This window comes from Arachis hypogaea, chromosome 10 (genome assembly GCF_003086295.3).
Source record: "Arachis hypogaea cultivar Tifrunner chromosome 10, arahy.Tifrunner.gnm2.J5K5, whole genome shotgun sequence".
In the NCBI taxonomy this organism is placed as follows: Eukaryota; Viridiplantae; Streptophyta; class Magnoliopsida; order Fabales; family Fabaceae; genus Arachis; species Arachis hypogaea.
This window is the reverse complement of record NC_092045.1, coordinates 91,533,392-91,667,986: the sequence shown is the minus strand read 5'-3', so window position 1 is coordinate 91,667,986 and position 134,595 is coordinate 91,533,392. Positions and strand designations below refer to the sequence as shown.

Genomic DNA, 134,595 nt, shown 5'->3' with positions numbered 1-134,595 from the left:
AGTGCAAAGCCATTGACTTAGTCAACATGGCCGAAAGCACAAAGGAGGAGGAGGACGAAAATCCTAGTGAGAAAGAACTCTTGGGACGTCCTCCAAGCAAGAAGGAGCTTCCTAATAAGGATCCTGAGGAATCTGAGGCTCACACAGAGACCATAGAGATTCCACTAAATCTCCTTCTGCCATTCATGAGCTCTGACTATTATTCATCCTCTGAGGAGGATGAAGATGTGACTAGTGAGCAAGTTGCTCAATATCTAGGAGCTATCATGAAACTGAATGCGAAGCTGTTTGGTAATGAGACTTGGGAAAGTGAACCTCCCTTGCTCATTAGTGATTTGGATACTTGGATTCAGGAAACTCTACCTCAAAAGAGACAAGATCCTGGCAAGTTCTTAATACCTTGCACCATTGGCACCATGAGCTTTGAGAAAGCTCTATGTGATCTTGGGTCAGGAATAAACCTTTTGCCACTCTCTGTAATGGAGAAGCTGGGAATCATTGAGGTACAACCTGCCTTGTTCTCATTACAATTGGCAGATAAATCCATGAGAGAAGCTCATGGGATAGTAGAGGACGTGCTAGTAAAAGTTGAAGACTTTTACATCCCTGCTGATTTCCTAATCCTAGATACTAGGAAGGAAGATGATGAATGCATCATCCTAGGAAGACCTTTCCTAGCCACAGCAGAAGCTGTGATAGATGTCAACAGAGGAGAGTTAGTCCTTCAAGTGAATGGAGAATACCTTGTGTTTCAAGCACATGGCAATCCTTCTGTGACAAAAGAGAGTAAGCATGAAGAGCTTCTCTCAGTTCAAAGTCAAGAAGAGCCCACACAGTCAAACTCTAAGTTTGGTATTGTGAGGCCACAACCAAACTCTAAGTTTGGTGTCCAAACCCCATATCCAAACTCTAAGTTTGGTGTTGGGACTAGACAACATTGACTTGATTGCTCTGTGGCTCCATGAGAGCCACTGTCAAGCTATTGACATTAAAGAAGCGCTTGTTGGGAGGCAACCCAATTTTATTTATCTAATTTTATTTTATTTTGTTTCTTTGTTATTTTTGTGTGTTAATTAGGTACATGATCATGAGGAGTCACGAAAAAATAAAAAAAAATTAAAAACAGAGTCAAAAACAGAAGAAAAAAATTTTTCACCCTGGAGGACGCACGGGCCGGCGTTCAGCGCCCAGAAGATGCATCTGGCGGGCGTTCAACGCCAGAACAGAGCATCTTCCTGGCGCTGAACGCCCAAAACAAGCAACATCCTGGCGTTTAACGCCAGGATGCGCACGCAGAGGACAATCTGGCGCTGAACGCTAGAAACAAGCTTGAAACTGGCGTTCAACGCCAGAATCAAACATCACATGGGCGTTTAACGCCCAGAACATGCACCAATGGGCGTTTGAACGCCAGAATGGTGCATGAAGGCAATTTACACGCCTATAGGGTGAAGGAATGGTATTTCTTTTCACCTCAGGACCTGTGGACCCCACAAGATCCCCACCTCAGGACCTGTGGACCCCACAGGATCCCCACCTACCTTTTCTTTTAATCCTATTCACACTCTCCTAATCCAAATCTCATTTTCAATATCACCCTTCCCAAAAACCTTCACCAATCACATCAATTCCTCTTCCCAATTACCCCATGCACCATTCACATCAACCTCCTCTTCCTCATAAACCCCACCTACCCCCATTACATTCAAATTCAATTTCCCACCCATTCCCACCCAAAATGGCCGAAACCTAACCCTCCCCCCTCCCTATAAATACCTCTCTTTTCTTCTTCATTTTCACACAACATAACCCCTTCTTCTCTACATAGCCGAACCCCCCTTCTCCCTCTCTACTCACATTTTCTTCTTCTTCTTCTTCTACTCTTCTTTTCTTTTTGCTCGAGGACGAGCAAATTTTAAGTTTGGTGTGGTAAAAAGCCTAGCTTTTTATTTTTTTCACCATCAATGGCACCCAAGACCGGAGTTTCCTCAAGAAAAGGAAAAGGGAAGGTAAAAGCTTCCACTTCCGAATCATGGGAAAAGGAGAGATTCATCTCCAAGAGCCACCAAGACCACTTCTATGATGTTGTGGCAAAGAAGAGGGTGATCCCTGAGGTCCCCTTCAAGCTCAAAAAGAATGAGTATCCGGAAATCCGACATGAGATCCAAAGAAGAGGGTGGGAAGTCATAACCAACCCCATGCAACAAGTCGGATTATTGATGGTTCAAGAGTTCTATGCTAATGCATGGATCACTAGGAACCATGATCAAAGTATGAACCCGAATCCAAAGAACTATCTCACAATGGTTCGGGGGAAATACTTAGATTTCAGTCCGGAAAATGTGAGGTTGGCGTTTCATCTACCCATGATGCAAGGTGATGAACGCCCCTACACAAGGAGGGTCAACTTCAATCAAAGGTTGGACCAAGTCCTAATGGACATTTGTGTGGAAGGCGCCCAATGGAGAGTAGACTCCAAAGGCAAACCAGTCCAACTAAGAAGACTGGACCTCAAGCCTGTAGCTAGAGGATGGCTGGAGTTCATCCAAAGATCCATCATCCCTACAAGCAACCGATCTGAAGTTACTGTGGATCGGGCAATCATGATTCATAGCATCATGATTGGAGAGGAAGTAGAGGTTCATGAAGTCATAGCCAATGAACTCTACAAAATAGATGACAAGCCTTCATACATGGCACGGCTAGCCTTCCCCCACCTCATATGCCATTTATGCTACTCAGCTGGAGTTATCATAGATGGAGATGTCTCCATTGAAGAAGACAAGCCCATCACCAAGAAAAGGATGGAGCAAACAAGGGAAGTCCCTCACGGCCCCCAAGGAGAACATGAGGAAGTTCATCAACAAATGCCTCATGGAATACACTTTCCTCCCAACAACTATTGGGAGCAACTCAGTACCTCCTTAAAAGACTTGAGCCAAAACGTGGAACAACTAAGGGTGGAACACCATGAACACACCCTCACTCTCCAAGAAATAAGAGAAGATCAAAGAGCTATGAGAGAGGAGCAACAAAGGCAAGGAAGGGACATAGAAGAGTTGAAGAACATCATTGGTCCTTCAAGAAGAAGACGCCACTAGAGGTGGATTCATTCCTTGTTCTTTATTTTCTTTCTGTTTTCGGTTTTTAAGTGTTATGTTTATCTATGTTTTTGTGTTTCTACTTCATGATCATTAGTGTGTAACCATGCCTTAAAGCTATGAATAAAATCCATTAGTCTTTCACCTCTCTTAAAAGAAAAATGTTTTAATTCAAAAGAACAAGAAGTACATAATTTTCGAAATTATTAGTGAATTTAATTTAATTATATTGATGTGGTGGCAATAATTTTTGTTTTCTGAATGAATGCTTGAACAGTGCATATTTTTGATCTTGTTGTTTATGAGTGTTAAAATTGTTGGCTCTTGAAAGAATGATGAACAAAGAGAAATGTTATTGATGAACTGAAAAATTCATGAATTGATTCTTGAAGCAAGAAAAAGCAGTGAAAAAAAAAAGTGGCGAAAAAAAAATAGAAAGAAAAAGCAAGCAGAAAAAGCCAATAGCCCTTAAAACCAAAAGGCAAGGGTAGCAAGGATCCAAGGCTTTGAGCATCAATGGATAGGAGGGCCCAAGGAAATAAAATCCAGGCCTAAGCGGCTAAATCAAGCTGTCCCTAACCATGTGCTTGTGTCATGAAGGTCCAAGTGAAAAGCTTGAGACTGAGTGGTTAAAGTCGTGATCCAAAGCAAAAGAGTGTGCTTAAGAGCTCTGGACACCACTAACTGGGGATTTTAGCAAAGTTGAGTCACAATCTGAAAAGGTTCACCCAGTTATGTGTCTGTGGCATTTGTGTATCCGGTGGTAATACTGGAAGACAAAGTGCTTAGGGCCACAGCCAAGACTCATAAAGTAGCTGTGTTCAAGAATCAACATGCCTAACTAGGAAAGTCAATAACACTATCTGAAATTCTAAGTTCCTAGAGAAGCCAATCACTCTAAACTTCAAAGGAAAAAGTGAGATGCCAAAACTGTTCAGAAGCAAAAAGCTACAAGTCCCGCTCATCTAATTAAATTAATATTCATTGATATTTTGGACTTTATAGTATATTCTCTTCTTTTATCCTATTTGATTTTCAGTTGCTTGGGGACAAGCAACAATTTAAGTTTGGTGTTGTGATGAGCGGATAATTTATACGCTTTTTGGCATTGTTTTCATATAGTTTTTAGTAAGTTTAAGTTACTTTTAGGGATGTTTTCACTAGTTTTGATGTTAAATTCACATTTCTCGACTTTACTATGAGTTTGTGTGTTTTTCTATGATTTCAGGTAAATTCTGACTGAAATTGAGGGATTTGAGCAAAACTCTGAAAAAGGCTAACAAAAGGACTGCTGATGCTGTTGGATTCTGACCTCCCTGCACTCGAAATGGATTTTCTGGAGCTACAGAACTCCAATTGGCGCGCTCTCAACGGCGTTGGAAAGTAGACATCCAGAGCTTTCCAGCAATATATAATAGTCCATACTTTATTCGACGAATGATGACGTAACTTGGCGTTGAACGCCAAGTACACGCTGCTGTCTGGAGTTAAACGCCAGAAAAACGTCATGATCCGGAGTTGAACGCCCAAAACACGTCATAACTCAGAGTTCAACGCCAAGATATGCCTTAGCTCGTGAATTAATCAAGCTCAGCCCAAGCATACACCAAGTGGGCCCCGGAAGTGGATTTATGCATCAATTACTTACTCATGTAAACCCTAGTAGCTAGTCTAGTATATATAGGACATTTATCTATTGTATTAGACATCTTTGATCTCAGTTTTGTTTTATTCTTCATCTTAAGGGATCATTGATCACGTTAGAGAGGGCTGGCCATTCGGCCATGCCTGAACTCTTTGCTTATGTATTTTCAACGGTGGAGTTTCTGCACACCATAGATTAAGGGTGTGGAGCTCTGCTGTACCTCAAGTATTAATGAAATTCTATCTTCTTTTATTCAAATCTCTTTTATTCTTATTCCAAGATATTCATTCGTACCCAAGAACATGATGAATGTGATGAGTTAGATTACCCTCATTATCATTCTCAATTATGAATGCGCGTGATTGACAACCATGTCCGTTCTACATGCAACAGAGCTTGAATGCGTATCTCTTAGATTCCCCAACAGAATCTTCGTGGTATAAGTTAGATAGTTGGCGGCATTCATCTGGATCCGGAAAGTCCAACCTTGTCTGTGGTGTTCCGAGTAGGATCCTGGGAGTCTGAAAAGTCCAACCTTGTCTGTGGTGTTCTGAGTAGGATTCCGATCATGAATGACCGTGACGTGCTTCAAACTTTAACCTGCTGGGCGTTGGTGACAGACGCAAAAGAGGGATTCTATTCCAGTAGGAGCGGGAACCAACCGGTGATTAGCCGTACTGTGACAGAGTGCGTTAGCATAGTTTTCACTGCGAGGATGGGATGTAGCCATCAGCCATGGGTGATGCCTCCAGACTGGTTAGCTGTGCGAGTGACAGCCGCACAGGTTATTTCCCCGTGAGGAATGAAAGTAGCCACAGTTGATGGTGAACCCCTATACAAAGCTTGCCATGGAAAGGAGTAAGAAGGATTGAGTAGAAGCAGTAGGAGTGCAGGCGTGCTTGAGCTATGCAGCAGCTGTATATACTTAAAAGATACCTCTACCAATGAATCTGCATAAGTGCTCTATCCCTTTTATTATTTCTTCTTTTTATTATTAATTATTCGAAAACCCATAAACCATTTTTAATCTGCCTAACTGAGATTTGCAAGGTGACCATAGCTTGCTTCATACCAACAATCTCTGTGGATTCGACCCTTACTCACGTAAGGTTATTACTTGGACGACCCAGTACACTTGCTGGTAGTTGAACGAGATTGTGAAGGAAATAAACAATGCCCTCAGAATATACATCCTTTATAAACAAAAGAACAAGTGATCACAATTTCGTCCACCAATGATATTAAAAACGAAAACAATCCTTAGATAGAATCAAAACATTAATTAAAATAGAAGAATAATAGTTATAATCTATAGAAATAAACAGAGCTCATAACCTTAACCAGGAGGTTTAGTTGCTCATAACTTACAGAGAAAGCAGGGTTCTGAAAAGTGCAGAAGGAAGAAAATCCTAAACCTAAGTGATCTTTTCCTTTAAATACTAACCTAATAATAAATGCTAGACCTAAAAGATATTATTTGTAAATAGAAATTATAAAAGAAAAATAAAATAAAATTAATAAGTGCTAAATCCACTTGGAGGTCCAAAGAGGTGTAAAACGGGCTGCTGCTGGCGTTTAACTTTAGGAATGGGTGTGAGATGCCAGGGAAGGAGTATAACATTGCTGGCCTGTGCCCCCTGTTGGCGCCAAACGCCAGGTGGGCTTTCAGCACCCAAGAAGGGTGCTGCCAACATTTTTCTTTCTTGCTTCAGGCTCCTCCAAACTACTCTGAATTTCACCTAAAACCATAAAAAAACTCAAATTATCATCCGAAGGTGATTTTTGGACTAAAAAATCAAGTAAAAGTAAATAAAATCTAATTTAAAACAATATAAAATTAACTAGAAAAAGGGTATAAGATGCTCACGCATCACAACACCAAACTTAAATTGTTGCTTGTCCTCAAGCAACCAAAACCAATATAGGACCAAGAAAGAGAAAACACACAAGAGTAGAGTTGTCATTTAAGCTCAGGTCTAATTACTGAATAGAGCCAATGACACTCTATTTCTGAATAGCTTTGGCATCTCACTATCCCTTGAAGCTCGAAAACATTGATGTCCTTCAAAACTAGAACTCGGATGGTATTATTGATTCTCTTCTTTAGACTTTAGTTGATTCTTGAACACAACTTTTCTTTTATTTAGTGCTTTGCTCCTTTGAGTCTAGCCATGACTCTAAGTATTTTATTTTCAAGCTTAACTTGATATATAAACACCACAAGCACTTAACTGGGGAACCTCTTGGGTTCGAATTTTTCCTTTCTTTTTCTCCCAGACAGTGGTGCTTAGAGCCTTAAGCATACTCTGTAACAGTATTGGGTCACGACTTTAAGTGTTCAGTCTCAAAGGTTACTTGGCACTTTCATACCACAAGCATATGGTTAGGAAAAACCACTCTTTTGAGCTTGAGATCAGTTTTGACCCTCCTAACCATTGATGCTCAAAGTCTTGGACCTTTTCTTTTGATTTTTCTTTCTTTTTAACTCTTTGCTATTTCTTTTGCTTCAAGAATCAATCTTTTTTCTTGTTTCAGAGAATCAATAATATTTCTCTGAATTCCTGTTCCTCAAGAACTAATATACTCAACTCAAATATCAAACATGCACAGTTAATTCATACATTCAAAAATAGAGATAAGGCCGCCACATCAATGCAACTAGAATAACTCATAATATAACTCAAGATCTCATGCATTTCACTACCTTTTTTCTTTTAAGATTGATGCGTAATACATAAGACACCTTGAAAAATTTTCAAAAAAAAACTACTAAATGAGAAAGCAAAAAAATCCTAAGGGTGATCATGCAAACTAGAATAGAAAGCAGGTAATACACTGAAACACTAGAAAAACAAAGGTAAATAAAAATAGGGAGAGTGAAACTAAACTACCTCAGTGATGGTGGCTGCTGGTCCCTTCGAAGAATCTTCTGGAGCGTTTAAGCTCCTCAATATCATGCCCTTGCCTTCTCTGCTCCTCCATCATTCTCCTTTGATCTTCCATCATCTGATGGAGGAGAGCAAATTGGTCCTGATGCTCCAGTCTCAGCTGATCAACTGATGATGTCAGCTCCCCAAAAGATGTGGTTAATTGATCCTAGTAGTCACGGGGAGGGAAGTACATACCCTAAGGCATCTCCAAAAGATCCTGTGGAGGCGGTGGAACTGGTTCCTGCTGCGGTCCTTGCACGGGCTCCCTAGCATGATCCATACCCTTTTTAGTGATCGGCCTCTCCTCGTTGATCAGGATATCTCTCTCTATGTGAGCTCCAACTGCTGCATATAAGTGGTAAATGAGATGAGGGAATGCCAGCCTTGCAGTGGTGAAGGGCTAGTCAGCTACTCTATAAAACTCTTGAGGGATCACCTCATGTACCTCCACCTCATTGCTGAGCATAATGTAGTGAATCATCACTGCTTGCTCGACTGTAACCCTAGAGCAGTTACTCGTAGGGATGATAGAACGTTGAATGAACTCCAACCATTGTCTAGCTACTAGCCTAAGGTCAAGCCTACCCAGTTGGTAAGGCGGACCTTGAGCATCCCTTCTCCACTGAGCTTCAGGTACGCGGATGTCAGCAAGAACTTGATCCAACCACTAGTCAGTGTTGTCCCTGTGAATGTATAAGTGAGGGTCTTCTCGTGGCTCTGGCAATTGTAGCGCCACCCTCATGCTCTCAGGGCTAAAATCCATGATGTTTCCTCTGACCATGGTACGCCAATTCTTCGTCTCTGGATTCATGCATCTATCATGCTTGCTCGTTACCCAGGCATTGGCATAGAATTCCCACACTATCAACACTTCAACCTCGGTCACGGGGTTGGTCAGAACTTTCCAACCCCATCTCAGAATCTGGTATAGGATTTTCGGGTATTCATCATCCTTCAGCTTGAAGGGGACCTCGGGAGTCACCTTCTTCCTCCTCACCACATCATAAAAATGGTCTTAATGGGACTTAGAAAAGAATTATATGAAATCTCATGGCTCAGAAGTGGGGGATTTCTCCTTTCTTTTCCTTGAGGACTCTCCGATTTTTTGTGCCATGGAGGTAAGAATGAAGAAGCAAAAAGCGAAGCACCCAACACCAAACTTAAAAGCGTTGCTCATCCCCGAGCAAAATAGGAATATAAAATAAGAAAAGAAAAAGAAAATAGAGAAGGAGATAGAGGATATGGGGTATAGGCTTCGACCTTTGGGGTGAAGAAAGGGGTAAAATGAAGAAAGAGAATGTATATGGTGAAGAGTAAGAGGGGAAGAGTAGTGGAGGTGTAGTGGAAGTGGAAGAAGTGAGGGTTATTTATGGGGGTGGGAGGGGTTTTCGGTTATGGTAGGGGAAGTGACGTGGCAGAAATTCACCGATTAAGAGTTTATAGAGAAAGCAGCGTTGCAAGTATAGCTCTTAACGAATGAAGATTCCGCGTATCAATTTAAAAGAGTTGTCAGAAAAGTTAGAAATAAAATACTGGGAGTATGAATCCCAGGTCGTCTCCCAACGAGTTGCAGAGAGAATGCTATTTTATTGATCAAAAGTTTTCCGAGAGATTTTGAAAGTTGAATGGCAGAAATGAAATAATTGTAAATTAGTGCAAAGAAAATAAAAAGGAATTTATATTATTCAAAATAAAAAGCCTTGACTGGGAGAATGATTAATTGGAACTTCTATCCTTGTTGGGATCTCTTAAGTATAGTATCAAAAAGGTTGTTGTTTTCATTTAGTTAACCCTTACTAAATAAAGGAAAGTCAAGTGATTGAGCTAACTCTTATTCGCAAATCCTAGTCCTCTCTCTTGGGAAGGTATAGCGTTAGTAAATACAGAACTAGCCAACAACTTCCAGTTTAACCATCACTTAAGCCTTCCAACTCAAGTGTCTCCTTTTAATTAACCCCCATGTCAAGTTGGGGATTTACTCCATTGACATGAATAAAACGCTCACAGAAATCATAGAAGAAGACATGATAAATTAAATAGAATAAGGATTGAAAATTGATTAAAGGGAAAAGAAATAAAATGTATTAATAAATCCAAAATGCAACATAATTATCTAAACAGGATTAATAAACAACTAAAGGATTAAGGGAATAAGGAAACAAATTAGAATAGTAACTTCAACGGAGGTAATGACTCTTCAATATCCAAAATCCAAAGCAAAAGCATAAAACTAATAAACTATGAATGTAAAGAAAACCTAGAGGAAGAGTGATTTTCTCTTGATTCAGATCTAAAATCCTAAAACTATGCTAATGAGATTGTGTGTTGCGTCTCTGCATGTTCCCTGGCTCTATTCTGTGTTTCTGGGCCGAAAACTGGGTCAAAACTCGGCCCAAAATCGCCCCCAGCGTTTTCTGTTATTTCTGCAGATCGCGCATGTCATGCGTACGCGTCAGTCACGCGTGCGCGTCACTGGTCGTCTTGGTGTATCACGCGTACACGTGAGGCATGCGCATGCGTCCTTGTGTGAATTCTAATCCACGCGTACGCGTCAGGCACGCGCACACGTCACTGCAAATTTCTTTATATCGCATGCACGCGTGCTCCACGCGTCCGCGTCGGTGCTCGCTGGTTATCTCCTTGGTTTCTTGTGTTCCTTCCATTTTTGCAAGCTTTCTCTCCATTCTCTAAGTCATTCCTGCCCTATAAAGCCTGAAACACTTAACATCACGGATCACGGCATCGAATGGTATAAGGGAGAATTAAAATACACAAATTAAATATCTTTAGGAAGCAAGTTTCCAACCATAGAACAAAACTGGGAAGGGATTGTAAAGTCATGCAAAATATATGAATAAGTAGATAAAGACTTGATGAAACCACTCAACTAAACATAAGATAGACCATAAAATAGTGGTTTATCAGGAAGGGTGGAAAAATTTGAATTTGAATGTGGGTGGTTGGAAAGAGAGATGGATGGGATTGATGAGAGGGGATTGGGTGGAGTGGGAGGTGGGTTGAGAGAATCAAGGGAAGTGATGGATGATGGGATGGATGAATGTGGATGGAAAAGAGGGTGAGAGAGGAGAGAGAATGGATAAGAGTGAGTAAGTGGTAAAGTAGTTGGTGGTTGGTGTTTATCCATTGGCCAAAGAAGTTTGAAATTCAAATTCTGCATGCTGCCTCCCCCCCTGGGCGCTAAATGTAACACCCTAATTTGCCTAAGCCTTACCTCGTGTCGTAAAGCAAAGGTTAATCAAAGGTTACGACAGTTCTAAGCTTTTACATATATTATATAGAAGGAATTAGTAATATCTAGAAGCCTGACGAAGAATATAGCTCAAAATAAGGATTTCAAAAGTGCAAAACGTACTAAGGAAACTACTGACTTAAAGCATGAGGAACAGGTATAGAATAACACAACACCATAGTATAATAGTATAATATCACAAGACGCTAGCCATGACTCGCGGAGTTTAATCCGACTAGCCAGATACAGACCATATATGAAACCAGACAGTAAAAAAATAGCTTATACAAGTTTTGTTCTCTCAAATACAAGCCTCTAGGCTAAACAAAATACAAAAGTGAGAGACTTATATATATATTCAAAAGGACTCCAAAAGATATCCAGATCCTCCGCTCCTGTCACCAAACAGACAACTCACCGAGGTGGGTTGCGACCTGCATCTGAAAAACACAACAGAAATATGGTATGAGAACCGGAGGTTCTCAATATGGTAATAGTTCCCAGTGATGTAGGATATAAGACCCCGGGACGCCAAAGGCAATCCTAGACTCCATATCTATCACAAGATTCAAGCTTAAAGCATTATAAGATAAATAAGCATAATATGTACTTCCTTAACAAAACTTAAACCATTGCACCATAAAGGGTAATCTATCATAAGGAATTTCTAATCTAGCTAAACACTCCTGTCCCACAGCCTTCACCAACCTAACCTCCATGCGATCCCATCGCCACTGCCTTCCGAACCTCCTCAATCCCAGTAGAAAACACAAGTATATATAATACAAGTAAATCACATGTAAAGGCATATATAGAAATTAATTCAAATAACAAATAGACATGTTATACAGATAGGAAATCAATATCAAGTCGACAAAGCATACAAATAGATAAAAAATGCACATGATGAATGCATGCCCTACTGGCTGTGATATCACATTGTCGGTTCAACTGCCAACCCGACACATCTTCATGGAGATGTTGCCCTTCGAAATCATGGTGTGGGTGCCCCCGAGATATAGTGCTTGGATCACTATCCAGGGTTTTGCGCCTGTACGCTTTGATGATCCAAAGGGATGCGAGAGGGATCTATTGCCTCCGACCTCACATCTAAGCTCAAGCTGGATGAACCACCGCCCTTACAACGCCGCCGCTACCTCGACAGGCGGGATCCAACCTCGGCCCCTGCACATAGCGTATCTTAATCTTAATGAAAAGTAGTACAATGGTTTTCAAAAATATTTTTAGTGCAAGATGGATCCATCACTTCATTCATCACACATCATCAAGCCTTCCTCAATACACTAGAAACTTACTATTCTGTTTGCTAACATTTCCAAATAATAGCGTCTAAAACCCTTAAACCATTTCCCATGTTGAGTATCTAAAAATATGCCCAAAGGTCTTAAAAAGGTGTTATAGGAGCTTACAACCTCGCCGGGAAGGTGAAATAGTTGAAAACAAAGCAAAATTTGAAAAAATAGGGTGTGTGCGTCTGCACAGAGGTGTGCGTGCGCATGCCCAGGATATTTTTAAAAGTGTGCAACGCACAGGTGTCAAAACTTAAAAAGGTCTGTTCACTCGCACAACCTGTGCCAGCGCCCCTAACAGACTGGCCTTCCCAACGTGTGCGTGCACACAGACCGCAATTTTCCCTTGGTGTATGCGCGCTCAAGCTATGCCAGCACTGCAAGCAGACTGCTTGCCTCTGCGTGTGCGGACGCACAGGTCTGTGCGTGCGCACCTACCAGAAAACTCAGAATTCTGTAACTTTGCAGAATTTCAAATTTTCAACACCAACTTTGAATGATCATAACTTCCTCTACAAGATTCCAAATTTTACAAACTTTAGATCGATTTAAAGGGTTTTCTAAGATCTCCAATTTTAGACAGGTTTCAATCAATTTTGAAAACCGAGGCAAGAGTTATGATCGGACAAAGTTCACCAAAATTCAACTTTTACCCAAAATCATAATTTCCTCAATTCCTTCATAAAACCCAACTAAACCAACCCAAACCATTCCAAACTCCAACACTCATTAAAATCAACACTCTATGACATTTAACACCAACTTACCATATTTTTCCTTTATTGTCCATCATTCACAACATCAACATTACTATATCTCATATATCAAACTTCAATAATTTTCCAACCATAATACCAATCAATCAACACCAACATCACATTTATCAACATAATCCACTACTCAACTTCACAAATCATTCATCCTCATCATATCACTATTAATCATCATTATCAACTCAAAATTCATCATTTCATCAAACATCATCATACAATAACATCCAACAATTCATCAACCATTCAAATCCAATCCTATCCTATGGGTCACTAGCCTAAGTGTCCACGAATATTATATACTACATAGAGAAAACCAAAATCATACATTGGCCGATTCCCAATATGAACCAAATGAACTTTCCACCAAAATCCAAACACCAATCTTGCTCCAACAAACACCAACAAGCTCTAAACTCACAATAATCAAGCTATATATGCATAAACCATCACAAATCAACCTAGGGTTCCACTTAAACATAAAATTACAAGGGTTTAGTGGCTCTTACCTTTTCCAACAGATTTGGTAGCAAAAATTCAATGCTAAGCAAGGATTAGAATAAACCTAAACATCCAAAATCACAAAACTCATTTAACCCAAAGCCCTAATAAACCCAAAATTTTGAAGAGAGAACCTGAGAAGAATTTGAGCTTTCCTTAACAGTTTCTTATATGGATTTTGTAGAGCTCTTCACAAGGAACGCGTAGCCGCAGACGACACGCAAATCAGAGCACCGTAGCTCAAGTTATAAGAGAAAGAAGGAGAAGATGAATAGTGAATGAAACCCTCACCTCTCCTCTCTTCTATTCACGCTGCTACTTGATGCGTGAGCATCTTATATATCTTTTCCTAGTGAATTTGCATCTAAATTGTTGAGTTTAATTTAGAATTAATTATATTTTAGCCACTATGGATGCTATTTTGAGTTTTGTGCAATTTTATTTATTTTAGGTAGCATTCGGAGGGATTTGATAAAGTTTCTGCAGAGAAAAAGAAGAAACCAAAGAGATGACCAGTGAAGACTGACGCGGACGCATGGCTCACGCGACCGCACGAAATGGAGAAATTGCAATGACGCGATTGTGTGCTTGACGCGAACGCGTGGACTGGAATTTGCACAAATGACGCGTCCGCGTGACTCGCATAAAAGATCATCGACGCGATCGCGTGCCTGACCGCGTCAACCTAATTGAAGTGCAATCACGCGAACGCGTGCCCCACGCGAACGCGTGCCCCACGCGTCCACGTCGCTTGCGCCGCCCAGATTTCTTTCTCTCTCTCCCAATCCTAATTCTTTCTTATTCTTTTATCCTTTTATTTTTCTCTCATCATAATATTTATCTCTTCTATTTTCAGCTCTTATTTGCTTGAGGACAAGCAAACCTTTAAGTTTGGTGTTGTTGGACGCTGCGCTTATTGGTTTTCTGGCACAAAAGGGAGGCAAATCATCTTCACGGAAGAGCACAACCTAAAGAATAAAGCGACCGCCAGGATAACTAAGGTGGTTGAGTTCCTTTCATTTTTATTCCTCCCCTCTCTTTTTTTTCTATGTTATGTTCTGGCTTTCTGCTATTTTTCTTTGTTTGTTGCATGATCTTTTATTAGTTAGAATCATAGGATTAGTTTTCTTTTAATTGCTTTAATGCTGAAAAGATGTTCCATGTACCACTCACTGAACTTGATCTAAAAAGAAAAGAAAACGAAGTGATGTATTGCATGAGAAATTGAGTTTAATTCTAAGAATAATCTTATTTAGTTAAATGCGGTGGTATTTTCTATGATTTTTGAATGCATGATATGAACAGTTTATTTTTGAATTTGAATCAAGGGATGTTGATGTATAAGGAACAGGAATTTAGAGAATTATTATGACTTCTCTGAAATAAACAAAAATTTAATCCTTGAAGCAAAAGAAACAGCAAAAGAAAAAAATCATTATATAAATAAATAAATAATAATAAAAGCAAGGTCCAAAGCTCTTAGCATCAATGACTAGGGAGGTCGGACATGATTAAAAGTTCAAAGAGTTGTTTCTCTAGTCATATGCTTGTGGTGTGACTGTGTCAAGTAATCCTTGAGACAGAATACTTAGAGTCGAGATTAATTGCATTTAACAGAGTATGCCAAAGGCTTTGAGCACCATTGTCTGGGAGTAATTAAAAGAAAAATTAGAACTCAAAGGGAGTTCCCCAGTTAAGTGCTTGTGGTGTTTTTGTGTCAAGTAACTCTTGAGACAAAACATTTAAAGTCACGGCTAGGCTCAAGGTGCAAAGCATCAAAGAAAATAAATTAAAATAAATTTTGTTGTGTTCAAGGATTAAACTGAAATGAAAAGATCAGAGAATACATAATATTATCCGGATTCTAATTCCGAATGACAACAACATTCTTGATTCAAAGGAGAGTGAGATGCCAAAACTATTCAAGATTACAGTTATAAACCCCACTATAAAAAGAGACATGAGCTTAATCGAACTCTCATTCTCATGCAAATTCACATCCTAAGCCTATATTAATTTTGGTTGCTTGAGGACAAGCAACAGTTTAAGTTTGGTGTTGTGATGCGTGAGCATCTTATCTATCTTTTCCTAGTGAATTTGCATCTAAATTGTTGAGTTCAATTTAGAATTAATTATATTTTAGCCACTATGGATGCTATTTTGAGTTTTGTGCAATTTTATTTATTTTAGGTAGCATTCGGAGGGATTTGATGAAGTTTCTGCAGAGAAAAAGAAGAAACCAAAGAGATGACCAGTGAAGACCGACGTGGACGCATGGCTCACGCGACCGCGCAGAATGGAGAAATTCCAATGACGCGATCGCGTGCTTGACGCGAATGCGTGGACTGGAATTTGCACAAATGACGCGTCCGCGTGACTTGCAGAAAAGATCATCGACGCGATCGCGTGCCTGACGCGTCCGCGTGACATGCGCCACGTGCAGAAAATACAGAAAAACGCTGGAGGCAAATTCTGGGCTGTTTTGACCCACTTTCTAGCCCAGAAAATACATATTAGAAGATGCAGAATGGACAAAGCAAGTGGTCCCCACCCATCAACTGAAGATCTGTTAATTAATTCAAATTTAAATTCAAATCTTATCTTTTAGGAAAAGATATTATTTTTATTTTTAGATAATTAGATTTTAAAATTAATGAGGATTAGTTATAAAAAGGGTAGACTTCTCTTCTATTAGGAGACTCCATTGGGGGATTGGATCCCATCATTGGGAATACATTTTGTTACCTGAACCCTTATTTATTTTCTACTCTGAACCATGAGCCACTAATCCTCCATTGTTAAGGTTAGGAGCTCTGTCTATTTGTATGGATTGATTTTATTACTTTTTCTATTTTAATTTATGTTTTGGATTTATATTTAAGAATTGTTTTCGTTTTTTATATTATGAATTTGGGTGGAACGGAAGTATGACCCTCTTTCTATTTGAGTTCTTGTATATCTTGGAAAAGCTCTATACTTGAACAATAGCTTGAAAACATATTCTCCTAAATTTTAATTATTTGGCTTTAAGGGGATACGTGACATATAATCCCCTTATTTTTGGGTAATTAGAGTTTTTGTGGCATGAAAACTGAAAATTGATTTTTACCCTCTAATTGGAATTAATTGACCAAGGAATTGGCAGTTAATGAATTTTAGAGGAGACTAGGAAGGTCTAAGGAATTAGGGTCTAGTCACATATAGTTTGCCATAAATTAAATCCTACATAATTAAAATAGTTAGTAAGAAAAGTTAATCCGGAAAAATAGATAACTCTGAAACCTTAACTATTTTCTCTATATTTTATTCCCAATTTATTTATTTGTCTATCCTTTTTATACTCTGAGTTCGAATTTAAATCTTTTGAATATCTCAAAACCCTTTTCTGCTTGCCTAACTAAGCCAATCAATCAATCATTGTTGTTTGATCCATCAATCCTCGTGGGGTCGACCCTTACTCACGTAAGGTATTACTTGATACGACCCGGTACACTTGCCGGTTAGTAAGTGTGGGTTATAAACTCCGCACCACTACTACTGGTGTGGTGTTTAAGTGGCTGAAATGGCCACTTAATGGATTTATATAGTGTTAGGTTTGGGCCCAACTTGGACCCGGTCCAACCCGTTAGCATTTTTTGCCCGCCAACCTTTAACACTGACGCCCGATTTTCCATTTCTAATTTTTTCTAAGGTTTTTTACTGTTTTCACTTTTTCTCGTGCTGTACCGGGCAGACTTGAACTGGTTCAACCGGTTCGACTATCGATTCGTGGTTTTTTACAATTTTTTCGCAGAAAATACATTTCCTGACTCAGAAAAATCCACTGAGTCCAAAAATTGTATTTAAATTCCTAAATTCTCATCCTAACCTTCCAGAATTAAATTTGGGCATTTAAATGATTTTATTCATGAAAAGTCCGGTTCTTACACTGAACATTGGGCTGGCATTTGGTGCTACCAGAGGGATCTCCATTTTTTTTACTAGCATTTAACGCCAAGAATGGGCGTTAAACGCCCTAGGGGACCAAAAATTGGCTTGAAATGCTCCCTCATGGACGTTAAACGTCCAACCTTTTGCCCCCCTGGGCGCTGAATGCCAGCCTGGAGTTTGGCGCCACCATGGGGTCTTCTCTAGGGTGTGCTATTTTGCCTTCTACACTTTCCTGTTCCTATTTTAAGTTCTATACATGATTACAAACATTAGAAAAATGAGAAAAACTATAAAAATTAATATAAAATAAATTAATATAAAATTAACTCAAATAAACTAAAATAGAATAAAATAAAGTAAAAGTAAACTATAGGATAAGTATGGTTGGGTTACCTCCCAACAAGCGCTTCTTTACTGTCATTAGCTTGACAGACAGCTCCTTTACGGAGGGTTATAGGGGCTCAGATCTTCACCCCTCATTGTAAACTTCCTCCCTGTGCTCTCATGAATTAGTTCAACATGCTCTAGAGACAGAATTCTGTTCACCGTGTATGGGATGATCGGACTTCTTGTGAAGACTACTCTCATGCAAGGTGAGAAGTCTTTAGTATGAATATTCTTGTTCCTCCAACCTTTGGGTACTTTCTTCTTGGGGCCTCCTCCTTCAATGGTGGGTGGTGAATGTCCAACACCAAATTTAGGTTTGATGTCATGGGGCTTTGTATGGCTTTCCACTGAATTAGAAGACTTGAGCACTGAGCTCTATATGCCAGTACCATCTTTGTCAGAGAGAGGTTGAGGCTTAGGAATTTTGAATAGCAAATGGTCCTCATGCATCCTCAAGACTAACTCTCCTCTCTCTACATCAATCAAGGCTCTTCCAGTAGCTAGGAATGGCCTTCATAGGATGATGGAGTCATCATTTTCCTCCCCAGTATCAAGTATCACGAAGTCTACAGGGAGGTAAAGGTTTTCAACCTTTACTAGAACATTCTCCACCAATTCATATGCCTGCTTCAGGGACTTGTCCGCCATCTCCAGTGAGATCCTTGTGGGTTGCGCCTCTTGGATCTCCAGCTTCTTCATCACAAAGAGACACATCAAATTTATGCTTGATCCAAGGTTGCATAGTGTCTTCTCAAATGTGATGATTCCTATAGTGCAGGAAATTAGGAAGCTTCCGGGATCTGGTGATTTCTGAGGTAGCTTCTTTTGCACTAGTCACTGCACTCTTTAATTAGCACCACAGTTTTATCTCCCCTTAAGGCCTTCTTTTCAGAGAATACATTTTTCAGACAGGCCATATAGAAAGGCTTCTTCTCCAACACTTCAGCAAAAGGAATATTGATCTGTAACTTCTTAAAGACTGCCAAGAATTGAACAAGCTGCTCATCATTGGTCTCCTTTTGCACTTCAGAAAGTGTCATACTTCATGCTCTTTTATCACTACTGGGGCATGTACTAGTGCACTGCCCGTCTCCTGTTGAGCCTTTTTCTCCTTCAAATCCTCAGCAACATCTTCCTCTTTAGGCACGACCTCTTTGCCCATGGTGAGGGCTTTACACTCTTCTCTTGGATTTACCTTTGTTTTGCTTGGAAGAGTGTTGGGAGGTCTCTCAGATATCCTGCTAATCAACTGACCCACTTGTATTTTCAAGTTTCGAATTGAAGACCTAGTCTCTTGCATAAAGCTGTGAGTGATCTTAGAAAGGTCGAAAACTATTGTGGCTAAGTCAGAGAGGCTGTGTTTGGACATCTCCATCTACTACTGAGAGGGTTGGAACTGCCTATTGTTGTACCTATTTTGATTGGTTCTATTCTGGTTATTGTTGAAGCCCTGTTGAGGCTTTTGCTGCTCCCTCCACCCAAAGTTAGGGTGATTCCTCCATCCCTGATTGAAAGTATTTGCATAGGGATCATTATTAAGAATTTTCCATGTAATTTACTTCCTCCATGGTGGGTTGAGCAATGTCATAAACGTCCCCTTGAGTGTGGTTCCCTGTCATGCCATAGGATGCATCTTGAGTGTTGACGGCTGAAACCTGTATCCTGGTTAAGTGCTAAGAGATCATTTTTATCTGCTGGGACATGAGCTTGTTTTAAGCCAAAATAGCATCCAGTGTGTCCACCTCCATAACTCCTTTCTTTTGAGTGGTCCCAATGTTCACAGGGTTCCTCTGGGAAGTGTATATGTACCGGTTGTTTGCAACCATCTCAATAAACTCATCTGCCTCCTCAAGCGTCTTCTTCATGTGTAGAGAACCACTTGTAGAGTGATCCAATGATATCTTGGCCATTTTAGAGGGGCCATCATAAGATATCTACAACTTTGTCCAATCTAAACCATGTCTGCGGGGCATCTTCTGATCATCTGCTTGTATCTCTCTTGTGCCTCATAGAGGGACTCTCACTCTTTTTGTCTGAAGATCTGGATGTCCACTCTAAGCTTACTCAACTTCTGGGGTGAAAAGAACTTGGTCAGAAATCCAATGACCACCTTGTCTTATGAGTCCAAGTTCTCTTTGGGTTGAGAATCAAGCCACTGCTTTGCTCTATCCCTTACAACAAAAGGAAAGAGCATGAGCTTGTAAACTTCAGAGTTCATCCCATTCGTCTTGACCGTGTCACAGATCCTCCTGCTGAAGTCCATGAAACTGACAATTCTGCTACACCAGAGTAACTAGTTGAAGTTTACGCTCAAAATTGTTGGCACCAATGGTAGGTACAGATATGCTGCGCCCATAGAAGTCAGCTGTGGGTGCAGTGTATGAGGCAAGAACCTTCCTTGCTTGCTCTTCAGTGTTCGGATTCCCTCTATTAGCTGCCATAGTGGTCTCTTCAGCTTCCTTCTCAAAAGTTTTCTTGAGATTTTCTTTGGCTTTGTAACCTTTAGCATGTTGTAAACGCCGCCTCAAGGTTCTTTTAGGTTCAGAATCAAACTCGAGAAGGGGTTCTTTGTCTCTATTCCTGCTCATAAACAACAAAAAACAAAGAAAAAGTGGGAGTCTCTATGTCAGAGTATAGAGAACTCCCTGTCAGATATCCTATGTAAAAAGAGAAAATTAAAACAAATGAGGAAATTAACAAGAAAATTCGAAAATAAGAATGCAAGATTTAACCTAAAAAATTTTTAAAACAAGAAGAAAAAGGATTTTTTTTTAATTTTCAAAATTCAAAAAGATAGAAAAAACCCTAAAGAGACACCAAACTTAAAATCTGAAATTAAATGAAAATAAAATAACTAAAACAAAATTCGAAAATAAAGGAAAAGATAAAAATAAAAAATTTAAAAGAAGAATAAAAGCAAAAATAAAAAATTAAAAGAAAAAGCAAATGAACAGAACAAAAAATACCTAATCTAAGTGACGTTAGGATTTTTGCTAGTAAAGAATTTTATAAAGTCGCGTTGTAAGTATAGATTCTAAACCAACAGAAATCTCTTTGTACAAACGTTTGGTTGTCACAAGTAACAAACTCCTAAATAAATTGATAACCGAAGTATTTAAACATTGGGTTGTCTTCTCAAGGAATTGCAGGGAGGTATGTTCTTATTATTGGCTATGAAAAAGGTAAAATTGGAGGGTTTTGAGAGTGATGAACGAGTATGATAAATGACAAGTAAAATAAATAAATAACTGTAAATCAAACTCTTGGCAAGGTATGAGAATTTGGAAGTCCTATCCCAGTTATCCTTATCAATTGTGATGAGAATTGAATTTTTCTCCCACTATGTTAACCTCTAACTATGAAGGTAAGTTAAGTGGATGAATTAATTCGAATCCTCAAGTCCCAGTCTTTCCTTAGGAAAAGTTAGAGTTATTGGATCTCGAATTAATTCTTGAAGAACTCCAATTTTCAGTCAACAATGAGTTTGATAACTCAAGAGTTACCAATTAATCAACCAAAGCCAAAAGGGAATAAAATCTACTTGAATGAAAATAATTTGGATAGAGCACCAGCATCAATAACATAAATTAGAGAAAACAACCATAAGTCTGAAATACCTCAAATTATATTAAATAGAAAATCAATCTAAACATAGAAATCCATAAGCCAAATTGGCAACATCAGATAATCAACCAAAATGATAAATAAAAGTGGAAAATAAATAAAAGAAACATTGAACCTGTAAATGAAGAAGATGAAAATATTCCTAAGTCTTTTAAGATGAATTCTAATCCTAATCCTAAGAGAGAGGAGAGAGCCTCTCTCACTAAAAACTACATCTAAAACTATGAAAAGTGAATTATCAAAGCATGATCATGAATGGATGCATTCTCCCACTTTATAGCCTCTAATCTGTATTCTCTGGGCCAAAAACTGGGTCAGAAACAGCTCGAAAGTCACTTCCAGTGCTTTCTGGTCTGTACAGGTCGCGGCCAAGTGACGCGGAGGCGTCATCCACGCGTCCGCACGGATTACAGTTCGCAGATGCGACTCGGGCGTGTCATTCACGCGTTCGCGTCACCTAACTTCGAGGCAGCTATGACAAATTATATATAAAATCGAAGCCCCAGACGTTAGCTTTCCAACGCAACTAGAACCGCAACATTTGGACCTTTGTAGCTAAAGTTATAGCCGTTTGAGTGCGAAGAGGTCAGGCTGGACAGATTAACAACTTCTTCAACTTCTTGTATTCCTTCCACTTTTTCATGTTTCCTTTCCATCCTCCAAGTCATTCATGCCCTATAATATCTGAAAACACTTAACACACATATCAAGGCATCTAATGGTAATAAGAGAGGATTAATAATAAGCAAATATAAGATCAAAAAAGCATGTTTTCAATCATAGCACAAAATCAAGAAGAAAAATATAAAACATGCGAATTGTATGAATAAGTGAGTAAGGAGTTGATAAAAACCACTCAATTGAGCATAAGATAAACCATAAAATAGTGGTTTATCGACCTCCCCACACTTAAACAATAGCATGTCCTCATGCTAAGTTCAAGAGAAACTATAAAGAGATGAAGAGGAATGATAGAATGTATGATATGCAACCTATGAATGCAACTAAATGCAAAATGTTTCTACCTACTTGGTTAAAAATAAATAAGTTCTCCAAGACAAACATAAATCAGATTTCACTAATTTAAATCATACAGTGAAAACAAGTAAACTTGTAAGAAGATAGCTCATGAAAGCAGGGAACATAGAATTAAGCACTGAACCCTCACTGGTAGTGTATATCACTCTAATCTCTCTAGTGTATAGGGTAATCACTCTACTCTTCCCTAGTCATGCTTTCTAAAACTTTGTTCTTCATCTAATCAATCAACAGATATTTAGTATACTAATGCAAACATCATGAGGTCTTTTTAGGGTTGTAATGGGGCTGAGGTAAAGGTAGGGATATATATATAAGGCTAAGTGAGCTAAGTAAGTAAATTCTTGATTAGTTTAAGATCTCACCTAACATACATACTTTGTAAAGCAAAGCTTATTTACCTATTCTCCCATATTTTTCCCACTTTTGATGTTACATGCTCATGCATTAGTTTTAATTTTGTCCTATGTGCATTGCTTTATTTTGCATTTGGGGAATTCTTTTGTATCCCCTTTATTCAAATACTTATTTATTGATTTTTTTTTCTAAAACATAACTTATCAATGCACATGAATTTTTCATTATATATATATATATATATATATATATATATATATATATATATATTCTATTTTGGTTTTTCATGAGTAAGTTCCCAAATTCCCAATATTCAAATAAATTAGAAACATGATACATTCCCGTATTAACCCATGTTCCCACAGTTTCCCCACACTTAGTTGATACATAATCTCTATCTTAAGCTAACCAAAGATTCAATTTGGGATTTTTACTTTTGTTTTTCTGCTTAAGGCTAGTGATGTGGTTATAGAACAGAAATGGGTTAAAAGGCTCAAGGTGGCTAACAAGGGTGATGTAAAGGGTAGGATTATTTGGGATAAGTGAGCTAAAATCAAATAATGGCCTCAATCATATGCAAACATGTAAATGCACTAAATATTGGACATATAGAATGGAACAAAGCAGAGATTGCAATTATAGAGAAGGAAACACACAAGAATAAAAATTTATGGTTAAATAATGTAACCATATAAATAAGCTCAAAATCTCACAGGTTGTGTGTTCTTTGACTCAAAAACCATGTTCCAAATACAACTTCAAACAAGTGTAACAAAAAATTTTATTCAAATTAGTGAAATGCTATAAAATGTTTCTTGCAAAAGAAATTATTACTTTAACCAAGTGGTAAAATATGCAGAAATAAAACAAATATACAAATGCAACAATGAACTATCAAATAAAATAAAACATTAGTGTTGAAATAGGAAATAACTAACCCATGGAGATCGGTATCGACCTCCCCATACTTAAAGATTGCACCGTCCTCGGTGCATGCTAAGATGTGCAGGTGGACGGGTTGTTCCAACTGATGCTTTTCTCCAAAGATTGTGCAGATGGACTTGTATTCTCTCCCCAGCAATGGCGTCAAAAATTTGGTGCGCAAAATTAGAACTCGCACAACTTAACCGGCAAGTGCACCAGGTCATCCAAGTAATACCTCAGGTAAGTGAGGGTCGATTCCACGAGTATTGTCGGACTGAGCAAGCAATGGTCGTCTTGTTGGACTTAGTCAGGCAAATAGTAAAAAGAGTTGTGTTGTTGTAAACGCATAAACAAGTGAACAAGAAAATAAAGAAAGCAATTAAAGGGTTTGCTGTAAAATGATGATGAGAAATTAATTAAGGTTTTGGAGATGTTTACTTTTTCTGGATTAAAATGTCTTACTAACTATTTTAACAATGAATGTTTCATTCTATGGAAAACCAAAAGTGATTAAACCCTAATCTCTTAGCGATTTAATCTCCTCTAATCCTCATCAAGCACCACCCTCGTGGCCACTCAATTCTGATTAGAGGGTTAAGTTCAGAAAACTAGTTTAACGCCATAAAAATCATAATTACCTAAAGCTAATAGGATTTTATGTCACATGTCCCATTTAGTTCATGTAATTAATAATTTAAGAGGAATTTGTTTTCAAGCTGTAGTTCAAGCGAGATAACTCTCTCGAGAATCACAAGAACTCAAGTAGAAAAAGGTCATACTCTCTTTCCACCCAATTCATGAGATTAAGAATGAAAACAATTCTTAGTATAGAATCAAAACATTAATTAAAGTAGAAGAATAATAGTTCTAATCCATAGAAATAAACAGAGCTCCTAACCTTAACCAGGAGGTTTAGTTGCTCATAACTTATAGAAAAAACAGGGTTCTGAAAAGTGCGAAAGGAAGAAGATCCTAAACCTAAGTGGTCTTTTCCTTTAAATACTAATCTAATAATAAATTCTAGACCTAAAAGATATTATTTGTAAATAGAAATTATAAAAAGAAAATAAAATAAAATTAATAAGTGCTAAATCCACTTGGAGGCCCAAAGAGGTGTAAAACGGGTTGCAGCTGGCATTTAACTTCAGGAATGGGCGTGAGACGCCAGGGGAGGAGTATAACGTTGCTGGCCTGTACCCCCTACTGGTGCCAAATGCCAGGTGGGCGTTCAGTGCCCAGGGAGGCTGCTGCCAGCATTTTCTTTTCTTGCCCCAGGCTCCTCCAAACTGCTCCGAATTTCACCTAAAACCATAAAAAAATTTTCAAACTAGCATCTAAAGGTAATTTTTGCACTGAAATCAAGTAAAAGTAAATAAAATCTAACTCAAAACAATATAAAAATTACTAGAAAAAGGGTATAAGATCCTCACGCATCATGCAACTGTGGGCTTTCTCAGGTGGAGTGACTTCTATGTCGCCATGTTATTGCGTGTTGTGCTAACCAGCGACTGGACTGGCAACTGTATGTCAGCAATGTATACAAGATGTCAGAGATTCAGAAGGTCTACATAGTTGAGTTTATCCTGTTGGCCGACACGGAGACATGGCCTGATTACCTAAGACTGACGATGGTCGAGAATCCTATCTTGAGACGAAAGTCAAAAGGTTGTCCCAAATCGACTCACTATCTGAATGAAATAGATTCACGGGAAATGCGCGGTCCCCGGGTATGCCATCTTTGCGGGAGACAGGGTCATAGTCAGAGTAGATGTTCTCAAAGTGCTGGACCAAGTAGGGTTGGTGGCAGTGATGGCTCGTATGGTTTTGTTTCAATGCTGCATTTCAATGTAGTTATTTTTGGTTAATGTAGTTCAATTAGGAATTTCAATATCTATGTAATTTTAAGTTAATGTATTTAAGTTAATGCATTAAATCATGAGTTTGACTCAAACTGAAAGTTAATACAACAAATAGAACAATGAAAATAAACAAATTTTAACTAATGGGAAGTTAAACAAAGTTCAACTAACTAAAAATTAAAACAAGAAATACAACGATGAAATAAACAAACTTTGAGGAAAACCTAAAGGCCTAAACTAAAACAAGAAATACAACGATGAAGTAAATATAGTTTGACTAAACTAAAAACTAATAAAACAAATACAACAACAAAATAAATAACTAACAGCTTACGGCTTCTTCTTGAAAAATCCCATTGCCTTGTTCACTATCCCTTTAACACTTGACGGTGTAAACCTGGTTGGTGGACGGACATCTGTCTGTAGGTTGTACTGATAATCCCGATCAACTGCCTGTCTTTCTGTCGTCGAACTGAACCCACCTCCATCTGTATGTTCCTCCACTGGACTGGACCACCTGCCTCTGCCTATCTCTCTACTGGACCTGAACCACATGTCGGGGCGGAAAGATTGGGGATATACTCGCCAACATGCTCCTGTGTCGGCTTGTTCAAGTCCAGATCGATCGGAGCCTGCTGTGATGTATTCATACAACACCGATCAATCCGTATATGTGACTCAATGCATACACTGGCTCAACTATCAGTTGTGGCCGATGGATGGTATCGATGAGACGAACCGTCAACCGATGCCCGGTGAGATTACGAGGACTACTGTGATGGGATGGTTGGGATGTAAGCATCATCAAGAACAGGACCACCGTTGTCAAGAAATCGACGGATGATATCGTAGTCCCCAAATGTCTGTGGTGAGAATGGGGAAATGTCTGCCAACTCGAATCCATGATTTTTGTGCTGGCTGTGATGAGACTGATGTTTATGATGTGTACTGCGATGGCTAGACTGCCCATGATTCAATCTGTTGTGCTGAGATAGTTATGGGAGATGATAGTAAAATGGCTGAAATACTGCATAAGGTTGTGCTGGCCTATTGGGGTGGATGCTGGAATGGCTGCTGCAGTGGATATTGGGGTGGCTGCTGGGGTAGATGCTGAGGATTGACATCTGACAGTCTCAGGTACATCCCGTATGATCCAATATACCCACTTCGGTAATCGGCAGACAGGGTGAAGCCAACATTTGGTTGCAGGCCCTAATCTCTCAGACGACTGTTGCGGCGTTTACCCTATTGTTGTATCCATTCATCATGAATCATGCGCCAGTCATGGTGCTATACTCCCCAAAGAGTATAACAATGCGTGTTAACTGGTATGGCTTGTATTACCAGAGGGGGATTGTGTATATCCGTATTGCGAACCACTCGGTCCGCAGGAAGCCAATACACACTCGAATGACACCAATGGCCCTACCGTGTCACAGACCTCAAGGTGTGCGTGTAGTTCGGCAGGAATGATGATGCCGACATACGACCTCCAAAAAAATGGCAAAATATTCCAAGGGGCATTAGATTATTAATAATGCCATAAATTATAACAGAAAACCTCAAAATCCATACTCATCTCTTCCATAAAGTCGATCATGTGCCTAATGTTCGCCTGAGTCATAGACATCCATTTTCGGGTCCGTGAATGATAACTTCATCTACAACAGAGAACATTATTCTCATAGTTTGAATTACATCTTGCCAGTAGACCATAAATAACATACAAGTCAAATTCCAATAAAATAATGACAGTTACCTGTGTGCCACCGGTATTTCAGCCGACGTAAGCTGGTGTCGGGGAATGGGCTTCAGTCAAGGCATACACTCCCACACTTAAGCAAATAACAAACCAAGTGGCCGATCAATCTCCTTACAATCGTATCGTGACGCACGACACAATGACCTATAAAGGTGTGCGAGAATTGAGTGAATCAACCCTACACACTTGAGCGGCTAGAGCGGATACACGTCCGGTGAGGGTTCGATTTCTCAATTACATGTTTCTACCGATGATCATCTTTTCTTACAAGTTTGTAAAATCTTTCAATAACTTAATTCAATTGTGGGTTTGATTTGAGTGATATGGCTTTAGCTCTCATTCTTATATATGTATTCTTGGAAGTTGATTTATCTTGACCAAGTAGTTGCATTCATGTAGATAGATTGCATATAGTTAGTTTGCATTGAATAAATGTTGATACCTTTTGTTTCTTTGTTAATTCTAGCATGAGGACATGCTTGGTTTAAGTGTGTGGAGGTTGATAAACCCCATTTTTAGGGTTTATCTTGTGCTTATTTTGGGGAATTTTATCATCTTTCTCACATTTATTCAATGAAATGGCATGGTTTCATGATTTTATCCTAATTTGTGCTTAAGTGTGAAAATATGCTTTTTAGGCTTTAATTTGCTAATTTTGATTCACCTTTGATTCCACTAGATGCCTTGATGTGTTTGTTAGTGAATTCAGGATAAAAAGGATAGGAATGGATCAAAGGAGTGAAGAGAAAAGCATGCAAGATGGAGAACTCATGGAAAATCAAGGATTTGGAGTGTACCTGCCAACGCGCACGCGTGATAGACGCGCACGCGTGGATAGAAAAATGGCCAGCGACGCATACGCGTGACCCACGCGTACGCGTCGATGCTTGCACGTGATCTCATTAAAGTGAAAATGCTGGGGCAATTTCTGAGCTGCCGAGGCCCAAATCCAACTCATTTCTAAGAGTATTTCATGCGAAATTCAAGCTTGGACAAAGGGGGGTGTGCACATAGTAGAGTTTTGGATCATGCTTTAGTTAGAATTCTAGAGAGAGAAGCTCTCTCTTCTCTCTAAAATTAGGTTAGATGTAGATTAGAATTTCTTAGATCTAGGTTTAATTCATGCTTTGATTTACATTTTCTTTCTAATTTCTTGTTTCTTTACCTTTGCTTTCCTAGTTTAATATCTTATTCTTTTTATTTGTTTACTTTGTTGTTGATGCACTCTTTCTTCTTCTATTTTCCTTTAAGGCAATTTATGTTTGATTTCTTTTATTGTTGATTTGCTTTGTTATTGTTATTTCCTTGCAATTGGTAGTTGTAGATTTATATTTCTTGCAATTTTATCTTACTTACCTTTTATGCCTTCCAAGTGTTTGATAAAATGCTTGGAAGGATGTTAGAGTAGATTTTCCTTCTCTTGGCTTGTGTTGAGTAATTGGTGACTCTTGAGTTATCAAACTCTTTTGTTGATTGATAATTGAAAATTGCTAGTTGACTTGAATGCCACTAAAGCTAGTCTTTCATTATGATTTGACTAGGACTTGTGGTCTCAAGTTGATATCCACTTGACTTTCCTTCATAGTTAGAGGTTAACTAAGTGGAGCAATGGACAATTCTTGTCCCAATTGATGATGATAATAAGGATAGGACTTTCAATTCTCATTCCTTGCCAAGAGCTTTCTTAGTTGATTAGTTTATTTCTTTTGCTATTTATATTTCTTGTCTCTTATTACAAAAACCCTAAAACATTCCTTCATAGCCAATAATAAGAACACTTCCCTGCAATTCCTTGAGAGACAACCCGAAGTTTAAATACTTCGGTTTATTTTTATTGGGGTTTGTACTTGTGACAAACAAATTTTTTGATTGAGGAATTGTTTGTTGGTTTAGAACTATACTTGCAACGAGATTTCATTTGTGAAATTGTTTACCAACCGACAATTTCCGTTCATCACCCAACTGTCGATCCTCGTTGAGGGCAACTCCTACGAGTGTGGGCTAGCTACCTACAAAGGCCACATCGTTTTGGCCTGTTGGGGTCACCTTCTTCCATGTTGTTGTGGATCTGTGTGGACCGTGGTTGACTCTCTCTAGCACGTCTCATGTTAGGGTCAGGGATGACAGTCGGTCCGTCATATGGCGGCCAAAGCCCCTTTGGAATACAAGGTGCAAAGGCCATCTGATACACCTTAAAAACCTCAGCCATGCTGTAAACTTCATCAACGAATGTGACCCAATCCAGTCGTGACTGATCACAGCATGTGATTGCATGGCAATAGGGGTAGTGCAGGGCCTGAAAATTGCCACAGTCGCACGTACGATCTCTAAGCGAAACTCGGTAAGTTCCCAATGAAAACTTACCCGTAGGTGTAGTCTCCGCGATAGTATACGCGGACTGATGCTTATCAAATAGTGTCACTGTGAAACACCTTGAATCCTTCAAGTTCTGCTCAATGGCTTTAACAAGTGCCTGGGAAAATCGGTGTCTGCCCCCCAGTTGTGCCTCTGCTGACTGACCCCGAACAACAAACAGCTCTGCAAGCCTTAAGTACGTCGACTTGACCAACGACATCACTGGTAGATTCTTGGTTCCCTTCAAAACAGAATTGACACACTTAGATATGTTGGTCGTCATGTGACCGTATCGCCTGCCTCCATCCTTGTGTTGTGTCCACCTCTCATACTCCATCCTATTTGCCCAATCACACATAGCTGAATTCTTTGTTCTCATGATGTCAAACCAATACTCAAACTCGGCCTCTGTCTTAGCATAAGCAGCATTCACCAGCCACCTCCTAGCATCCTGCCCCTTGAAGCTGAGATAAAAATTGGCTACAACATGCCAAATACAAAATGCCCGTTACGCATGAAGAGGTTGCCATCCACTATCAGGTGTCTCTAGTGCCGCCTTGATGTCGTCGTGCTTGTAAAAAATCACCAGAATGCCCATTTGTGGCGTCACATGTCTTCTAAGGTTGGTGAGAAAGTATGACCAAGACTCTGTATTTTCTTCCTCCACAAGTGCAAAAGCAATAAGCAGGATGTTCGAGTTTCCGTCTTGAGCAATTACTAATAACAAGGTGCCTCCGTACTTACCATACAAGTGAGTACCATCGATGCTGACTAGAGGTTTACAGTGTCGAAATGCCTCAATACAGGGAGGAAATGTCCAGAAAAGACGGTGAAAGTAGACAGTCGATTCATCAACCTGATCACCCACTCTAACCGGAGAGGTCTTCAGAAGAGCTATCGTACCATCCATGGTGGACCTCACCCCAAGGATCCAACGGGGAAGCTCGCCATAAGACACCTCCCAGTCCCCGTAGATCTGTGCTACTGCCTTCTGCTTCGCCATCCAAACCTTCCTATAACTAAGCCTGAAACCATAGGTGGACTCAGTTGCTTCCTGCAACACTTTAATCGTAATCGACGCATCCGCTCTGACCAACGGAAAGATCCTCACACAGACGACATGATAATCAAGTTGTCTGTGGTTGCTCGATATGGATGTGGCCAAACATGTGTGCGGTCCATTCTACCTCTTAACTTCCCACGTGCTCTTCCGTTGCCGCAGTGCGATACGAATCATCCACGTGCACCCTTTTCCAAACTCCTTGCACTTCCCTTGGTATTTGAGATGGTCCGATTCCATCACCCTTTACTCAACTCCACGTCGGATGCTGTAATCTTTCACACTCAGCACAGCTTCCTCCTTACTCTGGAAAGATTGGCCAAGACGAAATTCCGTCAGACCAGCTACATCATGCAGACCCTGACCCACAAACGTCTCCTCCATCTCTCGCTATTCGCCAATGGCTTCCAAGTTCAACGCTGACAAGTGTGGAGGATATTGCAGTGTGCCAGAACCCGATGCTCCTTGGGGTGTATGTGTGTTGCTCGGAATATCATCCTCACTATCCCCAACAATGTCGACCGGCTCATCCGCTGAATCATCGTCTCGCATGGCATTTTCAACACGATCTGGTCCAACCTTATAGTCAAAATCGGGGACACCATCAGGCACACTAGCAGTACCAATCGCAACACATGGAGGATTGTATATCGGACCGGAAGGTGCGACCACCGGCATTGACGTGGAGACACCACCCATCGTCTTCGACTGAGGATTTGGCACAAATGCCCCAGGGCTGTCGACGCCATCTTCCAACTTCACAAACAACTCGGGTATTCTAACCTCCGGAAAACTCCGCCGACAGTGAAACAAGACCTGCAAGCCTTCATTGGACCCTATCACAAACGTCTCATACTTCACACCAGCAGACACATCGGCAATGGGAATCTTGTAGAACAATTTTTTAATCCACTTTGTCCCGCACACACCAAGCTTCTATAATATGCTTTGTTTTATCTCTGCCAACGTACTCAACAGCCGAATAAAAACACTAAGGGGTTCCCTATCTATAAATTTAACCCCGTGCCTTTTACTTTTTTTTTTAATTTTCCCAGAGCAATGCACCAAAGCCACAAAACACTCCTCCCCATCCATTTGTGAGAAATGATACTCTTCTCACCTCAATACTACCTTGGAGGGGTATTTATAGGCAACCAGCCTCGAGGCACCCTCCACATAAACCGCTACTGCCTATAGCGGTTTATGGTCAAATCGTGCTCCACAGAAATCGCTGTTTCCTATAGCGATTTCTGTTTAAACTATTGTGCACGTAAAACACAGCTGGCAGTAGTAGTTTACATTATACGCTAATCTGCTGCTGGCAGTAGCGATTTTTATAGATTTGTGAAAAAATGCAATTGCGTCTTCCTTTACCAAAATGTATAATCAGGTAATTTTGCTGCCCATTTTATTTATTTAAGAAAATTGCCCTTTATTCAAGATAGGTTAGATTAGACTAAACTGTAGGATAAATCACTCTAACTTATTTTCACCTATAATTTTGTTTTCTTATATATATATTACGATAATAATTCAAACTCTGAAGTTTTGTTTATTCACTATTTTGTTGGTGGAAAAAATTAACTGTCTAACAAAATTGTGTTTGATTTTTTAGTCCTCTCTTTGCTGAAATGATATGTAGCTAACACTACAAGAAAAATGTTTATTATCGTCGAATTTAGCATTGTAGAGTAGCGGCGTCTTTGACGACAGTTTAGGCATCAAATTCGTCATGTTAAAATATTATCGGCGGATTTTCGTTTTCGACGGTAAATTCACTGGTAATAATTGGATAGAAAACGGAAAAAATATGCACGACATTTAGGGTCAGGTTTATCGGCAGGAAAGTCCGATGGTAAACCCACTTAGTGGAACGCTGTGTTTTGGTAACCCGCAACATGTTACCGTCAGATTTATCTGCATGTAAATCCAACGATAATTGTACCCTAAATTCGAACCGCGAACCATCTACCTCCTCATTTGAATCTCTCTCTCTCTCTCTCTCTCTAACCCTCTTGCCTCCCACTCTCTCTCTACCCCTCTCATCGCTTCAGCAGCCCACTCCTCTCCGGAAGTCCCCTCCAACGTTGGCAACCCCCTCCTTCTTCGGCGTTGTTCATCATTTTTTCGCATCATCATTGCTGCTGCTAGATTCTCCCGTCCTCTTTTTCTTAGGCGCTGGTTGTAACACCTCGTTTCTCCACAAAATTTATTCTCAGAAATTCTGTGATGAGAATTCGATAAATATCCAAGAATCACCTTATCATATATTATAAGGCGGATTTATATTAGATAAGTGAAAAGAATAAATATGCTGTGAGAGATAAAAACATGTCCTAAGGCAACAACCGTACTGATAACGATGAATTTGACCGTCGAGTTAAATACATCTATAGAAACTTTACTACTAGTTTTTCTTGATTGATTTAGCCTTGGTAAAGTATTCTAGATATGATTTGGAGCCAAGATACTCTCTGCTACTAATTCCTTAATTGCCGGTTGTTTAAATTGATACGGTTTAAAGACCGATAATTTTACAGTTTAATCATTAAACTGTATTTTTTTTTTTGGCAATTAGGCCATAACATCAAGGAATTATCTTCAATCAAAATTCATGAAGTCTCTTGTAATATTACCTAGAGAAAAATAAAAAACTGAAAAATTTAGCCAATCTTAAACCAAACCAAATCAACTCTATTCTTTCATAATCAAACTGATTTTTCTTTAGTATAAAGCCACAATTTTCTGTCTTCCACATTTTATCATCACACCTCATCAATCTTATTCTCTCAACAGGATGAAACCGCTTTCTTCTCATCAATATTATTCTCATCAATCTTGAACCAACACACATTAAACCGCTTTCTTCGGTTCAATCAAACCAGGATCAAAAGTATACACATATCAAGAACCCCTTTAACCATGATAAAAGCCCTAATCATCTTCCTTCTTCGTCTGATGAACGAACTAAAGAGGAATACTCAACCCCAGTTACACCTCTTGCTTACCTCCTACAATGATGGCCTCTGATTAGGTGTTCCCTGAAGAAGAAACCAACGCAGCACTCATACCACCTTTTCCTATTTATATGCACACTGCTTCTTCTGGGTCATCACATGAGAGAGGGAGCTGGCCGAGAGGAAGTGAGGAGGAGTTCTTTGTCTTCTTCTTGATTCTTCGTTGCACCATCAATAGAGGAAGGAGAGTGATAGCAAAGAATGGTGACTGACCAAAACAGAGAAGGAGCCACACCAACGTTACCTTCTTCTCCTTCCAATTCGAAAACTCTGATCATTCCTCTTGCTCCATTAGAACTCTGTTAGAACAGCTGAATCACAAGCCAAGAAGGGACTGGCCAGAGCTTGGAGGAAAACTAACCGAGAAAGGAAGAGAGAGTTTGAACCAAGTGTAACCAAGAGTGAACTCCAACGAGGTAGGGGTTGGGCTAGTTTAATTGCATGTTTGTGATTATGTGATTGATGATATTTGATGATGAAATAAATGGTTGCTTGATGTATTTGCTGCTGATTAAATATAATGATTAGGACTATAGTGCTATTATGATGAATTATTGCACTATATTGCTCTTGAATGATTATCTAATGAATGAATGATGAAATGAACAAGAGCTGAGCTCTTCGGTATGTAAGGTTAAGATGAACAAGTCTATGAAAGTTTAAGAAGTATAGAATCATGATTAGAAGAGGATTAGAAGCTTAGCTAACGGAATTGCTTAGTTAAAACCTAAGCCAATAGTTGTAGAATCTGTTACCAAATTAGGCAGCAACTTGCTTGAATTTATGGGCAAAATCTAGCCATCCAAAATAAAGGAAATAATTATCTTAGAAATCCTTGATGAGTTCAGAACCTTCCCTAAAAATTTCAGAATTTGTTAATGAGAAGGTTGGAAGATAAAAATTATTGAAAGTAAATGGTTTCTGCTGAAAAACCTGTTTTAAAGCTATTGCAGCAGCAACTTCTAACCTATGTAACTTTTAAATTCTCATGAATTTTAAGATACGACTAAATACATTTGAGAGATTGACATGTCAAGAACAATGTGACCAAATTTTAGGATAAAACCATTTTTATATACTTAATTATGTAATTTACAAAATGACAAGTTCACTGTTTGATTGACATGCAATCCTGTAACTCGTTTAGTTATACCAGCCACTTGTGTGAGCTACCGGTATTGATCCAGAACTTGATTTGGTGTGCAACTACTTGGGGGTAAAACTTTAGGGTGTCTAATTTTATTTCCTCAAAAGCTAATAATTTTTTTAGTCATACACTTATACATTGGGAGTTATAGATTTTACAAAATTACTGCACACTGTTGGCTAAACAGAATTTCCATATTTAGAGCAGTGACTTCCTAGATGTATAACTTCTAATCCAAAAGGGCTGTTGAGGTGAGACCAAAATCAAATAGAAGCCTATGATGTCTAGTTCATTCAGTTCAAATTTCAGAGCCATAGCAATTATAAAAAATTAATTATGCACTTTAGAAATTAACCGGTTCACTGGTTAACTAAACAAAACCCTCTCAAAAATAGAATATGCATAACTTTCGTTTTCGAAATGAGAATGCTTTGAAACTTGAACCAAATAAAAATTAGGAGAGTCTAGTATAACCATACCAAAGTTGAGAGTTTTTATTTCTAATTTTTCAAAGTCTACTACTATTTGCTATTTTTTTGAAGAAGTTACCAAACAGGGCAGTCGAATTTTGAATATTTATAAAAAAATTCAATTCTTAATACAAACACCCAAAACCAAAACTAAACTGACCCTTAGAGTCCCTGGAACACGTCCATTAGTAAATTGAGTTGTTACGCTAGTATTTCACAACATATATCCACCTTGCGAAGATACAAGGTGATGTTGTGATGTTCGGAAAAATCGGTACATGGGTCTCGATTTCTCTTCAATAAGTAGAGCTAGACCATCCAGAAAAATGTGATTCTTAATTCTTTAGAAACTTTAGTTTGATACGTACGCGTGAATATAAAGTTTGCTGGATTTGGAGGTCGTTTGATAGTTTAGTATAAAAAAGAAATTTGATAGTTTTTAGTATAAAAAAGAAATTGGAACGTCGGGGACATTTTATAGTGAAAGATGAGAAAAAAGTATAAGAAAGTTTAAATGTTTGAGAAAATATTAAAAGTAGTGATCCCTTACAGAAAAAAAGATACAGAGTTAAAAGAGCTATTCCCAAGATGCCTTATGCCTCAGTCAAAGAAACATATTGACTGGGCAGAGAAACCCCGTCCGCAAAAATGTTCGGACTGGGCAGAGACCCAGCTAAAAAAAATGTACTAGTTAGGCAGAGTTGCTAGGTGGGGACGCCCACTTTAAAGCAGAGTGGTATTTGATTGATATGGGTTCGGCCATATGGTATCCCGTTTCTCACTGAATGCACATTTGCTATAGCAATATTATGATTATAATTTTAGCCTGACTGACACAGGTAAATCTGTGTAGCTTTGGTATTTGACTAACATGGGGACACTCATGTGGTACCTGTGCTGACTGATTCAGTGGAGAAACTATATCCGGGATTCGTCCCGGGTAACATTGGGTGTGGGTAGCTAACCGATGTATGAGCTCATGCCCTGCACTAGGAACATGCATGCATCATATTGTTTGCACATTTGCTTGTATTTGTTTATTGTTCATTCTTTGTGTTTGCTATTTGCTATGTTCTTTGTGTGCTTGTTTGTATTTATGATTTTTCGTGTTTATATGTAATCTATAACTTTTGATTAGGATAAGAGGAAAGATTAATAAAAAAACTCCGAAAAGTTATGAATACAGGAAGGAAAGAAGAATTAGTAAAAGAATTAAGGTTAAGAAATTAAGTAACAGAATAAATCACGATGTTAGAGCCAAGAACTCTAGGAACAACAAGAAATATCACTCATAAAATTAACTATTTTTAGTTTGAAGATAGCTCATATAAGCGTTCTATCTTAATTTATGCTTTGATTCTGCAAAAAATGTTTTGGTAAGACAAATAAGTTATTTGATATAAGGAATCAAATTGGAGAAAGGCAAATATTATGTCTAAAGTAATAATAAAATCTTGTGAAGGATTAGAAGTTTCTTAAGAACAACATTAAGAAGAACAAGAGTATTCAAGAAACTACTAAGAAAAACAAAACATAGAAATTTGATTTACGTATGTCACTTTGTTTTCTCAGTCCCGTGTATCTAGTGGAAGGTTTATCTATACAATGCTTACCATATATTATATTGTGCATTTCAGTCTGAAGAACCCTAATAATTCTCTCTTTTGATTTCATATATTTAGCTGAGAAAGGAATTAAGATCCCTAGCTAGCTACTTGGGTGTCGTTTTACTAAGTGATAAGATACTAATGAAAAGACAGCGCAAGTGTTGTTTTATATGTTTTTTATATGAAAATTTTGTTGATTCAAATTTTAAATTGTGGGGGAAATGGAAGGTATGTGAGGATGAGGACAAAAGAAATGAAAAGCCGAGACAAGAAAAGATATGGAATGAAATAGTGGGCAGCGAATGGATCAAAATTCTTAAAAAGATAGTAACATGCATAGTTGTAAGAACCGAATCGATAGTTGTAAGAACCGAATCGGTGATCAAACTGGTTAGGTTACTGGTTTACTAGTTCACTGATTTAACCGATAAATCACTAGTTAAAATGGTAAAACCGGTGCGACGTAAATAAAAAATAAAAAATAGTAAAAAATTTAAAAAATTTAAAATACATATCTTCGCTATTTTAAGAATAACCAAGTCTCAAATTCTAAAGATAACTAATATAAAGATAGATATGAAATTAGTTAGTACTATTAGAATAGTATCTTAATTTAACACAATAATATCTAACTTTGTGCTCTGCCTTCTATACTTGATTGTTTTTTAAAGATGGCAGCATTAAAGTTTAGCTTCCTTCTTATGCCATTGTTTTCTAATGTTGTGATTATTTGCACTATCTGTCTAAGCTCATTTCAATGTCCATTCTTTGGTGATGTTATTGAATAATTCAATGAGGCATACATATGGCACATTTAATAACTCTCTCTCAGGATAGAAATACGAAAGACACTGGAAAACACAAAAATCAATTTGGAGTAGGAGATAGATACAAAATCATACAAAATGTTTTTATTCTGGAATAAAATTTGACTAATTTTCTGTCCACCGAAAAACTTTCTATCTTGTCTTTGGTTTTTGACTCGCTATTATTTTTGTCGAGACACATATTAAAGACAAAAAAGAAATATGACTTATTTGCTGACACTTTTTTCTTGCACTTATGAACAAATAGCTTTACTGTAGTTAGTTATGTGTTTCCAGTGTTATTTGGAATAACCTCTTGAAGTTATACAATAATATTTTTAGTGCTCATCACCCTTCTGAAATTGGCGGGACTTTGCATTTATCAACAAATTCAACAAGTTATAATTAGCAATATAATATAAATAGATTCATAATTAACAATTTAACATCATTAATTAGTTACTCATTCCTTTAATCAAATTAAAATCCAACTGAATAACTAAAAAAAAGAAACAGAGATAATGGGTTTCATTTTCACTTCACGAACGCACAAAAGCAAACTTAGGCGAAGGGGAGGCAGCAGCGATGGAGAGGACGTGACGACGACAACGACGAAAGATGCAGAACAATGAGACACAACGAGACAGGTTGCTTGCGAGCCAAAGATGGGACGACGCCGGGAACCACAGACGCGACATCGACGCACCAAAACCGGCGACGAAGCAGAGGAGACGGCCGGCAATCGTCAGTTCTAGAGTGAGATTGTGAGAGACTGAGAGACTATGATGTGATGAGGTGAGGAAGAGAGACGGTCTTCGAGCTCCTGGGGATGGGTAGCCATTTTTTTTTTGTAAACGACCAAAAAGTTGTCATTTTGGTAAGGGAAAAAAAAGTTTCGAACCGACCGGGTTACACAAAACCACCGGTTTGTAGGTTTTTATCAAAATCGGATGGTTTAACCTGATTCTCTCTAGTTCTTTACCTTATGCGGTCAGATTGCTTAATCGAACCGGCCAAATGACCAATTCACCAGTTTTCCAATCGGTCCGGTCCAGTTTTTATAACTATAGTAGCATGAGAATTGTTCTGATAAGGTTAATTGAATACCCAATAATGTGGGCGGTTGGTTTTTGTTTTCAATGCTGAATGAAGAATTTCATATGCTTATATATAGAGAAGTAATCATATGAGTGTTACGTACAACAATAATAAAAAACTAAAATATTCCCCCTCTTTCTTTCTTACTATTAAGCACTTATTTACTTTTCTCTTACTACTAATATAATATTAATATATTATCTTTATAGTAGTATAATAGTATTGGTAAATACAGATAATAGTATTTTTCTATTTATACTTTATTTTATTACATCTTCCTTATTTATCTTATTTATTTATTTATTTCACAACACGTTATTAGCACGAGACTCTGATCAAATTTTTAAGAAGACTCAGGTAACAAATTTTCATTATGTCGAAACTCTCTCATCTTGAATTCAATGCGCTTGATATATCTGGAAATAATTATTTATCATGGATATTAGATGCTGAAATTCATCTTGATTCAATGGATCTTGGAAATATCATTAAGGCTGAAAATAATGCATCCCAGAAGGATAAAGTCAAAGCCATGATTTTTCTTCGTCGTCATCTTGACGAAGGATTGAAAAATGAATATCTCACGTTAAAAGATCCTGCAGATATTTGGAAAGACCTTGAAGAAAGGTATAATCATTAGAAAACGGTGATACTTCCTCAAGCTCGATATGAATGGACGCACTTGCGTCTACAAGATTTTAAATCTATAAATGAATATAATTCTGCAATGTTTCGAATCATCTTGATAAACCACTATTTTATGGTTTATATTGTGTTTTATTGAGTGGTTTTATCAAGCTTTTCACCCACTTATTCATATGATTTACATGTATTTACAATTCCTTCCTAAAAATATCATATGATTAATAACTTGCTTCCTAAGGACTTTTTTGTTGTATATTTTTATCTTCCTTCGTACCATTCGATGCCGTGATCTGTATGTTAAGTGTTTCAGGCTTCATAGGGCAGGAATGACGTAAGGAATGAAGAGGAAGCATGCAAAAATGGAAGGAACACAAGGAATTGAGGAGATGACCAGCGAGAAGTCTCACGGTCGCATGGCTCACGCGACCGCGCGAAATAGAAGGAATTACCGTGACGCGCTCGCGTACCTGACGCGACCGCGCGGACTGGAAGCTGCACAAACGACGCGAAAGCGTGGACGACGCGCACGCGTGGTACGAGAAATGCTGAATGACGCGAACGCGTAGACGACACGGACGCGTGACGAGCGCGATCTGCAGAATTACAGAAGTCGCTGGCACAGATTTCAGGCCGCGTTTCAACCCAGTTTTCGGCCCAGAAACACAGATTAAAGTTCGGGAACATGCAGAGACTCAGGAAATCAATTCATATCAGATCATAATTCAATTTTAGGTTTTAGATGTAGTTTTTAGAAAGAGAGGTTCTCTCATCTCTCTTAGGATTTAGGATTAGGATTTCTATTAGGATTAGGATTGTTTCTTCATACCAGGTTCAATAATTTATGTTTCTCTTCTACTTTTATTTACTCTGATACTTTTATTTGTGTTTGATTTATGTCGCCCAATTGGCTTATGAATATTGTCCATGTTAGAATTGACATCTTTATTTAATATAAATTGAGGTATTTCAGATTTATATGTTATTGATGCTTGGGCTCTATCCAAATTATTTTCATTCAAGTAGATTTTATTCCCTTTTGGCTTTGGTTGATTAATTGGTAACTCTTGAGTTATCAAACTCAGCAGTGGTTGAAATTGGCAGATTCTAATTGATCTAGATCGCTCTAAAGCTAGTTTTCCCATAGGGATTGACTAGGACTTGATGATCAAACTAATTAGTCCACTTGACTTTCCTTTGCTTTAGTAAAGGTTAATTAAGTGGGAAAAAAAATTCAATTCTCATCACAATTGATAAGGATAACTGGGATAGGACTTCTAGTTTTCATACATTGCCAAGAGTTTTACTAGTTATTAATTTATTAATTCTTTCAATCTATTTCTCTTGCTAAAAATCTTTTTCAAACCCAAACACTGTTTTTCCATAACCAATAATAAATCATACTTCTCTGCAATTCCTTGAGAAGACGACCCGAGGTTTAAATACTTCGGTTTATAAATTTATTGGGTTTTGTTACTTGTGACAACCAAAACGTTTGTACGAAGGGATTTTCTGTTGGTTTAGAATCTATACTCACAACACGATTATATTTTTACAAAATTCTTTACTAGCAAAAATTCTAACGTCAAAAACGCGCCGTTGCCGAGAAATTGCAAACGTGTGTCTTATTATTGGTTATTGTAAATATTTTTTCAAAAAAAATTTCAGATTTTAAAATTTTTTATCTTATCTTATCCTTTTTCAAAAATTATATCTTTTTCAAAATATTTTCTTTTTGTTAGTTTTTTTTTTATTTTCTTCTACTACTATGAACTCTCACCCCTTTGGCTGCGAGTCTGGTTATGACTATGTTGCAGGAAGAGAAAGTTATAACAGGAATATGCATCAAGGTCAAAGCAATCGAAGATGGACGGAGCCAAGAGGAGCTGATCAACCCTTTAGGCGACAACACCTTCCAAGATATCATGGACAAAGACCATTCTATAATGCATACCAAGCTGATAGATATGGTGGACCCCCTTGCAGTTACCAACAAGCCCCCATCATATGCCAATAAACCACCTCCTCAACATAGCTTTAAACCACCACACTCACAAGCCCCTTTCCACCATTCACCTCTATATGACCCCAATCCTTATTCACTACACCAACCACCAAATGAACCATACACAGAACCACCACCTCAATATACACCATCTCCTTATCATTATCAAGATGAACCACCTTCCTACCATGAACCCTTTCTCCCAACAAATGAACCCTCCTATCCACCTCAAACCTCCATGGAGAAAGCATTTGTCGATCTAAACTCTACTATACAAGCTCTCGCCGCCTAAATCGGACCACCAAATACCTTCAAGAATCAACTCTCAAGCTCTAGTGCACTTCCTTTTCAACCACAGAATGATCCCTCCATCCCATCACCACCATCCATGGAAGAGCACCCACATCCATCAATCCAAGAGCAACATGATCCCAACGATACGATTGATATGGAACAAGAGAGAGAGGATCGTCTTCGCGAATTCATACTTCATAAGGAGTTAGAGGAGGCACTAAAGGTGAAGGTAGAAGAGACCCTTGAAGGTGAAGGAGTAATTGAAGGGAGTTGTCATGGAAAGGTAATCATCAATGAGGAACAAGAGTCAAGGGATTATTTCCAGGAAACAGTAGATCAATTTCATGCAACCCTTCATCAATTGGAGCAAGCAATAAAACAATTACCTTCCAAATGTTCGGACACTCAAGGAACCCCCATGGCTTCATGTGGAGAATCTAATGAAGAACGTAGCATGAAGGAGACACTAGAGACTCCAATGGACAATAAAGAGCATGACTTTGCATTGGAACAAGTGGAGGATGCCATAATAGTTGTAGAGGAAGAAGTGGTTGAAGATTTAGGAGATGCAGAACTTCCATAGGAAACTCAAGTTATAGAACCTCATTCCAAGACGTTTGAAATTGATGTTGAGGAGGGTGTACAACCTCCAAGGCATATCATGGTTGAAGACTTGGAAGAGGTTTATCAAGAGATGGAGATTCAAGAAGAAAAAGCACAACCTCCCATGCTCTTGGTAAGCAATGAAGAAAAGATTAAAGTGGAAGAAAGCTACCAAAAGGAAGAGGTTAAAATTGAAGAAGCTTGCAAAGAGGTGGTAGTTGTCAAAGAAGAACACAAAGGAGTAGAGCTTGCAAGTTCATTAGAAACTCCTCCCCCTAAGTTGCCATCATCATTCACAACATTCAAGTGGGTAAAATTCATATCCCTTAGCTTTCTAATTCCACTTGAATATGGGCTACTAGAGACGGATGGTCAACTTAGAGTTCTCTGAGTTCTTTGTGGCATCAAGAGTAAAAGGAAGATGGTTAGTGGTAAGAGTTGTCCTGCAAGGTTCAACATGGTTGTATGCTCAAAATTTAAATGCAAAGGTTGGTGTAAAACTCAACTGAATGGGTCTAGGAAGTTGTTTGGCCGCTTCAGTGAGAATTCAGATTGCCTGCCACCCGGTTGGAACACTAAGGATCAACAAGAAGATGGGTGCAAAAGCAAGGTTTGGGACCCCGGAATTTATTATGGCAATCAACACTCTTGGGGCCTTGTCACTTGTTTTAACTTACTTGAAGGCTTTCTGCGCCTAGTTTGGGATCCCGGAGGCTGTGAGAATTCCAAATACTGGTGGAGATTCTTGGATGAATACAAGCACAAGCCACCATAACAAGGAGCTCACCAGAATGTCCAACTTAAGGACTTTAACTAAAAGTGCTAGGTGGGAGACAACCCACCATGGTATTATCATTCCTCTTTCAGTTTTAATTCTAGTCTATTTTGTTTGTTTGAGTTTTGATTGAACCTAAAATTTTGCATAACATTCATTGCATTCTACATATTGCATAAAAAAAAAAGGAGAACACACACGCGACGCGACGGCGTCGTCGACGCGTCCGCGTCGCAGGTGCATTAGGAAGAAAATAAATCGAATAGAGAGTCACGCAGGAGTGTGGCTGGAGGCGTGCCTTTGGCACAAATCATCCCACGCGACCGCGTCGCTGACGCGTCTGCGTCATGTGGGAAAAATGCCTTCCACGCATCCGCATCATCCACGCGAACGCGTGACCTGAAATTTGACGTAAAAAAAGGTGCACGACCGAAAGTTGTGCTGGAGTGGTGCTGGATTGGTGCTGAACGCGCAAGCCTTACCACGCGGATGCATGGCTGACGCGTCCGCGTCATATCCCTATAATGGCCACTCACGCGATCGCGTCGACCACGCGACCGTGTCGCTCTGGAATTTGGCAATAATGAATTCTGAACAGAGTTGTGCGAGCGCGAGGCTGCCCTCGCGCCAGTAGCATAAAATGCGTCATGCGTCCGCGTGACCAACGCGACCGCGTCGAATAATTTAAGCGCAAGTCGCGCGTCCGCGTCGATTGCGCCGCACAGCTTACCCTAAATTGCCAAAATATCTTATCTTTTCTTCCCCAATCCTAATTTTTTCTCCCTTCTTTCTTCCTTACTTCTTTCTTCCATTCTTTCCCTTTTCATTCTTCTTATCTTTCATTTTATTTATTTGGATATTTCATTCATTGCATCTTAATTTTGTGTACATTTTTATTTTCCTTTCTAAATTCATTATTTTTTCTTTGGTGTTAAATTTTTCTTATTTAACTGTTGCATCTTCTCTTTATTTATTTTGGGTGCTTAGTGACTTGTTTTATTCTTGTTAGGTAATATTAATTAAATCAATGCCTATCTTTTATACTTGTATTACTTTTGCATTGACATGAATTTATATTATCTCTCTTTACCTACTCTCTTTCCCATTGTTACAATTTTTGCACTCTTGATATGTCATTTGCTTCCACTATTTTCTTCCTTGTATGTTGTAGCTACCATGTAATTGAGACCTTTATTATTTGGCATTAACATCCATATTTCATTTATGTTCTTATCTCTACTTCTGGGTTACTTTCCTTCTTTTTCTCTTCTTTCAGGATGGCCACCGATGAAGGGAAAGTGAAAGCTTCTAAATGGGGAGACAAACAAGTCAATTTGCACAATCTATAGCGAAAGGCATCAGTTGGAGCACCCGTCCACTTATACATCTTAGCATGCACCGAGGACGGTGCAATCTTTAAGTGTGGGGAGGTCGATACCGATCTCCATGGGTTAGTTATTTTCTGACTCAACACCAATGTTTAAACTTCTCTGTAGTTAGTTCTTGCATTTGCATGTTTGATTGCATTATAGTTAGATTTTGTGCATATTTTACCACCACTTGGTTGAAGTAATAAATTTCTTTTCAAGACTTTATTTTATAATATTTCACTAATTTAAATTAAAAATTAAAATTTTCTATGTGTTAAATTTGTTTGAAGATTGTAAATTGGAACATGGTTTTTGAGCTAAAGAACACACACCATGTTAGAATTTGAGCTTATTTACATGGCTACATTATTTAACCATAAATATTTTATTCTTGTGTATTTTCTTGTCTATGATTGTAATCTTTATTTTGTTCCAATCTATATGTCCAATATTTAGTGTATTTACATGACTGCATATGATTGAGGCCATTACTTGTTTTAGCTCACTTATCCCAAAAAGCCTGCCTTTTTATGTCACCCTTGTTAGCCACTTTGAGCTTTTTAATCCCCTTCTGTTTTATAACCACATCACTAGCCTTAAGTAAAAAAACAAATTAAATATCCCAATTGAATCTTTGGTTAGGTTAAGATAGAGGTTGTGCATCAACTAAGTGTGGAAAAACTGTGGAAACATGGGTTAATAAGGGAATGTAACATGTTTCTAATTCTGAATATTGGGAAGTTTGGGTATCTACTCATGTAAAACAGAAAATTAAAAATTTCATATGCATTGATATGTTATTTTAGTTTTTATGTCTCTATAAAAAAAAGAAAAAAAAAAGAAAAAAAAGAAAAAAAGAAAAAATATATATATATAATATAAATAAATAAATAAAGAGGACAAAATTACCCCAATGTTAAGATCAATGCATATGTGACACAAATTAAAAGAAAAGTTGATGCATGAGTATGTGATACAAAAGTGAGAATTATGGGTAGCTAGGCATGATTTTAGAAGTTATATAGAATGTATGTATGTTAGGTGATAGCTCAGGTTACTCAAAGATTCAATTTATAACTCACTTAGCCATACATATATCCTCACCCTTGCCTTGGTCCCATTACAACCTTGAAAAAGACCTCATGATGTTTGTATGTATACATTAAATATTTGTTGATTGGTTAGATGAAGAACAAAGTTTTAGAAAGCATGATTAGAGAAGAATAGAGTGATTGACCCTAGACACTTGAGAGATTAGAGTGCATATACACTACTAGGAGGGTTCAGTGCTTAATTCTATGTTCCCTGCTTTCATGAGCAATCTTCTTCTTGCAAGTTATATGTACTTTATTTTGTGATTTGAATTAGTGAAATCCAGCTCATATTTATTCTTGAAGGATTTATTTACTTTTTCACCAAGTAAGTAGAATCATTTTTTGCATGTAGTTGCATTCACATTCATAGGTTGCATTGCATGAATCTTGCCTTTCCCTACTTATTTATTTAGTCTCCTTGAGTTTAGCATGAGGACATGCTAATGTTTAAGTGTGGGGAGGTTGATAAACCACTATTTTATGGTTTATATTGTGTTTTATTGAGTGATTTTATCAAACTTTTCACCCACTTATTCATATGATTTGCATATATTTACAATTCCTTCCTAAAAATATCATATGATTAATAACTTGCTTTCTAAGGACATTTTTGTTGTATATTTTTATCTTCCTTCGTATCATTCGATGCTGTGATCTGTATGTTAAGTGTTTCAGGTTTCATAGGGCAGGAATGGCGTAAGGAATGAAGAGGAAACATGCAAAAATAGAAGGAACACAAGGAATTGAGGAGATGACTAGCGAGAAGTCTCGCGGTGGCATGGCTCACGCGACCACGCGAAATAGAAGGAATTACCGTGACGCGCTCGCATGCCTGACGCGACCGCGCGGACTGGAAGCTGCATGAACGACGCGAAAGTGTGGACGACACGTACGCGTGGTACGAGAAATGCTGAGTGACGTGAACGCGTGGACGACATGGACGCGTGACGAGCGCGATCTGCAGAATTACAGAAGTCGCTGACACATATTTTGGGCCGCGTTTCAACCTAGTTTTCGGCCCAGAAACACAGATTAAAGTTCGGGAACATGCAGAGACTCAGGAAATCAATTCATATCAGATCATAATTCAATTTTAGGTTTTAGATGTAGTTTTTAGAAAGAGAGGTTCTCTCCTCTCTCTTAGGATTTAGGATTAGGATTTCTATTAGGATTAGGATTGTTTCTTCATACTAGGTTCAATAATTTATGTTTCTCTTCTACTTTTATTTACTCTGATACTTTTATTTGTGTTTGATTTATGTCGCCCAATTGGCTCATGAATATTGTCCATGTTAGAATTGACATCTTTATTTAATATAAATTGAGGTATTTCAGATTTATATGTTATTGATGTTTGGGCTCTATCCAAATTATTTTTATTCAAGTAGATTTTATTCCCTTTTGGCTTTGGTTGATTAATTGGTAACTTTTGAGTTGTCAAACTCAACAGTGGTTGAAATTGGCAGATTTTAATTGATCTAGATCACTCTAAAGCTAGTCTTCCCACATGGATTGACTAGGACTTGAGGATCAAACTAATTAGTCCACTTGACTTTCCTTTGCTTTAGTAAAGGTTAACTAAGTGGGAGAAAAATCCAATTCTCATGACAATTGATAAGGATAACTGGGATAGGACTTCCAGTTTTCATACCTTGCCAAGAGTTTTACTAGTTATTAATTTATTAATTCTTGCAATCTATTTCTCTTGCTAAAAATCTTTTTCAAACCCAAACACTGTTTTTCCATAACCAATAATAAATCATACATCCCTGCAATTCCTTGAGAGGACGACCCGAGGTTTGAATACTTCAGTTTATAAATTTATTGGGTTTTGTTACTTGCGACAATCAAAACGTTTGTACGAAGGAATTTTCTGTTGGTTTAGAATCTATACTCACAACGCGACTATATTTTTACAAAATTTTTTACTAGCAAAAATCCTAACGTTACACCTCACGAATGAAATTATGTGGGAAAAAGATAAAACTGATCATGACATGTTGGAGAAAACTTTCTCAACCTTCCATGCCTCGAATGTGCTCCTGCAGCAGCAGTATCGAGAAAAAAGGATTTAAAAAATATTCTGAGTTAATTTTTTTCCTTCTTGTTGCTGAACGCAACAATGAATTGCTACTGAAAAATCATGAAGCGCGCCCAGCTGGTGCTACCCCATTTCCTGAAGTAAATGCGGCAAATTACCCCAGAAGAGGTAAATGGCAAGGTTTTAATAACAAGAAAAATTATGGGAGAAAAATGAATTATATTCAAAAGAGAGGATTTCACCAAAAGTGAGATAAAGAAAGAAATATCAGGCAGAATAAATCAACAGAGGATAAGTGTTTCCGTTGTGGTTGAAAGGGCCATTGGCCACGTACTTGCCGTACCCCAAGGCACCTAGTCGATCTTTACTAGGCATCCTTGAAAAAGGAGTACAAGGGAAAAGAATCGAATTTCGTTTCAAATAATGCTGAAAATTCCACCACTCATTATGATGTATCTGATTTCTTTGAGGATCCTGAAGGAAATATTGGTCATTTGATCAATGATGGAATAGTTTAATGTGTGAGATTGTTAAGCATTCATGTAAATAAATAATGTAAAGAACTTATTGTTAAATTTTATTTTCTATGTATTTAAGTTTCAAATATGATGTATATAAACAATGAAATATTAATGTTTATGAATTTTGAAATCATTAAATGTGTCATGTTTTAAAATAAAATTTTAGTATATGATATTATTGTTCTGTACAGTGTTTCTTAGAAAAATAATTCTGATCAAGTATTTAATTTAACTGTACATGCTACTCATTTTATTATTATTTGTCTTTGAAGAGAATGGCAAGGATATGTAATGAAGATGTATGCCTTGCGGATAATGCAAGTTCGCACACTATTCTCAAAAGTGATATATATTTTACCCATCTTGTGCCAAAAGAAGAATGTGTTAATACTATAATTGGCTCAGGCAATGTGATTGAAGGCTCCGGAAGAGCTATAATTTTGTTTCCCAGAGGGACAAAATTCATAATAAATAATGCACTGTTGTCTACTAAGTCTCGAAGAAACTTGTTGAGCTTTAAAGATATTCGCCGAAATGGATATCATATTGAGACTATGAATGAGGGAAGTCATGAGTACTTATGTATCACAACTCATGATTCAAATAAAAAGGTTATATTAGAAAAATTGCCCTCACTTTCATCCGGGTTATATTATACCAAAATTAGTGCAATTGAATCACATGCCACTTTAAACCAGAAGTTTACTAGTCCAAATGAATGCATAACTTGGCACGACCGATTGGGTCATCCAGGAACAACCATGATGAGGAGAATTATTGAAAACTCTCATGGACATTCACTAAAGAACCAGAAGATTCTTAAAACTAGTGAATTTTGTTGTGCTGCATGTTCTCAGGGAAAGTTAATTTTAAGGTCATCACCAGTAAATGTTGGATTTGAGTCCTCTGAATTTCTAGAAAGGATTCAAGGTGATATATGTGGACCTTTTCATCTACCATGTGGATCTTTTAGATATTTCATGGTCCTAATAGACGCATCTTCGAGATGGTCACATGTGTGCTTATTATCTTCTCGCAACCTGGCGTTTGCGAGATTACTAGCTCAAATTATTCGATTAAAAGCACAATTTCCAGAAAATCCAATCAAAGCAATTCGTCTTGATAATGCTGGTGAATTTACTTCCCAAGCTTTTTATTCTTATTGTATGGCTAATGGAATAAGTGTTGAACATCCAGTAGCTTATGTTCACACACAAAATGGGTTAGCAGAATCACTTATTAAACGCCTCTAATTAATTGCTAGACCCTTGCTTATGAGAACAAATCTCCCAACCTCGGTTTGGGGGCATGCTATTTTACATACCGCAGCACTTATTCGTTTGAGGCCAACGAGTTACCATAAGTTCTCTTCTATGCAATTAGTCTTTGGCCAGCAGCCAAATGTTTCCCATTTAAGAATATTTGGGTGTGCGATATATGTTCCTATTGCACCACCTAATCGCACTAAAATGGGACCTCAAAGAAAATTGGAAATATATGTTGGATATGATTCTCCCTCTATAGTGAGGTATTTTGATATACAAACTAGAGATGTATTTAAAGCCCAATTTGCAGATTGTCATTTTGATGAATCAAAATTTCCAACATTAGGGGAGAGAATAAGCTTCCTGAAAAGGAACTTAATTGGAATGCATCATCCTTGATGCATTTAGATCCTCGATCGGGGCAATGTGAACTCGAAGTTCAAAAGATTATACATTTGCAAAGAATAGCAAATGAATTGCCTGATGCATTTTCCGATACAAATAGGATAACCAAATCTTATATACCAACGAAAAATGCCCCAATACGAATTGATGTCCCAGTTGGACAAATTGCCACCGAAGCAAATACACGCCAGAAGCGTGGCAGGTCTGTCGGTTCCAAAGACAAAATTTCTCGAAAGAGAAAAGAGGTAAATATTATTCCTGTTGAAAAAGACATAGTAAAGACACCTGCAGTTGTCCAAAATTCTGATATAGTTTTAACGCCAGAAGACGTTCAGGTACCTGAAAATAGTGAAAATGATGAGATCTCGATAAATTATGTCTTTACGGGAGAGAAATGGGACCGAAATTTGATAATTGTCAATGAAATATTTGCATATAATGTGACATTAAATATCATGCATGAAAGTAAGGATTTTGAGCCAAGATCAGTCAAAGAATGTCGACAAAGAAATGATTGGCCAAAATGAGAAGCAGCCATGAAGGCTGAATTAGACTCACTTGCAAAATGTGAAGTTTTTGGACCTGTAGTCCGTACACCTGAAGATGTAAAACCTGTTGGATACCGATGGGTATTTGTGAGAAAACAAAATGAGAAAAATGAAGTTGTGCGCTATAAAGCCCGACTTGTGGCACAAGATTTTTCACAAAGGCCCGGTATAGATTATGAAGAAACGTATTCCCCTGTAGTGAATGCGATAACATTGCGTTATTTGGTCAGTTTATCTGCATATCATAAACTACATATGCATTTAATGGATATGGTAACAGCCTACTTATACGGCTCATTAGATCAGGATATCTATATGAAAGTCCCTGAAGGACTAAAGATATCTAAACCATCCAATGAATATTCGCAAGGGTTATACTTAGTCAAATTGCAAAGATCTTTATATGGTCTGAAGCAATCTGGACGAATGTGGTATAATCGTCTTACTGAGTATCTGGCCAAAAATGGATTCAAGAATGATGATATCTGTCCATGTGTTTTCATAAAGAAAACTACATCTGGATTCATTATTATTATTGTGTACGTTGATGATTTAAATATCATTGGGACTCCTGAAGAGATTCCAACAATAATAAAAACTCTAAAAGAAGAGTTTGAGATGAAAGATCTTGGAAGGACTAAATTTTGTCTCGACCTGCAGATCGAGCATATAAAAAATGGATCTTTATTCATCAAACAACATACACAGAAAAGATCTTGAAGAGATTTTATATGGATAAGTCACATCCCTTGAGTACCCCAATGATCGTAAGATTTTTGGATGTGGAGAAGGATCAATTCCGTCCTAAAGAAGAAAATGAAGATATCCTTGGTCCTGAAGTACCATATCTTAGTGCCATTAGAGCGCTAATGTATCTTGCTAATAATACAAGACCCGATATATCATTTGCTGTGAATTTACTAAAAAGGTATAGATCCTCTCCAACCAGAAGACATTGGAGTGGAATCAAGCAAATCTTTCGATATCTTCATGGAACGGTTGATATGGGATTGTTTTATCCCTATGGATCCAAGTCACAACTAGTTGGCTATGCAGATGCCGGATACTTGTTTGATTCACATAAAAGGAGATCTCAAACAGGATACATATTCACATATGGTGGTACAGCTATATCTTGGAGGTCCAGGAAACAAACGATTGCTGCAAACATCCTCTAATCATGCTGAAATACTGGCGATTCATGAAGCTAGTCGCAAGTGTTTTTTGCTGAGGAGTCTGATTCAATATATTCTGTCATCATATGGACTGATTGATCATAAGATAGCTCCAACTGTCCTGTTTGAAGATAATACAGCATGCATTGCTCAACTTAAGGGTGGATACATCAAAGGTGATAGAACAAAGCATATTTCTCCCAAATTCTTCGTTACTCATGATCTTCAAAATCAAGGGACAATTGATGTCCAACAGATCTGCTCAAGTGACAATCTGGCAGATTTATTTACAAAGTCACTCCCAAAATCCTCCTTTGAAAGATTGGTACATGAGATTGGGATGCGCCGATTTCGAGACATTAAATGATGTCGGCAAGAGGGGAGACTACTCTTTTTCCCTTGGTCAAGCTTTTTTTTCCATTGGGTTTTTCTTGACAAGGTTTTTAATGAGACAGTTCCCATCACAAAGGATATTGTACTATTTTTCCTTCACTAAGGTTTTTCCCACAAGGTTTTTCTTTAATAAGATTTTAATGAGGCAATATTTCTAAATGGGCATTCAAGGGGAGTGTTGTGATAAAGTTAAATTGAATGCCCATTAGTGTAGGCGGTTGGTTTTTGTTTTCAATGCTGAATGAAGAACTTCATATACCTATATATAGAGAAGTAATCCTATGAATGTTACGTACAACAATAATAAAAAACTAAAATATTTTCTCTTTTTCTTTCTTGTTATTAAGCACTTATTTACTTTTCTCTTACTACTAATATAATATTAATATATTATCTTTATAATAGTATAATAATATTGATAAATATAAATAATAGTATTTTTTATTTATATTTTATTTTATTATTTTTATTTTATTTATTTATTTATTTATTTATTTCACAACAGAAATTAATTATTTTGATCGTGCAACATGCTAGTTAATTCTTTTTGTTTGCCAATATTAAAATAGAATTTTCTTCCAAATAGAGTCAAAGATACCTTTAGAAATTAGAATTGACCTCATCTACTTGTGTATATACGTATTGTACAATGGACATTGGATATCATTCGATACCAAATACATGTTACTATATTAAGTGGGTTTGAATCACTATAATTTCGTGGAACCAGAGTGGATCAAGAAATCTTTTAAAGAGGGGACCGAAAATTAAATATTTGTATAATTAAATATTGTATTATATAATTGATGATATTATTTTTTATTATTATTTTTAATAAAAAATTATTAATAAGTGTTATATTGAAATAGAAAGTTTTATTAAAAAATAATAATTTTATATTTAATATTATTCATAATAATTAAAATTTTAATTTTTGTCTTTTATTATTATAAAGAATGTAATATGAATAATACAGATAAATTATTTTGATATTTTTTATATTTTTTATATATGAATTTAAAATAAATTAGTGAACCGAATACGTAAAATATTCATACTAATATATATATATATATATATATATATATATATATATATATATATATATATATATATATATATATATATATATACTTTTTTACTATTTAATTGGAATTTATTATAAAAATTAAAGTATTTTTTATATGATAATAAATTTAAAAGTTAAAAAAATAAAAGGAACAATAAAAAAGAATTCATCAAAATAAATAGTTAATAAAAAAATAAAAAATAAAAGCACAATGAAAATGGATTAGATCAAAATATTTAGTCAAAAAAATATAATACACTATTAATATTCAAAATATAATAATTGGAATTTAAACTCAAATCATGAAATAAAAAGTTTTTATAATTAGTTATTAAACTAACAACTCAATTTTAAAATTAAATACATCATCATATAATATATAAAAATTTTAAAATTGTCTGGAGCCATGAACCCACTTGTTATACTTTTAAATGTGCAACACAGAAAATAATGATATTAGAAAATTTTCAAGCATATCTCAACAAGACAACAACTGTATTATGCACTGTGAAATAAAATATTTTAGAAGTAGCGTTATTATATTATATATTATATATTATATAATTCATCTTTTGTTAAAAAAGTCATGGTAAGACACAGACTTCATTAACATCTCTTGTTTGGAGTCTTTTTTTTTTTTCTTGTTTACTCAAATGGTATCCCCCAACAGGTTTATGACTAATTCGTCGTGGATTTGAGTTTCATTTAAAAATCCGTTGCAGGTCAATAAGTTGTTGCATGCATAAGGCATATTCGAACTTCCAAAACTTGCTTACGAACGAGTGAGCTGACCACTCGACTAACCCAAATTGGTTTGAGTCCATGATAAAGCATGCTTTCTTTTGGTCTTGTTTCGGTTACCGAAATTTATATTGGGCCCAGCCCAGCTACGGGCCCTCAATGAGAAGCCTGAGAAGGTTGGGGGGTTTGACGAAGATTCACGAGAAGAGTCTAGCTTCAGTTGCGGTTGTTGCTGTCGTTGATTCTAATTGTTATAGTTCCAAATTATAATGCAGATTCATCGATTTCACAAATAGCTTTGAAGTTAGTTAGAATGGAGGAGGTGAAATCTGCAGTGGAGGAGCACATGGATCTCATGGCGGATCTCGTCCAGAAGCTGTCTTCCGAGCTTCGTGCCGGCCTCCGCCCCGCCTACGATAACTTCATCGGCTTCTTCCATGCCATTGATTGGAAGGTAAGTTAATTCACAATTGAATTCCAAATCTGTGTGGATCTGCGTGTTGATTAATTAATAATGTGTGTTAAGAATGTGGGAAATTGTAAGAGGAAGAGAGAAGAGAGATGTTTTTAGAAAACACAGTAAGAAAGATGAAAAAAAAGGAATGAAATGAAATTGGCAATCTGAAACTGATTCTGTTAGTTGCCTCGCTATTTATATTGGCTATGACTAACAAGTTCATTACAAGAATAGCTTAACTAATCATTCCAATAATCATCTAACAATATGTTATTAATTGCTAGCCATACTCTAGCTAAAATCACATAAGGGGTCAGGTAATAATGTGAAATATGGATTTGTTAATTCTGTTATTATTTCTATTCAGTTAGTTAAGACGGTTAGTTGGTTGTGTTTCAGGAACCATGGTTGATTGGTTTGGTTGGGTTCCACATAGTGTTGCTTCTTGTGACTATCATCACCAGGAGGAAAACTAACTTCCAGATGTGTTTGTTTCTTCTCACATGTATGAATATGATCTGTTACTTTTCATAATATGCAATATTTATGTGAAATTTTCAGATTCCTGTTTTCATTTTGATTTTGATTTTTTATTTCATGTGTGCGAATCCTTTTTCTCTCTTGTCGCATTTGATTTGATCATTGTGAACATTTCTAAACTTGTCACATAAGGAAGAGGGCCTACGGAACTAGATATATTTGTTTAGGATGATCTTAACTAGTAACCACTGGTGAATGATGCTGATATGAAATATCGTTTTGATTTTTTTGATTTACTAAATGAATGTAGCTAGAATGCAGCAATGTGTTTAGGACTTGGGAGTATGACAATTTTGTAACAAGTTGTTAAGTAGGTGAATCATTGGAAGTCACTAAATCTTGAAGATATCAATGAATTTCTCCGCAATTTGTAATACCATTTAAACATCTCTATTATATTCATTGACACATCTCTTTGTGTGGTTGAATGGCAGTCTTGAAGATATTCTTGAATTTCTCGTCTTTATGTATCTTTTCTTACTGAGAGAATGTTCTAATGCAGTGGCTGGTGTATATCTCGCTGAGAGGCTTAACACTGTTCTGAGGATGAACTCGAAAAGCTTCTCTAGTCAAAACTATTTTGATCCAAATGGACTATTTATCTCAGTTCTTTGGTCGGGGCCCCTTCTTGTCATTGCTATGATAATTCTGGTTAGTATTTTCCATCATGTAACTCATTTAAATGATAGTCCTCTCTTCTTATTCAATACATTATTAACTTGAAGTATCTTGTCTCTGGCAGATCAACACACTTTTCTCCTTGTGTTACTTGATTGTTAGGTGGAAAAGAGCTGAACTAAGACATCGTGCAAGCATTGCTCGTAATAAGGAGGAATAGTTGTTCATACTATCCTTTTTTTTCCTTCCGGATTAAACTCTTAAGGAATTTCGTCTCAGTGAGGAGATCAGATTACATGGTCGTAGAGATGGTTCTTTTGTTGTTGTTTTTCTTATTTAGTGCTCATTGTTATATACCTTCTTTTCATGTATACTTACTACACTATTCAAAGGGGAAGTGGGGGTATAATTTTACCCCTTTTAGCTCGTGTTCATCATAACCATGGATAATTAAGGATGAGAACCATTTCCTTTATTTATTTATTTTTTTGTTTCCTTGTTGAGAGCAGTTAACTTATTTTTCTTCAATACTGGTGCCATGTAAACTTCGTCTGGAATTTGACTATTGGTTGGCTCTTAAAATTTTTGGAATATCAAAGAGTAGGGCAAATGCTGTATGTAAATTTGTAACGGTGTGTTGGTGTATAAGAACATTTTGACGGCAACGGTGTTCATACGAAGCATTCATGAGAATTTTTATTTAGTTTTTTGAGTGAAAATTCGTTCTGTATAAATCATGAAACAATGCAAGGAAATGCACAGGATAATGCAACGTGTAAAGAGCTAGTTGAGAAAAAACGTAAATAAGATTAGCGGTTCCCTAATACTTATGGGATCATAGCTAGTTGAGAAGGTGATACTTTTGAATCTTCATGTTTAAATTGTACAGTCAAGCAACTCGCGATAGTATAATACTGATACACAAGCAACCGGCTCAATCCTTTTATGTGCATAATTGCATTTGGTTATGCTCGAAAGAATAATGAAATTGTTATTGAAATATAGGAACAATTTTAAAATCCGCAATCTCCCATAGCCTAATAATTGCAGTCTATCTATATCATCATTTTGTAACGCGTGCATTTGGCCAATAGCCGTTTGAAGCTTCAACGGTCGAGTAATTTAAAAAATCAAATTAAAAAACCCTCTATTCCCCATTCTTGTCTACTCCCATTTTCCCTTTCCTCTTGCTGAGAAAATTTTCCGTCAAAGAAGAAGGAATGGCTTCCAAATCAAAAGCTGAAGAAGAAGAGGAGGTAAAGATCCCAGTTTTCACAGTGCTGAAGAACAACACGATCCTGAAGAACATCTTCATTGTCAACAAGCCCCCGTCACCGTCAGCCTCAAGAAGCTCTCACGAAGATGTTCTGATGGTTGGTCGCCACCCTGATTGCGACCTCATGCTCACTCACCCCAGCATCAGCCGATTCCACCTCCAAATCCGCTCCAAACCCTCCTCTCAATCTCTCTTCGTTCAAGATTTATCTTCCGGTACTCCTTAATCTCGTCTTTTTGTTTTTCTTTTTATCCGTTGGAAGAAGCTTGATGGCAGGTCTCTCTTTTCCGTTTTATTTGCAGTTCACGGGACATGGATTTCTGGGAAGAAGGTGGAAGCTGGAGCTAGCGTCGAGATGAAGGCAGGTGACACGCTCAAGATCGGGGTTTCCAGCAGGGTTTATCGTCTACATTGGATTCCCATTAACCGTGCCTATGATATGGAAAACCTATTTCTGTCCCAGCTTGAGGCGGTTCCAGAGGAAGAACAACAAGAGGAAGAGGAGAGAAAACAGGTAGAATTATTTGTGATATTCTGCTTGCTGTATGCTTATTTCTTTATGGTTTTGTTAGCAATTTTTATTATATCATGTGTCACACTCTTGTTTTGAGCCTTGTAAACATTGCTTTGTGTTATGGAATAAGGCTTGCTTTGTCTTTTTTATCCTTGTTGGAAGTTTATGTTGCTGCATTTTTGTAGATGTTGAAGAATTGTATTCCTGTTGAAGAGGAAGAAATTCAGTCAGTGGATTCAATTCTCAAGTGTATCTCCTCTTTATTCCTTGATGAGAATTTCGGAGTTACCAAAGAAAATGAGATTCTAGCCGCATCCCCCGTGTTGGAAGAAATGGAGAGTCAATGCAGAGATGAAATGATTGGACTTCCAAGCTCTGCTGTTGAAAATAAACTCTCTGACTCTATAATCGAGGTTCATTCACCACCTGATTTGGAATCAGCTGCCAAATGTGATGAGACGTGGACAGATTATTGGTCAGAGAGTACATGTATCAAAGCTGTGAAAGTTGTTGGCCAGGGAACTGAGATGCAGGGATTCTACACTCCACCTGGCAAAATTCCTTCTCAATTGTCGTCCTGTGAAAATCAGTGGTCCTGCTTGCTTTTTAATACTGATCCTGCATCTTTTGAGGAAGAATATGTAGCCGAGGCTATAGTACATACAGAATCTGAGTATGAGTGTACAGCCAAAGATACTGGAAAGGTTACTGACATTTTATCTGCTGGAGGAGGAGTGTGCAGTTACGATGACACATGCAGGTCAGTTGAGGAAGTAATTCCTTATAAGAATTGTAAACACATCGAAGTTGAACAAGTTGGTGTGGATTCACTACCTGATGGAGAGAAACAAGATCCATGTGGTGAAGATATTGGAAACAAATACACTGCTGGTATCTGCTCCTCATCAATGGCTTCAGAAACTGTTCTGAGTATTAGGAATAACAAGACCCTCCAATATAATATGGAAACCTTTGGAAGTTGCAAAGAAGCAATGGCTAAAAAATCAACAAATAGTAATATTTGGTCAAGAAGGGGTAAAGCTGCCAATGCTCCCCAAATTCAAACCAGCAAGAGTGCATCTAGGAGCAAGGCTAGTGCTGATGAGGAAGAAGACGATGATGAGGAAGTCTTCACTCCAGATAAGGAAAATTTCAGTCCAAATACCCTTCAATTGCTCTGCTCCAAAAAGATGGGCATGCTTGAAGAAGTTAAGCCTTCCAAGTCTCAAAGGTCGCAGAAGGATCTTTTCTCTGTTTTGGATGGGGTGAAAGAAGAATTATTTGCTCCAGATCAGGAAAATCTCAGCCCAAATACTCTTAGACTGCATCATCTGGCAAAGAAGAGTATTCTCGAAGAAACTAAATGTTTCAAAGCTCAATGTTCACAAAATTCAGGGAGCCTATTTAGTGCCAACATCTATCCAGATGAAAATATAATTCCCTCTTCACACAAAGAGAATGAAGCTCCAAAAGTAGTCCCAGAGCACAAATCACGAAGAAGGCCTTTTGGCAGTCTTGAGATGGCACAGTGCTCAAAAAGTTCAAATAGAAAGATAATGGCTGCTTCAAAGAAAGAGAACGCAACTCCAAAACTAGCCCAAGAACCGAAGTCACGAAGAAAACCTTTTGGCAATCATATTGAGCTGGCAACAGATACTATGACACTGGATAACAGAGTGGCAAGGGTGCCCTTCCAACTTCTAATAGATGCAGGAGGGACCACCCGTCCTGTTTCTGCTGCAAAAGGCATTGATGTTAGTAAGGATGGACGAATGTTTGACATGCACATCAACCATTCGGTAAGTAGACATAAGGAAAATAATCCATTTATGCTTATTATGATTGATTAAAGAAAATTATTTTAGTGAATGCTTACACATCTGTTGCATGAACAGGATATTTGCTGGGACCAAAAGAGGAGCTGGGATATGGTTGTGGACACTGCAACTCTTATGAACAAGGAATCAAGGAATGCTCTACAGCTTTTACAAGGTCTCAAGGGAACTCAATTAATCGTCCCAAGATCAGGTAATATATTTTTGTCAAGATTTTTGCCTCACTAACTGCTTCAAATTTTGCTGTTTTTCAATCCTCATAAATCTGGTTGTCGTTCTGTAATATTCAGTCATAAGGGAGCTGGACAGTAAGAAGAGACAGTACTCGATTTTTAAAAGAAACTCAGAGGCTTCCTTGGCACTAGAATGGATTGAGGACTGTATGGTGAAGACAAGATGGTGGATTCATGTCCAAAGCTCAATGGAAGAAGAAAGGTTGATTGCTCCTACCCCACCTGCTTCTCCTCGAACTCAGTTTAATGAAGAGAGTTGGACTTTTCCTGCTGCGATTTTGGAAATAGCTTCACCGACAGCGGAAGATCAAATCCTTGACTTTGCTCTTGCATATAAAAGAAGGAAAAATGATGGACAACTTGTCCTGCTTAGTGAGGATGTCACTTTGAAGATCAAAAGCATGGCAGAGGTATAGTAGACACTTTTCATATTTGCAATCGTGGTTGTCTTCATTTTCCAAACTGTCTTGGATGAAATTCTCTATGATTGTTACTGCAGGGGTTGCTCTGTGAACCAGCGCAGGAATTTCGCGCAAGCCTGGTGAATCCATTCTCAGAGAGGTTCCTATGGACCAACAGCTCTCCTCGAGGGCAGACTTGGTCTTGTCAGGATGATCATGTTTTGAGGGAGAAGTACTGTCGTCTGCCGGTGAGGAAGTCATCAAAGGGTGCTGCAAGTGGATTGAAGCTCATTCTGCTTCACAATTCTCAGTATGGAAAATGATCCGCCCAACTTTAGAGTTCAGTCCAGCCTGCTGAACAGTTTTGTTTAGTCCTTATTTTCATTGTTGTATGGACACAATTTCTCTAGCAGTCTATTACCTTATAGAACCAATTGATGTACAAATTTTTATCCATCCTGCAATCTACGATTCAAATCCTGCCACAGGGTTAATTCGAGAATAAAATTTAGTGTCATATATATTGACTCTGTCTACCAAATGAGGGGACATATTAATTTTCTTAGATCGGATTTTACAAAGATAAAATAATGATTTTTAATTATATATTACAAATATTATAGTAATTATGTAGTTTTGGTAATCAAATTCGAATGAGTCGATTCAGGTCGAATGTCTTGTGATTTTATTTTACTTTTTTAAACACCAATCAAGTTATTTGTTTTTAAGGTACAGATCTATTGTTATTGTTATTAATCACAAATCAATTCATGGTAGATACATTTCTTTATCCTCCAAATTTCTCATTAGAAAAATTGATCTTCCAAGCACAGGGTAAGTGAAGTGTTTGAACACATTGGTGTCATTGCTTCGAAAAGTATCTTGCTGCTAATGAAATTCTTTATGTTTTATAGCAAATAAAAGGATCTTCGCGAAAATCTTTGTCAACAAAATGCAAATACAAAGTTAGCAATTTCACAAGTAAATTGAGAAACATGAATACCCACTGAAAATTGAAATGTCTCGACTCTTCAATGAATCATTTTATTGTTTAGTGTTGCCTAAATAATAGCCCCAAATTCTTCCCTATTACTTGAATATTGTTCATTGATATGGTGACAGTGGATCAATCTTGTGCGAGACAATGTGACTCAATCTTTCTCTACTCAGGTTTAGCTGGTCCTTTGCTAGCCTACACAGCTTTGATCTCATTTGCATAGATTGGAGTCCCTCTAACTATGTAACATAAAATTTTTGGCCTGCCAATTCTTCTGCAAAACATAGGTGTCACATTCAATTATTAGTAAAACCTTATATGTCTCAGTAATTTTGTTATGTTATATCTACTAGTGCAAAAGTGAATAATATTAATACTACCATAAACCAATTCTTTGGCCCAGAGTAAGGAAAAATATGAATCTGAAGGTAGATATTCTGAAGCACATACCTGTAAGGATTCAACCGTTGAGTCAGTCATTGTGAGTCACTCTTTACTTCCTTCCAAATATTTCAAAAAGGTGGATAGTGCAATTTTATCATTGTTTGTGTTTCTGTCAACTAACCACTCTTCCAAAAGTTGAACATTTACATCTCTGTCACAAAACGTGATCTTTAGTTGTCAAAAAGGAAGAAAGTGAGGATGTTTGAAGATAGGAGGAGAGGTTGCATTTGCAAGAATTATCCTTATCATTCAAACCAAGAAAGCAACATTCCGATGTGAACAAAAGATTTAGAAGGAAACAGCAGTGGCACCTTTTCAAGGCAAGAACTTGATAGTTTCGGCGTAAGTAATCGGCATACTTTGTAAGGGCATCTTGTGCATATGGTTTGCCCACAGTCCTTATTGCAGCTGCACCTAATAAATTTTCCAATGATCCATGCTTCTTAATAAGTTTTACAGCAGTCTTTCGACCAAAACTAGGGACCACATGTTGGATACCAGGAACACCATCTACTTCATCACCTACAATACATCCTACAAAGCGAGAGCACACATTAATAACAATACTAGACATAATGACATTAAGATTTATCACCAGTTACAAGAACTTCACATATTGTCAATGAATATATACGTCAAACATATCAAACGATGGCTAGGTGTATGTTGTACTTACTAAGACTCAGATCAGATTGGGGGTCACAATTATACTGATCTTTGTAGTGCTTCAGGGTGTAGAAAGACCACCTTCTTAACTCCGGCAATGGCATAACTATTTGCACATCTTCAGAGATAAGCTGTTTGAAATCCTTATCAGGGGAGGCTATCACCACTCGAAATCCTTTATCAAGAACTTGTCCTGCAAGTGTAGCGACAACATCATCGGCTTCATGGCCATCGACTTTTATAATCTGCATGCTTTCATCTTGCACTAATGAATAATGTGATTGAATCAAAGTAAAGTAAATAATCAAATATTAAGGCATATATAGACACAAAGCATATTTTCATGAGAATAAAAACTCACAGGCACATTGCATTTTCGAAGAACATCGCTGATAACTTGATAGGACTTGCCAACATAGCCTTTTGAAAGTCTCTGTGAAGATGATAAGTGTCTCATGAACTTTGTTCTCTGTGCTTTATAAGAAGGTAGTAATTGTCTACGATGCTCACTACCTCTTTCTCCGTCAACAACCTGCTTAATCATGAGATAAATCTCAAAGGGTTATCACAATTGGATTAACGAAATTTATCAAGTAGTTTTAACCTTATATACAAATATTGAAACAAACCATAATCAATTCAATTCATGGGGGCAACAGCAGAACCAAAATTTAAGGCAGAAAGAATGTTACAGAGTCTTACAGCAATGACAGGGTCAGTATGGCTGACTTGGGAGAGGAAAAGAGAGAGCCATCGAAGAAAAGAGTGCAAGCTAGGTTTGCTTCCTTCGTAACAGAGTGGATTAACATCTAAAAAGAACACTCTTTTCTTCTTCTCCTTGTTGTGCCCACCAACTGTTTGATTCAATGAGTCTGAAGAATTAAGCTTCGTTTTCTTGGTAGTAAGTCCTGTGGCAGGCTTTTGAATTTTACATGATACTACTGACAATGAAACTGTGGGATTGAAGTTGCAGCTGCACCAAAAACAAGGTTGACCAAGGTAAGACCCTGCCCCCAACCTTGTTTCCAGTGTTCTCATGTTCGGGACAGACAACATAGTAGTAGTAACCATTTCTTCCCACTCTCTCCCCAGTCCCCAATGTTTCTACAGTTAGATGTATAGTTGAAAAAGCCAAAAATCCAAGGTTTTTAAAACCGGTTCGAACCGTCCGGTCGAACCATGAACCGACGAGGTTTGCGATTCGATAAAAAACTATAACCGTCAAATTTGAAAACCGATGATGAACCGCCGAACCGGCCAGGAGCTGGTCAGTCGAACCGAACAGGGACCCGCCCGGTTTTCAAAAATTCCCCAAACGGCGCTGTTTTGTTTCATGCTTCAAAGAAACCCTAACTAAACTGCACCACCCTCACTGCCTCACGACCTCACTCACTCACGGAAAAAGATCCTCTCCAGTTTTTTTAACAATCGATAGAATTCATTGTGATCTATCACCTTTGATTCTATGAGTGGAACCAGAAATAAATAAGAGAGAGAGTGCAATGAATGGTTAGATTGAACACCGGATATTATCCAGTTTTTTCTCACTGGAGAGGATCCACTCCCCTCACTCACTCCTCCTTCCTCTCATCTTGAGCTCCTTCCTCACTCCTTCACTTCCGTCCAGCCACCGCCCTGTTATCGCCGCCGTCGCAACTTCTGGAAGCGGCTTTCCCCACTACCGTGGTCTCCGCCACCGATCGAACTTAGTAGCCACTATCCCGCCGCGCCTCGTGCCTCCATCGCAGAGCCACTGCCCAGCCGCGCCTCGTGCCTCCATCGCACAGCCACTGTCCCGCCGCGCCTTGTGTCTCCATCGCGCAGCTGCTGTCCCGCGGTGCCAGCTCTGTTCCACCGCGCTCCGGTCCTTCAGCAGCGTCAGCTCTGTTCCATCGCACAGCCCTTCCCTCGAAGGTATTTTTTATTTTTGTAACTGTAATTGCGGTTTTAGTTTGTTAGTTAATCAGTTAATCTGTGATTTGATTCTGATATTTTTTATTCCAACCTTGCTGCTGTTGATTTTGTTTATTGTGTATCACTGTGTCTAAATTATCTATGTCTGATATTTTTTATCTTATGGTTCTTAAATGCTTATTGCTATTGATGGTTTGGGAATGCAGGGAAGAGTAAAGAACTAGAAGCTAAAACTTTTAATAACTGTATTTATTATTATTATTTATTAATAATTAATTAATAATAATTAATAGATGGAAGGATGATGGGATCTCTCTACATGGCAAATCATAACTCATAATAATTTGAAGCACTGGTAAATGGTTGAAATGTCACTTTCACTAAACCCAGTTTTTTCTCTATTGATAGTTCATGTGTTTGCCAATAACCAGCACTTGAAAAGGACATTGTTGTTCAGAACAATTATCAGTTGTGAAGGTCATAATAATTTGCCAGAAGATTTGAAACTCAAACCCAAAATCAATGGTTACCACTTGCCACCCAAAACTAAAATTATTCTGTACACTTATTTTTGTTTAAAATTAAAATATTTGCAATTATTAAAAATAAAAATGAATGATTATGCATCCTTCTTTCTTCCCTTTTTTTTCTTTTGCTTTTTTATATATTTGGTAGAAGTACTAAAAAATTGAACTAAAGGAATAAGGAGCTAAGGACTAAAGTAAAAGTTGAACTGAGTTTGAACATAATTCAGCATCAATATTTATTTATTGGAGATAAAATACCATTTTAGAACCCAAATAGTTGCATACTGCTTGCCTCTCAATCTATTTACAATCATGTCAGAAAACATGCACAAACATATATGAATGGTGGAGGAGTGTGATTGCAGCCATGTCTATACACATATTTTATGCTTTCATTTTCTTAATTTGATAACTAATAGCATCGTTATAGGATTGTACCTTGTAGATAAATGGTGGAGGTTGTTTGGTAGTTCTGCTCCATGTTTACAAAATATGGCAGTTTATGTTTAGTTGTTGACAAATTTAGATGTTGGCATTTTATGTTTGGTTGTTTTTTTGTTATTTGACTTTTGAGTTTGTATTTGAATGAGATTATAACATTATGGTTTATGTAATACTTTTAATTTGGATGATATTTTAAAATTTATATTAAACTATAATTATATTTTAGTATGTTTATTTATATTTTTATTTATTATTTTATTATAAAACGATTTTTTTGGTTGAATCACAGTCAAATGGGTTGAACCAGTGTTGGCAGAATCGAACCGGACTGGTCGGTTCAATTGAAAAACCGGTGAACTAGACCCTTTACTGGTCCGGTCTGTTGTTTGGACCGTATAAGGTTTAAAACCACCGTGAACCGGTTAAACCCGGTACGAACCGGTGAAAACCGGTCAAACCCGGTAAAGTTCAGTCCAACTGAACCGGTTAGAAATTAAATTTTAACAAAATGTAGCATAAGGGATTGAACCCCTCCCCTCTTGGAAGAATAACCCTATTAACAACCACAAGGCTGGGATGGTTTTTATTGATATATATGCAAATTATAATATATATACATATCTTTTATCAAATAATTTATTTCTATCCAATTTATTTTAAATTTAGTTATAAATTCATTTATTCTTAAATTAATTATATTTTATTTAATAATAATTATAAACTCATTTATTTTTTTTATAATTATATAATATCTATCAAGTTTAATTACTCTGCAGGTCCCTATAGTTTCACCAAATTTTCAATTAGGTTCCTATACTTTTTTTCTTTTCAATTGGGTCCTTAGATGTTAATTTTTTTTCAATTTAGTCCCTACCGTGACAAAACCGTTTAAAATAACAGAATATTCTTTTCAAAAATCGAATATTCTCCTAATTAAGTTATAATAGCTAATTAAACCCACTTCTATTTTTTTAAAATACCAAAAACACCCTTGTCATTTTATCCAAAAACAAAGAACCCTAGTCAGCGCTTGTTCTCTGTGAAGTCACTGCGTTTCTCCTCTGATCCATTCGTTGGTGTCGTCCTCCATCTGCGGCGGCGTCGTCGTCGTCGTCCTTGGCGGCGTGAGCGTCCATCGTCGTCATCGTCTGTCGTCCTTGGTCTGCGTTACACTGCTCTGCGCTAGTCGTGCGTCTGCTCTACTCTGCTTCCCACTGGTGGTGTGTCACTTCTGTCGCGTTCCCTCGCCGTACCTCGCCTTGCTGCCTGAAGTCGATCTGCCAAAATCCCATATTTTTTTCCAATTAACAATTTCTTCGTTTTCATGGCAAATCCTTCCCATCTTAAACCCAGGTTAGATTCTAACTATCGTCATCCTAGACAATGGAGCTGGATTAGCTTTAAATGCCCCCTTTTATTTTGTTATGAGCTTTAATTATCCTTTAATTAATTAAAAATTGTTCATTTTATGTTCCTTGGGGGCTAGAAAATATTTTGTGATCTGATCCACTTGCAGTTGGATAGGCTCATGTGGTTTTTATTCATGGTTCTATTCATTGAACTCTAATTAGCAGAGTTGTTAGTAATCCTAAGTGACTCTGAAAAAAAGGGTTCCCCCGCAGGGGGATGTTTAATGTTGTTATATTTTGTTAATGTTGAAATGTAAGTGGAAACCAAATAAAGCAAAAGAATTTGCCTTCTTTCTGTTTGATTTTGTGGGTTGCTTTTGCTTTACTTTCTAGCTTGCTTGGACCAATTGGTGTTTAAGGCTATTCCTCGCTTTTTAAGTGGTGCTGTATTGATTTAAACATGCACCAAGAAGTTCAGACTTAAAAGATGTTCAAATTTATATGATATTTGCTAGACTCCATCAAGGGAAACTATTAGTTTTCCATGGTGCTCTTTTTACTTTGGTGTGTTCTTGATGTGAACGAAAATTTGCAGCTCTTATAAGTTAAGACACAGATTCATATAAAATTGATGTTCTTGTTCATAAATGGTGAAAATAAAATCAAAATCCTATAGTCAAAGATGGTTGGTGCAGTTTATAATGACAGACCAAGGTTTATCTCAGCAGGAAGAATTATATTCAATGAGCAGGAAGAATTATCTCAGCAGCACATTAATGGCAATAACTTTACTGATAGACCAAGGTTTTCCAATTCTAGCTTTCGGAAGGATCCATCTTCAGGAAGCACTTTGAACACTTCAGCGAATCCTTGGGATAGGCCAATTGGGAGTGCCAACAAGCTTGTTAGCAGTGGTCAAGAGGGGCTTACTTATGATGACAACTCAGGACATGGATTCTTAACTGACATCTTTGCTGAGAATGCAATCGTGGATGATACTAATTTGAACCCTTTGGAGTTCTTAGCTTCTCTGTTCCCTGGTTTTGCTGCAGAAAGCCTTGTGATAGTGACATTGGTTTCAATTCAGACATTGCTTCAAGTCTACTCTTTCAGAACCGGTTGTTATTAATGTTATTGTTGATCCTTATGCCGGTTCAGAGAGTGGGAGGCTGCAACACAAGAATTGATTTCCAGATTTTATGTATTATACTGAAACTATGCTTTTTATGGTTTTCATTTTTAGATTTCAAATTACATAGCCTTGTGGTTTTCTATAGTATACCATGATATGATAAAGACATAAACTATATTTCATGAATCTACACAAATGTAAAATGTTACATGATCATAATAAATACTTGAATGATGGAAATTGAATTTTATATATACTTTTTACTACTATTTCTGTTTTATTTTATTCATTACTTTTTTTTGTATGTTCTTAAGATAAGGTATTTTGAAAGTCAAAAAAATAAAAAGAAATTATTTTTGGTACAATTTGTATATAAATAAGCAAAAAAATGATAATGACAAAATAAAAGGGATTATAGGAATATCTTTCATGTTGTAGAATCATTGAATAAGGATTATAGGAATATCTTTCATTGAATATTTATAGTTTTATTGAATTTTCAATTAGGTCCTTATACTTTTTTTCTTTTCAATTAGGTCCCTAAGGGTATACAGATAATTTCACAATTTACTAATATTTTTTTTACGTTTAACGTTAACAAGGACTAAATTGAAAAAAAAATGATGTATAGGGACCTAATTGAAAAGAAAAAAAGTATAGGGACTTAATTGAAAATTTGGTAAAACTATAGGGACCTGCAGAGTAATTAAATCTATCTATTAATATTATTTTTTAATAAATACTTATAGTATATAATAATATAATAGATATAAACTAATTAATAAATTGTTGAAATTTAAAAATAATAGTTATTTTAATATAAAAACAAAATAAAAATATTTATAATAGAATAAAAATAATAAAATACCTATTATTTCTGGTCTATAATATTTTAAAATATTTTGATATTTTTAAAATATTAGTAAAAATATGTATTTTAAATTAAAATTTTAAATTTTTTACTATTTTTATTTTTTATTTATATAATACCGAGTCACCGGTTCAACCAGTGATTTGTCGGTTGAACCAGTGACTCAGTGATTCAGTAATCTGATCGGTTTGATTACCGGTTTGATTTTGACAACTATGGGTTGAACTAATAAATTAATAAATTAGTAGTTAAAACGGTTCCATAATCGGGTTTGGTTCTCAGAACCTTACAAAAAAACGGTTCGGATTTTTTTAAATCCCCGCTCCTAAACGACGTCGTTTGACGTTTTTAATTTTTAACAAAAAAAAAACCTAGTTCTGAAGCTACCCACCCCACTCCCATCTCTCTCTCTCACTCACTTACTCTCAGCTCACCTCGATTCACCGCCACCGCACGCTCGCCGCCGTCGCCGTGCCTCTCGCTGTATCCTCTGCGTCTTGTGCTTGCGTCTCATCTCCCTCCTCCGCCAGTGAGTGATCGAGCTGTGCGTGGTTGTTGCTGCTTGCACTGCAGCGTGGGTGGTTGTCTCTGCTCGATTCTGCCAGGTCTCAACTTTTGCTCCAGGAATTTTCAGTTTTAATGGATATAATTTCTCAATTACAAGAACAAGTTAATTTGATTGCACATCTTGCTTTCAATACCATTGGGACCTTGCAAAGGGATGCTCCTCCTAATCGGCTCTCACCACATTATCCTGAACCACCTCCTCATCCTACGGAGGATGGCTCAAACTTCTCTGAACAGCCCAAGCTGATGAGTGCTGGTTTGGTGAAGGCTGCTAAACAGGTATGCACCATTTTAGCTAAAGCACAGGGTTCCTTACTTCTTGTTTTCTTTGCTGCCCTAATCTTCCTTATAATCTTGAAACGTTTTTGGTATCTTTTCTGCAGTTTGATGCATTAGTTGCGGCACTTCCAATATCCGAGGGAGGTGAAGAAGCGCAGATTAAAAGGATTGCTGACCTACAGGTGTCAACCTAACTGCTTTTTAGTCTCATCTTTTTTTTTAATTATTATTTTAGGGTTTTTGCTGTTCTTAATAATGTAAAGCCTCATCTGAAGAGGGAATCAGTTCTTACATTGGGATTCTGCTTATATTTGTACTTCACATTACAGGCTGAGAATGATGCTATAGGCCAAGAACTACAGAAGCAACTCGAAGCTGCAGGTTATCTCCAATTTCAATCTTTTCATCCGAGTTTTCTGCTTATTTTCTATTCAGATCGTACTAAAATGTAAATTAATGTTGATTACTAAGATATGATTAGGAGAGATCTCTAGCTAGTAAAGTTGTTAACTAGAGGCCTTATTGAACAGCAACATTTTGGTCATACTCATATTTAGAAAAACTGTTTAATCTTGAATTGAAGTATCTATTATCTAATAAGATGTTTTGAATGGTTAGCCATGTGTGCAATTTATATAACATAAGATTCTCCAAGTGCAACGATTTTGAATAATGAACTGGTTTCAAGCTACTTTAGCATTTTTTTCTCCTTGTTCTTTTATTTATTCGGTAAACTTGCATAGCTCTATAATTTGATCAAGGTTGTTAGCTAACATTCTTGCCTGCTTCTTGATTTTAGAGAAGGAATTAAATCAAGTTCAGGATTTGTTTAAACGAGCGTCAGATAACTGTTTGAATTTGAAGAAACCTGAATGAAGAAACTGGAATGGTTCTATTGACAGGGGAGATTGGCACTTTGGTAGCCACAACTTTATCTCCAGTTTGACATGAATCATAGTCTGCAGTATAACTTTTTAGAAGCCTTTGTTAAGCTATTAGATTCTTCATGTCGACAAGGCTGTTGTAGCCACTCTATCAAATTGACATTTAATTATGCTGTGTTAGAGGTTGGTAATGTTAATATTATTATAGGGATTTCTTATGAGACGTGTTACAAAATTATACCGATCTCCCCTCTCTCTCTCTCCTCTCAATCATCCTCTCCCTCTACTAGTTATTAAAACCCTTAAATAAGTTGGTAAAATAGTTACATTATCTGACTAATCAAAATTAAAAGGCAATAATTCTCTCTAACAATCAGACCTATGGAGTTGCTTACTTCTATTAATATGAGACACATAAAAAGTTTTGGAGTAAATGACAGATATAAACCAAATGGAGGCATATATTACATAATTCTACCAAATTCAAAAACGCTACAAGAATTCATCAGAAGGACAATTTCATGTAGTTTGAATGAGATTCATTCGAATTACACAAACCAAGAGTAATTCGAATCCATCACATTCGAATTACAAGTGATCAATATAAATCGAATTTGACCAATTCGAATTATGTATGTATGAATTACATGGGTAATTCGAATCACCTTGATTTGAACTAAACACATCTTTTGATATAATTTACAATACTCTTCTACCCATTTTTTATTAAAAAATTAATAATTTATTTAATAAAATTATTAAAAAATATTAATAATTTAAAAATTAAAAAATATTTTATTCCATGCATTAGAAAAAGCCTAACAATATTTAATTACGAAACTTCTTTAAAATATTAATGAGCTATCAATTCAAATTCCATACAATACTATTCTGTCCATTTTTGATAGCTTATGAATATTTTTTAATAAAACTTTTTTTATAAATTTATTTAAATTATACCACGAAAAAATATTTTATTCTATGCAAAATAATTTAAAAAAATTGCTTAAAAGATGTTAGGAGTACTATAAAAATTTGTAATATTCTAGTGACTTAGGTAAATACATAGATGTACTCAAATTTTGAATAAAATACTCTATATAGTCAATAATAATTTAAAAATTAAAGAAAATATTTTATTCCATGCAAAATAATTAAAAAATATATTTTATTCCATACAAAATAATTTATAAGAAATTGCTTAAAAGATGTTAGGAGTACTATAAAAATTTGTAATATTCCAGTGACTTAAGTAAATACATGATAAAAATATTTTTTTTTTTAATTTCTAAATTATTATTGACTATGTAGAGTATTTTATTTAAAATTTGAATATATGCATGTATTTACCTAAGTCACTAAAACATTACAAACTTTTATAGTACTCCTAGCATCTTTTAAGCCATTTTTTTAAATTATTTTGCATAGAATAAAATATTTTTTTGTTGTGTAATTTAAATAAATTTATTAAAACATATTCATGAGCTATTAAGAATGGGTAGAAGAATATTTTATGGAATTCGAATTGATAACTCAAATATTTTGGAAAAGTCTCATGATTAAATATTTTGTTAGCTTTTTTTAATGCATGGAATAAAATATATTTTTTAATTTTTAAATTATTAATTTTTTTAATAAAATTTTTTAATTTTTAAATTATAAATTTTTTTAATAAATTATTAATTTTTTAATAAAAGAATAAGTAGAAAAATATTACAAATTATATCACAAAACGTGTATGTTGTTCGAATCAAGGTGATTCGAATTACCTTTGGAATTCATGCATCCATAATTCGAATGGATCCAATTCTATTTATGTTGATCACTTGTAATTCGAATTTGATTTTTTGAATTACTCTTGGTTTGTGTAATTCGAATGAGTATCATTCGAACTACATAAAATTATCCTTCTGTAGATCTTTGTAACGTTTTTGAATTTGATAAAATTATGTAATATATGCCTCCACTCGATTTATATCTGTGATTTACCCAAAGTTTTGCTTAACAAAAATTTAGTATGGAATTGTTTCATATTTTCCTTAATTGAAAATTAAATACAAATGCCTTATTAATAAATTTTACCAAACACACATTAATACTTGATTTTTTTAAGGAAAAAACAGAAAAAGAAAACTATGTGCCAATCAACATTTATTATTACAGGAATTCAGGAAAATATTTTTAATTGTTTATCATTTTTCTATCAAAAATATTAAGATTAAGTCCTTTTCTGTGAAGTCTTGTGTAGTTATACCAAATTAGTATACGATAGTATATATATATTTAACGACCATCTTCGTTTTCCTTTGAAAAATCCAAGAGAGGCAAAAAACCCAATATGACATCTAATAATTTGAAGCTTGAGCAAAACACTAAGACCATCTTCAGTAGGGAATTCATCTCAGTCCCTATCTATAGTCCACTTGTGATAAAAAATAACTCCATATCAGCTTTTGCATCATAAACGGTAAATAGGAACTCAAAGCATCTCTTTCTTCTCCATTAGGAGGAACTAACTTTAGTTGGTCCCACTTAATTAATTAATTAAAATACTTAAAATTAATGTAATTGATTTTTTTAATAATATTATTTAAATTTATAAATTTAAAAATAATTCACTATTAAAAGATATTAATATTAAATAAATTCATATATAACAATAATACACAATATATAATTCGGGATTACACTAATTTATAATTTTGTGTTTACAACGGCTAATTTTAATAATATCGTTAGCATTTTAAATTTTAAAAATAAAAATAACTAACTCAACTAAGAATTATTTTGTAAGGTGTAAAAATTAAATTTACTTTTTAATGTAAGTAAATTTAATTAATTATAATTTAATATAATAATATAAATAATATTCAATATTAATTATGATATAAACAATTAATATAAATCATTAATTAAATAAAAATTTAATTATTTAATTTAATTAATTATTATTTAAATAATTAATATAAATTATTAATTAAATAAAAATATAATTATTTAATATAATTTTTATTATAATTATTACTAATTTAATTATTATTTTATTATTTAATATAATTATTTAATTATTTCAGATTTTATATTATTATTTTTTTTAAAATAACTTGTCAAATGGCAAATTATTATTGATTAATTTGAGTCCATATTTAGAGGGACTCCCTCACCTTGAGACCCGTGCAAGAACTCATTTCTTCTTTCCTCCAATGGTTAGAGTTTCTATGTGTCAGAAAAAAGTAAAAGAGGAACTCACCATTGTAGGTGCTCTAATAAAAAATAAGATTGCTATTATAATATTGTTAGATATATAAAATCCATGATAAAGTTTAGATCCTTCTTAAAATTTTCCTATGAAATTGGAGGATCTAAAATCCAACACCTTGAACTAAATGATATCAACACTTGTATGTATGATCTAATATGATTTCACTGTACAAAAATGATATACTAAGCAAAATATGTGCTATCAGGTATTCTATTTTTCATCTGTAAATTCTATACTGAAAAACCGGTCCAAACTGCACGAACACCTCTACCATCGGTTTCGTCTCTCCCTCTCCTCCTCTCTTTCCTTCCTCTTCTTCCATGTCTCTCCCTCTCCTCCTCTCTTTCCTTCCTCTTCTTCCATATCTTTCCGTTCAGTCTCTACTGTCTCTTTGTTTCTTTTGTTTCCAATGTGTGGGATGACCTAATGGGAATTTTATTCTAATTTTAATTTTTTTATTAGTAAAGATATTTTAGTAATTTTGTTTATTTCAATTTTTATATTTATCTTCAACTAAATAGGATATTGACATATAATTCATTCTTATATACTTCCCACTAAATATAATATAGAGACTTTATCTTTGAGCGAAGAGTGTGCCAATAGTTAGGCCATGGATTAAATACCAACTGCTTCAAGATAAAAAACACCAACTATTTGCAACATAAGAGAAAATATTACGACATAAACTCAGTTAAACTCTAAAGTGATAATTAAAATTGACCGCTTGCACCGAAAAAAATCACCGAAATTTTAATTGCACTATAAAAATCTCCAAGATTAAAAAAATTGTACCATGTGCTTCCTATCCCTCTCTGTCGAATTACACATCATACCTTGAGAACTTAACACATATCTCTGTCGAATTACACATCATACCTGAGGGGAGTTTCAAAACTCCAAACATTACAATATTGATAATATAAAGGAGTTTCAAACATGATACTGAGTCTCTGAACTAACAAACATGATACTGAGTTTCTGTCTCTTAGTCATATTTGTTGGTTCAAAGACTGGTACTAAAATTTCTGTCTCTATCCCTAAAATTTCAGTATTTCAGTACCTCCAAAAAGTAGGGACACAGCGGACTAAAATTTTTAAAGATGGAGACTGAAATTTTAATAACATTTTATACCTAAAATATCCTCATTTCAATTAATTAATTCCAATTTTATCCTTTGTATAAATTAAATTAGAGTTTCATTCTTGTTTTAATTTTTTGTCTCCCACTTTGTTTTAAAATGTTAGATACTTAAATAAGACGATTTAAACATTAGGGAACACCATTTTAAATTTAGGATTTAGGAGTATATCTACTAAAAAAGATATGAAAGGAGGCTCTGCTAGGGTTTTCTCCCAGAAAGAAGATATGAAAGAGCGAAGCACTAAAAAAGTCAAAACGCGTGAAGAAGTTGACTTGAATCAATCCAGTGACTGCATGGATATCGTTGTGCAAGATCAGGCCGATATCGAGAATAAACCAAAAGCCACTTATAAGGATTCTCTTCTTAAATCGCCAGGCATGGTTCCTGAAGATGAAAGCATGAATATGGATGACATTGATGAAGAGTCTCCAGATCCGGAAGATCGTTGGTATAAGGATACCGATAAGGACGATCTGGAAGACAGGCCTTTTGATCCGTGCCCCACCATTCCGGTATCGAAGGAAGAGTTCGAGGACTGGTGTAAACCGTGGCGGAATGCTCTTATCATAAAAGTCTTAGGCAAGCGTGTGGGATTGGCATTCCTAGAGCAACGTCTCAAAAGAGATTGGGTAAAGAAAGGTACGATACATGTTATCGATATGGATCGTGACTATTTTCTTGTTCATTTTTCAGATGAGGAAAACTACTCACACGCGCTTTTGGAGGGACCTTGGATGATTGCCGGACACTATCTCATTGTGCAACGCTGGAGACCTTTCTTCCTGAAGTCAGAGCACCATGTTAGGAAGATTGCGGTTTGGGTTCGTATTCCAAATCTGCCAATTGAACTCTACAATCACCGTTTTTTATGGCGAGTAGGATCGGCTATTGGCCATATGCTTAAAATTGATCGTAATACTTCCATCCACTCAAGAGGAAGATTTGCTCGGATATGTGTGGAAATCGATCTTGCTAAGAAACTTGTTCCACGTATCTCGGTGCTTGGTAGTGAATTGAATATTGAATACGAAGGACTTTACCAAATTTGCTTTTCGTGCGGTCGATATGGGCATAGAATGGACCAGTGTAATGAAACAGTGGTGGAGTCCGCTGAGCACCGGGGATCGGAGTGCACCGGGGATCAACAGGGAACTAATAAGGAAAGTGGAGATACTAGTGACCAAATAGGCAAGTCCGTGGAATCCGGAAGGCAACATGAAGCTTGGGCAAATCAAAGCTCACCAGATTTTGGCCCTTGGATGTTGGTGCGGCGGCAAATCAGGAAGAAAAAACCACCAATCACGTACGGAAAAGGAGGAACGGTCCATTCAAATGTTAAAGGCGGAATATCTGGCGGTGATGATATTGGTGTGGATCATGTTAATCATGAGGAGGGGAGTGGCTCTCGCTATAATATCCTCTATGAAGAGGAACCTGGTGGCACAAACATGCATAAAATTCAAGAAACTATGGATAGGCAAACTCCTTTATCACAAGATGGGCTCCATGTAGCTAAGGCCCAAAATTCTTTTGAAAAATCCCAACCCATATATAAGAAAGTTCTTAAACAGGGAGCTAGCAAAAATCCACAAGGAATTAGAAAACAAAATCATGTGGCAATTGGGCCTAGGCCCACTGAGAAAGGAAACAAACTGAAGTCCAAATCCATGGATCAAGACCCACCTAAATCAAAAGAACCAAAGAAGGGAAACATTGTGGAATTTCCTAAAGAGGGGCTTCCCGAAACGGTGACTCATGCAGAGAAGAAACAAGAGATGGCGGCCATGGAGATGGTGATGCTAGAACACATGAGGCATCTTCAAGATGAACAGAGAGAGGCTTTTGAGATATCTAGAAGGAGTCCATCTTTGCTTGAAGCACATGTGGTAAAAAATAGATTTCTTACTCAAACCCAAAATTTCACCCCTTTATTGAAGCCCTGACCCAGAGACCGGGGTGGCGTCATCTTCAAACATGGCAGTGAGTGCTAGTGTTGATAAGGAATCTATTTTGACTAAAGATGGGAATTCTTCCTTAGGCAATGTTATTCGGGTGCAGGGGATATCTCCCCAGCTGTGAGTTTGGTCCTCTGTGACCCCTCTTTTATTTTTATTCTTAATGAATATTATCTGTTGGAACTGCCGGGGAGCGAGGAGTAAGTCGTTCCACTCTCTTATTCGAGATATGTCTAAAGAATACTCTGCTAGTTTCATTATTTTGCTCGAAACTCATGTGAGCGGTATTAAAGGGAAGAACATCAGAGATAAGATTGGATTGAATGGGTCCTTCGTTGTGGAAGCCACTGGTCACTCTGGGGGCATATGGTGTCTTTGGGATGATAGTATCTAGAATGTTTGTGTTTTGGAACATAATAATCAATTAGTTCACCTTAAAGTCTCTAGCAACAACTCTGATTTTTGGTTGCTTTCTGCTTGTTATGGGAGTCCGCAACGGGTTAATAGGAGAGCGCTGTGGAGCAAAATTTGATCCTTAGCTGAGAACATTCATTTCCCTTGGTGCCTCTTGGGAGACTTCAATGCCTTACTCCATGATCACGAAAGGCAAGGAGGATCTAATAGAGTGAATTCGGGTGCTTGCAGTGATTTTCAAGAATGTGTGTCTGATTGTGGCCTTATTGACTTAGGCTTTATTGGCTGGCCTTTCACTTGGAAGAGAGGCAATCTTGTGAAAAGATTAGATAGAGGTCTGAGTAATCTTAATTGGCAACTTACCTTTCCTGAGGCACATGTCAAACACCTTCCTCTTCTCAAGTCGGATCACTCCCCTTTATGTCTCAACCTTGCTATGCGTCCAAATCTGAATAGAGGAAGAAGGCCGTTTAGGTTTCTTGCGGCTTGGCTTTCGCATCCTGATTTCAATAATCTGATTCATCAATCTTGGCGTATGGAGAGTTCTTGGTCAGAAGGCCTAGCAAATTTCAAGAACTCCCTGAAGAACTGGAACTATAATGTTTTTGGTGACATTTGGAAACGTAAAAGCAGAATCCTGCGGAGACTTCAGGGAATCACAAATAGCTTAATGCAGGGCAGCAACTCTTTCCTTGAGGATCTTCAAGTGCAGCTTTGGAAGGAATACGAGGAAGTGTTGACACAAGAAGAAATTCTTTGGTACCAGAAATCAAGATGCAAATGGGTCGAGTTTGGTGATAGGAATACCAGGTATTTTCATGGTTCAACTATGGTGAGGAGACGAAAAAATAAAATCCACTCTTTGCAAGACTCTAGAAGTAATCTAGTTACTGATAAAAATGTACTCGAAAGTATGGCTCTCTCTTTTTACTCAGACCTCTATACAGACTCTCTACCTGCTGTTCCCTTTGTTCTTAATAATGCTTTTCCCTGTTTAAGTATGGCTGACCATAACATAATAGGGGGAAGTATCTCTGTTCAGGAGATAAAAGAGGCTGTTTTTGCTATGGGGAGCTTCAAAGCTCCTGGAAGAGATGGTTTACAAGCAGTTTTCTATCAGAATCAGTGGGATAGAGTTGGGCCTGATCTTTGCAACCTTATTCAGTGCATCTACGCAGAACCTCAGAGAATTCATGAGATTAACGAGACTCTTATCACCCTTATTCCTAAAGTGGAACCTATCATAAGCCTCAAGCAGATGAGACCGATAAGTTTGTGTAACGTCTCATATAAAGTTGTTACCAAAGTCTTGGCGAATCGGATTAGAAATCTTATGGGAAAGCTGGTGAAGCCTACGCAATGCAGTTTTGTCCCGGGTAGGCATAGCTCCGACAACATTATTATTGCTCAGGAAGTCATACATTCTATGAGAACTAAGAAAGGACCGAAAAGTTGGATGGCTATTAAAATTGATTTAGAAAAGGCATATGATAGAGTGAAGTGGAGTTTTGTGCAAGAGACTCTTGAAGATATTGGGTTCCCTGATCAGGTTACCAACCTTATCATGTCATGCATTTCTACGGCTAGGATGCGAATCCTGTGGAACGGGGAGGAATTGGATGAATTTAAGCCGTCCAGAGGCATCCGTCAAGGAGATCCTATTTCACCATACATTTTTGTTTTGTGCATGGAGCGTCTCTCACAGCTTATCAGTGCTGCAGTTGACCATGGCTTCTGGAAACCTATCAAACTAAATAGAAATGGTCCTAGTCTTTCCCATTTGTGCTTTGCGGACGATCTTATTCTTTTTGCTGAAGCCAATCTCCAACAAGTTGACATCATCAAGAGATGTCTCAAGGCGTTCTGTGATAGTTCGGGGCAGAAAGTTAATAATGAGAAGACTCGGGTCTATTTTTCCAAGAATGTGGGTAACCAAGTCAGAACTGAGATCAGTGAAACCCTCCAGTTTGCAAGGACGGATAACCTTGGGAAGTACCTAGGAGTTCCTCTCTTGCATTCCAAAGTATCTAAGCGCACTTATGATGATATTATCAACAAGCTTAACTCCAGACTCAACTCTTGGAAAGCCTCTTCCTTGTCGTTAGCTGGGAGGACAACTCTGGTGAAATCTGTCCTTTCTTCTATTCCTCTTTATACTATGCAAACTGCACTATTACCTGTGTCTACTTGTAATGCCATTGACCGTAAATGCAGGAGCTTTCTCTGGGGTGATACAGAACAATCAAAGAAAATTCATCTCATAGACTGGCAAAGAGTCTGCCTTCCCAAAAAAGCGGGTGGACTTGGCATTAGGCATGCAAGTTTGATGAACCATGCATTCCTGATGAAAGCTGGATGGGGCCTGGTGGAGAAGAGAAACTCCTTATGGGCTAGAGTGCTTCGTTCTAAGTATAAAGCCGGGAACGATATTATTCCTATCGTGGATAGAAAACCAAAGAGCTCTAACATTTGGAAGGGAGTTTGTAAGGCATGGCCCGATATCATGCAAAACCATATTTGGAGGATAGGAGATGGCACTGAAATCAGTTTTTGGAAGCATAATTGGGTCCCTAACTTGGGCAAGCTGGAACAATATGTTACACAGGTAAATAACTCTCCTTTTGATACATCTAGTTCTCTTATGGACTTCCTTGATGTTTCAGGAAACTGGGATGTGAACAAGCTAAATGGTTGGCTTCTGGAGGATGTTGTAAAGAAGATTGTGACCATCTACCCGCCTTCCCCTTGGAAAATGCCGGACCAAGTGGCATGGAACCTGTCATCGGATGGTTCTTTCAACCTCAAACTGTCATACCAAGCCCTTTGTACTAATCAGCCTCCTCTCAATGACATATTCGATCTTGTTTGGCGTTGGAGAGGACCCGAACGTATCAGGTATTTCCTGTGGTTATTTGCTAATAATGCAATCCTAACTAACGCGGAGAGACATCGTTGTCACTTATCAAACTCCCCTCTCTGTCCAAGATGTAGCAGTCACAGTGAAACCACACTTCATGTACTAAGAGATTGTGCTTTTGCATCTAGCATCTGGAATGCCCTTTTACCCCCAATGTGGAAACAAGGTTTCTTTAATTCAAGCTTGCATGATTGGATTAAAGCTAACCTTTCCGCACACAACAACTGGCAATGCATTTTTGGTGTCGCTACATCCTCAATCTGGTTCTTCCGCAACAAGCTAATTTTCGAAGGTAAAGACAGTCCTGCACCTTCAGTCCTAGCTCAAATTCGAACCCGAAGTGATGAGTTCAGCCGATTCACAAGGAATACGACTCAGTTAAGCACCTATAGTGCCAAGCATGATCGTCTAATATGCTGGACTCCCCCTAGCGAAGGTGTTGTGAAACTAAATGTTGATGGCTCTCTTTTTGCGCATATAAATAATGCAGCGTGTGGTGGAATTGTTAGGAACCATCTTGGAGGCTTCGTGAAAGGCTTCTCTTGTAACCTTGGAAGTTGCTCAATTATGCATGCTGAGCTTTGGGGTATAATCTATGGTCTTAAAATTGCCTCTAATCTTACTCAGTCTATTGTTATCGTAGAATCTGATTCGGCTGCTGCTCTGAAATTTATCTCTCATGGATGTCTTGCGGGCCATCCGTGCTCTTCCCTTGTTGAAGAGATTAAGATCCATGCTAATCGAATTCTTCAAGTGTATTGGAGTCATGTTCCCAGGGAAGCAAACTTTGCTGCTGATCATTTAGCAAAGAAAGGACAACACCTCCCATTTGGATTGCATACTTTTGATTCGGTCCCTGCTGAGATTGCACACATTCTTGTCACTGATATAGCTGCTGTTCCCCTCTTTAGAGGACTGGTCTAGTTATTTTTTATTTGTTCTATTTGGGGTCTTTGACCCCCCTTTCTCACAAAAAAAAAAACATTAGGGATAACTTTGAGACTTATCCCAAATGTTGGCGACAAAAATAGTACTTTACTCTTTAATAAATTTATAATGTTAAAATTTAAATTTGATTTTAAAAGACTAAAATGTACTTTTCATATAATTTTAAATGATAAAAATACTCTTTAAATAGTTAAAGTTGTTTTATTAAATTAAAAAATAAAAATTTGAATTTGAATTTTTTATCTTTGGTAAATAAAAGAAACAACACGAAAATGTGAATTTAAATTTAATTAATAGAATCAAATATATTATTTAGTATTAAGTTTAAATATTAAGATGTTCTTTTAGAATTAGATTACTAAATGAGTTAGAAAGTAAAATTTTAAATTTTAATTTAAAACACTAAAATAGGAACAAAAATAGAATACCAGAACAATTAAAATAGGGACAAAAATTGAAGATAGTTTAAAAACATATCCAAATAGAATAATAAAAAATAATGAAGGAGATGTAACGTTAAACGAGACACCGATTACGATAGTGAACGGTAGTGATAAATTTGGTTAGAAGCGAGATTTGAGGAAGAGAGCCATGGGGTAAAATAAATATAAAGGATTTTAATATTTAGATATTAAAATAAATATAAAGAAAATAATGGAAATTTTAACTGCAAAAAACTAATTTAAAAATAAAAATATATAGAGTATTGATTCATTAAATAATTAAAAACTTTATACACGGTTGATTTACCAAACTATTAGAGAGTATTGTAAACATAATCGTATTAAAAATAATACGAATATATTAATTTTTTAATTTATAATTAACGATTTTAAATAGTTATTTTTTTAAATCGAATAAATATAATTAATCATATAAATATAATAATATGAATACGTTTATTTTTATTAAATTAAATTAAGTTACTAATTAAATTATATTTATTTAAATTTTAATTTAAATATTTTATAATTTAAAATTTTAAATTATGTGAATAAAATTAAATTAATAAAAATAAAAATATACTAATATGACTGTAATGAGTTTATGAAATTTTAAAACAAAATAAATTTTAAAAGATAAAAATAAAAAAATTGTTATGGAACAATAAATTTTTTATTTTATTTCAATAAAAAAATTAACACTAATAAAACAATAATTAAAAAATGTTGCTTAATAAGTAAAGATGGGAGATTAAATTATTAATTTATAAAAATAATTTATAAGCAACGTTTTTTTTAATTTTTGTTTTATTAAGCAACGTATTCTATTAATATTTTATAATTATTTTATGGTTTTTATTTAAAAATATAATTTTATGTTAGTGTTAATTTTTTAAATATTAATTTTTAAAAAAAATATTGTTGACATTAATTATTTGATGAAGTTTTCAATATATAATAAAAGCTCTATTAATAGAATATCTATTAGAAAATTGTGCCAACATACATTACAATATTGATAATATAAAAGAGTTTCAAAACTCCAAACATAAGAAGAGTATTGTAACATCCGCCCCATCATACCTTGAGTAACTTAACACATATCTCTATCGAGTAACTTAACAAATATCTTTACTTGTTGGATTAGACAAAACGACGTTATTTTAGTTTTGACGATAAATATTTGTTGAAATGATAATAATACAATTTTTTTAATCTTAAAGATATTTATAATGTAATTAAAATCTCAAAAACTTTTTCATCTCAAAAACTACTTTGGACTTAATCCAAATGCTACATGGCTACTTTGGACTTAATCCAAATGCTACATGGCAAACGTCGATAGGGTGAAAAAGGAGAAAGATTTATTGCACAATCAACTTACGTCTACCTTTTTCTTTTCTTTTTTATGGGATTGTATGCCGCTTGCTATTATTCTATTGCTTCTGCTATTACTTTCAGATTAAATACTACATGATGGTTTTCATAACAATATAAAACATCTATTAGCAAAAAGAATACACAATTCAAATTATTAAAATTTATAACACGAAGGGTTAACAAATGTCAATAACCAATGGAATGCACGGAGTCTCAGACAAATTGCGTAGGCTGGGAGAAAATTCTAAGCATAAATTTAAAATGAGGTTGACCAATACAATCAATCATAGCTATCACTTACATACTCATTTTAAGTAGTTTGTACTACTCTTAACAGAATGAAACCAATCCTAACATACATATTTAGGAGAATAATTCTCATTACTGACTAAATAACTGAACCTCAATGTAAATATGTAATAATCTAACAATTATGCTTCCCCAAGTATAAACCAACACTGAATTTGAAACTATATGGTATAAGCAACTTTGTAGAATGGTCAATGGCATTCATCTAAAACTGTAGAACATTAAATGAAAAATGATGAACTAGGGGCCACCAAATTTACATGGCCATCCTCTAAGGAGATGAAGAGGATGGTACTGTCAGTGCGCATAATAGCTTTAGCAGGCATTTAACCTTCTTCTGACTCTGCAGATAATAATAGATATCATAACTAGAGTATTCTGGAAGATTCCAGGATTTTCATTCAGTGCGAAAGAACAAAAACAAAATCAAGGGTTGAAAATACGCAAAGTCGACCTCAAAATTGACAATGCTCAAACTCAGCTTGATAATATTTAGCTCAACTCATGGTTTGACTGATTTATTATTGAGCTTAATCTTATTATGGAATCTTGATGCACGAGTAAAATTTCAAAGACCATTTTGAACATTAACCCTTAGATATTAATTAAGCTGTTGGCTATAAGCACATACTTATTTTCAACATATTTAATCTACAAGACACATTATGCAAATAATTGAGATATTATATATTATTATTAATAATATATAATGATATAAGTGATATTATGCCAAGGTCTCAGGCATCTACATATCTATGTGAACCGATAAATGAATATATAACCCTGCTCATGGAATATAGCAAAGTTAAGTTTGACTCATTTAATAAATGAGCTCAAATTTTTAGCTCAAGCTCAGTAGCTCACGGGCTCAAGAGCTTAGCTTATAAAGTAACTAACAAATTGAGCTAAAAATAGCTCACATGCTATTAGGAACAAGGTAAACTACCGAAATTGCACCAAAAAACTCATATCGCTATGAAAAATAACCAAATAAGATTTCTACGAATGACAAATAAGTCTCAGAAGATTTAAAAACGTGACAAAATTAACAAAAATATCATATTGTTTTTACATAAATGATAAAGGAATTTTGTATTTAGCAAACAACTTGTGCATTTTATTTTAAATTCAATCATTCACAAAAAACATCGAAAAAATTCCTTGACAAATCACCAAATTTTAACTATGACAAAGTCTCATTTTTCTAATAATGCTTACAAAAAATCGCATTGAAATCTAATATCTAAAGTATTTTATGAAAAAATATAACTAATATCCGGTTAGTTTTCTCACTTTTTAAATCTTTTGGAGCTTATTTGTTATCTTTCCAGTTTATTTTTGGGAAAGTATGCAGATGTTAAACTAAAGGAGTTGTCGCCTTCTCTTCATGCAACAAGGAAACTAAATGAACAAGATATAGCAATAGTTTCAAATAGAACATTTGCTTCATACCATATATAGCTTCCATGTTATTTTCCTTGTAAACACCAAGAGGTGATCCATGGACAGAGAGAAGCATCTCGCCAGGTTTCGGCAGTCTAAGGGTTTTGGGTGTCATCCCAACAGACAAGCGCTGACTACTCACCTACAAAAGGCAACAAAGCCAAATTAATCACAGCTGTTTAAAAAATAGCCTCAGCAATGAATACTAGAGTTCATAAAGTCATCCATAAAAAACAGAAGGTAAAAAATAAAGGGAGAAAATACGGACATTGGGAGTCTGAAGACCTTCTTGACTTGTGAGAGTCTGAGCTTCACATGGCTCCTCAAAAACCTATGTAACAGACATTCAATCAATTCATATTATCACAATACATTGCAATCACTAATTAGTTGTTATTTGCAAGCTGTTTAAGTTAGTCATAATAGATTTAGCAGCGTATGCAAAGAAACTAGTAATCGAGGTAAGTTCTCTTCCATCTGTACATGGAACGATCCTAAATGAGTAGCAACATTTCTCATTCAAATCAATTCATGGATGCTTCAGCACATGATGGAAATGAGAATGGAAGTGCTATATTAATGCTGCTCCTACACAGCTACCCCAATTTTATGTCGCATCAAGTCCTGCATAAGTGACCCAAACAAGCCAGCTAAGGATGTTACAAAATACAATTAATCAGTGCACAGAGAAGATAGAGAACATACAAAGTCCTTAAAATGAAGATTTTCATCACCAACAAATCCTGTTCTCCCTGCCAACAAAGAAGTAAACTAACAGGTATCAACTACAATCTATGCCAAAATGTATAAGAACTATAATATCTATAGTAAAATCATTCAAAATTGAAGGAACTCAAACAATTTAAGGGGCATAGAACAATAGTATGTTTCGTAACACACATTTCCATTTTTTTTAATTCAATTTAAGAAACTTTAATTCAGATATGAAATGAGTTAAATCGAAAGAGAAAACTAAACACTACCAGTATTGCTAGAGTATTCAAAACCACCAAACTGAGGAACCGAAGAAGGACATTCCGAAGGAAAAGCAATTGAAAGCATCTGGAACAGAGAAGCGTGCAAATCTCTTCCTACACCACCACAGGTCGTGGACATTCTGCTCCCTCTCTCTTTCCACTTCACATCGAATTTCCCATTCCCACCATCTTTCACAATTGAGAGATTCGGTAAGGTTTCTTCGAAGACCTGCAGCATTGGCTTCCGGAGCTGTTCCTCACTGAAACACGACCGAACCAAACGAAGTTCCATCAACAATCTCTCGATCTCAACATCACGAACCACCCTAATTGCACTGATTTGACGCTCCACTGCCACAAACACAGGTAGAGTTTTAATGAAAATAAATAGTGAAAACTTTATGCTGATCAAGAAATTTGTTATTTGATTTTGCTGTACCTTCGATTTCAAGCTCCTTGAATTGAGGTTGCTGCGTTTGGGTTTTAAGTTCCTTCAATTGAGTTGATTGTTTGACCATTTTCTTCGCTCTACGCCTTGGAAATTTTGCCTTTAATATACTAAAAATAATATAGTAAGAAAAAAGGGCTACAAATCTACAAACTTGAAAAAGCCAAAAAACCAAGGTTCTGAAAACCGGTTCGAACTGTCCGGTCGAACTGTGAACCAACGAGGTTTGCGGCTCGGTTAAAAACTATAACCGCCAAATTTGAAAACCGCCGATGAACCGCCAAACCGACCGGGAGCTGGTCAGTCGAACCAAACAAGGACTCAGCCGGTTTTCAAAAATTTCCCAAACGGCGCTGTTTTATTTCATGCAAGGTTCTGAGAACCGGACCGGTCATCAAACCGTTCTAGTTACTGGTTTACTGGTTTATTGGCCAACCGGAAATTCAACCGGGAAAATCATTTATGAATAGAATAATAAATAAATTATAAATAAACATCCTAAAATATAATTATAGTCTAATATAAATCTTAAAATATATTCAAAATTTAAAACACTACATAAAATATCATCAACCAAATTCACATGATCTTATCAAAATACAAACTCAAAAGTTAAATAATAAAAAAAAATACCTAAATATTAAGCCGACATGAAGACTCCCTTGGTATATATTACATTATGGAGTACAAAAGAAATTTATAACAAATTGAAAACGAGAAAAACATAAAAGGTACTACTAAACAGATACGGTAAGCAATAATAATAATAATAATAGCAGAAAGAACATATGCACAGGAACTAGGAACTATGCAGCAACAGCAAGTGTAAAAGCAGCAATTGTAAAAGCAATACCAAACTATTAGAAGATCAGCAAGAAAAATAGTGACCGAATTAAAGCTATATATCAATTAAATCCAGAAAAGCAAAAAAAACATAGAAGTTATTAACAAAAGCAACTTCATCCGTGTTTATGAACCTGTAAATGGATTGGAGCGAATTTGAAAGTAACAAAACCAAAATAGGAGGATTGGTAGGTAAGTTATTATTCACAGATGCATTATTATCAGCAATTACTTTTTGATTAATACTATCATTCATAACTGAAATTAACAAATCATAAACAAAATTAAAAACAGCAGCAGTACAAATTATCATTCAGCAACAAACATTATTACATTACAATGCAGCAACAAGTAATCCCTAATCACACTAAACCTTAAATTTCAACAGCAGCAAGTAATCCCTAATCACACTAAACCTGAAATTTCAACAAACATTACAAAACAGCAACAAGTAATTCCTAGTCGCACTGAACCTGAAATTTCAACAGCACAGCAAGTACAGCAACAAGTAATCCCTAATCATACTGAACTTTCAACAGCAGCAAGTAATCCCTAATCACACTAAACCTGAAATTTTAACAAACATTACAAAACAGCAACAAGTAATCCCTAAACAAAAATTTTAATAATGATTTGATTTTCATTCTTAGCAGCAGCAAGAAATTTTCAACAAAAATTTCAGGAAGTAAAGAAAGAGCAGCAGCATAAAATCAGCAAAAATTAGCAATTTCACAATTTCCCTTTAAAAATCAGTAAACAGAGGCAGGCTCTGGGGAGAGAAGAAGGAGACACGAACAAGAACTGAAGAAGTGAAAGCAGTGACACTAACCTTCGACGGAGACACGGACGACGACGAGCGGCGCACGGCGAGCTGCTCCAAACCCCTAAAACAGAGAACGGAGGACGGACGGAGGACAGGGGGAAGGAAGACGCCGAGCTACAAGAGAGGGCTTGGCCACGGACGGCGCTGACAGCACGGACGGCGGCAGCACTGCGGCAGAAACGTTGTAGGGAGAACCTAGGGTTTTGATTTGGGGATTTAACTTTGCTTCAGAGTTCACTTCAGACTTCAGAGTGATTCACGAATTGGTAGGGGGTGTTGGGGGAAGGGGGTGAGGCAGGAGTGGATCCTCTCCAATGAGAAAAAAATTGGATGGTATCAAGTGTTCAATCTAATTATTTATTGCGTTTTTTTTTTATTTATTTTTGGTTCCACTCATAAAATCAAAAGTGATAGATCACACTGGATTCTATCAATTGTTAAAAAAATTGGAGAGCATCTTTTTCCGGGGTGAGGCCGTGAGGCCGTGAGGGAGTAAAGGCAACGCCAGGTTTTTTTTTCTTTCTTAAAAAAAAATCAAAACGGCGCCGTATAACTTCAAACGGTGTTTTTTGTGCGTCACATTACAGGCTGAGAATGATGCCAAGAACTACAGAAGGAACTCGAAGCTGCAGGTTATCTCCAATTTCAATCTTTTCATCCGAGTTTTCTGCTTATTTTCTATTCAGATCGTACTAAAATGTAAATTAATGTTGATTACTAAGATATGATTAGGAGAGATCTCTAGCTAGTAAAGTTGTTAACTAGAGGCCTTATTGAACAGCAACATTTTGGTCATACTCATATTTAGAAAAACTGTTTAATCTTGAATTGAAGTATCTATTATCTAATAAGATGTTTTGAATGGTTAGCCATGTGTGCAATTTATATAACATAAGATTCTCCAAGTGCAACGATTTTGAATAATGAACTGGTTTCAAGCTACTTTAGCATTTTTTTCTCCTTGTTCTTTTATTTATTCGGTAAACTTGCATAGCTCTATAATTTGATCAAGGTTGTTAGCTAACATTCTTGCCTGCTTCTTGATTTCAGAGAAGGAATTAAATCAAGTTCAAGATTTGTTTAAACGAACATCATAACTGTTTGAATTTGAAAAAATCTAAATGAAGAAACTGGAATGATTCTATTGACAGGGGAGATTGGCACTTTGGTAGCCATAACTTTATCTCTAGTTTGACATGAATCATAGTCCTGCAGTCTAACTTTTTAGAAGCTTTTGTTAAGTTATTAGATTCTTCATGTCGACGAGGGTGTTGTAGCCACTCTATCAAATTGACATTTAACTATGCTGTGTTAGAAGTTGGTAATGTTAATATTATTATAGAAACTTGTTATGAGACGTGTTACAAAATTATACCGATCTTCCCTCTCTCTCCTCTCAATCGTCTTCTTTCTGTACCAGTTATTAAAACCTTTAAATAAGTTGGTAAAATAGTTACATTAACTGACTAATCAAGATTGAAAGGCAATAATTCTCTCTAACAATCAGACTTATGGAATTGCTTACTTCTATTAATATGAGACATATAAAAAGTTTTGCCTAACAAAAACGTAGTATAGAGTTGTTCCACATTTTTCTTAATTGAAAATTAAATACAAACACCTTATGAATAAATTTTACCAAACACACATTAATACTTGTTTTTTTTTAAGGGAGAAAAAGAAAAAGAAAACTAAGTGCCAATCAACATTTATTATCATAGGAAAATATTTCTAATTGTTTATCATTTTTCTATCAAAAATCTTAAGATTATGTCATTTTCTGTGAAGTGTTATGTAATTATACCAAATTAGTATACTATATTAATATATATAGATTTAAGGACCATTTTTATTTTCCTTTGAAAAATTCAAGGCAGGCAAGAAAACCCAATATAACATCGAATAATTTGGAGCTTGAGCAAAACACTAATAAAAAATAACATTGCTATTATAGTATTGTTAGGTATATAAAATCCATGATAAAGTTTAGATCCTTCTTAAAATTTTTCTATGAAATTGGAGGATCTAGAATCCAACACCTTGAACGAAATGATATCAATACTGGTATGTATGATCTAATATGATTTCACTGTACAAAAATGGCATACTAAGCAAAATCTGTGCTATCAGGTATTCTATCTTTCATCTTTAAATTCTATACTGGAAAAGAAAAGTTCCCTAAGGAGATTTATTTCATTGCAACCTTGCAGAACAAATAATATGATGGCTTCATCTATCTAGCATTCAGAAGCATTCTTAGCACACTCTTCGTCTTTGGTCTTGCTTCTGAAGATGTACTAACACAAACAAGAGCAATCTGCAGAATTGCTAGCATCTGGTTTCTCACAGCTTGAGATGTTTTGCTAACATTGGAATCAAGAATGTAGTCTTTGTTCACCAAATTATGCAAAACCCACTTCACCAATTCGGTTCCTTCTGTCACCTTTCCAGTCAACAGGTCAAGCAGGATGGCCCCAAAGCTATATACATTCCCTGCCACTGTTACTCTCATTGTGTATGCATACTCTGCCAACCAACCAACCAACAAACAAAGCAAGTTAAGGTACATGCATGAGTTGAATGCACTTTCAAGGTCCTGTGCACATCTAGTATTTGGTGAATTTACTCAAATTCTCTTTGAATTAGACATAAATATGGGAAAATACATCTTTTATTCATTCTTACTTCACTTTCTTTATAGATATAGTGTGTATCAATTATTTTTTCAACAAATTTAACCAAAGGAAATGAGTGGTTGCCTCTTGTTATGTTTAGACATCTATGGCCCTGACCTACTTATGAATGGCCATAAACTTGCTTGAAAGACTTGTGTAATGAGAGAGTTACTAAACAAGATCATAGAGAGAGAAAGCACACTTATCATTCTTGCTTTGGTTTTTGCACCAGTTGAACTAAAACCCCTCCCTAAACAACTTCAAGGCCCACCTTCACAAACCTAACCAAAAACCACCGTAATTTCTTTTCAATCTTTTAGAATTCTGATTATCCAAGCCATGGATACAGATGAATTCAATTTCCCTAGAATCAGTGACACTCATGCACATGCCATTTCACCTCTTTTGTGGAATCTGTCATCGGCACCATCTCCTAATCCATACCAAAGAAACAAAGGAGAAGAAGATGGTGATTTCTTTGGAGCAAAACTGATATCCAAGGTTCAAAGGAAGAGCTTCTCATCAGTTGAGACCAGAATTCAACAACGAACTTTGTTGGATGATGATGATGAAGAGGAGAAAATGGACTTGTTGTGGAAGGATTTCAATGAGGAGTTGATGTGTTCTTCAAAAACTGTTTCTTCTGCTACATCTTCAAGAGAAGTTGTTGAATGCAGATGTGCTACTCAGCTTCCTCAAGATTTGCCAATAATAACAATAATAATAATAATGATGCACTAGTTCCAGCAACTAAGAATATCAATAGGCCTAGCATGGTAGTGATTGTGAAGGTCTTGAAGAAGCTCTTCTCTGTTAACAACTATCAAAAGAAACCAAGAAGGAGAGTAAGATAATTATCCTTTTCCTGTGGTGATTTATGTCAATCAGGTATAAAATTGATCATTTATTCATGTATAAAATTAGAAAGGCTTTTATTAGTCTTTGGTGAGGGGATTAATCCTTATCACTAGAGAGCTATGCCTCTCCAAATGCAATGTAAATATAAATTATGGAGAGAATTCACGTCACATATGTTCCTATTGGTTCTGTTCTAATCTCTTTTAGCCAAGCCAATTAGATGAAGTTTTAGGCTTTTAAAGTGGCACTATAATCTTCTTGTTTTGGTAGAGGAAGGAAAATAAGCACAATAATGTAATTTCCATTATTCATTTTTTGTTTATTATTATTATGATAAATCCTATCCCCCTATCATTCCTTTCATTATTGTATGAACATGATAGCCGGAAACAGGACACTTTACCTGCTTATTGGACCAAGGCTTGTCCATGGGCTCTACATTTTGTTTTAATCCTATTTTGTATACTATATGCATCAAATTTAAACACTTTACCTCCAAAATCGTATCAACTAATGCCAATTTCCACCCACAGTTGAGGATTTATATTAAGTGCTTTTACATAGTTGGTTTTCACTTTAATTGGATGCATGGACAGAGAAAGGTTGTTATATTAAAAGTAGATAGTTGTATAATTAAGCAAACAATGTTCTTAATCTGTGTAGGTTTCTTATATGAGAAATGCCAGGGGTCAGCAACTTTTGTGATTTGTAGCCATCAAATAACCATTAATGATGGTTTTAATGGTATGAGATTAGTGTGGGATTTCATCTAATGGCTCACTTTTCTTTGCTAGTTTGCTTCTCTGCTTTTGTTGTCTTTACATGTTAACATCTCACTATAGTTGTTTTTTTCTTTTCTTTTTTAATTATAGAGATATGATTGTAATAATATCCAAATTAGTACCCAATGATTTTGGTTTCGAACAGGTTTGTTTCTAATAAAATTTAAAAACAAATTAGTTAACTCTTATCTATTTTTCTCTTGAACGAAGTACTGGTTCTTTTGCCACTCAATGACTCGAATTAAAGCAACAGGGTTAGGTTTCTGTTTTAACAAACAAGTTTCTGAATATCAAAAGTTTGGAAAATTATCACATGTTCCCTTTACTTTTATGGAACATGAAATTTCCATGTACGATCAGGTAGTGGATATGATTTTGTCTTATCTCTTAATGACAAAAATATCCCTTTAGTTAGAGAGTTAAAGACAAAAAAAGACAGTTAAATATTGGTTTTTATAGCTTTTACTTAATTAATTATTGCACCAGTTTTACTCGTTTTATTTTTTTATTTTTTTGTTGATATAATTTGATATATAATTAATGAATTTTGAACAATGCACAACTTAATTTTTTTCTTATGTATAGTATAATTTTTTTTATTAATATGATTATATGAAGATGATGAGCGACTAAAATTTAGAATTTGTATTATATTGTAATTTTTTTATATTATGAAGCATTGAACTTAATTATGAAAATACCACAAGCAAAACGAATTTGTATTTTTGTAATAAATGATAAAATCAATATTATTTGAAAATTTATATAACTTCCAAAATTTATTGTCTATAATTTTATATCACATAGTCACCAAAAAAAAAATAATTCTATATCACATTTTAAGTTAAACCTATTAGCAAAGGTATTAATACAAAGTTTGTCAAATCATCTAATTTTGTAGGTGTTTAAATTTGTAAAAACTTTTTTTAAATGAGGAGTGCTAGGTAGCCAAAAATTAATTACAATATAAAAATTTTTATTTTCTTGATAAGCAAGTGATATACATCTTTTTATCACTTACTCTCCTTATCACCTATCATTTTTTTGCATGCTTGGAGTCATTAATATTCTTTCCAAAATCAATTTCAGTTTCTTCCAAATTAAATCCCTAAAATTCCTCACTCACATTATTACTCATTAAAATACAATTTTCCTGCAAAAATTATGGAGGTTAAATTTAAAAATTTTAACAACTTCTACTGTACAACTCATATTTTACATATAAACTATTAGAAAATAAAAAACAAAAGATAAGATATAAAAAAATTAAAAAATAAATTTTTAAAAATAATTATTAACTCGTCATATTAAAATCAATAAATAAGCATACATATGAATATTAAATAAAAAATATTAAAATAAGTAAAATCATGACCTATTAATGCACATATAAGAAAATTTGAAAAATACAATAAGATACATAGTTTAAAATTTGGTAATATTAATTATAAAAATTTATTAATTATAGACATACATCATATGTATGAAAATATGAATATTATGAGTACAAAATTATGGATGTTATTAATATGAAATTATCGATGTTATGCGTATGAATTTATGGATGTTATGAGTGTATTTATCAATTGAATAAATTAATTTAAGAATTTGACATTTTTTCAAATTCAACGATGAAAAAATTTAAAAACATCTGTGTTAATTTGATAGTTACTTATGCAATAACTAAAAAATAATATGTGTATGAATGTAATATCTAATAAACATGAATTTAAAATTTAGATGTTAGTTGTATGTAATTATGGATGTTATGTATATGAGCTTATGAATGCTATGTGTATGAATTTAGTTAGGACAATATAATTATAGATGCACATAAACAAAAAATTAAATCAGTTTATTACCATACCTCATCAAAGTTAGTGTAGTCTTTCATATTCTCGAAAATTGATTGATGGACAATAATCTCATCGGGTGAGTTTGTCTGTTATTCAAATTATTCTTCAACTCTTTCTTGTAAATTTCCTTGTCCTATTTCAATTGTGCTTGTAATTGAAATAAAGTTGTGATTTTTAGTTGGAGGGAACAAACAACCTTCATGATCCAAATTAACAATAAAAAACCTATTAAACAAAGCTTTCACATTTGTCAACGTTTGCCATAATAATAAATAAATTAAAAAAATAAAAATCAATTACAATTAAAATAATTTAATTAATATTATTACCGTTTTAATTATTATTAGTGATTATTGTATTCTTAAATCTAAGATTTGAACCTCTCTCCAAATATGTCATTCTATTGGTGTCTATTTATTATGTATGGGAAAGAGAATCATATGACATTATAACATTTAAATTATAAAAGAAAATATTAAATAGTAATTACAAAAATGGCTAAATAGTTAGAGATATGATATTATAATTAATATCATTAATAAGTGGGGCTAATAAGAATATGATAAGTAGAGTAATAAGGGAGTGAAATAGAAAATTAAAATATTATTAAGTTATATAAATAAAATAAATTATAAAATTTTTTGACTAATTATAACTAAAAATTTTTTGTTACTAAACTTTTTATATACCTCTAACAATTTCAAGTTATAAAATGTTATTAATAATGTAATTTAATAGATAATTATGAGTAACAAAAATTATGGCTCGGCTAGTCACAGGTCTTGTTTAATATATTGTCTTTACTTAATTTAATTTAAAATTTTAGAATGTATTTGTTTTATCGATTTTTAGTAAATTAAGAGTAATTCGATATTTAATGGTTTGAGAGTGAAACCTACTTTTTTGTGTGAATATTAATTTTTTAAAAGTGCATTAAAGGACCTTTCGATTAAGCAAAATAAAAAAAAAATCTAAAAGACAACCTAAGCAATTTCAAAAATAAATTGACTGTAATTAATTACATTAAATTTAAATGAAAGTAGTAAAATGCTTTCGATCAAATCAAAGGACTTTTGAAATTAAAAATAAAGTATTGAAACACAAAATTTAGCAAAAAAAATTAAATGTTACTTTAAAAAGTAAATTTGTAAAAGAATTAAAGATGACAGAAAATATAGAGAGTAAAAAGAATGGAAGGAACTTATAAAAAAGTAATTCGAGGCAGACTCAAAAAGTCTCTAAAATATGAATGTGCTTGAGTGTTTGTTGAAAAGATTCTAACTCTCATTCCTCCAAATCTTCTCATATTTATAAGTATTTCCAATCAATTAGATTGAGATGTAACTTTCATATTCCTTTTAATTTTTAAACAATTGTTTTCGCTCCTTTTGCCTAGTATAAATAACTGCTGAAAATAATCTTTGACACTTGAACTCTTCGATTCGAACATATCAGTCAGTATCCTTGACTAAATCCACCGATTAGCTCCTACTTCATATTCTCAGCCATAGATTTTTTTAATAGAGACTTTTACTTTTTAAAATACAAAGTTACTAAATCTTAAATTCAGATATTTCTTCAAAATATAATATTTTCAACTAACAGTATTTTTTTTTTATTAGAAGATATTGATATAATTTTATAATACTATTTGAAATATATAAATAGTTATATCTCTAATATATTTTTTAATGTAATATTTTTTTTAATTTGCGTCAATTTTATCATAAATTTTTTTTATTTATCTTAGACTAAAGTTCTTTCTTTTGATAATATACGTAAAAAAAAAAAACTAGATTTGCTTTCATTTTTGTAAACTATTTACAATTTATTTTCACACTCAGTAATTGTAAAAACATAATGTAATGTTTAAATTGTAAATGTTCTTAAAAAGGGCGAGATATATAAGAAGAGAGTTTGGATATCAGGATTAAAAAAAAAAGATAAAATAAAAAAATTTAAAAATTGAATAAAAGTAGCATGGCTAATTAATATAGTAATTGTTTGGATAAATTAATTATATAATATAAAATAACTTTTATTAGTTCTTTTAAATTTTAAAAGTGTATATAATTTTTAAAAGTACTAGTAGAGTAGTACGTAGGTGACCTTTTTTATTTATAATAGATTTAAAAAAAAAGTAAAGTAATAATTAGGTTTTGAGGATTTTGACTTTGAATAAATTAATTCTTAAAAAATATTAATTTAGTTTTTTAAGATAATAAATGATGGACATATGATGTCCTTTTATTAATTTGTCAATTAAAATTTAATAATGATGTTTATATATACTATTAATTATTTTGATATATCTATTTATGAAAGATAGTTATATAGATAACAATTTTTGAAACGAAATTTTACTTATTTTGATAGAATTTGTGATAAATAGAGAGTAGTTGATAAAGAATATATAAAAACTCAAAAGATAATAAATACTTACAATACTCCTTTCATGTTTGGAGTTTTGAAACTCCTTTGTATTATCAATATTGTAATGTGTGTTGGCACAGTTTTCTAATAGGTATTTTATTAATAGAGCTTTTATTATATATTGAAAACTTCATCAAATAATTAATGTCAACAATATTTTTTTTAAAAATTAATATTTAAAAAATCAACACTAACATAAAATTATATTTTTAAATAAAAACCATAAAATAATTATAAAATATTAATAGAATACGTTGCTTAATAAAATAAAAATAAAAAAAACGTTGCTTATAAATTATTTTTATAAATTAATAATTTAATCTCCCATCTTTACTTATTAAGCAACATTTTTTTAATTATTGTTTTATTAGTGTTAATTTTTTTATTGAAATAAAATAAAAAAATTATTGTTTCCATAACAATTTTTTATTTTTATCTTTTAAGATTTATTTTGTTTTAAAATTTCATAAACTCATACAGTCATACTGGTATATTTTTTTTATTAATTTAATTTTATTCACATAATTTAAAATTTTAAATTATAAAATCTTTAAATTAAAATTTAAATAAATATAATTTAATTAATAACTTAATTTAATTTAATAAAAATAAACGTATTCATATTATTATATTTATATGATTAATTATATTTATTCGATTTAAAAAAATAACTATTTAAAATCGTTAATTATAAATTAAAAAAATTAATATACTCGTATTATTTTTAATACGATTATGTTTATAATACTCCCTAATAGTTTGGTAAATCAACCGTATATAAAATTTTTAATTATTTAATGAATCAATACTCTATATATTTTTATTTTTAAATTAGTTTTTTGCAGTTAAAATTTCTATTATTTTCTTTATATTTATTTTACCGCTTCTGCTTTAAATATTAAAATCCTTTATATTTATTTTACTCCATGGCTCTCTTTCTCAAATCTCACTTCTAACCAAATCTATCACTACCGTTCATTATCGTGACCGGTGTCTCATTTAACGTTATATCTCCTTCATCATTTTTTATTATTCTATTCAGATATGTTTTTAAACTATCTTCGATTTTTGTCCCTATTTTAATTGTTCTGGTATTCTATTTTTGTTCCTATTTTAGTGTTTTAAATTAAAATTTAAAATTTTACTTTCTAACTCATTTAGTAATCTAATTCTAAAAGAACATCTTAATATTTAAACTTAATACTAAATAATATATTTGATTCTATTAATTAAATTTAAATTCACATTTTCGTGTTGTTTCTTTTATTTACCAAAGATAAAAAAATTCAAATTCAAATTTTTATTTTTTAATTTAATAAAACAACTTTAACTATTTAAAGAGTATTTTTATCATTTAAAATTATATGAAAGTACATTTTAGTCTTTTAAAATCAAATTTAAATTTTAACATTATAAATTTATTAAAGAGTAAAGTACTGTTTTTGTTCCCAATATTTGGGATAAGTCTCAAAGTTATCCCTAATGTTTAAATCGTTTTATTTAAGTATCTAACATTTTTAAAAAAACTGAAGTCAAACATATATTTTCGTATTAATTTTAAAAGACTAAAAGTTTTTTAAAATTAAAGTTATTTAATTTGAATTAAAAATTTAATTTAATTTTAAAAAGAATAAAAATAAAAAATTATATTTAAATTTAAAAAGATAAAATTATCCTTTTTAAAAATTAATTTAAAAATTATAAAATATTTATTTAAATATTAATAAAATGACAAAAATATCTCTTTGGTATTGATCGTTGTTTACATGCATCAAAAACTATAAATTTAAACAATAAAAAATATTTTAGGATTAAATTTGTTTAAATGAATTAGAAAATAAAATTTTAAATTTTAATTTATCAAATATTCTTATAAATAATTTTATAAAGACAAAAATGTCCTTATAAAAATTAACACCGACTTACAAGCACAAACAACCAACCTAACAATAAATTATATAATTTTTGTCTAACCCTAATCTCACTTTAATTATCGTTCATTTTTTATTTATATTTTTTTCTTTTATTTAAAAATCAAATTCTAATTTGAAATGATATCATTTAATAAAAAGTAAAGTATCATTTTTATCCTCAACGTTTGGGGTAAGTCATAAAATTGTTCCTAACATTTAAATCGTCTTATTGAGACAGAGACTAAGAGACAGAGACTCAGTATCATGTTTGTTGGTTCAGAGACTGGTACTAAAATTTCTGTCTCTATCCCTAAAATTTCAATATTTCAGTACCTCCAAAAAGTAAGGACACAGTGGACTAAAATTTTTAAAGATGGAGACTGAAACTTTAATAATATTTTATACCTAAAATATTCTCATTTCAATTAATTAATTCCAATTTTACCATTTGTACAAATTAAATTAGAGTTTCATTCTTGTTTTAATTTCTGTCTCCCACTTTGCACCAAACAGAATACTGAGATTTATTTCAATCTCTATCTTTTAGTCTCTGTCTCTCAGTTTCAATCTTTTCGTCTCTGTCTCTCCACCAAACGCTACCTAACATTTCAAAATTGGCTCAATGTTGTCCTGCTATTAGGGATTTGTCCCAACGTTTTCGTCCTATTTACGTCCCTAACATTTTAAAATAGTCTCAATTTTGTCTCGTCGTCAATTCTGTTAACAGATCCCTAACGACAGGACAACATGGAGCCAATTTTAAAATGTTAGATACTTAAATAAAACGATTTAAACATTAGGGATAACTTTGAGACTTATCCCAAATGTTGGGAACAAAAACAGTACTTTACTCTTAAATAAATTTATAATGTTAAAATTTAAATTTAATTTTAAAAGACTAAAATGTACTTTCATATAATTTTAAATGATAAAAATACTATTTAAATAGTTAAAGTTGTTTTATTAAATTAAAAAATAAAAATTTGAATTTGAATTTTTTTATCTTTGGTAAATAAAAGAAACAACACGAAAATGTGAATTTAAATTTAATTAATAGAATCAAATATATTATTTAGTATTAAGTTTAAATATTAAGATGTTCTTTTAGAATTAGATTACTAAATGAGTTAGAAAGTAAAATTTTAAATTTTAATTTAAAACACTAAAATAGGAACAAAAATAGAATACCAGAACAATTAAAATAGGGACAAAAATTGAAGATAGTTTAAAAACATATCCGAATAGAATAATAAAAAATGATGAAGGAGATGTAACGTTAAACGAGACACCGGTCACGATAGTGAACGGTAGTGATAGATTTGGTTAGAAGTGAGATTTGAGAAAGAGAGCCATGGAGTAAAATAAATATAAAGGATTTTAATATTTAAAGCAGAAGCGGTAAAATAAATATAAAAAAATAATAGAAATTTTAACTGCAAAAAACTAATTTAAAAATAAAAATATATAGAGTATTGATTCATTAAATAATTAAAAACTTTATATACGGTTGATTTACCAAACTATTAGGGAGTATTATAAACATAATCGTATTAAAAATAATACGAGTATATTAATTTTTTAATTTATAATTAACGATTTTAAATAGTTATTTTTTTAAATCGAATAAATATAATTAATCATATAAATATAATAATATGAATACGTTTATTTTTATTAAATTAAATTAAGTTATTAATTAAATTATATTTATTTAAATTTTAATTTAAAGATTTTATAATTTAAAATTTTAAATTATGTGAATAAAATTAAATTAATAAAAAAAATATACCAGTATGACTGTATGAGCTTATGAAATTTTAAAACAAAATAAATCTTAAAAGATAAAAATAAAAAAATTGTTATGGAAACAATAATTTTTTTTATTTTATTTCAATAAAAAAATTAACACTAATAAAATAATAATTAAAAAAATGTTGCTTAATAAGTAAAGATGGGAGATTAAATTATTAATTTATAAAAATAATTTATAAGCAACGGTTTTTTTAATTTTTATTTTATTAAGCAACGTATTCTATTAATATTTTATAATTATTTTATGGTTTTTATTTAAAAATATAATTTTATGTTAGTGTTAATTTTTTAAATATTAATTTTTAAAAAAAATATTGTTGACATTAATTATTTGATGAAGTTTTCAATATATAATAAAAGCTCTATTAATAAAATACCTATTAGAAAATTGTGCCAACACACATTACAATATTGATAATACAAAGGAGTTTCAAAACTCCAAACATGAGGGGAGTATTGTAACATCCACCTAAATACTTCGCTGTCCAAAACTACATTGTTTTTCTACTTATGTGATAGTAATGAGATATGCACCACTGTAAATAATGAAATATATGGACAATTAAGTTTCATGTCCTACTATTTATTAACAGAAGAACATATTTATCTACTGTTTGTTATCTTAAAAGGCCTAGTTGATACTTTTTTTTTCAAAGACAAATTAATCCAAAGTCAACATTTTTGAGAATCTAATTGTTACTTTATTTTTAAATAAAATACTTATATTTCAAAAAAGCACAAATTTCTATTTAATAAATTTTATGAAATTCATTCTAAATCATATATATTATAATATTTAAAGAGTGTTTTTATATAATATTTTTTATTAGTAAATTTAATATGTCTAATTTATTATTCATTTAGTATTGAATATATTAGAGCACACACTAATATATATTGTAATTTTTGTTAAAAAATTATTTAATTATTATTTTGATAATTAAATTATAGAATTTAATTTGATAAAATAAATACTCCAATTGAAATATTATTGTATTATTTTCTAACACTAATAATATAATAATTACAAATAATTAAAAGGATAAAGTATATTTTTTTATCCCTAAAATTTGATAAAAATTTCAAAAATACCCTTAAATTTTATTTTGTTTTAATTTTGTCCCAAAAGTTTTTTATTTGCATCAAATATACCCATGACAGCTAATTTTTAAAAAAATTTAAGACCAATTCAACAACAATTTCATAAGAACAACCCTCAATACAAGCAAATCAAGAATAATTTTCATGCATTATTGTTAGATTGGTCTTAAATTTTTTTGAAACTTTTGCCAAACTTTAGGGATAAAAAATATACTTTACCCTAATTAAAAATATCAAATATAAATAAAAAATATATTTTATTATTAATTTTTATTTGATTTTTAATTAAATTTGGATAAGAAATTAAGTAAATTCATTTCAAATTGAGATTAGATATGAACTAATTCAATTTGAAATATGATAAAATAAAGTTTAGAATTTTTTGTTGACATCATATTCTATATATCTATAGCAATAATAATAAAAGAAAGATAGATAATTTAATTCTTTATATATATTTCTATGTAAATACGTAAGTGTAAATTTTAAAGAAAAATTTTGTGCTAAGGTCAATTAGAAAATTCTCTCAATTAAAATTTCACTTGTCAAGCTATTAATAGAAAATTTTGGTCTAAGTGTAGATATGTATAATGACTTCGTATAAATAAAGGGCAAATTTTTTTTTTTTAAGAAATCAAGTCTTTTAGATATTTATATGTAATATAAATTAAGGTTCTTAATTAAGTATGGGATTGTCCGAATAATAAACGACTTAAATTTATTTTTTGAAATTTAGTGTGTGCAATTATATATTTCTATTAAGACTCATTCACCCAATTAAGTGCGCAACCTGAATCTAGTCCGAATTAAAAAAAGTTTTGAATATCGGATCAACAAAAAAAAAAAAAATTAAATGTACAAAATACATTATTATGAGTTACTTATTAAGTTTGGGATTTTTTTTAATATAATCTTAAGTGAATTAGAGATTAAAGAAATCAATAATCTAAATATAAGTGTATATTCAAATAAAAGTAAATTCAATATTTATATATAAGTGTATATTCATTATGTAAATTAAACAATTCAACAAATTAAATATAAACAATTACTTCAAATAAAAGTAAATTCAATATTTATATATAAACAATATAAAATTATCTAGCAAATCAAGAAGATTGAAATTATAGAATAGTTTTGTATAATTACTAAACAAGCATGTATCATATTTTTATATTTATTTTCAAGGGTAATTTACATAAATAAAATGATTGAAGAAAATATTTATGCAAATACAATATTAGAAAATTTCAGACGCAAATACAACAAACACAATTGTATGTAATTCACGACACTTTCTAGCGAAATCCAAATGCACGTAATTCACTACATCCTGTCGTGGATTGCGTTGAGAACTAAATACTCATAAACTGCTACATCATGTAGCGGTTTATGATCATATGGTGCTCAAGCTTATTCCGCTACACCCTCTAGCAGATTATGAAGAGAGTGGAAGCTTGGGAACATATTCATGAATACCAGTGTAATAGTAACAACTCGTGATGCAAAATGTACAAAGTTATACAAATACACTCTCCATAAGCAGTAAGCCATAGAAATATAATAGCCACCAGATAGTAACACTAACACAGATTAAATTACTACATAAGTCATACAAATGAAATAGTCATACAACGAATAACAGTTAAAGGAAATAAAAATGTCATGTCATACAAATAGGTAGGAACTAACACTAACACACCAAAGGCACTAACACTAACACCCAAAAATGTAAATTGCTACATGAGAAAATAAAATTAAAGAAACTAGAAGTCCTACGAACTACCAGCAACGGTGGAGCCTCTCTGGGGGCAAGATCTACGCGTGTGCTCAGGCTGTCTGCAGAGCCCGTATCCCTTTGGTCGGTTAGGGTCGGCCTCATCCATGTTGTTTTGGATTCTAGTAGACCTCAGTCGCCCATCACGACAACGCCTCAAGCTAGGATCCGAAAAAACGGTCGGACCGTCATAAGGTGGCCAAAGTCCCTCTGGTATTAGCGGCACAAAACCCATCTGGTACACCCTGAACACCTTCTGCATGGTGTAGACTTCATCGACATAGATAGACCAGTCAAGCCTTGACTGGGCACAACATGCAATCGCATGGCAACATGGATAATGGAGAGCCTGAAAGTATCCACAGTCGCATGTACGATCCTAAAGGGAAACTCGGTATGTCCCAAGTGAAAAGCTCCCGGTCGGTGTCGTCTCGGCAATGGTGTATTCATACTGGTCTCTATCGAACAGGGTGACAGTGAAGCACCTGGAGTCTCTCAAGTTGCGCTCCATCGCCTTCATAAAATACTGGCCAAACTTGGCACCGCTGGCCAACTGAGCCTCTGCCGTCTGACTACGAATCACAAACAACTCCGCTAGCCGACCATATGTGGACTTCACAAGGGCGGTAATCAGAAGATTCTGTGTACCCTTCAGAACAGAATTAATACACTCAGATATATTGGTCGTCATGTGACCGAATCGTCTGCCACTATCCTGGTACTGAGTCCACTTATCATATTCTATTCTGTTAGCCCAATCACACATTGCCGGATTCTTAGTCCGTATTATATGAAACGAATAGTGAAACTTTGCCTCAGTCTTTGCATAAGCAGCGTTCACAAGCAAACGCTTTGCATCCGTGCCCTTGAAATTGAGTACGAAGTTAGCTGCAACATGCCAAATACAAAATGCTTGGTACGCATGAGGGGGGTAACCACCCACTGTTAGGGTTCTCTAGTGCAGCCTTGATGCCGTTGTGCCTATCTGAGATGACCAGTATCCCCTATTGCGGAGTCACATGTTGGCGCAGGTTGGTCAGGAAGAAAGACCACGACTCGGCATTTTTCCCCTCCACGAGACTGAAAGAAATAGGTAAGATGTTGGAGTTCCCATCGTGAGCGATGGCCAGGAGCAAAGTTCCTCCATACTTGCCATACAGATGAGTACCATCTATGCTGACTAGTAACTTGCAATGTCAGAAAGCTTCAACATACACAAGGAGGAAACGTCCAGAAAAGACGATGAAAGTACACGGTTGAGTCATCGACGTCATCACCGACTCGAACCAGAGACGTCTTCAACAAGGCAAATGTCCCCTCCATGGTAGACTGCACACCAAGGATCCAACGAAGTAGCTCAGCATAGGACTCTTCCCAGTTTCCGTATATCTGTGCAACCGCCTTCTGTTTTGCCAACTACATCTTCCTGTAAGTTGGCTTGAACCTGTACGTTCCTTCGGTAGCTTCTTGCAACATCTTTATCGATACTGCCGTATTGGCTCGAACCAGAGAAAAGATCTTTGCACAGATCACGTGATAATCAAGTTGTCGGTGGTTGCTTGATATCAATGTAGCCAAGGATGTGTGTGGTCCGTTGTACCGTCGAACCCCTCAGGTTCCCTTCCGCGCTCGTAGGCTGATGCGAATTATCCACGTGCAACCCTTCCCGAACTCCTTGCGTCTCCCATGGTACTTAAGATGATCCGACTCCATCACTTTATGCTCAACACCGCGCCAAATGCTGTAATCCTTTACAGTAAGCACAGCTTCCTCTTTACTGTGGAAAGATTGGCCAACTTGAAATTTAGCTACAGAATTTCCCTCGTGCAACCCTTGACCCCCAAAGGTTGGTGCTGACTCCATCGGTTGGCCGATGGCTTCCAGGTCCAGGGTAGAATAATGTGCAGGTTGCTCATGTGTGCCGCACTTGACGGTGGTTGACATGTTGCTGGGTTTGTCAGAATTTCATCATCGCTGTCCCTTCCAATGTCAGCAGGTTCTTCGTCAGAATCATCATCTAGCATCGCATTTTCTATCCGATCCGGTTCCCCCTCACGTCCTACATTTGAAGATGGATGAGTTGAGGTGAATACCTCTACTGGACCAGCTGGCCAATACTCCAACAAACACTCAGGTGCAACGACGGGCATCGAGGTGGAGGCACCCGCATCGTGGTAGACTCAGGGTTTGGCATGGATGCCCCAGAACTATCGATCCCATGTTCCAACTTCGCAAACAACTCGTGTATCCTCACTTCCGAGAAACTCTGATGACAATGAAACAACACCTGTATATCTTCATCTGGTCGTAACACGAATGTTTCATATTGCACACCGGTTGACATAACCGCAATAAGAATCTTGTAGAATAGCTTCTTCACCCACTTTGTACCACCCGCGTCCAACTTCTGTAATATACTGCTCTTCATATCCAACAGCGTATCAGACGACCTGATGAAAACACTCAGTGGTTCTCTATTTGTAAACTTCACACTGTGCCTCTTACTCTTTTTTATTTTTCCAGAAGAGTGCACTAACACCAAAAAGCTCTCTTCACTCTCCATCCCTCAAGTTATGAATGAATGAAAATGACACTCTACATAACTTGCTGGGTATATATAGGCATCTTCTTTGCTTCCACTCTCTTCATAATCCGCTAGAGGGTGTAGCGGAATAGGTTTGAACACCATATGATCATAAACCGCTACTGGGTGTAGCGGTTTATGAGTATTTAGTTTCCAACATAATCCGCGACAGGGTGTAGCGGATTACGTGCATTTTGATTCCGCTAGAAGATGTCGCGGATTACATAAAATTACGTTTGTTGCATTTACGTCTGGAATTTGCCAATGTTGTATTTATGTAAAGATTTCCTTCGACCATTTTATTTATGTTAATTGTCCTATTTTCAATAAAAATCATACTATAATCAATGATTAATCTTTACAAAGATGGTATGCTTTTTAAGGATATTCAATCATAATAAAAAAAATTAAAATAAACTTAATAATAAACATATTTTTTTATCTTTGAAAGTATCTCTAATATTAGTTTTATCTCTAATATTTTAAAATTGTTTCAATTATATTTTTAGATGCTAATTTTATATAAACTCTAGTTCTTCTGTGTCCAAACAATAAATTATGTTAGTATTGATACATTATTAAATTCTTTATTAGTATTGTCAATCTCTAAAATTATAAGTAAAATATACTTAAAGAGTCAAAAATAAAATTGAACAAATTTTTGAAATAATATGAAAGTAAATATAAATATTAAAAACAAATGGCATATTTATTCAATTTTATAATATAATTAATGAAAAATTTATTTATTTTAAAATATAATTTCATATGCCTTAATTTTTATATTAACAAATTCAGTTGTTATAAATATTTTTTTACTTTTTATAAAATGTTAAAAGAAAAATACTATTTGTATATTAAAATTAGCCACTAAAATCAGCCACCAATGTATTTATATATAAATATACGTGTGATTTAATTTATTTTCAATGCGTATTTATATTCTAGCATGTATTTTATACTGGTAGTTGATTTTGGTGGTTGATTAGTTTTTTAAATTTTTTCACGGCAACTTAACAAATTAAAAGAATTTAATGATTTTTTTTGAAAAAATAATTCTCTAATATTTATCTATATTCATTTTTTTAAAAATGCATGACACATATAAAGTTATTAACAAGTTCTACTTTAAAAATCAAAAAGAGGAAAAAGAATTATACCTTTCTGTGATTATTATTACTCTAAGTTGTATTAATCCAATTTATAATTTCATCTATTTTATCTATTATTTTATTTTGGTCAACGACTCATTAAAATTTTAACTAAGCTGTGACTTTTATTTAATAAAATAGCGCATGGCTCATCGGTCATTACTCATGAGCCAAGCAAGTAGCACAAAAGTGTCTTTCTCACTCTTATAAAATGAGATACTGGATAAACACATTTGTTTTCTTCCATGCACTTAGAAAAATGGAGTTTATTCTACAAAATTTATCAAAATCTTCACCATCTACATATTTTAATATATATTTCTATGGCTAAAAGTAAAAGAATAACATATTTCACTCAAGTACAACCGTATATCTTTCTAAAAGTTTAAATTGATGATGCCTAACACATGCTCTCATATGTAAGGGTTGGAATAGGTCCAAAAACAAAAAGGAATGTTGCATAACAAATATTTATTTATAAAATATAAATGAGGAGAAAGTTATAAGTAAACAAAAGGAGTCACACTATATGACGTTCTAAATGATAAATACAACCCGTCCAATCTTTTTGAGTGCAACCAGCGATGCGATCAGAAGCCACATACCAGTGTTGGAAATAGAGTTCTCGAGTCTCATCGTTCTGTATTCAAGGGAAGAACTCGCAGCCATGAGCCTATAATGCTCATCCGTAAACTTAGATTGTCATTAGAACTCGAGAATCCTTGTACCTACCCAAAGCAATGCATCTCCTTCGAAATTGCGTCCTTCTCCCTGACAGACGAGCCATCTCCTTCATCCTGCACGGCCATAGCCAAAGCAGCAACACCTATCTTCTTTCTTCATCGTCAGAACAGCAATGATTCACCATTGTTACTGTTACGATAGGTAACCGGAGATTAATGGACTGAGTTTGTAAAGCTGGCTCAAACGTCAGGAGGAGATGGTCTCCGATTTGATTTGTGTCTGGGAGCCGCCGTCCGACTTGTGTGTATGATGGAATGGAGGGTGGTACTTGCAAAGACACTCCGATGCCTAAGTCAGCAAGGGGTTGAGCAGGTTTCGAATATATTGGAACTTAGAGATACCTGAGGGGTGTCAGTGTATTTATAGTGGTGAACCAATAACCACCGTTGGAGTAGTTCCACCTTTTAAGGTGAGTAACCGTCCCTTTATCTTAAAGAAGTTGAGATATGTGATGCATGAGCATCTTTCCTACCTTTTCCTAGTGAATTTGCATTTAATTTGTAGAGTTTAATCAAGAATTAATTATCTTTTAGCCACTATGGATGCTACTTTGATTCGTGTCCAATTCTGTTTATTTTAGGTAGCATTCGGATGGATTTGATGAAAAATCAATATATATATATATATATATATATATATATATATATATATATATATATATATATATATAACGGTCTTCATTGGATGAAGATTAATAGATCTCATTTATTAAATTATATATATATATATATATATATATATATATATATATATATATATATATGGTGCATATAGAGATATGACCATTGAACTGGCTCACTCTGAGAAATCCTAATGGTTATAATTACCGTATATTTGTCAATAGGATATTCTCAAGATGAACATAGTAATAGAGTTTCCTTTGACCTGCGACTGTCATAGTAATTAACAATGTATTTCTTATACTTTGATTCCGAACACCTAATACCCTAGGGTGCTAGTTGAATGGATATTGGGTATAATTTAAATACTTGTAGAATTAATGATTAGTCAATAAGGAATCCGTCAACTCTCGGTAAAGATTTTGAGCTCTATGATTATAATGACTGAGATGAATAAAACCTTGGCCAAGGGGATTGAATGAATGAAGAAATGAGTTTCTTAAGTCATTCACAGTTCATTATAATAATGGTAACAAGTTAGAGTTTGACAATTAAACCATACTCTAAAGGTTAACCAAGAGCTGGAAAGATGGAAGGAATTATACTTTGTTCTTCTGAGGTTCTTAGTAAAAATATATTATTTCATACTATCGGGTTGTTGAGGAGTGTTGCTAGACGCCACCTTAATTAGTAAATTTAGTATGACTAATTTACTACCTGCTTAGTATTGAACCTATGGGGTCACACACTAACGAGTGTTCTAATCTTTGTTGTAGAATTATTTAATTATTATTTTGATTTGATCAAATAAATAATTATATTAATTCAAAATGAAATATTATTATATTCTTTGCTAGCACCAAGAAATAAATATGATAATTGAGAATATTAAATGAGATTTGAGAATAATTAGTTATTCTATTTCTAAACTTGAATTCTAAATTTGGATGAGATCCTAACTGATTCTGTTTCAAATTGGGTTATGATATGATTCATAAATTTAAAATATTCAAGTTTAAAATAGTAAGATATGATTCAAATTTGAATTGAGATTCAAATTTAAAATCTGTAACAAATCTCATACTATATATATGTATGCCAAGAGTAGAGGAAAACATGATCAGATGAAAAAAAAGTAGAGAGAATAACAAGAGTTTTATTCTTTTACCTCTACACACATAAACGTATGTGAGCCTAATTCTTGGAGAAGAATTTTATGGCGTGCAAAGAGTTGCAAGAGGTTTCTCAATTTAGATCAGATGTCCATTGGTCAAGGAGTCGACAGCAAAGATTAGTCTTGGTGTGGATACGCATAGAGTCTTCGTACAATCGAAGAATAAAGTTTTTACTAAAGCCTCCAAAGGTATTTAGATCTGATCTACTATATATTTATTATTGGAATAAAGTTTAAGCACAAAATAGATCTTTAGGATTACTTTCTTTTCTTCCGCTGCATGTTATGAACACATGGTAATCCTTCAAGAAGTCCAATTGACGTGATTCTAGTGGCGTTGGAAAGCTAACGATATATAATAGTCCATACTTCTCCATCAATTCGGCCAAGGCTGCACCTAACTTGAGATAGTTAGGCGTGGATTATTAAGGAATCAAGTGGTCCCCAACTCTCTAAGAAGAAAGCACGCAATCTTCTATTAATTCTGATTTAAACTTTATTTTATTTAAAAATAGGAAAAGATATTATTTTGTTTTAGAAAATATATTTTACATTAATTAGTATTATATATAAAAGGAAAAAGAATCTCTTCTTTTTTACCTCATTCCACACTTTACAGTTTACCTGAATTCTAGTTTTCTCTCTGAACCATGAGCAACTAAACCTCCACTGTTAAGGTTAATAGCTCTGTCTATTGTATGGATTGATACTATTATTTTTCTATTTTAATTCATGTATTGATTTATATTTCAAAAATTGTTTTCCTTCTTTATTTTATGAATTTGGGTGGAACGGAAGTATGATCCTTTTTCTAATCGAGTTCTTGTATAACTTGGAAAAGCTCTTTACTTGAACAACAGCTTGAAAACAATTCTCCTAAATTTCTAATTATCTGGACTTAACGGGATACGTGACATATAATTCTATTATATTTGGGTAATTAGGTTTTTTGTGGCATATAAACTAGAATTAAACTTCACCCTCTAATTGGAATTAAGTGACCAAGGAATTGGCGGTTGATGAATTTTAGAGGAGACTAAAACGGTCTAAGGAATTAGGGTTTAGTCACTTATAGTTTGACATGAATTAAATCTTGCATGATTAAAATAGTTAGTAAGAAAAGTCAATTCGGAAAATAGATATCTCTGAAACCTTAACTGTTTTCTACTTTTCTTCCATATATTATTCACAACTTGTTTACTGCTTACTTTATTAATTTTCTGAATTTACTATTTAATGCAATTGAGACCCAAACACTCTTTTCTATTTGTCTAACTAAGTAATTTAATCAACCATTGTTGCTTAGTCCATCAATCCTCATAGGATCGACCCTCACTCACCTGAAGTATTACTTGGTACGATCCGGTGCACTTGCCGATTAGTTTGTGGATTATAAAATCCGCACCAAAATTTTTGGCGCCCTTGCTGGAAATTGACTGTGATTAACAACTACTCGTTATTTGATTGGTTAGATTAGATAATTTTTCTTTTAATTAGTTTTATTTTAGTATTATTAATTTTTATTTCTTATTTTTTTCTTTTCTTTTATTTTTTTCTTTTTTTTCCTTTTGTTCTCCCAGCCCCGTGCTTTCTTTTTTTTTTACTTCCTTTTAAGCTTGAATTTTTTTTCCAATTTTTCGTCCGTTCCTTATTTATTTTTCTTTTTGTTATTTTTTTAATTTATTTTCGTTTTGTTTCTTTTCAATTAATTTTTATCTTTTTATACTTTATTAGTTTTATTTTAATTTTGTCTTTAATTTAAAAAATAATAATAAAAAATAAAATAAAATATATTTAATTTAAATATATATATTTATTGTATCATATATTTTTTTTTAATTTCTGAAATTAAGTTTGGTGTTATCTAGTTAATTTTATTTTAATTTTTCTATTTAATTTTTATTTATTTATTTATTTCAAAATTTTTAGCTTAATATTATTTATAATTTTTTTAAATTTGCTTATCTTAATTAGTTAGTTGTTTATTTTATTATTTTACACAGGTTACCTCACTGAGAATTCTCTGCACTTTGATGTAGAGAATCTCACCTTTTTTTTGTCTTCTGTCTGTTTATGAGCAGGAACAGAGACAAAGAACCTCTTTTAGACTTTGATCCTGAATTTGAAAGGACTTTCAGGCGGCGTTTGCAACAAGCGAGACTTTACAAGGCTGCAGAGTCCACTATGGATCATAATAATGCTGTTATTGCCAATATGGCAAATCTAAATGGGAATGAACAACCTAGAAGAGTGCTTGGCTCCTACATTGCTCCAACTGCAGATCTTTATGGAAAGAGCATTGTAGTGCCTCCTATAGATGCAAACAACTTTGAGTTGAAGCCACAATTGATCACTCTGGTGCAACAAAACTGTCAATATCATGGTCTTCCCCAAGAAGACCCAAATTAATTTATTTCTAATTTTCTGTAAATTTGTGATACTGTGAAGACAAATGGAGTGAACCCCGAGGTGTACAAACTCATGCTTTTCCCATTTGCTCTGAGGAATAGAGCAAAGCTATGGCTAGATTCCCAACCCAAGGAGAGTTTGGATACTTGGAACAAGGTTGTTACTAGGTTTCTTACTAAATTTTTTCTACCAAAGAAGCTGACTAAGCTTAGGGTGGAGGTTCAGACCTTCAGGCAGAAGGATGGTGAAACTCTTTATGAAGGTTGGGAGAGATACAAGCCACTGACTAGGCAATGCCCTCCGGACAGCTTCTCCAAATGAACCCAACTAGATATCTTTTATGAAGGCTTGGGTGAAATGTCCAAGATGTGCTTAGATAATTCCACAGGTGGTTCATTGCACATGAAGAAGACACCGGAGGAGACTATTGAGCTTATTGAATTGGTTGCTAGCAACCAATATTTATATTCATCTAACAGGAATCCTGTGAATTCTGAAGCTCCTCAAAGAAAAGGTGTTTTAGAAGTGGAAGCTGTTGATGCCATTCTTGCTCAGAACAAGCTTTTGACTCAGCAACTTAATCTAATTACTCAACAGTTGAGTGGAATGTAAGTTGCAGCTGTCAACACTTAGAATGCACAAGAGGCCCCTTATGACATGACAGGTAATTTTATGCAAAATAAAAATTATGATTATGCTCAATTTTCTTCTGAACAGGTCAATTACATGGGGAGTGCTCCTAGAAATTCCAATAATGATCCCTATTCTAAGACCTACAATCAGGGGTGGAGAAATCATCCAAATTTTGGGTAGAGAGAGCAACCTCAGAGGCCACAAAATTTTAATAATAATTCTCAGGATGGTTTTCAACAGAATAATTTTAATAACCACCAGTTTCAGTCATATCAGCAAGCAACTTCTCAGCCCTAGCAGAACAATGATTTGGAAGCAATATTGGCAAGTTTTAGACAGGAAACAAGAGCATCAATCAAGAACTTAGAGATTCAGATGGGTCAATGATGATTGGATTTTCGATGGTTTAGAATTTCACTAATGAAATCTCGTTGTAAAGTATAGTTCCTAAACCAAACAATAATCCTTTCATACAAAAAGTTGTTTGTCACTAGTACAAACCCCTAAAATTTATAAACCGAAGTATTGGACCTCGGGTCGTTCTCCCTAGGAATTGTAATGAAGTGTCTTGTTATTGGTTGTGAGTTATATTTGGGGTTTTTAAGATTTTAGACAAGAAATATAAATGGCAAAGAAAATAAACTAACAACTAGCAAAGCTCTTGGCAAGATATGAGAACTAGAAGTCCTATCCTAGTTATCCTCCTCAATTGTGATGACAAATTGTCCATTGCTCCAACTTAGTTAACCTCTAACCATGGAGGAAAGTCAAGTGGATGAATCAATTTGATTCCTCAAGTCCTAATCAACTCCTAAAGGAAAGACTAGCTTTAGAGGCATTCAAATCAATTAGCAACTTCTAATTATCAATCAACAAAGGAATTAGATAACTCAAGAGTCACTAATTACTCTACCTAGGCCAAGAGGAACAAAACCTACACTAAAATCTAACCAAGCATTTCATCAAACACTTGGAAGGCATAAAAGGAAAGCATAGTAAATCAACAACAAGAATAAGATCCAACAACAATTATTGCAAAGAATTAACAACAATAATTCAAGGAAATCTCAATTATCATGAATTACCTCAAATTGCATTATTGAAAGAGGAAATAAAAGAACAACAATCTATCCATAACAAGATGAAGAATTATAAGAAGTAAAGTACATAACTAGAGAGAGGAAGAGGAGAAGATTAAGACTTGATAAAAGAGAAGTGAATTAAAGCATGAATTAAACCTAGATCTAAGAAGAGAGATTAACCTAAACCTAATCCTAATTCTAGAGAGAAGTGAGAGCTTCTCTCTCTAAAAACTACTCTAAACTAAAACTATGACTAATGGTAATGAACTAATTAATTCCCCCTTCAATCATTGATCCTTTTATTCTTTTCTATCAGCAATTGGTGCCAAAATGGGTTCAGAAACCCTTCGAAATCACCAGGCACGTGTTGCTTTAATGAAGTCATGTGCGGACTGCGACGCGTGCGCGCCCCTGGCCGATTCTGCAATGTGCGCGCGAGCACCTTGTGCACGTGTGCGTGCTTGGTTGATTTCACTTCTTTGACTTTTCATGCTTCTCTCCACTTGTATGCTTCCTTCCTTGCTCCCTTTGACCCATGCCTAGCCTATTTCAATCTTGGAATTACTAGCAAACACATCAAGGCATCTTTATGGAATCAAAGAGGAATTAGAATTCATCAAAATAAGGCTTAAAAAGCATGTTTTTACACTTAAGCACAAATACGGGAGAGATTACAAAACCATGCTAATTTATAGGTTAAATGCGAGAAAAGGTCATCAAAATACTCTAAATTCAATATAAGATAAACCGTCAAATTGGGGTTTATCAGTCAATTAGCCACAAAAGTTAATGAAATTGATCAGAGGACCACTAATAGCCTTCCTGGACAAGTGGCAAGTACGGAAGCACAAGTTAATGAGGAGCCAGTTGAAAAAGAAGCTCCAAAGGAGAAGAAGGAAGAAGTAGAGCACGTCCCTCCAAAGCATGCAGACAACCCATTCCTAGACTCTCTTAACACTTATCCTACATTGTCAAAGGTTCCTGAGTACAAGCTTAAAATGTCATATCCTCAGAGACTTCAAAAGGAGACCAAGGACAAGCAGTTTACAAAGTTCTTGAAAGTATTCAGAAAGTTGCAAATCAATATTCCTTTTGCTGAGGTCTTAGAGCAAATGCCTCTCTATGTCAAATTCATGAAGGAGTTGTTGTCAAAGAAGAAGCCTTTAAAGGGAGATGAGACAGTGGTCCTGACTAAGAAATGTAGTGCCATCATTCAGAATAACTTGCCAAGGAAGATGCCAGATCCAGGGAGCTTTCAAATTTCATGCACCATTGGGAGCACCACCTTTGAGAAAGCCCTATGTGATTTGGGGGAAAGCATAAATTTAATGCCCTTTTCTGTGATGAAGAAGTTGCAAATCCAAGAGGCACAACCTACAAGGATAGCATTATAGATGGCAGACAAATCTATAAAGCCTACATATGGATTAGTGGAGAATGTCTTGGTCAAGGTGGGTAAGTTCTTCCTCCCAGCAGATTTTGTGATTCTTGACACAAGGGAGGATGAAAATGCCTCTATAATCCTAGGAAGACCATTCCTAGCCACTGGAAGAGCTCTAATTGATGTCGAAGAAGGTGAATTAGTGCTTAGAGTTCATAATGAGCAACTAGTCTTTCATGTCTTCAAAGATATACATTCAGCAGGTGAAGAAGAGAGGTGCATGCAGACTGAGCTTATTGATCTAAACCTTCAAGAACCCCCTGATGATGCACAACAGAATTTGCAACTCAAACCTCTTTTAGTGACAACTAATAAAATCCCTACTAACATCAAACCTAAGTTTGGTGTTGGGAATGCATCATCCACCAAGACGGAGGTTCCCAAAAAGAAGAGAGTACCCAGGGGATGGAGAAACAAAAAGATTCCCACTGAAAACTTCTTCCCAGGAATAAAGGTGGTGTTGACTAGCAATCCAGTATTCACTTATACAGTAAATAGAATCCTCTCTCTGGAGCATATTGAGCTACTTTATGGGGACATAGGAAGAAGATTCACAGTGAGGGGTGAAGAGCTGAGCCCCTATAATCCTCCTCTTTAGAGGAGCTAACCGTCAAGCTACTGACGGTAAAGAAGCGCTTGTCGGGAGACAACCCGATAATTTCGTATCCTTAGTTAATTTTTCGTTGCGTTGATTTTATTATTTATTTGATTTTTATTGAGTTTTACTGTTCTTTCTTTGTTTGACGTGTGTTGATCATGCATAATTTTTTTTAGAATAGGAACCGGAACCAAACACTGAAAAAAAGGGAATGCGTGGAGATGAAGCACACATTCAGGGACTTTCACGCTGAAGTTGTCCCCTTTCGGGTTCAATGTGGAATCATAAATCCACGCCAAATCCCCTCCACCCCTTTCCATTCAATGCCAAGATTTCCTCCCCTTTCTCCAATCACTTTCCCAACCCCCTTCCTGATTCCCTTTTTTTTCTTTTTTTCCCTTATATATACATATTATACGTTTCCGCCCCCTTTATATATATATATATATATATATATATATATATATATATATATATATATATATATATATTACTTGTATAATGGGCGTGGCTCATTAAGCTAGGTGTCGCTCTTGCGTTAATTTGGAATAAATAATGAAGAAGTAGTAAGCTAAAGGTAAAGCTTGGTCTCTCTACCTCTGCGCTGCTCCTTCTCTCTCGCTTCTAAGTTTCTCACTTTCTCTCTCTCTCTCCTCCTTCCTTCATCGTGTCAGTGTCTCACTCTCTCTATGGATCTCCTTCTTCTCAGTAAAATTCAACAGAACCGTTTGCTTCAAAACCATCACCAATCCCTATGACCCCCACCTAAAATACTAACCCTAGCAACTGGAATTCGTTGTCTGAAAGCACAGAGGAGGAGGACGTGATGGAGGCAGCAGACCTCTCCAAAATCCTCAACCCACATAGACACAACAGGAGAGATGGACTATAATGGGGCGGAGGACGGCTCGAGACTTCTCCTTCTGAGGCAGTGACTCTCCCTCCCAAACGCAGCAGCGTCGGAATGATCACACCAAGAGGGCGATGAGGAGTCAAAGAGGCGAGGTGGAGTATAACGGGGTGTAGGAGGGCTCAATGGGAACAGAGTTCTTCCTCTGATGCAGTGAGTGTGACCTCTGGCCGATGTGTTCTCTCTCTCTGTGGCCGACTTCCTCTTAAGGGTTTTTTGAGTTGGTTCACGTCTCTTTCATCTCTGATTCTCCATTCCATTCCCCCTTTTCCATTCTCACTCTCAGGCACACAACACATCCAAAACCCAAACCCAACCCACAAAATTCTAGGGTTTGTATTTGCTGCCTAGGTTTTTCCTATCATCTCACATTTGATTAAACCTGTGATTTGTTCTGCTTTTGTTTATAGTTTGTGGTATAGGTTTTGTATGTGAATGTCTTTTGTTACCTTACATTGCAGCCTTGGTGTGGATTTAGGAAATTGCTTTCAGTTACTGGATAAATAGAACAAAAAATTTGTTTAAAACCTAGGGATAATAAGGCTTTTTGGGATGCTGTGAGATTCTATGACAGTTTTAAACTTTTAATTTCTATATTGACAGTGGATCTCCCCGAGAGGACAAAGATCGGATTCGTGATTCTGCTCCTGAAATTTGTGATGTATTTGGGAATTTTGACGATGATGAAGAGGATGATGGATATGCAGTTCATTATGACATTGAACATGACTCAAATGTGAGTGCCTGCTACCAATAACTAATATATTTAGTTTGTCTTTGTGTTGCTTAAAATTTTGCAAATGAATAATCAAAGTAATCTCCTACCTCAGAGATCCCCTGTTGAAGAAGAGGGCTATGAAAAAAGCTTGAGGCAAGAGAATATACTTGCAGATGAAGATCATAGGTATGGGTCAGAGGAGAAAAATTATGAGATGAAAACTAAAGAGAAACCACTTGGGCCACCATTAGAGTTAGAGGTTCCGCTACAACCACCTCCAGCTCTTCCAGAAAAGGTCTGGCATAATTTATATGGAAGCCTGTGGTTTATATATTAATTTGAATTTAACTTTGACTTTGGGTGGCTGGATAAGAGTTCTTATTCTTCTTTTGGCATATGATACCTTTATGATTTTTGGTGCAATATTTAAGGTGCCAAAGTGAAAACTGTGCAGTTTAAAATGATATAAGTAGTTGTATTCTTAAAAGAGTTCCTTCATGATCACTTTCTGATGACATATTTGGACAAAAAGTAGCTTATGTCAATTTGAGTTGTTAATGCTCCCATTGATTGTGGAGATCATATGCTCCCAATTTTTATGTCAATTTGAGTTGTTAATGCAAATAGTATGCCCCCAATTTTTAAGTCAATTTGAGTTGTTAATGGTTTTAAAATTATCCACTCATGCCTATTTGGTAAATGTAGGTTTTCTCATTTTTGGATCCTCCCAACCTATGCAAAGCTGCGTCAGTGTTTGTACGTAGTGGAGCCCCCGATGAGCATAATCACGGGTACTCCATTTAGATTTCTTGCACGATTTTATAGGTAAGGATATCTTGTGTGTTAGAAATTTCTTTATGTATCCCTTACAACTATTATCCACATGGGAATTTTTAAAATTGGGTCTTATCTTCTGCCTGCTTATATTATGTCTTAGTTGATGTAAAAAGCCATTTCTCCGGTAATAAAGGGGTTAGTTTCTTTTGTTTCTTCCCTTACTATTCTAACTTTTAAGGCGTTAATTATTTTTCATATGAATCTAGTTATTTGTGTCTCATATTCGAATCCAATGATTGGAAACTTGATTGGCATGGAAAATCAATATTGTTTGAGTTTTGTAGAAAGAAAAAGTTTTGTCTTGCCAATCCATGAATATATCATGGAAGTAGGTATGTGAAGGTTTTGGGTTCATTTAATTTAAGTTTATTTTGGAATCTGTTATTGTTGTTTGTTCTTTTATTTTTGAGCATGATGTTCGATATGGTTCAATTTCAATTGTTGGCTTCCTCATTTGCTTCAGATTGGAGTTATTTATCTCTTATATTTCTGATCATTGAATGATACCTTTATATGCATTCAATTTTAAAAAATTATTATGGTAAAAAAAGTGTAAAAATCTTTAAAAATCCATCTGGTGTAATTTCAGCCGCTGGGTTCTTTTATTTTATTCTTTGTTATTTCTCTGATCCTTTGGTCTTTATTTTCTTGGGTACCTATTTTATGAATCCATATTTTTTTCCCTCTTTTCTGTCGAGTTATGAGTGATTGGCGTGATGGATGACGATTTGCTTTTGTTGGTCCGCTTTAGTGTTTGTAATACCCGGTCTAACCGAAATTAATTAAATAATAAGTTAAGTAGGAGCGAATATGGTTGTAAGATTTGGCAATTGGAATTTGATGATTTAAATATGATATGTGGATTCAGTGAATTTTTCTGAGTCGGAAGGCATAGTTTTCTGCGTAAAAGCGCGCAGTAGAATTTTGACCGGCAGTACCAGCTGAGACCTGTCTGGTACTGCAGCTGAGAAAATTGATTATGAGTAAATATGATTAAGAAATGAGGAATTATAATTAGGGGAGGTAGAAATATTTGAAGTGCGATTTAGAGCGCTAATCTTAAAGGTTTTGGTCCAAAATTGGGCCAACGGACAAAAATAAGTAAACCGGGCCTAAGTGGGCCCAAGACCCAACATATATAAACATTAGTTATGAGTATTTCAACCCATTTTACCCTAAAAGGAAGGGTTGGGGCGCTGAAATTGAGAAGAGAGAAGAGAAGAGAGAAAACCTAACTCTCTTTGATCTTCAAACCACCATAATTTGAGCTACGGAGCTCCGATTGATGAGCCGTTTGCAGCCACGCGTCGCTCTTCTCATCTTCTACAATTTTATCTAAGTTTTGTGGTGAGTATTCTATTCATCTCTACCCAGTTTTTGAAATTCTCTATTGTTACACATTTTTGGTAGTTAGTATTGAAATCTTGTGATTTTGGGTGTCTAGGGATACTCCAACATGGATTTCAAGTGGGTTCTATCCCTACTTCATATGGGCTGAGGTAAGAAGTGCTCAAACCCTTGTGATTTATCATTTTTATGAGCCCTAGGTTGATGTATGTATGTGATATTGGTTATGTTAGTTTATTTGGTGATTTTGATGTACAATTGGGAGGTTGGTGTTGCTTGTGGAGCTTTGGTGAGGCTTGGAGCTAAGGGTTGGTGGTGACTTCCATAGAAGAGGCTCAATTGATTTGCATACAAGAGGTACGGTTTAAGTTTCATTTAAGTACCGTGTGGTGTGATGAGAATTCCTAGGCTAGATTCCCCTAGGATTAAGTTTGGATTTCGTAAATGGTTGGTGCTAATATGCATAGTTGGTATGTAATGTGAATTAATGATTGGGTTGAGAATTGTGTGGCCTTGTATGCTTGGTGTATTGAGAATTTGATGTATTGGGTAATGAGTATTGATTTGTGGTTTATGCATTTAAATTGTGAAATTGGGCCGGAGGCCGTAAATTTTTGGCCTGAGGCCGGAAAGAGGTAAGGAAGGTAAGTTGGTGTGTGCATTGTATGATGACACAAGTGATTGGATGAATTTCAGATAATGAATATGTGAATGATTGGGTTGGTTATTGAATAATAAGGTTTGAGGAGTTGAAGTGTGGAATTTGGTAATTTTGGGTGAAATTATGTAGATGAGGTATGTTTGGTTTTGGTTGAGAAATATTATGTGATCATATATGTGATTATGATTATTGATGTCTTGATGGTATGATGATGCATGAGAGATATGTATGTTGTGATATATGCTTGAGTAATGATTAAGGTTGATTTGTGGGTGAAACCACGTGATAGTGAGTATGATATTGATTATGTATAATGATGGTTGATTGGAAATAGTATTATTGGAAATTGGGATGAGGAAGGATGTATGACATGTTGATGTGTTTGTAATTTAGCCATTTGTTTGAAATGGGTAAAAATGGTTATATGGCGGTTTTGTGAATCGTGGTAAAATGTTAATGTATGAGTTGAGGAGGCTTGATGTTGATTTTGGTACATTTTGATTGATTTCAAAAAGGGTTGAAATTAGTATGTTTTGGTTGATTTTGAAAATGGTTGAAAATGGCTTGTTTTGAAAAGGGCACCTTGTGGTTTTGTATGAAAACATGGTTTTTGGACATACTTTGATGGGACATAACTTGGACTCCGGATTCCAATTTTGTGCCAAACTTATTTAGAAGTGAAATTGGATCCGGGATGTCCATGCCGTTTGAAGAACGGGCGAAAAATGATTTAAAATGAGAAAGTTATGTCCATCGGAAGATTGGGGGTTGCATCTATGAATTCTGCAGCTTTTAACTTAGAAAATTTTTAGCAGAATGACCCTCCACGCGTAGGCGCACTTGGCGCGTACTCGTCATTCTTCAAGAAGGCACCATCCACGCATGCGCGTGGTGTGCGCGGGTGCGTCGATGCGCTGCACCAAATGCCCAGCCATTTTCCCGAGAGTTGTGCCGGTTTTGTGCCTGGGGCACAAATGTACCCGCGCGTACGCGTGGCTGACGCGTACGCATCGTTTGGATGTTTTTCAACCCACGCGTCCGTGTGAATGACGCATACGCATCGATGAACATTGTGGCCATCCACGCGTGCGCGTGGAGGACGCGTACGCGTGGCCCTGTTTTCATGCCAAAGTTGATTTTTGAGTTTTAAAAGACAAATCTCATACTTCTAAGCCTCCGGTCTCACCCCTTATGTATTAAATCATTATGATATGCCTAGCAATGAGAAAGGAGCTAGGGGATGTGGTAACTTGCGAGTGAAGCAAGGGGAAAAGTTATGATCAATGATGATCAACGATGATTATATGAGATATGGAAGATGACGGTGGAAGTACCGTGTATGCCATGAGCCGAAGGGCTATATTTATTGATAAATGGCTGGTTCTTGATTGAACCAAGAGCCGGATGGCTGAGTTATTGCCGGGTTATGGCAAAGCCATTACTGATTATGGCTGAGTATAAATGCATATATGATTAATGAATGAATGTGTTAAATGGATAATAATGGAAAATGTTGAAATGTGATGTGTAACCCCGGGTAGTAGGCAGTGGCGTTGTCCACTTGCTCCGGGTATGAGACGGAAAAGGATGTTTATGATAAATGAGTTTAATTATGGAGTTTTGAATGAATGTATTTGTGATACCTGGGTAGTAGTAAGGGTTGTGGTTCGTCCCACTTGCTCCAGGTTAATGTTTGAGATTTGATAACAATGATGATTGCTTTTAAACTGAACGAATGTATGTTTTGAGATCCTGGGCAGTAGCAAGGGTTGTGGTTCGTCCCACTTGCTCCAGGTCAGAGATTGTGACGCTTGGGTAGTAGCGACAGTAGTGGTGAATCCACTCGCTCCAAGTTGAGCTTTTAAACACCCGCCTGGGTAGTAGCCGCAGTAATGGTTATTCCACTGGCTCTGGGTTGAGTGGGTAGTAGCAAGGGAGTTGTAGCTCAAACCAACTTGCTCCGCAAGGGGTGTTTCTGTCCAATGGTTAGCTACCAGAACATGTCGGGTTGGCTATATAACTGACAGATGATATCATCAGCCATAGGGCAGGCATACATCATTTGCATATGTTTGAATTGTTTGGGTTTGCCTATTTGTTTTGGATTTCTACATCATATATGTTATGTTACCTGATTATGTGCTACTTGTTCTACTTGTACCTTATTTGTGTATTACTTGCCTGTATTGCTTGTGTTTGTACAACTGAGAGGCCCCTCATGTTGGTGTCGGTGGATGTTGGGGGCTGTTCTCGATGAGATAAATTGATGATACGATTGTATGACGATGATGATCATCGAATGAGATAATTTGAGTTCCCTGGGAAGACGCAGTGATGTGGTTTCACTAGCTCCAGGTGAGGGTACGATGTATTGATACAAAATTGCTGAGGTAGAACAACTGGTGATGGTTTTGCTTATGATTCTGAGTCTGATTCGTGGAAGAGTCAGCGAGTTAGGAAACATGTGAAATATGAATTAGATTTAGCACTCCTTTATGACAGTTGTCTATTCATGGATTAGCGAGAACCTAGGATGGATAATTGGTGAAGAAGTTTAAGATGCTTAGTGAGTTTTTATTGCAGTGCATTGTATTTATTTGGCACTTTTACCGTACTGGGAACCATGGGCCCGGGGTTCTCATTCCGTATATATCTCTTGTTTTTCAGATACAGGTCCAGGTTCTCAGAAGTGAGCTGTGGTTCGTCTGAGAGACGGTGAAGATCTTTATTTTCTCTACTTTGTGTTTTGCTTAGAATCTCTCCATCTTTGTTTCGAAAAGATAATATTATGTATTGCACTCTTTTGAACTTGCCTATAGAGGCTCTCATGTTTTCTTTGGGAGAGATTAGGATATATTGTTGTCAACTACTTTCATACTGTACCCTAGCCGGCCTAAACTTCGCGGGTCGCGACTAGTGGCTATTACTTATGTTATATATATATCTATCTGTTATCTATCTCTTAATCTCCTTTATGCCATGTCCGTATATCACTTTCGGCTTCACAGTTTAACTTTTCATTGTTGAAACGTGAGTGATACGTCTTCGCGATTTATTTATACTCTTTTCAGGCTTCTCGATTAATACTCCTTTCGAAATTACCTACATTTATATATTAAAAATCCACCTGAGAGTCTGGTGGCGCGAAATTGTGAACAATACTTTTCACAACTCTCATAATCCCCGGTCATGAACCCCAAGAACTTGGTGTTCAATACCATGGCATTACACAACTTCGCACAACTAACCAGCAAGTGCACTGGGTCGTCCAAGTAATAAACCTTACGCGAGTAAGGGTCGATCCCACGGAGATTGTTAGTATGAAGCAAGCTATGGTCATCTTGTAAATCTTAGTCAGGCAAACTCAAATGGATATGATGATGAACGAAATAAACATAAAGATAAAGATAGAGTTACTTATGTAATTCATTGGTAGGAACTTCAGACAAGCGCATGAAGATGCCTTCCCTTCCGTCTCTCTGCTTTCCTACAGTCTTCATCCAATCCTTCTTACTCCTTTCCATGGCAAGCTTGTGTAGGGTTTCACCGTTGTCAATGGCTACCTCCCATCCTCTCAGTGAAAACGATTGCATATGCTCTGTCACAGCACGCGGAATTCAGCTGTCGGTTCTCGGTCAGGCCGGAATAGAATCCATAGATTCTTTTGCGTCTGTCACTAACGCCCCGCCTGCTAGGAGTTTGAAGCACGTCACAGTCATTCAATCATTGAATCCTACTCAGAATACCACAGACAAGGTTAGACCTTCCGGATTCTCTTGAATGCCGCCATCAGTTCCAGCCTATACCACGAAGATTCCGATTAAAGAATCCAAGAGATATTCACCCAATCGAAGGTAGAACAGAGGTGGTTGTCAGTCACATGTTCATAGGTGAGAATGATGATGAGTGTCACGGATCATCACATTCATCAAGTTGAAGAACAAGTGATATCTTAGAACAAGAACAAGCGGAATTGAATGGAAGAACAATAGTAATTGCATTAAAACTCGAGGTACAGCAGAGCTCCACACCTTAATCTATGGTGTGTAGAAACTCCACCGTTGAAAATACATAAGAACAAGGTCTAGGCATGGCCATGAGGCCAGCCTCCCAATGATCTAAGATAGCATAACAATGAAGATAGCTACCCCTCGATGTCTCAATACAATAGTAAAAAGGTCCTACTTATAGAAAACTAGTAGCCTAAGGTTTACAGAAATGAGTAAATGACATAAAAATCCACTTCCGGGCCCACTTGGTGTGTGCTTGGGCTGAGCAATGAAGTATTTTCGTGCAGAGAATTCTCTTGGAGTTAAACGCCAGCTTTTATGCCAGTTTGGGCGTTTAACTCCCATTTTGGTGCCAGTTCCAGCGTTTAACGCTGGGATTTCTGAGGGTGACTTTGAACGCCGGTTTGGGCCATCAAATCTTGGGCAAAGTATGGACTATCATATATTGCTGGAAAGCCCAGGATGTCTACTTTCCAACGCCGTTGAGAGCGCGCCAATTGAGCTTCTATAGCTCCAGAAAATTCACTTCGAGTGCAGGGAGGTCAGAATCCAACAGCATCTGCAGTCCTTTTTAGTCTCTGAATCAGATTTTTGCTCAGGTCCCTCAATTTCAGCCAGAAAATACCTGAAATCACAGAAAAACACACAAACTCATAGTAAAGTCCAGAAAAGTGAATTTTAACTAAAAACTAATAAAAATATACTAAAAACTAACTAGATTATACTAAAAACATACTAAAAACAATGCCAAAAAGCATACAAATTATCCGCTCATCACAACACCAAACTTAAATTGTTGCTTGTCCTCAAGCAACTGAAAATCAAATAAGATAAAAAGAAGAGAATATGCAATGAATTCCAAAAACATCTATGAAGATCAGTATCAATTAGATGAGCGGGGCTTTTAGCTTTTTGCCTCTGAACAGTTTTGGCATCTCACTCTATCCTTTGAAATTCAGAATGATTGGCTTCTTTAGGAACTTAGAATCCAGATAGTGTTAATGATTCTCCTAGTAAGGTATGATGATTCTTGAACATAGCTACTTTTTGAGTCTTGGTCGTGGCCCAAAGCACTCTGTTCTCCAGTATTACCACCGGATACATACATGCCACAGACACATAATTGGGTGAGCCTTTTCAGATTGTGACTCAGCTTTGCTAGAGTCCCCAATTAGAGGTGTCCAGGGTTCTTAAGCACACTCTTATTGCCTTGGATCACAACTTTATTTCTTTCTTTTTCTTTCTTTTTTTCTTTTTCCCTTTTTTTTCGTTTTCTCTCTTCTTTTTTTTCATTGCTTTTTCTTGCTTCAAGAATCATTGTAATGATTTTTCAGATCCTCAGTAACATGTCTCCTTTTTCATCATTCTTTCAAGAGCCGACATTCATGAACCACAAATTCAAGATACATATGCACTGTTTAAGCATACATTCAGAAAACAAAAATATTGCCACCACATCAAAATAATTAAACTGTTATAAAATTCAAATTTCATGCAATTCTTTCCTTTTCAATTAAAGCACATTTTTATTTAAGAAAGGTGATGGATTCATAGGACATTCATAACTTTAAGGTATAGACACTAAGACACTAATGATCACAAGACACAAACATAGATAAACATAAGCACTAAAATTCGAAAAACAGAAGAATAAAGACAAGGAAATCAAGGAACGGGTCCACCTTAGTGATGGCGGCTCTTCCTTCCTCTTGAAGATCCTATGGAGTGCTTGAGCTCCTCAATGTCTCTTCCTTGTCTTTGTTGCTCCTCCCTCATGATTCTTTGGTCTTCCCTAATTTCATGGAGGATGATGGAGTGTTCTTGATGCTCCCCCCTTAGTTGTCCCATGTTGGAACTTAATTCTCCTAGGGAGGTGTTTAGTTGCTCCCAATAGTTTTGTGGAGGAACGTGCATCCCTTGAGGAATCTCAGGGATCTCATGATGAGTGGGGTCTCTTGTGTGCTCCATCCTCTTCTTAGTGATGGGCTTGTCCTCATCAATAGGGATGTCTCTCTCTATGTCAACTCCCACTGAATAACAGAGGTGACAAATGAGATGAGGAAAGGCTAACCTTGCCAAGGTAGAGGACTTGTCCGCCACCTTATAGAGTTCTTGGGCTATAACCTCATGAACTTCTATTTCTTCTCCAATCATGATGCTATGGATCATGATAGCCCGGTCTATGGTAACTTCGGACCGGTTGCTAGTGGGAATGATTGAGCGTTGGATGAACTCTAACCATCCTCTAGCCACGGGCTTGAGGTCATGCCTTCTCAATTGAACCGGCTTTCCTCTTGAATCTCTCTTCCATTGGGCGCCCTCTTCACATATGACTGTGAGGACTTGGTCCAACCTTTGATCAAAGTTGACCCTTCTAGTGTGAGGATGTTCATCTCCTTGCATCATGGGCAAGTTGAACGCCACCCTCACACTTTCCGGACTAAAATCCAAGTATTTCCCCCGAACCATAGTAAGATAATTCTTTGGATCCGGGTTCACACTTTGATCATGGTTCTTGGTGATCCATGCATTGGCATAGAACTCTTGAACCATCAAGATTCCGACTTGTTGAATGGGATTGGTAAGAACTTCCCAACCTCTTCTTCGGATCTCATGTCGGATCTCCGGATATTCACCCTTTTTGAGTGAAAAAGGGACCTCGGGGATCACCTTCTTCAAGGCCACAACTTCATAGAAGTGGTCTTGATGCACCCTTGAGATGAATCTTTCTATCTCCCATGACTCGGAGGTGGAAGCTTTTGCCTTCCCTTTCCTCTTTCTAGAGGTTTCTCCGGCCTTGGATGCCATAAATGGTTATGGAAAAACAAAAAGCAATGCTTTTACCACACCAAACCTAAAAGGTTTGCTCGTCCTCGAGCAAAAGAAGAAAGAAGAGAGTAGAAGAAGAAGAAATGAGGGAAAAGGGAATGGCTTTTGTTTTCGGCCAAGAGGGGGAGAAGTGGTGTGTATGTTATGTGAAAATGAAGGAGTGAAGGAGGGTTTATATAGGAGAGGGGGATGGTAGGGTTCGGCCATTTGAGGGTGGGTTTGGGTGGGAAAGTGGTTTGAATTTGAATGGTGAGGTAGGTGGGGTTTTATGAGGGATGGATGTGAGTGTGATTGGTGAATGGGTGAAGAAGAGAGAGAGTGGTAGGGTAGGTGGGGATCCTGTGGGGTCCACAGATCCTGAGGTGTCAAGGAAAAGTCATCCCTGCACCAAATGGCAAACAAAATCACGTTTTTAGCCATTTCTGGCGTTAAACGCCGGGCTGGTGCCCATTTCTGGCGTTTAACGCCAGCTTCTTGCCCATTTCTGGCGTTTAACGCCAGTCTGGTGCCCCTTTCTGGCGTTAAACGCCCAGAATGGTGCCAGACTGGGCGTTAAACGCCCAACAGCTAACCTCACTGGCGTTTAAACGCCAGTGGGTGCGTCCTCCAGGGTGTGCTATTTTTCTTCCTGTTTTTCATTCTGTTTTTGCTTTTTTTTTTCATTGATTTTGTGACTTCTCATGATCATCAACCTACAAAAAACATAAAATAACAAAAGAAAATAGTTAATTATAAAACATTGGGTTGCCTCCCAACAAGCGCTTCTTTAATGTCAGTAGCTTGACAGAGGACTCTCATGGAGCCTCACAGATATTCAGAGCCATGTTGGAACCTCCCAACACCAAACTTAGAGTTTGAATGTGGGGGTTCAACACCAAACTTAGAGTTTGGTTGTGGCCTCCCAACACCAAACTTAAAGTTTGACTGTGGGGGCTCTGTTTGTCTCTGATTTGAGAGAAGCTCTTCATGCTTCCTCTCCATGATGATAGAGGGATATCCTTGAGCCTTAAACATAAGGGATTCTTCATTCACTTGAATGATCAACTCTCCTCTATCAACATCAATCACAGCCTTTGCAGTGGCTAGGAAGGGTCTGCCAAGGATGATGGATTCATCCATGCATTTCCCAGTCTCTAGGACTATGAAATCAGTAGGGATGTAATGGTCTTCAACTTTAACCAGAACATCCTCTACAAGTCCATGGGCTTGTTTTCTTGAGTTGTCTGCCATCTCTAGTGAGATTCTTGCAGCTTGTACCTCAGAGATTCCTAACTTCTCCATTACAGAGAGAGGCATGAGGTTTACACTTGACCCTAAGTCACACAAGGCCTTCTTGAAGGTCATGGTGCCTATGGTACAAGGTATTGAAAACTTCCCAGGATCCTGTCTCTTTTGAGGCAGTTTCTGCCTAGACAAGTCATCCAGTTCTTTGGTGAGCAAAGGGGGTTCATCCTCCCAAGTCTCATTTCCAAATAACTTGTCATTTAGCTTCATGATTGCTTCAAGGTATTTAGCAACTTGCTCTTCAGTGACATACTCATCCTCTTCAGAGGAAGAATACTCATCAGAGCTCATGAATGGCAGAAGTAAGTCCAATGGAATCTCTATGGTCTCAGTTTGAGCCTCAGATTCCCATGGTTCCTAATTAGGGAACTCATTGGAGGCCAGTGGACGCCCAGTGAGGCCTTCCTCAGTGGCGTTCACTGCCTCTTCTTCCTCCCAAAATTCGGCCATGTTGATGGCCTTGCACTCTCCTTTTGGATTTTCTTCTGTATTGCTTGGGAGAGTACTAGGAGGGAGTTCAGTAATTTTCTTGCTCAGCTGACCCACTTGTCCCTCCAAATTTCTGATGGAGGACCTTGTTTCAGTCATGAAACTTTGAGTGGTTTTGATTAGATCAGAGACCATGGTTGCTAAGTCAGAGGTATTCTGCTTAGAACTCTCTGTCTGTTGCTGAGAAGATGATGGAAAAGGCTTGCTATTGCTAAACCTGTTTCTTCCACCATTATTGTTATTGAAACCTTGTTGAGGTCTCTGTTGATCCTTCCATGAAAGATTTGGATGATTCCTCCATGAAGGATTGTAGGTGTTTCCATAGGGTTCTCCCATGTAATTCACCTCTTCTATTGAAGGGTTCTCAGGGTCATAAGCTTCTTCCTCAGATGAAGCCTCCTTAGTACTGCTTGGTGCATTTTGCATTCCAGACAGACTTTGAGAAATCATATTGACTTGTTGAGTCAATATTTTGTTCTGAGCCAATATGGCATTCAGAGTGTCAATCTCAAGAACCCCTTTCTTCTGACTAGTCCCATTGTTCACAGGATTTCTTTCAGAAGTGTACATGAATTGGTTATTTGCAACCATTTCAATTAGTTCTTGAGCTTCAGTAGGCGTCTTCTTCAGATGAAGAGATCCTCCCGCAGAGCTATCCAAAGACATCTTGGATAGTTCAGAGAAACCATCATAGAAAATACCTATGATGCTCCATTCAGAAAGCATATCAGAAGGACACTTTCTGATTAATTGTTTGTATCTTTCCCAAGCTTCATAGAGGTATTCTCCTTCCTTCTGTCTGAAGGTTTGGACTTCCACTCTAAGCTTACTCAATTTTTGAGGTGGAAAGAACTTTGCCAAGAAGGCATTGACTAGCTTTTCCCAAGAGTCCAGGCTTTCTTTAGGTTGAGAATCCAACCATGTCCTAGCTCTGTCTCTTACAGCAAAAGGGAATAGCATAAGTCTGTAGACCTCAGGGTCAACCCCATTAATCTTGACAGTGTCACAGATTTGCAAGAACTCAGCTAAGAACTGATGAGGATCTTCCAATGGAAGTCCATGGAACTTGCAATTCTGTTGCATTAGAGAAACTAATTGAGGCTTAAGCTCAAAGTTGTTTGCTCCAATGGCAGGGATAGAGATGCTTCTCCCATAGAAATCGGGAGTAGGTGCAGTAAAGTCACCCAGCACCTTCCTTGCATTGTTGGCATTGTTGTTTTCGGCTGCCATGTGTTCTTCTCCTTTGAAGAATTCGGTCAGGTCCTCTAAAGAGAGTTGTGCTTTGGCTTCTCTTAGCTTTCTCTTCAAGGTCCTTTCAGGTTCAGGATCAGCCTCAACAAGAATGCCTTTGTCTTTGCTCCTGCTCATATGAAAGAGAAGGGAACAAGAAAATGTGGAATCCTCTATGTCACAGTATAGAGATTCCTTGAAGTGTCAGAGGAAAAGAAGAGTAGAAGACAGAAGTAGAAAATTCGAACTTATCAAAGGAGATGCAGTTCGAATTTTGCATTAAGGAATAGTGTTAGTCCATAAATAGAAGGATGTGAGAAGAAGGGAAGTGATTTTCGAAAATTAAGTAAAAATTTTGAAAATATTTTTGAAAAACATTACTTAATTTTCGAAAATGAAAGTGGGAAAGAAATAAAGTGATTTTTGAAAAAGATTTTGAAATTAGAAATCAAAAAGATTTGATTGAAGACTATTTTGAAAAAGATGTGGTTAAGAAAATATGATTGGTTTTAAAAAGATGTGATTGAGAAGATATGATTTGAAAAACATTTTAAAAAGATTTGATTTTGAAAATTAAAAACTTGGCTAACAAGAAAAGATATGATTCAAACATTAAACCTTTCTCAACAGAAAAGGCAACATACTTGAAATGTTGAATCAAATCATTAATTGGTAGCAAGTATCTTTGAAAAAAGAAAGAAATTAAATTTGAAAGAGATTTGATTGAAAAGATATGATTTGAAAAAGATTTGATTTTGAAAAACTTTGAAAACTGAAAAAAAATTGCATTGAAAAACAGAATCTTCCCCCTTGTGCCATCCTGGCGTTAAATGCCCAGAATGGTGCACATTCTGGCGTTTAACGCCCAAAGCTATACCTTTTTGGGCGTTAAATGCCCAACCAGGTACCCTGGCTGGCGTTTAAACGCCAGTCTGTCCTTCTTCACTGGGCGTTTTGAACGCCCAGCTTTTTCTGTATAATTCCTCTGCTGTATGTTCTGAATCTTCAATTCTCTGTATTATTGACTTGAGAAGACACAAATTAAAATATTTTTGGATTTTTAATAATAAGGAAAAGTCAAAATGCAACAAGAATCAAATAACAATGCATGCAAGACACCAAACTTAGCAGTTTGTATACTACTGACACTAATGAGAATGCATATGAGACACACAAATACTCAAGTCAAGAGAATTCAAAGATTAGAGTAAGAAATCATCAAGAACTACTTGAAAATCCTTAAGACACATGAATGAATGCATGCAATTGACACCAAACTTAAGATGAGACACTAGACTCAAACAAGAAATTTTTGGATTTTATGATTTTTTTTGATTTTTTTTTGTGTTTTTCGAAAATTAAGTGGAAAAAGGTATCAAAATTCTTAATGCGAATTCCAGGAATCATGCAATGCTAGTCTAAGACTCCGGTCCAGGAATTAGACATGGCTTCACAGCCAGCCAAGCTTTCAAAGAAAGCTTCGGTCCAAAACACTAGACATGGCCAATGGCCAGCCAAGCCTTAGCAGATCACTGCTCCAAAAGCAAGATTGATAAAAATCAACAAGCTCTTGTGATGATAAGTTGAAACCTCGGTCCAATGAGATTAGACATGGCTTCTCAGCCAGCCAGACTTCAACAAATCATCATGAAACTCTAGAATTCATCTTCAAGAATTTCGAAAAAAATAAATACCTAATCTAAGCAACAAGATGAACCGTCAGTTGTCCAAACTGAACAATCCCCGGCAACGGCGCCAAAAACTTGGTGGCGCGAAATTGTGAACAATACTTTTCACAACTCTCATAATCCCCGGTCATGAACCCCAAGAACTTGGTGTTCAATACCATGGCATTACACAACTTCGCACAACTAACCAGCAAGTGCACTGGGTCGTCCAAGTAATAAACCTTACGCGAGTAAGGGTCGATCCCACGGAGATTGTTAGTATGAAGCAAGCTATGGTCATCTTGTAAATCTTAGTCAGGCAAACTCAAATGGATATGATGATGAACGAAATAAACATAAAGATAAAGATAGAGGTACTTATGTAATTCATTGGTAGGAACTTCAGACAAGCGCATGAAGATGCCTTCCCTTCCGTCTCTCTGCTTTCCTACAGTCTTCATCCAATCCTTCTTACTCCTTTCCATGGCAAGCTTGTGTAGGGTTTCACCGTTGTCAATGGCTACCTCCCATCCTCTCAGTGAAAACGATTGCATATGCTCTGTCACAGCACGCGGAATTCAGCTGTCGGTTCTCGGTCAGGCCGGAATAGAATCCATCGATTCTTTTGCGTCTGTCACTAACGCCCCGCCTGCTAGGAGTTTGAAGCACATCACAGTCATTCAATCATTGAATCCTACTCAGAATACCACAGACAAGGTTAGACCTTCCGGATTCTCTTGAATGCCGCCATCAGTTTCAGCCTATACCACGAAGATTCCAATTAAAGAATCCAAGAGATATTCACCCAATCGAAGGTAGAACAGAGGTGGTTGTCAGTCACATGTTCATAGGTGAGAATGATGATGAGTGTCACGGATCATCACATTCATCAAGTTGAAGAACAAGTGATATCTTAGAACAAGAACAAGCGGAATTGAATGGAAGAACAATAGTAATTGCATTAAAACTCGAGGTACAGCAGAGCTCCACACCTTAATCTATGGTGTGTAGAAACTCCACCGTTGAAAATACATAAGAACAAGGTCTAGGCATGGCCATGAGGCCAGCCTCCCAATGATCTAAGATAGCATAACAATGAAGATAGCTACCCCTCGATGTCTCAATACAATAGTAAAAAGGTCCTACTTATAGAAAACTAGTAGCCTAAGGTTTACAGAAATGAGTAAATGACATAAAAATCCACTTCCGGGCCCACTTGGTGTGTGCTTGGGCTGAGCAATGAAGTATTTTCGTGCAGAGACTTCTCTTGGAGTTAAACGCCAGCTTTTATGCCAGTTTGGGCGTTTAACTCCCATTTTGGTGCCAGTTCCAGCGTTTAACGCTGGGATTTCTGAGGGTGACTTTGAACGCCAGTTTGGGCCATCAAATCTTGGGCAAAGTATGGACTATCATATATTGCTGGAAAGCCTAGGATGTCTACTTTCCAACGCCATTGAGAGCGCGCCAATTGGGCTTCTGTAGCTCCAGAAAATCCACTTCGAGTGCAGGGAGGTCAGAATCCAACAGCATCTGCAGTCCTTTTTAGTCTCTGAATCAGATTTTTGCTCAGGTCCCTCAATTTCAGCCAGAAAATACCTGAAATCACAGAAAAACACACAAACTCATAGTAAAGTCCAGAAAAGTGAATTTTAACTAAAAACTAATAAAAATATACTAAAAACTAACTAGATTATACTAAAAACATACTAAAAACAATGCCAAAAAGCATACAAATTATCCGCTCATCAGAGTCGTACCACCGTAATATCATTGACTTATGACTCGAGTATAAGGATTTGAATATTAGATTAATCTTTAAATTATTGATTCCCGATTTTTTTTTGGGTATTTAACTAAATAAATAATTAGCGTTGTTGTTCTGCCTTTTTTTCCCACCATTTGGTTCGCACTGGAACTCTTAACTTTTATTTTTTTTAACTCTTAAATGATTACTTTTTATGCATTTATATTTAAAAAAGTTCTGTACTAAAAAGTAGAAAATTCTATAAAAATCAATCCAATCCACTTTCTTTTTATTGAATCTGTAACCACCAAATATCTCTTCTTTTCCTTTTCATATTCTCCTTTTATATTAGTTACTTTTTTTATTATTTTGTTGGTTATTATTATTACTAAATGCCGTTTAACAAGTTCGGATCTTCTTTTGTTCGGATCTTCTTTTGCCACAGTCATTGACTAATCCTTGACATGTTTGTGCATTTACTAGATGCCATTTGTTTAGTGTTCTCTTTTTAGGAATAAGAAAAAGAAAAATAAAAAATAAGCATTATCTTATGACATATGTAAATTTTTACTCAAATATAACTTTATTAAGATATTATTATAGCTTTTTTGCACTTTATCCACTTCGATGTGTTTATAAATAGATTTAGTTTCCCTTGATTTAATCACAGCTGTCTAAGTTCTTTTTACCTCCTTAGTGTTGTTAATTTAAAAAGTTTGTTAGTGTTTTAGCAATTGTTAGTTTACCAATTCTCTTTGTCCCTTAACTTAGACGAGAACATACATACCAAAAATGAAAACATATTATTCTTTCAAATAAAAAAATTACTACCTTGAATTTCAGTTGCCTAATAATTTTTTTAATAAGCAATGACGTGATCTTTTATTATTTCATTCACTATTATCATTATAAATTTTTTTTTCTTTGGTTTGTTTTTTCGTATGTTAATTGGTAGGTGAAAAAGGTTTTTGATTATTTTTACCTCAATATTAATTACTGGAGATTGAGGTGAGTTTTATTATTTTTCAGTTTTTTATTTTTTTCAAAATTTGATTTTGTTTATGTGGGAGCAAATTAATAATTTTTGACTTTTGCATATCTCTGAATTTTATTTTATTATTTGATAAACAAAATATTGTGAGAGTTTGTTTTGATTAAATTTTTGGTATGATGGTGTTATTTATTTTATTTTTATTTATGATGCTAAATTAGCTTTTCATCTTTGAATTATTGATGCTCTATTTCTTTTTGGGTCTTTAAGTAAATAAATAATTAGTGTTGCTGTTCTGCTTTTTTTTTCACCATTTGCTTCGCACTGGAATTCTTAACTCTTTTGTTTTAACTCTTAAAATGATATATTTTTAGACATTTAATTTTAAAAAGCTTCTATGGTAAAAGATGAAAATTTCTATAAAATTCAATCTAATGCACTTTTTCTTTATTGAATCTAACCATCAAGGATCTCATCTTTGCCTTTCCATCTACTCCTTTCATATCACTTATATATTCTGTTTTCCTCTTTTTTGAATTAAAATTAGTGAGAAGCTTATCCTTATTTTATTATTATACACCACTTGAATTGAACTTGCATGTTATTTAGATTTAGTTATTTTTTTTTGTAATTTGTGGTACAATTGATTGAGTTATTTAGATTTAGCTTTTAGTTTTAGAATTATTGATAGTATTTATTCTTGTGTATTTAACTAGATAAAAAATTAGCTTGTGTGCATTTTCATTAGAAATATGATATATTTTTTCATTGGAAATCTAAATATATTTGAAGGCTACTAAAATAATGATATCTAAACTAAAAGGTGTGCTCATTGCATGAATTTACCATTCCTGGATCTAGGCATAGGCTTTCTTCTTATTCTGGTTCTTGCATTTCCCTTAGTGTCACCTCATGTTTTTGTTAACTTCCACTTTCCTCTCTTTTTATTCTCTTTCTTACTCATCTATATTTCTGCTAGCTTAGGATCTATAAAAAAGATTACTGATAGGGGTGACTGTTTACTACATATCTCTAGATTTATATCTATTGTTCTAAGTTTAGTATCTATAGAGAGAATTACTTATTGGGGG

The 134,595-nt window shown here is 35.4% G+C and overlaps 6 protein-coding genes, 2 long non-coding RNA genes, 2 other non-coding genes and 1 pseudogene across 12 annotated transcripts; 6 read left to right on the top strand and 5 right to left on the bottom strand.

Annotated features, from left to right (window-relative positions):
- Window positions 1-29,393: 29,393 nt before the first annotated feature.
- On the bottom strand, window positions 29,394-31,187 carry LOC112717718 (uncharacterized). Its single transcript, XM_025769675.1, has 3 exons — window positions 31,054-31,187; window positions 30,256-30,831; window positions 29,394-30,207 (listed from the first exon to the last, which is right to left on the bottom strand). The coding sequence occupies exons 1-3, from the start codon at window positions 31,185-31,187 to the stop codon at window positions 29,394-29,396; spliced, it is 1,524 nt and encodes a 507-aa protein (XP_025625460.1).
- Window positions 31,188-33,564: 2,377 nt separating this feature from the next.
- LOC140175867 (uncharacterized) lies at window positions 33,565-47,078 on the top strand. Of its 2 annotated transcripts, XR_011866748.1 has the most exons (3): window positions 33,565-34,236; window positions 39,271-39,305; window positions 39,395-40,575. It is a non-coding gene; the product is annotated as an uncharacterized lncRNA (long non-coding RNA). The 2 variants fall into 2 exon arrangements; XR_011866747.1 differs by lacking the exons at window positions 39,271-39,305; window positions 39,395-40,575 and adding an exon at window positions 44,544-47,078 and having other exon boundaries at window positions 33,737-34,236.
- Window positions 47,079-53,631: 6,553 nt separating this feature from the next.
- Window positions 53,632-55,999, top strand: LOC112715916 (uncharacterized). Its single transcript, XM_025767749.3, has 4 exons — window positions 53,632-54,343; window positions 54,746-54,851; window positions 55,389-55,537; window positions 55,629-55,999. Exons 1-4 carry the CDS (start codon window positions 54,203-54,205, stop codon window positions 55,722-55,724), a joined length of 492 nt encoding a protein of 163 aa, XP_025623534.1. The 5' UTR covers window positions 53,632-54,202; the 3' UTR covers window positions 55,725-55,999.
- A 356-nt stretch (window positions 56,000-56,355) lies between these two features.
- On the top strand, window positions 56,356-60,270 carry LOC112715915 (uncharacterized). The gene is made up of 6 exons (XM_025767748.3): window positions 56,356-56,995; window positions 57,083-57,294; window positions 57,480-59,093; window positions 59,190-59,322; window positions 59,420-59,772; window positions 59,862-60,270. The coding sequence occupies exons 1-6, from the start codon at window positions 56,725-56,727 to the stop codon at window positions 60,084-60,086; spliced, it is 2,808 nt and encodes a 935-aa protein (XP_025623533.1). The 5' UTR covers window positions 56,356-56,724; the 3' UTR covers window positions 60,087-60,270.
- A 375-nt stretch (window positions 60,271-60,645) lies between these two features.
- LOC112715914 (uncharacterized) lies at window positions 60,646-63,925 on the bottom strand. 2 transcript variants are annotated; one of them, XM_025767747.3, is made up of 6 exons: window positions 62,573-63,925; window positions 62,232-62,402; window positions 61,881-62,115; window positions 61,516-61,738; window positions 61,211-61,355; window positions 60,646-61,034 (listed from the first exon to the last, which is right to left on the bottom strand). In XM_025767747.3, the coding sequence occupies exons 1-5, from the start codon at window positions 62,939-62,941 to the stop codon at window positions 61,247-61,249; spliced, it is 1,107 nt and encodes a 368-aa protein (XP_025623532.1). In that variant the 5' UTR covers window positions 62,942-63,925; the 3' UTR covers window positions 60,646-61,034; window positions 61,211-61,246. The 2 variants fall into 2 exon arrangements, with proteins under 2 accessions (XP_025623532.1, XP_072061199.1); XM_072205098.1 differs by lacking the exons at window positions 60,646-61,034; window positions 61,211-61,355 and adding an exon at window positions 61,081-61,210.
- Window positions 63,926-68,428: 4,503 nt separating this feature from the next.
- On the top strand, window positions 68,429-70,055 carry LOC112715913 (mediator of RNA polymerase II transcription subunit 21). The gene is made up of 4 exons (XM_025767746.3): window positions 68,429-68,953; window positions 69,058-69,135; window positions 69,283-69,334; window positions 69,753-70,055. Exons 1-4 carry the CDS (start codon window positions 68,747-68,749, stop codon window positions 69,827-69,829), a joined length of 414 nt encoding a protein of 137 aa, XP_025623531.1. The 5' UTR covers window positions 68,429-68,746; the 3' UTR covers window positions 69,830-70,055.
- A 12,513-nt stretch (window positions 70,056-82,568) lies between these two features.
- Window positions 82,569-84,545, bottom strand: LOC140175510 (uncharacterized). The gene is made up of 3 exons (XR_011866334.1): window positions 84,322-84,545; window positions 84,063-84,195; window positions 82,569-82,953 (listed from the first exon to the last, which is right to left on the bottom strand). It is a non-coding gene; the product is annotated as an uncharacterized lncRNA (long non-coding RNA).
- Window positions 84,546-84,926: 381 nt separating this feature from the next.
- On the bottom strand, window positions 84,927-87,390 carry LOC112718294 (uncharacterized). The gene is made up of 3 exons (XM_029289466.2): window positions 87,151-87,390; window positions 85,470-85,578; window positions 84,927-85,381 (listed from the first exon to the last, which is right to left on the bottom strand). The coding sequence occupies exons 2-3, from the start codon at window positions 85,546-85,548 to the stop codon at window positions 85,026-85,028; spliced, it is 435 nt and encodes a 144-aa protein (XP_029145299.2). The 5' UTR covers window positions 85,549-85,578; window positions 87,151-87,390; the 3' UTR covers window positions 84,927-85,025.
- A 2,755-nt stretch (window positions 87,391-90,145) lies between these two features.
- Window positions 90,146-90,724, top strand: LOC112718293 (uncharacterized; annotated as a pseudogene).
- Window positions 90,725-111,237: 20,513 nt separating this feature from the next.
- LOC112718995 (small nucleolar RNA R71) lies at window positions 111,238-111,344 on the bottom strand. The gene has a single exon (XR_003161320.1). It is a non-coding gene; the product is annotated as a small nucleolar RNA R71 (small nucleolar RNA).
- A 17,248-nt stretch (window positions 111,345-128,592) lies between these two features.
- On the top strand, window positions 128,593-128,700 carry LOC112719200 (small nucleolar RNA R71). The gene has a single exon (XR_003161512.1). It is a non-coding gene; the product is annotated as a small nucleolar RNA R71 (small nucleolar RNA).
- Window positions 128,701-134,595: the final 5,895 nt, after the last annotated feature.

Excerpts from the sequence above, each read along its gene's own strand:
- LOC112717718 (XM_025769675.1), bottom strand. The coding sequence starts at position 31,187 with ATGGAGGAGACGTTTGTGGGTCAGGGTCTGCATGATGTAGCTGGTCTG. Across the intron at positions 30,832-31,053 it reads AGCATCCGACGTGGAGTTGA|AGCGGATGCGTCGATTACGA; the intron begins GTAAAGGGTGAT and ends TCCGTTGGTCAG. Across the intron at positions 30,208-30,255 it reads GGATGGCAACCTCTTCATGC|CTTCAAGGGGCAGGATGCTA; the intron begins GTAACGGGCATT and ends TTTTTATCTCAG.
- LOC112715916 (XM_025767749.3), top strand. The coding sequence starts at position 54,203 with ATGGAGGAGGTGAAATCTGCAGTGGAGGAGCACATGGATCTCATGGCG. Across the intron at positions 54,344-54,745 it reads TCCATGCCATTGATTGGAAG|GAACCATGGTTGATTGGTTT; the intron begins GTAAGTTAATTC and ends GTTGTGTTTCAG. Across the intron at positions 55,538-55,628 it reads TCATTGCTATGATAATTCTG|ATCAACACACTTTTCTCCTT; the intron begins GTTAGTATTTTC and ends TGTCTCTGGCAG.
- LOC112715915 (XM_025767748.3), top strand. The coding sequence starts at position 56,725 with ATGGCTTCCAAATCAAAAGCTGAAGAAGAAGAGGAGGTAAAGATCCCA. Across the intron at positions 56,996-57,082 it reads CGTTCAAGATTTATCTTCCG|TTCACGGGACATGGATTTCT; the intron begins GTACTCCTTAAT and ends TTTTATTTGCAG. Across the intron at positions 59,323-59,419 it reads ATTAATCGTCCCAAGATCAG|TCATAAGGGAGCTGGACAGT; the intron begins GTAATATATTTT and ends TGTAATATTCAG.
- LOC112715914 (XM_072205098.1), bottom strand. The coding sequence starts at position 62,941 with ATGGTTACTACTACTATGTTGTCTGTCCCGAACATGAGAACACTGGAA. Across the intron at positions 62,403-62,572 it reads ATACTGACCCTGTCATTGCT|GTTGTTGACGGAGAAAGAGG; the intron begins GTAAGACTCTGT and ends ATGATTAAGCAG. Across the intron at positions 61,211-61,515 it reads CAAGTTCTTGCCTTGAAAAG|GTATGTGCTTCAGAATATCT; the intron begins GTGCCACTGCTG and ends GAATCCTTACAG.
- LOC112715913 (XM_025767746.3), top strand. The coding sequence starts at position 68,747 with ATGGATATAATTTCTCAATTACAAGAACAAGTTAATTTGATTGCACAT. Across the intron at positions 69,136-69,282 it reads AAAGGATTGCTGACCTACAG|GCTGAGAATGATGCTATAGG; the intron begins GTGTCAACCTAA and ends TTCACATTACAG. Across the intron at positions 69,335-69,752 it reads GAAGCAACTCGAAGCTGCAG|AGAAGGAATTAAATCAAGTT; the intron begins GTTATCTCCAAT and ends TCTTGATTTTAG.
- LOC112718294 (XM_029289466.2), bottom strand. The coding sequence starts at position 85,548 with ATGGTCAAACAATCAACTCAATTGAAGGAACTTAAAACCCAAACGCAG. Across the intron at positions 85,382-85,469 it reads CAAGGAGCTTGAAATCGAAG|TGGAGCGTCAAATCAGTGCA; the intron begins GTACAGCAAAAT and ends TGTTTGTGGCAG.